Source organism: Eurosta solidaginis, unplaced genomic scaffold, assembly GCF_040869045.1.
Source record: "Eurosta solidaginis isolate ZX-2024a unplaced genomic scaffold, ASM4086904v1 ctg00001269.1, whole genome shotgun sequence".
Classification (NCBI taxonomy): Eukaryota; Metazoa; Arthropoda; class Insecta; order Diptera; family Tephritidae; genus Eurosta; species Eurosta solidaginis.
The window spans coordinates 88,580-232,758 of NW_027137041.1; the positions used below are offsets into that span (position 1 = coordinate 88,580).

General features: G+C 36.4%; 1 long non-coding RNA gene and 2 pseudogenes across 1 annotated transcript; 1 reads left to right on the forward strand and 2 right to left on the reverse strand.

The window, feature by feature from the left end:
- Nucleotides 1-61,601: 61,601 nt before the first annotated feature.
- Nucleotides 61,602-121,451, reverse strand: LOC137236042 (lachesin-like; annotated as a pseudogene).
- Nucleotides 72,687-96,532, forward strand: LOC137236041 (succinate dehydrogenase [ubiquinone] iron-sulfur subunit, mitochondrial-like; annotated as a pseudogene).
- Nucleotides 121,452-126,648: 5,197 nt separating the features above from the next.
- LOC137236043 (uncharacterized) lies at nt 126,649-142,319 on the reverse strand. Its single transcript, XR_010948227.1, has 3 exons — nt 142,207-142,319; nt 126,854-127,044; nt 126,649-126,751 (listed from the first exon to the last, which is right to left on the reverse strand). It is a non-coding gene; the product is annotated as an uncharacterized lncRNA (long non-coding RNA).
- Nucleotides 142,320-144,179: the final 1,860 nt, after the last annotated feature.

Below are 144,179 nucleotides of genomic sequence, written 5' to 3' on the forward strand. Positions count from 1 at the left end.
TGTGAAGGTTTATCGATTTTGTTTAAACAAACTTTCTTTTTAATGAATTTTATATATTGACAACAAATGTCTCCAGTTCCATTGCACCTAAGGTTAGTACTTGCCAGAATAGTTCGATTTCGTTGGGGCACACCGGCTTCTAAGGAAGGCTAAGTGGGATAAGTGTTCAAACGGTTATGCTTTCTTCTGTCAAGGATAGACAGCGATACAAACAAGTCCTGTTTATGTTTGTTTGGCCTTCGCTTAAGATTCCAAGTCTTAAAGTGGGGCTTGATGTTACTTCGGTTGTCTTGCCTTACATCCCAAGACATATCGAATAGACGTGCTGCAAGAGCGTTATTCTTTAAACTTTAAGCTACTTTTAATATATTTCGAAGCACTGTGTATTGTTTTGCTCCCACAGGAGTCGCACAAGTATTGCCAACGTTGCTACATATGTATATCAAGCAAAACACCATGTTTTCATTTGGGACCAAAATTCATCGAAAATAAGGACCAAATCTCAAAATAGACCAATTTTTTTTCTCCTTATAAAAATAATGGAACTAGGCGTAACTTTCATTTACAAAATAAAGGACTATCACGACATACAATAAATATAAGACCCATTTTACATTATTCAATGGATAAAATTTTTAAGACTTTCATCGACCAACCGTTGAGGACCTTTTTTTGCTTCGTTGATTGAAGTAATCTCCAACTTGCAGAACAGTTTAGTTTTTTTTTAACAAGGTGCAACTGAAACAATTTTGGACTATAAATGGAATAAAACAGAAATAGTTTCTCTTTCTTTTTCTAAGAGCTTTCTTTTTTCTAAATTGTTTGCAGTATGGGTGCTCCCTCTCAGGGCTGAGGTTATAGTTCAATGTTCTTAAAACTTTCCACATTGTAGCAACGGATTTTTGATTCAATATTTTTTATATAGTCACTATGCATATATCACATAAAATGGGCTTGAAGTATTTCTTAATTAGATGGTGTAAAAACGGTAGACAAACTAATGCTAAGTATTAGTATGGATGCTAAGTATTAGTATAGCTCAACACCTCCATAGTCGTAAAATTCCTTGAACTCATTGATTTGCTTTAGGCTAGGTGGGAAAAATTTATGCATCGATCACCAACGATATGTAGGACCTTCAAAATTTTTTACAAACAGATCCCAAGCACAGGATCGGTGCTTCTTCTTAAGCACATCAGATACCGCTCGCTAACCTCTGAGCGCCAATTCTTTGTTACTGCAATACGTCTTTGGAACTCGCTACCTACAAGTCTTCGACTCTTAAGTAATGCTCTGCACTTCAGAAAAGAGCTAACATCATTTTTTAACGACTCTTAAACTGGATCTCAAATTGTTGTTGTTAAAATGTTCATTTATAAGTCCTTTTCCTTTCTCTGTGTCTTCTTTCTTTATTTGTTAAATACTATTCAATCTATAACCAGCCAAAGGTTATCATCACTACTGCTGTCTTTTTTAAGATTTACATTTACATACATAAATATTTCACTATTGTCCGTTATATTTAATTTAATTTGATTAATCTAATTTATTATTATTATAAATGTTCAATTTTTATAGCTCATGCTATTCATGACTAGCACTGTTAAATAATTTGTCAAAATTGTTGTGCTAGGAACAAATTTTCAAATAAATACATACATACAGTTTGAACATAAACTCTGTGAGTTGGAAGTGCACTTAATGTAAAATTTTTATTAATTACTTAATTAATTTTTTCGCCGGCCATTGTATTGGCTTCATCAGTAGCAAACTTTATAAAATTATCAGGGGGCACACGTGCTTTTGAAATTAATTTTAAATTTAATGTTGCATCACTTTTATTTAGCTTTACTAGCGACAAAACCCTATGACGGAAACTGCTTGTTAATCGATCGAAATATTTAATCACCATAACAAGACCTTTCGTTCTGATAAGTCCGTTGTTTTATCTACTATTAACGAAAATTGGTTTTTGGTAAAATCGGCATCACTCTTTTATGTGTTTCTTTGGCTAAATTATTCGCTGCTGAAGTTGCCTATTTTCTGCTGCAATATAAAGATTGAACAATTTTTGAATCTGTGCAACACATACATACCTATGTACCTAGCAATGGTGGGAAGAAATCAATTTAAGTAATGGGAAGACTGGTTATATGCGGGTTGATGGAAATCGATTGCAACTAAGAGACTGCTTAATCAAAAGGACCAGAATTAACAAAAAGGGACCGGCGGACCAAATGGGGTTAGAAGGGACCATTTTTGGTCCAAAGTGGCAAACGTGCTTATGTATAACATGTGAAAATCCCATGTATGTAAATACTTGTTTGCATGTATGTATGTATGACTCTGTGTTGATTTGTTGCCGCTTTCATATTGCAACAATGTGTTAAACAATGTGAAAAGGATTAACTGGATTTTAACTTTAACTACAAGTAAACTTTCAAGTCATGTTTATTTAAATGCGAATTGTGATGTCAATAACATACATGCAAACATACTTACACACATATATATAATAGAAGATAAAATTTAGTTTTTTTGCACATGCATTAGCATGACTTTGTAAATTAATTGAAACACAATTTTATCAAATGCAGATATCTCTGGTGAACACAACCACAAATACTTGCAAAACGTGTAAATAAATAACAGGGGAAGGAAGTGGAGATTTTGTACGCTGTAAATTAAATTACCTTAATTTATGTAAACAGATAGACATATGTAAGCATGTAGCGTCCGACTTTGTAAATAATTTATACAGTAAAAGCGATGATCTTCGAAAAATAACTTAGAGCAAACAGTGAATTAAAACAATAACTGACTAGCCGTTAAATATCTTTGAGATGGCAAACTACACTGCTCTGCTCATAGACGTAGAAGTGAGAGAGTCTCGTATGCTTCTAAAATAAGAAACAGCAGAATATTTTTGAAACCACTTAAAAAGGAATAAATGAACGCGAATGTGTGTGCTCGGTAAAGGACCTGGTAGAAAACTGGGAACATGGTATTTAGTCGTTTGTCAGGTGTGAATGAGCTCCAAAACTCCAACCGTTTCGGAAGAAGAAAACAGACTTCCCAAGGCACTTTCAAAGGCCCAACTCTAACCTTTTTAAGGCAAAACTTAAAGTTACTTGCTGGTGTTGTTTCAGAAGTGCTTCGCCCCATCCAATAGGTGCGATCAATCACAAATTGTCATCAATGTTCTCTAACGGGAGTTCAAGGAAACTTGCTGTTCCTACAGGTGTGGACCATTATTAGAGGCGATGGTTCCACCATACAATTGAAGAGATGGTTGGTGTCATGTGGGGACACATTGCAAACAGGACATACATTTACGAACGCTTGATTCTGGATAGGTAAGAGTTTGACCTGTTACAGTACCCAGTCGAAGTTGAGCTAGATTGATGCGCGTTTTCCTAGTGAGGGTGCGTTCCTATTCTGTTAGTTCTGGGTATTTTTCTTTAAACAGCGGATTCGCCGGGCAATTCCTGGCAAAGAGGTCCGACATCTGTTAGCGGATATCACTGAAGACCTGATTTTTTGCTTCATACGGCTGTGTTATGAGGTGCCGTATTTCCTCATAATACGTACGGAGATGACCACTTAAGCCTCTGGGCGGTGTAGCCTCATTAATCAGATGTCTGTTGGGGTACCCAGGTTTCTGAGTATTCAACAGAAGCCGTTTGTTTAGCATATCACATCTTTCCCTAATGGAGAGTATTCTCGCGCCATTGTGTAGGTGGTGCTCTGGTCCGCTTCCCAAGGCAGCCCGTTCTATGTACCGAAGCGACCGGGATTTTTTTCGATCAAGGGCTTTCATCTCATTGTTACCCCACTTAATTTGTTGCGTCCCTCCCACTTAAAGGTGCTAGTACCGGAGGGTGCCGCATAAATTCCGAAAAAGGACTGCCCCAAACCGGTTAGCCCTCGAGGGATTGATTTTGGGGTTAAAATAATTGAATAACAGCATTGCAAAAAACCTCGCGCCGTAAATTCCTTAAACTACAATCATCCTTAAGCTGCTTCTTCCCTTTAGTTAAAGGATCGTACTGATAATCATATGAGTGTCGGCTTCATATTGGCACTACAATGTCACTAACAACAAGTAAGGAAGGCTAAGTTCGGGTGTAACCGAACATTACATACTCAGTTGAGAGCTGGGGAGACAAAGTAAGGGAAAATCACCATGTTGTAAAAAGAACGTAGGGTAATCCTGGAATGTGTTTGTATCAAATGGAAGGTACTAAAGAGTATTTTAAGAGGAAGTGGGCCATAGTTCTATAGATGGACGCCATTTAGGGATATCGCCATAAAGGTGACCAGGCCTGACTCTAGAATTTGTTTGTACTATATGGGTATGAAATGAAAGGTGTTAATGAGTATTTTCAGAGGGCTTTGGCCTTAGTTCTATATGTGGACGCCTTTTCGTGGTATCGCCATAAACGTGGACCAGGGGTGACTCTAGAATGCGTTTGTACAATATGGGTATCAAATGAGAGGTGTTAATGAGTATTTTAAAAGGGCTTGGGCCTTAGTTCTATAGGTGGACGCCTTTTCGAGATATCGCCATAAAGGTGGACCAGGGGTGACTCTGGAATTTGTTTGTACGATATGGGTATCAAATGAAAGGTGTTAATGAGTATTTTAAAAGGGCGTGGGCCTTAGTTCTATAGGTGGATGCCTTTTCGAGATATCGCCATAAAGGTGGACCAGGGGTGACTCTAGAATTTGTTTGTACGATATGGGTATCAAATGAAAGGTGTTAATGAGTATTTTAAAAAGAAGTGGGCCTTAGTTCTATATGTGGACGCCTTTTCGAGATATCGCCATAAACGTGGACCAGGGGTGACTCTAGAATGTGTTTGTACGATATGGGTATCAAATTGAAGGTATTAATGAGGGTTTTAAAAGGGAGTGGCCCTTAGTTGTATACATATGTGAAGGCGTTTTCGAGATATCGACCAAAATGTGGACCAGGGTGATCCAGAACATCATCTGTCGGGTACCGCTAATTTATTTATATATATAATACCACGAACAGTATTCCTTCCAAGATTCCAAGGGCTTTTGATTTCGCCCTGCAAAACGTTTTCATTTTCTTCTACTTAATATGGTAGGTGTCACACCCATTTTACCAAGTTTTTTTCTAAAGTTATATTTTGCGTCAATAGATCAATACAATTACCATATTTCATCCCTTTTTTCGTATTTGGTATATATTTATGGCATTTTTTTCATTTTTCGTAATTTGCGATATCGAAAAAGTGGGCGTGATCATAGTCGGATTTCGGCCATTTTTTACACCAATACAAAGTGAGTTCAGATAAGTACGTGAACTGAGTTTAGTAAAGATATATCGATTTTTGCTCAAGTTATCGTGTTAACGGCCGAGCGGAAGGACAGACAGTCGACTGTGTATAAAAACTGGGCGTGGCTTCAACCGATTTCGCCCTTTTTCACAGAAAACAATTATCGTCCTAAAGTCTAAGCCACTACCAAATTTCGCAAGGATTGGTAAATTTTTGTTCGACTTATGGCATTAAAATTATCCTAGACAAATTAAATGAAAAATTTAGAGATCGGTCTGTAATTAACAATGTTGTTTTTATTGCCAGTTTTGAAAATGGGAGTGATAAACGTAATTTTTCATGCATCAATGAACTCCCCTTGCGCGAGGGATTTATTAAAAAGCAGCCATAGAGGGTAAGCGATAGTAGAACTGTTTTTGAAAAGGAGAGACGACAATCCATCAACATCAGTCTGTGATGACAATTTTACTTGTTGAATCCCCCTTTCAACATCGTCTAAAGTGAGCTGGAGACCACCAAAATTTAACATAGAATCAGCAGGAGGATGCCAGTTATTACTCACGGCCGAGTCTGGGTCAAAATTTGAACTAAAAAAATCAGCGAAAAGATTCGCGGCATCAGATGAAGAGTATGCTTGCTTATCAGTGAAGAACACAACGGAGGGAATACTTGAACAGGATTTTATAGACTTAAAATAACGCCAGAAAGCCTTGGGATTCAATTTTATATCTGCTTCAAAGTTACGGACATATTTCTTCTTCAAATCCTTGCTCAATGACTTAAACTCTTTTAAGTACTGCAAATACTGTTCTTTATGAGAAGGCAAGTTTGATTTTTTAAATTTTTTATAAAACTTGTTCCTTAAGTTCTTAAGTTTTTTCAACTCCTTAGTAAACCAAGGAATTTTATAAGCCCTTTTTTTGGCTCTCGGGATGTGGTCACTACAGATAGTGCTTAAATTATTCTTAAATATATCAAAACAACCTGAGACTTCAACCCCAGTAAATAGCATATCCCAGTCAATAGAATCAATTGCCGTATTGACAACATCGACATCGTAATTTTTGAAGCAAAATTTTGAAAAAAAGTCCTCACAATAAGTATTAAATTCATAAAATTCCAAATGAGAACAAGCGGTACATGATGCAAACCAGGAGTAGACAAAGGGTCGAGGCACTCCTGGATAGACAAATTTATATCGCTTAAAAAGATAAGGTCAAAAATTCTATGAAAAGTATTATAAAAACTGTTGACTTGACTAAGGTCACATTTTGAAAAATTATCAATCAAGTATGTTTCAGCAAAAGTATTAATAGATTTTGGGTAGAGCCCAAGGCCACCCTTTATATTAGACCATTCTAATTTGCTAAGGTTGAAATCTCCGATTACGCAAACGTTTTCGTGATCAGATGCTAAGGCTACAATATTATCAACATGATATTTGTAAAGGAAATCCCCACTAGTTGGCGGTATATAAGAAGCACAAATTAATAGTTTGGAAGATCCATGTACTGTAATGCATAGCTGATCTAAGAGAGTATCGTCATTGGGTAGTGGCATCAATGTTGAACGATATTTTCGCTGAACAGCAATTAAGACGCCCCTCCTCTTGAGAGACCAGTTTCAGAAAAGTCACGATCTTTACGAAAAACGCAGTATAATTTCTCATCAAAAAACTCACTATCCAGGAAATTGTCATTTAACCACGACTCTACAAGAACAAAGATGTCGTAATCCATGTGGGAACTCATAGTATGAAGATCGTAAGACTTGGTCCTGAGGCCTGATACATTTTGATAATAAATTTTAAGGTCCTTAGGAGGAGTAATATGCGTCACATCACTAACTACGGCACTTGACGAGGTGTCCCCTCCTTGCGAAAAGACCGGAACGGTCGAATTTGGACATTTGTAGGCCAGATACTAGCATTAACTATCTTATTATAGTAGCAAGTTTAAAGTTAACTTTAATTAGTTCTTTTAAGCTGGTATCTTTTTTGACAAGTGCATAACACACGACAAATTTCTTGTCAATTTCAGCGTGCTTTGAAATATACGTTACAATTTCTGCACTGGTCACATTTGGAGAGAATGATGATAGGTGCAGCCATGCCAATCTGGGGGCAACAAGTAATTCCTGATTTTCACTAGATCCAATCACAAGTGGCTTACTTAAGGTTATTTGTGAACTATGCACAGATTTCCTATTGGGTACTTTTGAAACAGAAGATGTAGCCGAATTCACTACGTTAGCATTCTCCACCGTATTCAGTTGAGCAGATGGATCAGGAGAGACAGGCATAACTGAGGCAGCAGCAGAGGTAGTCGGCTTCGACGTCAGTTTCACTTGTGACGAAGCAGGGGCCAAAAGCGAATGCGCATTACTAAGAGAGCCGGCCACAGTAGCAAATGTTTGCATATTATTGTTTAGAGCAGCGACGCCGACAGCGGTATTAACAGCAGAATCGATTGCACTGCCAGCTACAGACGGCGAAGGCAAACTTTGCGTATTTGTACCAACAGAAATGTCACTATCCACGTTAATATGCTTTGGTCGATCAACATTGTTTGGTTTTTTTGCACCAACACTGGATTTTGATGTTTTCAAATTAGCACCAACATCAGCAGTATCACCATCAACAGCAGCAGTAGCTGGCTGAGGTGAAAAATTAGCATTTCCCGTTGAGACACTAGCAGAATTTTCACTTCCTTTAACCATAGAGCGAGTAACAATAGTTTTTTTGTTGTTATTTGCATTTACATTAGACAAACATCTCTCGCCCACACTCACAGACAATGATTTAAAAAAATCACATAAATTATTTAAGTTCGATAAAGTTTCTGCAATTGACTCTTTACTTAATGAAACCCCAAACACTGGGCAGCACAATTAGAGCAAATTGGCATTATTTTGAAATTTATAAATAACAAAGTTTAATAAAAATTTGCCTCTAAAAGGAGAGCAAAAAACACACATGCGTTCGCTACAAACTCAACACGAGATACCTCAAAATTTACTCAAGTTATCGTGTTAACGGACAGACGGACGGACGGACATGGCTCAATCGAATTTTTTTTCGATACTGATGATTTTGATATATGGAAGTATATATCTATCTCGATTCCTTTATACCTTACAACCAACCGTTATCCAATCAAAGTTAATATACTCTGTGAGTTCTGCTCAACTGAGTATAAAAAAGCCTTATTCACGAAGAGGACGAAACCGTTGCAGCGTATAGAAGAAAAGTTCTAAATTTGTTAGGCTTGATAAAAGTGCGAAATGGTCTGCATATGATTAACTGCGCAGCAAAGAGCTGTAATTGAGCACGGGATTGCAAACTGTGCAACTTCGTGTGCAAGTATCACGACGTTGTATCAAAGAGGTTCGCATTTTCACTTAAAAGAGAGTGAATGTGGGCTTTATGCTTCAACCCAATCATCGGCTACTTTTTGATTTCTAATCAACTAGTATCGGCGGGTGACAAATGTGTATTCGATTTTTTATTGAACTTTTAACTGTATCTGTTTCATAACAAACTGAGAGTCGTCGAAAAGAAATCGATAACTCTTCGATTTCAAGTCGATAACTTTATGATAATATATCAATAAATATTCGATAACGTCTAGAAAATAAATCGTAAGCATATAGAAAACTTTTTGATGACAAATCAATAAGGTGTTGATAGCAAACCCATAGCTTGGCGATAACAAATCGATAAAACGTATTGCCGGTGTTGATAACACTCCAATAACAAATAGATAACCTTTCTTCTCTTCTCTTTTTTCGCACTTTCCTTTTCTTCTCTCGATTTGCAATGTGATTTCGCTCACATGAACTCTACCAAGTACATTGTTTCCACATTACGCTACAATGTAGTGAAAACACTCACACGTAGATTCTGTATTCCCCCACGACATATACCGAAAGCCCTTCACCAACTTTAGCACAAAAAGGGAACCGGTTCTTTTGATTGGCATGCAGCAGGCCGAACACTTTCAAATAATCTAATACGACCACATATTTTGGACGATAACAGCAGTCGACGTTCTCCAGATTATTTGAGCAAATTATTGGATGAAACCGGAGGGGGAAATTTAAATCGAGATAAATATTTAGGTGTTTAATTAATTCTCTAATTGTGTTGATAACTAGGAGTAGAGAGGGAGAAAAGAGTCATAAGCGAGAGCAGACAAAAGCGTTAAAGGCAATGGGTTGGACTCTGGGAACAAAACTAGCAGAAAACGAATGAAGAGCTCTTCTACAGTATCGTGCAACATTAAACATTTTCAAGCGCTTAGGGGAAGTGGTCGACGTAACAAACCTGGAGAGTGACCGCTTGGCATGTGTCCGAAAGGCCGAACGTAGTTCAAGACTTTTGCCCTCAAAAGCCATCTGTAAATCTGTTATACAGATATTAATACAACCCTCTTTTTCCATAAAATTTTGTTGTCAAGACAATACAGTTTTTCTAAAAAAAAAAAACATATCTTATATGAAAGGAAATTTTCTGCTTTATCATAAAACTTCATATAACACGACTATACACAAAAATGTTGTTCTTTGCCCTAAAGTTTATTTCATGATTTTCTGTTTTATTATAAACAAAAACGACAAGAAAATATCTTTGTTCGTTATAAAGTTTACTTTCGCAATAATTATAGTAACAATACCTTTGGCGCTAGAATGATAACTAAGCAACGATCAGGAGTTTTGTACAAATCTAGAATAACCTAAAATGTCGACACGAAAGTGTAAATATGAAGCCAATTCTTTTTGTTATATATGTGGGCAATTTATTAAAGTGTGAGATATAAAATATGAATTAAATACGTCTCTCATCCTCTGTGAAGCCTACGAAGCATATTTTGGTTGTCCTGTTTGGAATCAATACAAGACATGGGCCCTTGTTGTCTATGTAGTTATTGTAATAGATGTTTGGAAGGTAAGCAAATTTTATTTAAATAGTAAATTAAATAAAGTAGACATATTGATGTCTCTGTCTATATTTTAGATTGGTATTGAGGTGAGAAAAGATCTATGAAATTTGCAACACCAAGAATCTGGCGAGAACCCAGAAAGAGCCCAGGTCAAATTTCTGTCAGAACGAAAAGCGTCAACTGGTAGCCAATGTTCAGTGAGTGCTGCCCTTTTAAACGGAAGCCGCTATGAAGCACCCAGTGAAGATGATAATATTTCACCCACTCGTCACAACGAATGTTACTATAGGCTTTGTAATTGTTCTACACGGCGGGCAATGTGCAAAATATAATATAAACACTCAAAACAACTTCCTTAAAACGTTAAAACTTGAGGAATTTTTGCAATAGGCAATGCAAGTTTTTTCGTCAAATTTATTAATCGCTTTTTTATAATAATAAAGAAAATTTCCAAAATAAATTTAAGTATTGTTTTGAGAAAGCAAATACGAGTATTAAAGACAAATTTTTTGAGTGGAGAATTGGTATCAGGTCAGAGATTTTTAGAGATACATACAATGGATTTGGGAGGAGAACTCTCCCCCGGTCATATTTTCAACATTTGATATTAAGCCTTTGTTGCTAATTTTTTTGTTACCCAACTATAACTCCACATATAGAAATGAATATGCAGCAACAACTTGCTTATTAACACATTATATGGCAGTCAAATTAACAAAATTGGCAGGCCAAACCAACCCCACTACATGTTTACGTATGCACATTCAAGATACTCAACATTGAATTGATTGACACCTAAGTAATCGCGCGTGTATGTATGTGTATGTGTGTTAGTATGCATTTGTATGACCTCCAATACTTCAGCTGCAATTCCAACCGCATTTACAATCAATATCGATTGCAATGCAATCGTACGAGTTACAGTAATTTAGGCTGAATGAGTGGCATTTATGCTGACATGCAACACTTTTGTTCAACCAAATAGCTGTCTGTTAGCTGACTGCCGTTTGCCTGTTGATTGTTGCATTTTGGTGTTATCTGCTATATTTGTGCTTTTCAAACTTTTGACACTTTTGATACTTTTAACTTATGCCTATGCTGGCATCATCAAAATCATTCATTTATCGTTATGTCTAAACGTCCGTTTGTCAATGGTGGTGATTATGAAGCAATTGGATATGTGAATATACAGTTAAATATGTATATATACAATGTGTATGGATGATTCTAAGGCAATAATTGCTCTTTATGAACTAAGCTTTATATTTTCATATCAAATTGCAATATTCTGACCGATATGTCCATTTTATTGCCAGCATAATAGTTAGCATTTAAATGATTTTATATATACACCAAAGGCAAGACGATAGACACCGCATTACATAGGGTGGTAATAAGCATAGAGAAATCTCTGGAATATAAGGAGTATGCTCTAGGAATCTTCTTGGTTATTGCCGGGGCTTTCAATAATGTTGCAAAATGGGCGATTATGGATGGTCTTAATTACATCCTGCCTTAATCAGATGGATCGGCTGCATGTTAAATTGCAGAAAGATTACATTACAATGGGGATTGTACGAGGCCACAAAATCAGTGGACAGGGGCGCGCCGCAGGGAGGGGTGCTTTCACCTCTGCTGTGGACGCTGGTCATCAACCAACTGCTCAGGCGATCCGATGAGGGACCCGTAAAACGTACGGCTTAGAGGTTCAAGAAGGCCTCAACGGCACGGCACTCTCTACATGTAAAAGAATGCTGGGGTATACGTGGGGCCTATCGCCCTCTCTTTCTCATTGGGTTTTTACAGCGATTGTAAGCCCTATTCTATACTATAGAGTTCTTGTTTGGTGGAAAGCCACACAAAATAAAATAATTAAAAAACATTTTTTTAAGTTAAACGGTTTTATTGAAAATAATACTTACATGAAATAATAATAATACGAAAGGCTAGAAAATAATTAGGTAGGTCCTAGGTACTAGTCATCACACTCCTTATCAATCTAGGGCGTTGATCAGACAATTAAATAAAAGCGTTGGATGCTTCAAATTTCTATTGATAGTCATATATAAGACCAACTGAACCTTAATCAGGTTATGATACGCCTTACATTGTCTGATCAACGCCTTAGATTGATAAGGAGTGTGATGACTAGTACCTAGGACCTACCTAATTATTTTCTAGCTTTTCGTATTATTATTATTTCATGTAAGTATTGTTTTCAATAATCCCGTTTAACTTTAAAATTTTTTTTTAATTATTTTATTTTCAAGATTTTAGTCTTTATTAATTGCCTATTATTTCTCATTCTATTTAGTTCATTTTGTGACTCATTATTACAAGGACTCTTTCCTGACAATTTGTTGCAACCTAAGTCCTCAATACATAATCCTTCCAACGACTTTACTCGACTCTGCGCCACGTATGTTTGTCCCTCCTCCAACTCCAAAATATTTTGATGTCACTTCTACTGGACTGTATGTAATATTTGTTCCAAATATGAGCCAAATATGGCATCATAGTTCGCTTTCTGCTTCAATATGGACCAAATCAAATCGGACCACAAATACGATTTTTGTGAATATCTCGATCTTTGCGCCACCTAGCGGCGATTTTTTTGATAGGTCGCTTTCTATTCTTGTATGTATTGTGTGCTCCAAATATGGACCAAATCAAATCGGACCACAAATACGATTTTTGTGAATATCTTGATCCTTGCGCCACCTAGCGGCGATTTTTTTTCATAAGTCGATTTCTATTCTTACATGTATTATGTGTTCCAAATATGAGCCAAATCGGACCACAAATGCGAATTTTGCGAATATCTCGATCCTTGCGCCACCTAGCGCAAGGGGTTCTGAACTATATTCCAAGTTTCAAGCTTGTAGCTTATCGGGAAGTTACTTAAATTTCAATTACAAAATTCGTTTACAACGGCCGTGCATGCAGCCTGCCTGTCAACTCAAGCTAAATAAAACCCAAAAAGTTAGAGGGGGTATGCAGACTATCAATGCTTAGCATTACGGGAGCCCTGAAATCAACCCCGACGGCTACACTGTATGCCATTCTGCACATTCCACCTGTAGACCTGGTAGCAAAGAACAAAGCATTATCGACCGCAACCAGGCTGGGTGCCTCGGGGCAGCTTGAGCGCCGACCATATGGCCATAGTAGTATAGCGTCATCAATCACAAGACGAACAGACTACCTGATACCCTATCTGCGCTTCGAGGGAGATCTTAAGGCCACAATAGAGGTGGACGGTTGGCGCAAGGGTGCGCAAATGGCGGACGAGGAGATACATGTGTACACCGATGGTTCCAAAGTAGTGGAAGGAGTAGGGTCTGCGGTATACTGCGCTGATCCGGAAATAAGCAGATCCTACAGGCTGCCGGATTACTGTAGCGTTTTCCAAGCTGAAATATTAGCCGTAACCAAAGCAGTAGAAACCCTGGAAGAGAATAGCTTACGCTGCAACCGTGTTAACTTTTATATCGACAGTCAAGCAGCAATTAAGGCAATAATCTCGCATAGCACAGCATTTAAATGCGTGTTAGAGTATAAGCAGTCTCTGGAGAGAATCGGGACAGGGAGAAGAATACATCTATATTGGGTCCCAGGGCATATGGGAATAGATGGGAATGAAAAAGCGGACGAACTAGCTAAAAAGGGCGCATCACTTGAAGCTTGCTCCATAGACGTCCCAATTAGATTGGGCGAGATTAAGCGAAGGCTAAAGGTGCACATGATCGACCAAGCGGGAAAGGTGTGGGTTCAAGCGCGGGGCTGTAAAGTGTCGAAGATTATCTGTAGGTCTTACAACCTTAGACTACCTAACCTTAGACTAACTTACCTAACCTATATATGGGGTATTCCATCACATTTCCGCCAATTTTGAACCCGACCCGTTTAGAATTGGCTGAATGTTTTTCTTCTTTTTCTAGCTTACGAAAGACGTTTTTCAGAAGTTTTTCAAATTTTTTCATCCAACTCAAAAAAAGTTATTAATTAAAAAAAAAAAACACCGTTTTTGTTTTCAAAATGCTATAAATTTTTCAAAAATTGACCGTTTGGGATCTTTTTTGTTTTTTTAAATTTTGTTTTTAAATGTACTTTTCGGAAAAAATTCAAAAAAATTTTTAAAGTTTTTTTTGGAATTTTTCAGTTTTTCGAATTTATTCCGAATTTTTTTGAATTTATTCCTAAAAGTACATATAAAAACAAATTTAAAAAAAAAAAGATCCCAAACGGTCAATTTTTGAAAAAAAACTTGTTTTTTTTTGAAAAACTTCTGAAAAACGTCTTTCGTAAGCTAGAAAAAGAAGAAAAACTTTCAGCCAATTCTAAAGGGGTCGGGTTCAAAATTGGTCGAAATGGGATGGAATACCCCATATACATCGTTTACATCAATGCACTTGATCATATCTATAAATCTTATAAAATAAAGTCGCCAAATGCCATGTATGCACATAACTTCACACACAATGCTCCGATTTTAAAACGGTTTTTTGCATTTGAAAGCTTAGCTACGTGAGATGGTACAGTTAATATAAGTAGAAGATATATATTATATAGGCGTGACAAATTGCAAAAATGTAGTAAAAATCATTAAATTTTTCTTTACACAGCTATAACTCATAAAAGGATGGATGGATTTAAAAAATTCAGTAAAACTTTGAAATATTTACCTTCGATATGCATCAAAAAAAAAAAAAATACTTGAGTCCTTTCTTATATCAGCCAAATTGTTTAAACAAAAGTAACATTTTTACCAAAAAATTCGTGTATGTGATTGTTCGGTGTCAACTGTTCGCGCTAATTGCTTTTGAGTTAGGTATGATGCGACACATGCGTACATATATACATAGCATTCGCTGCGTTATTTAAATGGGGGCGTAGGTTTATAGGCATGTATGAATGTACATATGTATGTTCATGTCATATCAGTGATATCAGCTTGACATAGGTATGTACACACATATTTATGTAACATAAATGGTTAATTGTTAATGCAACATAAATGGTTAAGAATGCATACATCTATTGAAAAATAATCTTTCGTTAAAAATGTTAAACATTTCCTTAAAATTCTTCAAAAAAGTTTTATTTTTTGGTATTTTTGCATGTATCACTATCACTACATATAAAACAAAGTAGCTTTTTCTGTTCCTTGTCCCTTTGAATGCTTAAACATTTAAAACTACGCAACGGATTTTCATGCGCTTTTTTTTAATAGATAAAGTGATTGAAGTTTGTAGATTGTATAATAACATCCATTAAATAGTGGAGAAATGTTATTATTTTTGAAGTTTCTAATGTGATGTACATATATAGTGGTGTTAGTTACACTATATATAACTCAAGAACGGATGAACAGATTTGGCTGAAAATTGGTGGAGGGGTAGCTTAGAACTAGGAGACAGACATAGGCTACTTTCTATCCCATTCTGGATAGGGTCTCGAGATCACAACGTGGACCTGGGTGATCCTGGGATATGTTTGTAAAATGTGGGCATCAAATGGAAGCTGTTTATGGGTACTTTGATACGGGGTATTTTTCGTACCCGTGGGTGACTAGGGTCTCGAGATATAGGCCAAAATGTGGACCCGGGTATCCCTAAAATGTGTTTGTAGAATATGGATAACAAATGAAAGCTGTTGATGAATGCTTTAGTACAGGGTAGTATTCATACCTATTGGTGACTAGGGTCTCGTGATTGAGGCCAAAACGTGGGCCCTGATACCCCTAGAAAGTGTTTATACAAGAACCATAACAGATGAAAGCTGTTGATGAGTGCTTTAGTACAGTGTAATTTTCATATCTGTTTGTGACCAGGTTCCTGAGATATAGGCCAAAACGTGGACCAGGGTAACACTAGGATGTGTTTTTACATTATGGGTATCAAATTGAAGCTGTTGATGTGTGTTTTAGTACAGAGTAATTTATACCACTGGGTGACTAGGGTCTCGAGATATAGGTCAAAACGTGGACCCGGATACCCCTAGAATGTGTGTGTAATATGGATATCAAATGAAAGCTGTTGCTCAGAGCTTTAAAGTAATTTTCATTGTGATATTCGATTTAGTCGCATCAACCTGGCAAAACTGATAAATATGCATTCGAAGCCGGAAAAAAGCATGAATTGATAATACCCACATACCTATTTACATACGTCCTATTCGATTTGTCTATAAATTTGAATGTATTAGTATTTACGATCCTTTTTTCGGGGAAACTGACCAGAGACTGTTTGGGAACGCGATTGGGACTGGAACTCGGAATGGGACTGGAACAAAATACATAGCACCCCCTGGGACTGGCAATAAGGGATGAAGAAGAATGGGAAAAACTTGAGAGAAGAGAAAAGAGGGAAGGATAAGGAGACTGAGAAAGAGATATAGTGAGACGAAAATAGAGATAGATCAAGCGAAAAAGACGGAGGGAGGAGTGAATAAAATGATTAAGAAGAAGTGAAGAAGGGAGGGCAGAGTTAGAGAGAAAAAGCTTATTAAGATATATGCAGATAGGCCAAATTTAGGGCAGAACAACGTCTGCCGGGTCTGCTAGTTATTTTGTATACTTAACTATTCACTTATACATTTTTCATTTTGATTTGATATGTTTTCACACTACAATTAAGCATTAATTTAATTTGATATTTACTACATAAATTAATTTTAGAATAGCTCATGTCCTCGCCAGCTTCTTTGTCAAAAAAGTTAGTACTAGCTAAAGCATGCATGCAAATTAGATAGGGTCGAAAAATTAAAGTCTTTTTTTGTTTAATATATATAAATGTACATTCGCAATTTTTTTGCTGTGTAAACATCTTTGACAAAAGTATGGAGAAATCCAGAAAAGGGGCATACAGAACGTAGGCGTAAGTGTAGTCACTAGACTGTAGCATAATGTGGGAAGAATATAAGTTATAGGGTTGATATGAACATGCAGCCGAACAGCGTAAAGCAACGAAAGGAAATTAATGCAAAGGCTTGTTCTAGATGTTATCGACGAGGTAGAAACAAATTATCGATTTGTAATTTTAAATGTGCTGTAAAAAACAAAGAATATAGTTTATTCATAAATTTTGTAATGATGATTTATCAGGCAAAATTTCATGCAAAGGAATTTTGCGGCCGAGAATACCTACGAACGGACTTATCCTGACATATTAAGGCCACTATAACATTCTCTAACGCAAACTTCTATACAACTGTAGCAAGATTGCCTGGCTATCTGACATATTGAAGATACTTCTTGACATTCCGCTCGTATCACTTAAAAGCGTTGCGAATATTTCAGTGTACATTATGACAGAAAAAACTTAAATCTACATAACGTGTCATAGTTGGAATTTGATTGGTCCATTTCTCAATCACATTCAATTTCTCAAATATAGTTGGAAAAGGTCTGGATAAATCGTTGTGCTCATCTGCATTCTCCTGATGCCAACGAATTAATAATCATAATGATTACAACTTGGCGTTAATGAGAATATTAAACCCGAAGCAGTTATGTCTTATGTGATCTCGTAAATTTGGGGTTATCTTGCATAAAACCCGAAGAAGAAGACATTTCTGACGGGTTTTCGTGTTATTGTATCGCGGATTAGCAACTTGATCCATACCGAGATATTTATGGGATATGCTTCACTTGGATGTACAGTTCGGATCGGATAACTTCCGTGGATCGGCCATAAATCTTGACGTCACTAACCTTCGCTTTCCTTTCCGTACTTTAGGCCCGTAGGTCCCTTGGGCTAAATTATATGGTCGTTAAAATTTGCTTTTGTATCTCAATACTATACTAAACTCAATGCGAGATAGCTTGAGGATCAAGGATCACTTTGAAGTAATTTTAGGAATAATTTCGAGATAACCTCTCTATCATTTCCAGACTATTTGGAACTTATTTCAGGACATTAGAAGGATCACATCAAGTGGTCTTGTAACTTTACTAAAATAGTTTCAAATTAGTATCGAAATAATTCAGAATTTGTCCCGAAATTATATCTAAAATTATTTTGAAAACATCCCAAAGTTTTTCGAAATAGTCTCAAAATAATTCCTATTATAATCCAGAAGTAATTCTGTAACACTTCTAAAATTTTTTCGAAATAGCCTTGAGAAAAAGCAAAAGCCAAGTCCGGCCAAAATATAGACTAACCGTTATAGCGATATATGAATGGCAGAAGACGTTTTTGAAGACACTCTTTCACGTAAATTTGTGCGTTAATTGTTCCCGCTGTAGATAGCGGCTTGGATTTATGCCCACATAAAAAATACTTTGCCAAACTAGACCTTCCAGCCGAACTTTTCTATAAAGATGGGTTTTCTGTATAGGAATGTACCTCACACATTTCTTAGGTTCGTTTCAACAACAATTTTTGTTTGCCAATTTAGTCTCATAGAGATTACGTGCAATGTCTGCTTTTCACTTCGTTTTGGAGCATTTTTCTTTTTGTAAGTTTTAATAAATTTCTCTTTGTGTGACTTGCACAAGTGTGGTTTTGCCTATTTTGGCAAAATCTCTTGTTGGCATGGATCGGTTATTTGTAATGAGGGTTAGAGCGTTATTCTTCAACTAGGCGTCTGCCTGTTGCTTAGGGCGTCCATTTCTTGGATTGTCCTTCACTAAACCTTCCTGAAAGTGTAAAACCGTTCTTCGGGCAGTGTCATGGAATATTCCTGTGAGTTTTGTCAACGTTTTGCAATTAAAATTGGTATTATTCGTTAAAATTTACAAAACTTTTTACGTAGCTCTTCCTTCTTACTCACTTCGTTGTTGAGGGATTGACTTCTAAAGATAAAATATTTTTAAAAATGTTATGAAACAGCAATTCAGAAATATTTCATTCAAAGCCTAGTATGGCATTACAAAAAAAACTTACAGGGGGTTATAAATTTGCAGTACTTTCTGTACCGGTACTTACAGTTTTTTCTTCAACGAATCTTATTTTTTGTCTTCGAATTTAATAGCAGAACCAATTTAAAACAAGTAAGGACGGGACTGTCTTCGGCTGTGCCGAAGACTTCATACCTTTCATGAATGAGGCTGAACAATAATCTTATCCCATTCGTAACCTCCAAATAATGCGCTGTATAAGATAAGAAATATATCAATCATCTTTAACCAACGGACCGATATCATTTCATTACGATAATCAACGTTAATAAACGAAACGAAATGACTTTAGGAACGTCAAATTAACGTTAATTATCGTAACGAAATGATATCGGTTCGTTGGTTAAGCATGCCTGAAATATATAGTGAACATATGTACATACCTAAACGATTTTAAGATAAATATAAAACAAGTAAGGAAGCCTAAGTTCGGGTGTAACCGAACATTACATACTCAGCTGAGAGCTTTGGAGACAAAATAAGGGAAAACTAACAAGTAGGAAAATGAACCTAGGGTAACCCTGGAATGTGTTTGTATGACATGGGTATCAAATGAAAGGTGTTAATGAGTATTTTTAAAGGGAGTGGGCTTTAGTTCTATATGTGAAGGCGTTTTCGAGATATCGCTATAAAGGTGGACCATTTAATTATATATACTTACTTATATATGTAATACCACGAACAGTATTCCTGCCAAGATTTCAAGGGCTTTTGATTTCGCCCTGCAGAGCTTTTTCATTTTATTCTACTTAATATGGAAGGTGTCGCACCCATTTTACAAAGTTTTTTCTAAAGTTATATTTTGCGTCAATAAACCGATGCAATTACAATGTTTCATCTCTTTTTTTATATTTGGTATAGAATTATGGCATTTTTGTTTTAATTTTTCGTAATTTTCGATATCGAGTTCAGATAAGTACGTGAACTATGTTTAGTTAAGATATATCGTTTTTGCGCAAGTTATCGTGTTAACGGCCGAGCGGAAAGACAGACGGTCGACTGTGTATAAAAAATGGGCGTGGCTTCAACCGCTTTCGCCCATTTTCATAGAAAACAGTTATCGTCATAGAATCTATGTTCCTACCAAATTTCACAAGGGTTGGTAAATTTTTGTTCGGTTTATGGCATTAAAAGTATTCGAGACAAATTAAATAAAAACGGTGCCACGCGCATTTTGGAATTTTCTATTATTTTTGTATTTTGTTGCACCATATTATTACTGGAGTTGAATGTTGACATAATTTGATATTAAATTTTTTGTTATAATTTGACTTAAAAAAAATTTTTTTTTGTAAAGTGGGCGTGTTCGTCATCCGATTTTGCTAATTTTTATTTAGCACACTTAAAGGAATAGGAGTAACGCTCTTGCCAAATTTCATCATGATATCTTAAACGACTGCCAAATTACGTGTTGCAAATCTTTCAAATTACCTTCTTTCAGTAGTGGGTGGTACCACGCCCATTGTCCAAAATTTTACTAATTTTCTATTCTACGTCATAAGCTCAACCCACCTAACAAGTTTCATCGGTTTATCCGTTCTTGGTAATGAATTATCGCCCGGGCACCCCTAGAATGTGTTTATACAATATGGATACCAAATGAAAACTGTTGATGAGTGCTATAGTACAGGATAGTTTTCATACAACTGGGTTACTACGATCTCGAGATATATTCCAAAATATGAACCCGGATACACCTAGAATGTGGGTTTATATTATGTATATATATCATTCTGTTTTATGAGCTCTAGGCCTGTTTTAAATAAAACAACTCCGTTTGTTGCTTATATGTATTTAATTTCGATATTTCGATCTCAATCTGAGATCATCGTCAGGACTGTAATAAAAAACAATAAAAACACACATTCAATTACACATAAAAAACATATACATCACTTAAACATATTATATTTCACATAAAAACATGTTAATCTACTTAAACATAATGCATAAGCGCGACTTACATGTTCCGCTGTGATGCAAAGACTAAAAATTATGAAGAAAAGTGATTATCGGAACCAACGAAAAAATAAACAGAGAGTGTAAACATGTAGATAATCAAATCTAAACAAAATTTGAGAAAAATTTACAACAATAATATGGCAAGCGGCGAAAATAATAATACTGTAGGTATGCATACAAGTAATCAGGTGTATAGTTATTGTACCAAAGCACAGAAACTACATGAGTGTGCATGTGCAGAGAATGGAGCAAATTGTTATTATTTTTGTTTTATTTTATCAAGAGTATTGATTGTGCTTTAAAATCAGGTTGCGGTAGGCGTAAGCACAATGATCCGTGTCAGCCTTAAAATTCATCCTTCTATCATTAGGGGTGTTCACTATGTGAAGCATTTCTAAAGTAAAACGCTTATGATAATTTTTCTCCTCTTCCAAAATTTTGATATTTTCGAAATCCGGGTAATGTCCGGTATCCTTACAATGAGATGATAGAGCCGTTTTGTTGTCAGAAAAATTGTTCCATAATTTTATATTGGATTTGTGAGCGGATATCCTTGTCTTCAGTTTTGATTTTGTAGTACCCATATATACTTTCTCGCATACGTGGGACCCGTCGCCGTTGCAAGGAATCCTATAAACAACATCCGATTTTTCTTGTATTGGTATTGGGTCTTTTAATCTGCTGAACACCTTTTTTAAAGAATTGGTGTAGGTAAATGCTAGCTGAACATTATCCATATCATACATTTTTGAATGTTTGATCCTTTCTGAAAGCCCAGGGATATATGTGACGGATTTGAAGATTTTGGCATTTTGATTTTTCTCCTTATTATCTTTACCTAGACGCGAGTAATAATTATATATAAGTTTGTTCACTAATTTAATGTTCTTTTCGAGGGTATCCTTTATAAGTTTAATATTTTTGGTATGGTAAATTCTATCACTAATTGAGAGAACTCGTCTCACGAAATTATTGGCCGTGTTCACTATTACTCCTCTATCATGCTGTGAGTTGAAGTTAATCAGTCTGCCGGATGCAGTAGGTTTTTTGTACCAGTCTAATGGTAATTGGTTGTTCCTCCTAATCACTAGGGTGTCCAGAAAAGGTATTTTTCCGTCCCTTTCTACTTCAATAGTAAATTTAATCGATCGGTGGTATCCGATGAAATGGAGGCGCCGAACAAACCACGAATGCTTACGAAATATGTAGATGATTTGTTCGCGATAATAAAAACGGAGGACACAAATATTTTGCTTAACCTACTTAACGGATGAGCCTAGAGCTCATAAAACAGAATAATATATATATTTATTCATTAACGGCCAATAAACAAATTAATTATGTTTTATATTATGGGTATCAAATTGAAGCTGTTGCTGAGAGCTATAATACAGAGAAATTATTACACCGCTGAGTGACTAGGGCCTCGAGATATAGGCCAAAACATGGACCCGGATCCCCTAGAATGTGTGTGTATTATGGATATCAAATGAAAGCTGTTGCTGAGAGCTCTAAAGTTCATTGTGATATTCGATTTAATCGCATCAACATGGCAAAACTCATAAATATGCATGCGAAGCCGAAATAAAGAGAAGAATTTATAATACTCACATACCTCTTTACATACGTCCTATTCGATTTGCCTGAAATTTCGTATAAAAATTTGCCTATATTAGTATTTACGATGCCTTTTTTCGGGAAGTATACCAGAGGCGGACTGGGACTGAGACTGAGACGCAGAGAGGGACTGGGACTGAGACTCGGAATGGGACTGGAACAAAATCCATACCACCCTCTGGGACTGGCAGTAAGAGATGAAGAAGAAGGAGAAAAACTTGAGAGAAGAGAAAAGAGAGAAGGAGAATGAGAAAGAGATAGAATGAGACGAAGATGGAGATGAAGCGAAAAAGATGGAGGGAGGAGTGAATAAAAAGATACGGAAAAAGTGTAGAGGTGTAGGACAGAGTTAGACGGAAAAAGCTTATTAAAATTTATGCAGTTAGGCCAAATTTAGGGCAGAACAACGTCTGCCGGGTCTGCTAGTATACTATATATATCTCCGATCAAAGTGATTTTCTCAGAATACCTTCTCTGATATATTAGAATATATATCACCGAGTTTCACGTTTATACTTTCCAAATTGCGGCAGGTATGACCAAAATCGTCTTATCTGAACGATCGGTTGTATGGGAGATATATGTGATAGTGGTCCGATCGTACCGGATCCTACAAATGTCTAATATAATACAAAAATACATCCTTGTGCCAAATTTCATTGAGATATCTCAAAATTTGAGGGACTAATTTGCGTTCAAACAGACAGACGGACGGACAGACGGGCGATTGACCGACGGACATGGCTATATCAACTCAGTTCGTCGCCCTGATCAATTCGGTATACTTAATGGTGAGTCTATCTTATCTACATCGCACTAAAGTTAATATACCATTCCATGTTCATGAAAGGTATAATTACTTGCTCTCTCGCAAACCGGCTTCAATAGGAAAAATAAAAAATACTTATATGTGCATGTATGTATATTTTAAAATAAAGATTGTATCTATATCAAACTTTCAAACAATACGTCCACGAAAAAAAGTTTTATAATATTCTAAAAGGGTTTTTCTTTTAAAGAAATTTTATTTTCTGCTGTTTATTTTTTTTGCTGAATTTTCTTTTGTGTCGTAATGCTTTCGGCTAAAAACTGCATGTGTGCAGCACGGTTATTTGATGAAATACAGCTAACTCAATAGCTTATACGGTGATTACATCGATAGAAAACGTGTTTGCCGCTGCATCATTCTGCCAAGCTCGTTTTACTACGTGCCACTGGTGCAGGCTGGGTAGTTGATCAGGCAAATCAAACGCTGCTATGTGCATGCAGATGCAAGTGTGTACATTTATTTCAAAGCGCTTGCATTACAAACAGCTTCACTCATGTAAGCGTATGTAAGTATGTATAATATATTGCATATACGAATATGTATGTGTGTGTAACTCATATTTCATTTTATTGCAAATTTTTCCTCCTATATACATTACCAAAATAGTTACGCATACGCCATGGTATCTGCTTTCGATCCGCCGCAATGCTTTGTGTGTATTAACTCTGGGTAACGCAGTGCACTGTCGCGTAGAGGTGTTAACAGTTAAATTTGCAAATCTATAGTATTTTTTACGCTTATCTTATGTAAACATTTTTCCTCACACTAGGAATAAAGTCAATCAGATTTTCATTTGTTTCGTGGGTGGGTATAGAAAGTTGTTAATATATTTCCACATTTCTGAGGCGATAGCATTATGTTGTTATTGGTTCCATGGCGAGCATTTGGAGACGAACTACGAATTGATCCTTCTGTTACATGTAACTTAAATGGTACCTGAGTGATACAACACACTCTGAAGTAACTCCACGGGCTGTTGATACCATATGATTTGCAACCGTTACAAGATGACGGTTAATATGTTTGCCCACTTCGCACTGGTGAAAGCGTTTCTTAAGTCTAAAATAGCAAAAAATTAACGATAAAGACACTCCCCGAAGGTTTTGGGGAGTGTTATCGATGTTGATGGTTCTTTGCCGGTTACAGATCCGGTATGTTCCCGTAACAATGCACCATTCAGGTACTGGCTCGAGCATCTCGGAAACGATTAATATAACCACATTAAATCTGCGAGTGATATTTCAGTATTTTATCCGATTTTTCACTAGAATGAAGATAAAATATAGGAAAAGGTGCGCCATATCCGAAAACTTGAAAAAATATAGCGAAAACAATAAAGTAACTGTAATTCAATAGTTGTTAACATGGCAAAGTAACTTCATGACCATTTCGCAAATGCGGGATGGTTATAATGCTAATATCGTTGACATTGTAACCAATTGAAATTCGACGTTGTGACCACTTTATAAGGTCATTACTTCATCGGACTTTAAACCATTTAAAGTGCTCATAAGGTTAATTGATATTATGGGGCTTGACCTTTTGTCACCCCTGCCTAAAGATTTGCTGCTTGTTCTATAGCGGCTACAATGTATAGTTTTAAGAGATGTTCTAATATTGATGTCGAACTTCCGCTGGGATACCATCTGCCATATAAGTTGGAAATCTGGTGTGACCACGTCTGTGGTTCTTCAAATGGACTAGTCTGTTCTCCACTATCCTACACTATCCTACTAGGTTTTCTGTGTAAGGAAAATTGCTTAATGGGTTTTATCTTTTTTAGTACTTTCTAGTACTTGCTTACTTACTTAATTGGCGCTTAACCGTCTAAACGGTTATGGCCGTCCAACAAGGCGCGCCAGTCGCTCCTTCGCTCCGCCAACCGGCGCCAATTGGTTACACCAAGGGAGTTTAAATCGTTTTCCACCTGGTCCTTCCAACGGAGTGGGGGCCGCCCTCTACCTCTGCTTCCATAGGCGGGTTCCGATAGAAACACTTTCTTGGCCGGAGCATCATCTTTCATTCGCATAACATGGCCTAGCCAGCGCAGCCGCTGCGTTTTAATTCGCTGAACTATGTTGATGTCTGTGTATAGCTCGTACAGCTCATCATTAAATCTTCTTCGGTACTCGCCATCGCCAACGCGTAGAGGTCCATAAATCTTTCGAAGAACTTTTCTCTCGAACACTCCCAAAGCCGCTTCATCTGCTGTTGTCATGGTCCATGCTTCTGCCCCATATAGCAGGACGGGTACGATAAGTGACTTGTAGAGTATGATTTTCGTTCGCCGAGAGAGGACTTTACTTTACAATTGCCTACCTAGTCCAAAGTAGCATTTATTGGCAAGATTGATTCTTCGCTGGATTTCAGTGCTGATGTTGTTGCTAGTGTTGATGCTGGTTCCCAAATAAACGAAGTCTTTTACTATTTCGAAATTATGGCTGCCAACAGTAGCGTGGTCGCCAAGGTGCAAATGCGTTGACTCTTTGCTTGATGACAGCAGGTACTTCGTTTTGTCCTCATTCACCATCAAACCCATCTTTACCGCTTCTTTTTCCAGCTTGGAGTAAGCAGAACTAACAGCGCGGGTGTTTAGGCCGATGATATCAATGTCATCAGCATATGCCAGTAATTGCACGCTTTTATAGTATATTGTTCCAGTGCGGTTAAGTTCTGCAGCTAGTATAATTTTCTCCAGCATCAAATTAAAGAAATCGCACGATAGGGGGTCACCCTGTCTGAAACCTCATTTAGTTTCGAACGGCTCGGAGAGGCCCTTCCCAATTCTGACTGAGCTGATGGTGTTGCTCAACGTCATTTTGCACAGCTGTATAAGTTTTGCGGGGAAACCAAATTCAGACATAGCGGCATATAGGCAGCTCCTTTTCGTGCTGCCGAAGGCGGCTTTAAAGTCGACGAAGAGGTGATGTGTGTCGATTCTCTTTTCACGGGTTTTTTCCAAGATTTGGCGCATTGTGAAAATCTGGTCGATGGTAGATTTACCAGGTCTGAAGCCGCACTGATAAGGTCCAATCAGCCGGTTCACGGTGGGCTTCAATCTTTCGCACAATACACTTGAAAGGACCTTATATGCGATATTAAGAAGGCTGATTCCACGATAGTTGGTGCATTTTGCAGTATCCCCCTTCTTGTGGACTGGGCAAAGAACACTTAGATTCCAACCGTCGGGCATGCTTTCGTCCGCCCATATTTTGCTAAGAAGCTGCTGCATGCGCCTTTCCAACTCCTCGCCGCCGAACTTCTAGTACCCTAGACCTACTTGGCCCTTGCAACAATGTTGTCGATGTTCGTTTCATTTTCGCTTCCGCTACTGATAATAGTGGCTTTTTAGTTTTTGTATTCTAATGCTCAGAGAGTGTCTTAACTCGAATACCTGGCATTTGCATGCATTTACCTAAAGCAAGAGCAGTTTTGTATGAATTAAGCAGGGGTTGCCCTTATTGCTTTTAAATGTATGCTTTATGTCTGCTATTTCTTCTATCCAAACATACCCATTACAGTGTTTATTCGTAAGCTCTCGTGGTGATGTTCATGTCTACTTGTCACATATCAACGTTGGCAAAAGCCTGTTATCTGAACTCGTAGAGTCGAGATCTGGGAGCAGGCATGGGTCATTGGCAACATTTTCGTTTTACAAGTTTAGCTTAGACTAGCTGTCTCTGCTTGCGCTTCTGGCAGTGTTTGCCCTAGGCGATGTCTGGAGGTATACTAGGAAGAAGATGGTCGCACTCTGAGAATCTTTAAGCATCTTTTTAATATTAATTAATTTAATGACTATAAGTCGCCGTCTATTAACCAGAAAGTAATCACGAAAAAGAAACCAACTGATGGCTACAAAAACAGAGTGTTATAAAATTGGAGAGAAATGAATTGAAGGAAGAAGGAAACTTATTTGGAGGAGCTCGGCTCAAATCTTCTCAAAGGTATATAGCGGAAGTTATAGTTATTATTATTGTTATTTAAAAACAAGTAAGGAAGTCTAAGTTCGGGTGAAACCGAATATTACACTTGCAATGCTTTTGTTGTTTGTTTTGTGTGCTTAATAGTGTTATAAGGCATCACAATAATACATATACATGTGGTTCTATTCTGAACTAATTTTTCTTCGAGTTATGGCTCCCGAAACATAGAAAATTGCTTAGTCATAAAAGGGGCGGTGCCACGCCCATTTTTTAAGATTTGAGGTTTTACCATTTCTTGTTATCAATCCACTTGGGAAATGAAATTCCATTGATATAAAGCTCTTTTTGCAAAGATATAGCTTATTTTGTTCATCCACGATCCTTTTAAAAATCTTCTACATAAAAGTGGGCGTGGTCCTTAACCGATTTCGTAAATTTTTCTTCAAAGCATTCCTTATAGTAAATGCAACATCTCTGCTGAATTTTGTTATGATAGGTTTAACGATTTTTGATTTATGATTAATAATATTTGTGAAATTGATTTTATCACAAGTGTTTCAAATTTTTATAAAGAGTCTCAATATTAGTCCACACGTCAAATTTCAACAATCTAGGTGTATTATTTACTAAATAATCAGGTTTCTTGTGTTTTCCAAAATGTTATATATATAAAAGTGGGCGCGGTTTTCAATGCCAATCTGGGTCCATATAAGCTCGCGTACCAAACTTGGTGAAGATATCTCAATATTTACAGCTGGGTATAAAAAACAAAAATTTAATTGCTGCCTTAATTTTCTGGGGAAATCTTTGGCTATGAAAATTTCTGTGACGATTTAGCTAATTTTAGTAAATTATTTAACGAATTTTCCTCTTGAGTTCTTGGCAGATGAATTCAGGTTTGAAGAAATTTATTGGGCCCATGACAATTCTAGAAAAAAATTTGTCAAAGATGAAAATGTTTGGGCGAATAGCTTACGAAGTTTAAAGTAAATTTTTAGGTAAACTTTTAGTCTCTTACGACGACAAAATTTTACCAAGACCATCCCACCTCAATTGGATATAATTTATTCTGAAATTTTTTCTGAAATAGGGTAAAATCAAATTTAATCACATTTTCGAAGGTACATTTTCAAGACAGCGACTCAAACAAACAATTACAAAGAAACACCAAAGAGAAAATTATTAGGAGAATAATGAATTTATGACGATATTGGTATATAACTTCCGTATACTTCGATATAATATTGCAGCTCTGAAAGATGCGTTTTAAAAAGATTTTAACAAATTACACATGACGCATGAAATAAGGAAGGCTGCGACCTTTTTTGTGGATGTCAGTTGTAGATCAAAAGCAAGTGATGAAGATTTTTTTTTTATCAAAAACTATATAAACACTCAAGAAACCGCGCCATTACCCAGCTTTAGTACGTATGTACGCAATTTTTGTATAGTTTTGGTAACTTCTATTTTGTTTTCTTTTTGCCACCGCTGCTCAATCAATTTTTGTAAACTGTGCAGCAAACACGTACAGCACGACACAGACTGCAACAGACTATCAACATTCAAGAAAGAATTATATTAAATGTATATTTTGATATGTTGAAGTGCTTATGATGTGTTTGTATGCAAGATCATTATTGCACATATGAGTGCATACATATTATTATGAGCCATTTTGATTGTGTTTATTTCATGTGTTTTTATATACACACATACAACCATATGCATAAGCTATTTCGGCATGGCAACGCAAGTGGGATGCAAATATGTATTGCAAGTAGTAAATATCCAGTGGATTAAGTTATGTATATAGTAGAGAGGGATATCTTTACTTACAAATATATTTGAGTTTCAAAGCATGTTGCTTACCAGCGAAAATTTTATTAGCTGTGATTTATTGGTATTTTGATGGGCTTTGAATTTTTTAATAAGCGCTTACGGCTGAAAGATTTTGAATAGTAAGCAATTGTGAAATTTTAAGGATATTTTATGCAAGAACTACATCGTCTGACATGCCTCAGTGGCTGGATTCAGCATATGTTTTAAAAAAAACTTTCAATGCCATTCATTTTTATCAAAAACTAGTTTTACCAGGCGCACGTTGTAACACCCGAGATCGAATGGATGTTGCGTTATTTTTTCTGTTTTGTTTGTTGATAATTTAATTTATTGTTCTGTAAATTGAAGTAAATTTTGTACGCATATTTGGTGAAATTTTCTGTTAAAACATTTTATTCTTATATCTTATTGTATCTTATTTTATATTATTGTAGTGCTTTTATCGCTGACGATTGTTGCTTTGATTACATTCCGAAGAAGCATGACTGGTGAGCCAATTTTCAAAGTTGATATATGCGTAGGCATTCCTTTTGGTTCTAAGGAGTATAGAAATTCATTTGGATAATTCACAATTTTATCTTCATCTGTAACTGTGTCGATCGTTTTATATTTCGTCACTACACCAGGAAATTGACTTTGAAAGCGATCATTGATTTTGTTAACATGATCATTTTTGGGAGCTATGATAGTTCTTTCGCATAGCCAAAAAACAAAAACATTTAAATTAAAAATTCTTAATTCTGAAATATGAAAAACTTTCGTCTTGATCGAAGGAACCTCGAACCAAAATTTGGTGATGATCGAAGTATAGCAAACACGTTTTCATAGGGAACACACGCACAGAATTTGATTTTTATAGAAGATGTAGATAGACTGAAGCTAAACAATTTTTTTAACAGCGGCAGATTACTAAACGTCCAAAAGGCATAACAGCTAAACTCAACAATGCAGTCAAACTTTAGGTGTTAAAATAACTTAAGTTTGTACGGCAGCCATAGTTTTTCCCCATTCTACATTTTACTGAAGGTTTTAGGACTTAACGTCACATAGATCCTTACCAATTTTAATTATGCTACCATTACGACATCCAGATATATGCAGTATAATATATTCCATTTGTATGTGAGGTGCCACGCCCCCTTTTTCCCAATTCCATATTTTCTTGCTGGTGTTAAGGATTGACCTCAAATAACTCCTTACTGAATTTCAATATTCTGGCATGTATACCTTCAAAGTTATGCAGTACCAAAGATTCCATTTGAATGGGGGGTTCCACGCCCCCTTTTTCCTAATTCCGCCTTTTCTTGGTGGTGTTAGGGATTGACCTCATATAACTCCTTACTGAATTTCAATGTTCTGGCATGTATACCTTCAAAGGTATGCAGTACCAAAGATTCCATTTGTATGGGAGGTGCCACGCCCCCTTTCTCCAAATTCCGCATTTTCTTGGTGGTGTTAGCGATTGCCTCATATAACTCCTCATTGAATTTCAATGTTCTGGCATGTATACCTTCAAAGTTATGCAGTACCAAAGATTCCATTTGTATGGGAGGTTCCACGCCCCCTTTTTCCTAATTCCGCCTTTTCTTGGTGGTGTTAGGGATTGACCTCATATAACTCCTTACTGAATTTCAATGTTCTGGCATGTATACCTTCAAAGGTATGCAGTACCAAAAAGATTCCATTTGTATGGGAGGTGCCACGCCCCTTATATATATCGAAATTATTTTTAGCCTAAAGCCTTCCCGTTGATCGAAGGAACCCATAACCAAAATTTGGTGATGATTGATTGGGAAATACGTTTCCTTAGCGAACACACACACACACAGAATTTGATTTTTATAAACCGATTTGGGATTTCAAAATAAATTAACCACCATCTCTATTTCCTGTATCTTTCCTAAAAATTTCATGGCAATCTGCCGAGTCGTTCTCAAGTTATGGAGTGACAATCAAAATGTACACTTCTTTTTATATATATAGATTTGAGGAACTATAGAAGGGACCTGTTAGACCCAGTGCAAATGAGATGACTTCAGAATTGAGTCAAAATATCGACAATGATAAATAATGACAAATATATCAAATGAACCCGATATAGTTCAGAAAAAGTCCCAAAATGACCCTGACCCCTGAAAATCATCCAGAAATGATGCCGGAAAGGCCCCCAAATGATCCCGAAATAGTCCGGAAAAATTCCAAAATGACTCTGATGGGATTCCTTAAAAGTCCCGAAATGACACTGACGGGATCCCGGACGAATCCCGAAAATCATCCAGAACGATCCCAAAAAGACCCCGAAGGGATTACATATAAGGTGAAGCTAATTATAAAAGCATTTTAATAAGGCAGCAGGCGCGTTGAACCGAATGAAGAGTTATAAACAAACAAACATACAGGTAAAGCTAATAAAAGCGTGCTAATAAAAGCAATTGAAGGAGGGAGATGGCGGGAGGAGAAGGAGAGCACCACAGATCGTTTTTAGCCAGTAGACTATTGTCTATCTGTGTCCCAAAATCCGTGTAGCCGTCCTACGCGACTCAGTCACAAAGACGAAGAAATATAATTAGATTATATGTATTCCTAGGGGGTTCCTAGGCTGTCCCTTTTTCAAAAATATAGTAGGTCTTTCCAAATTATTGGCACAGGTATCCAAATTTCATCTGAATCCGTCAAGCCGCTCTTGAGTGATTGAGTCTCAATCGTCCAAACATCCAAACTTTCGCATACATAATATTAATAAGATAATTTAATAAACCAGGATCCAACCCAACCTCACTTATGTATGCGTGGCGAAGCCTGTTTCTTTAGCAGCCGATGCTTTGGCGACCCCGATTTCATCATGAATCTAAGGGTTGGAGGGCGGGATAGCCTAGAGGGTTTCATGTGTTCATATTAAATCAATCCCGAGATGGTTCGGCTAGCACCTTAATAGTAGTTGGTACCCGAATTTGCCTGATTCGCATCCGGCAAATTACTATCCACATCGATAATACTCCCCAAAACCTTCGCGGAGTATCCTTATCGCTACAACTAGAACAATAGCAACCAGGATCTACTAGTATGACTAAATAAAGAAAAATTTATGAAAACTACAGAAACGTAGGAATGGCATTCTTCCGTAAACCTACGAACATCAAAAGCTTAACCAAAATTAATATTCGTGATTGAACGTCAAAAAGTCGACTAGAAAATTTGCTCACATAAAAATACCACAAGCTTACTGATGCCTAACAAAGACCATTATGTTACATATTCTGGATCAATTCTGTATCGTTTTCGGGATAATAGCGTCTTCGTTCCGGAACTAACACGGATCACGTTGAGTCCTGGCTGGGATTATTTCATAGCTAATTCGCGATCATTTCAGAAACAATTCAAAATTGGCCTTTTTTTGGCGTTTACGTGATGATTTTCGTGACCATTCCCGAATAATGTAGGGGGTATACTGTGATTGGTTTCGCAACCATTTTCAAGTTTCAAGTTTATTTCATTGATTTTGTACATGTGAGACTATTGTCTCTTAAAGTACATCAACTTATGGAAATCTAACATCTAAGATGAAAATTTATTTCAGGACTACAAAATGACAGTTTCATGGCTATTTTGAGGGTTCTTTCAGCTCTATTTCGGGTTCGTTTTGTGTTTTTGTTTTGGACTTCACGACTCTTTTGGGATCATCTCGGCATAATTTAAGGTTAATTTCGACTTAGTTTTCGGAATATTTTGGAATCATATCAGAACAGTTTCCAAGCCGTCTTAAGGTAGTTTTCCGCCTCATTGCGAAACTATTTTGATGCCATGCTGCGTTCCGTTTCAAGACAAATTGCGGGAAATTTCAGTATAATTTCAGTTTTATCTCCAGAATCATTCCAGGGCTATTTTAGAATTCTTTTGGTATCATTTAAACACGATTTTTTTTTGACAATTTCAGGATCGTATTTTGAATATTTTCGAGAAAATTTTCGGACCATTTATTTCGGAATAATTTACTAATGCTGATCACTAATGGTGATCACTTTGGCATGAACCCCTTATATTTTTTTGGATCATTTCCAAGCTATTTCGAAATTGTATTCGGGAATATTTCAAAAGCATTTTAGGATAGTTCTGGAACTATTTTGGCACCATTTTGAGATATGTTTTTGATCGTCGACGATTCGAATCGTTGGCCCTTATTCGGAGTCCTTTAAGGATTTTTTCGAGACGAACTCTGGACAATTTCATTATTGTTCTCATAAAATTAGGTTTATTGGTAGTCATAATAAAATGTATGTATATGATATTGTGTTTAATTGTCCTAAATTTTTTTGTTTTATTTTTGCAGGGTTTTTTTTTTTTTTTGCTTTTTACAAGCATATATTATTTGATGCTTAAATATTTTCCCCAGCAATATATAGGAACAGGAGCACAAACGCGAAAGTGGGGGAAACTGCTAAGCTTAAATTTTAGCTCCACATTTATAATTTTAATTAATTATCTGTCTGCGGTATACTGTGCTGATCCGGAAATCCTACAAGCTGCCAGATCACTGTAGGGTTTTCCAAGCGGAAGTATTAGCCGTAAACAACGTAGCAGAAACACTGGAAACGAATAGCTTAAACAGAAGCCGTGTTAACTTTTATATTGACAACCAAGCAGCAATTAAGGCAATAATCTTAAAGTATGCTAGAGTATTAGCAATTCCTGAAGGAGAGTAGGGACTAGAAGCATACATCTATATGGGTCCCAGGGCATATGGGATTAGATGAAAATGAAAAAGCGGAAGAACTAACTAAAAAGGCCGCGTTCCTTTAAGATTGTCCCAATTAGCTTGGGTGAAATGAAGAGAAGGCGAAAATTTTACATGATCGACCATGCGGTGAATGTGTGGATCCAATCGCGGGGTTCTAAAGTAGCAAAGATCATGCGTATGTCTTACAACCGAAGACTAAGAAAGTAGCTTCTAGCATTAAAAAGAGAGTACTGTAGACTCATGACGGGAATTCTGACTAAACATTGGCTTCTGGCGTCACATGCCTTTACATAAGGCTTGGCCAGTGATATCAGATGTAGGAAGTGCGGGATGGAAGAGGAAATGACCGAGCACGTTTTGTGTTCATGCTCTGAGCTTGCCAGGCTATCAGGAGTGATACAGCTGCCAGATCTAGAAGCTGCAAGTGGCATAGGTCCTGGGAAAGCTTCTAGTATTTGCCAAGAGGACGGAGTTCTTTTATTACATATGCTTTGTTTTGATAGGGTTTTTAGTTAGGTCGTTAAATAAACTTCTGGTAATACTACGGACTCATCCAGTCTATGTGGGGTCCTCATAAACCGCCCAATTAAACATATCCTTACCTAAGGGAAACGCCATAAGTTAAGTGCAACCTAACTGCTTAGTTTTAATTTTACCACAATTTTAATAATTTTACTTTATTATATTTTGAGAAATAAACATGTGTTTTTACAATTTCACAACATTTGGTAATTATGCCCCTTTCTTCTTATTCAAAGTTCCAAATACTCATAATTTCATATGATAAATGACACTAAAGTCTGTTTCATACCCACAATAGTCCTCTGCGAATCGATTCCCCATACTAGTTCCCATGATCTTATTCGAGCAACCAGGTAATAATCAAAGCTCCACCCATACACTTATATTATTACATTATATCAGTATGCATATAATAAGAAATCTTCTGAAGTATTTGCTTGCACTTGGCATATACTTAACAAATTTACAGTAAATTTAAATGGCAAATATTTTACTTGCAGCGAAGAAGGTAATTTAAAAGTTTTGCAAGCTGTAATTTGGCTGTCGTTGAAAATATCATAATGTAATTTGGCAGGAACGTTACTCCTATTACTATATGTACGCTTAATAAAAATTAGCAAAATCGGAGAAATCCCACGCCCACTTTAAAAAAAAGTTTTTTTAAAGTAAAATTTTAACAAAAAATTTAATAAGTATCTTTAAAGTAAATAAGTAAATTATGTCAACATTCAATTCCAGTAATGATATGGTGCAACAAAATACAAAAATAAAAGAAAATTTCAAAATGGGCGTGGCTCCGCCCTTTTTCATTTAATTTGTCTACGATACTTTTAATGCCATAAGTCGAACAAAAATTTACCAATCCTTTTAAATTAAATTAATTAGGTAGGGGCATAGCTTTTCTGACGTTAACTGTTTTCTGTGAAAATGGGCAAAATCGGTTGAAGCCACGCCCAGTTTTTATACACAGTCGTCCGTCTGTCCTTCCACATGGCCTTAACACGATAACTTGAGCAAAAATCGACATATCTTTACTGAACTTAGTTCACGTACGTATCTGAACTCACGTTATCTTGGTATAAAAAATGAACGACATCCGACTATGACCACGCTCACTTTTTCGATATCGAAAATAAGAAAAATGGAAAAAAATGCCATAATTCTATACCAAATACGAAAACAAGGATGAAAATAAAAAACCCTTGAAATCTTGGCAGGTATTACATATATAAATAAATTAGCGGTATCCAACAGATGATGTTCTGGGTCACCATGGTCCACATTTTGGTCGATATCTGGAAAACGCCTTCACATATACAACTACCACCACTTCCTTTTAAAACTCTCATTAATACCTTTAGTTTGATACCAATATCGTAAAAACAAATTCTAGAGTCACCCCTGGTCCACCTTTATGGCGATATCTCGAAAAGGCGTCCACCTATAGAAGTAAGCCCCACGCCCTTATAAAATACTCATTAACACCTTTCATTTGATACCCATCTCGTACAAACATATTCTAGAGTCACCCCTGGTCCACCTTTATGGCAATATCTCGAATAGGCGACCACCTATACAACTACCACCACTCCCATTTAAAACCCTCATTAATACCTTTAATTTGATACTAATATCGTACAAACACATTCTAGAGTCACCCCTGGTCCACCTTTATGGCGATATCTCGAAAAGGCGTTCACCTATAGAACTAAGCCCCACGCCCTTATAAAATACTCATTAACACCTTTCATTTGATACCCACCTCGTACAAACATATTCTAGAGTCGCCCCTGGTCCACCTTTATGGCAATATCTGGAATAGGCGACCACCTATACAAATACAACCACTCCCTTTTAAAACCCTCATTAATACCTTTAATTTGATACCCATATCGTACAAACAAATTCTAGGGTCACCCCTGGTCCACCTTTATGGAGATATCTCGAAACGGCGTCCACCTATGGAACTAAGGATTACTCCCTTTTAAAATACTCATTAACACCTTTCATTTGATACCCGTATCGTACAAACAAATTCTATAGTCAACCCTGATCCACCTTTATGGCGATATCCCTAAATGGCGTCCACCTATAGAACTATGGCCCACTCTCTCATAATATACTCTTTAATGCCTTTCATTTGATACACATATCATACAAACACATTCCAGGGTTTCCCTCGGTACATTTTCGTACATGGTTATTTTCCCTTATGCTGTCACCATAGCTCTCAACTGAGTATGTAATGTTCGGTTACACCCGAAATTAACCTTCCTTACTAGTTCTCTACTCGTTTTCGCTCTTACCTTGCACAAGCTTTTCCTCTTAAGTGTTTGATTTAATTTACGTTACATTCCCGTGTAATTTGCCGACTTGTGATTATTATTGCTTGTTCTATTTGTTGTTTGTTTTTTACATACTAAAGTTTTTATTGCTCTTTTCGCTGACTGTCTAACCGCTTCTCTTCCTTTAAGGCTGTCGCAAGTCCTCCACGTCCTGTTGCAGTCAACCGGTGTTTGGTTTGTTGCTCGTTTTTTGTTTTTAATTTTTTCTTACCATCCCCATTAGCCAATTTGGTATTGTTCAAGTGTACCTTTTTAATCTTTTTATTTTTGTCGGTGTGCAAGTTTGTGCTTCCATTTTCATTTTCATTGCTATTTGTATTTTTCATTTTCTTTATGAATTATTAAAAGTTCCGTTTTGTCTGTTGTTCTTTCCTGTGTTGGGAGGAAGTAAGTTGGCATACTTTTTTTTTTAACTTCATTATATGCTTAAGTTTTACTTGTTATTTTCAATTTCTATAACCCACTTTCAACTTCTTTGATTGTGGGCATCTACAGCTACTTGAGTTTTTTTATGTCGTGATTTTATTTAATTATTTATAAGTTTCTTACACAGAATAGCAAGCCATTTTGATGTAGACTGACTTCAGCGTTCAGCCTGTATAATACCAAAAAAAAAAATTATTTGAAAATCACATTATCTCCATGTCTTAATTTAAGGAAAATCATATACTTTCGTATAAAGAAAGGTGGCGTGAGATAAGGGTGAAAGTTCTGTTTTCAAGACTGCGGGCTTTGCGCACCGCAACCATAATAAATGCTGTCACTATATTTGCGAATATTCAAAGGCTCCTACAATATAAGAACCCTCTTCCGTTTATGCTCAGTGGCATGAAAATAAATTTTTATTTTTTTGTGAATATCCTCGCTGACCAGATGCTGTCCTATTAGTTTTTCACTAAACTGTCTGCTCTTCCATATACACTCAATAAAGTGTGAAAGATTCAGTAATATCAGAAATCTGAATCATCTTGTCTGCAATCCTTGACAATTGGAAATAAAAAGATGCATCGACTCCTCTTCTACCTCATCAAGGCAGATTCTGTAATGATAGCTTGTTTGTATACCTAATACATATATATTTAAGCGTTTGAGTATATACGCAATTCAGCATGCAAGTGCAAGAGATTATACACTGCTGTTTTATTAGAAAAAAGAGCTAGAGCAAACATGGGCAAATGCGTGATTTTTATTACTGATATAAACAGTATTATTTATTTTGTTCAGTCTATGTTATTACAAACCTTACAGACTAGATAACAATTGTAGACTTATAATGATTTGGTTAACTTATGAATTGATTAAAACATTAACGTTCTAGTAACAATAAATTTACAGACTACATAGATAACAAGTATACCAAAAACTTAACTCACTATGAAACTATATCGGTTGGAAGTGTTTTGAACATGGGTTTTGCAAGGAGAAATCAATGGCTGAAAAACTTAGATACTATTATCTTCTGTCATTGTCCTAAACATAGGTGCATTAGAGGCAAAGAGGGTCCTCACAAAATCCCTATAAAAGATATCTCTACTGCGAATAGTTCCGTAAGGGACATGGAAGCGGATGCTCTCAAGTAGATATGGAGCATCAATCGCACCACTAATAATTTCAAAAACAAAAGTGAGAGAAATTATCGTTCTTCTGCATTGAAGTAACTGAAGGTTTATGAGTGCATATCTAGCATCATATGAGGGAATCGGTTCAGAAAATTTTAGCGACCGCAACACAAAGCGAAGGAAAGTTCTTTGCATCCATTCGAGCCTCATAATATGGCACTCGTTACACGGTCGCCAAATGAAACAAGCATTTTCCAGCTTAGAACGAACGAGCGACGTCAACAGTAATTTAAGAGTATAAGGATCAGTGAAATCTGAACTACAACGCCGAATGAAAGCCAAGACTGAATATGATTTAACAATAGTAGTATTTAATTGAGTCGTAAATGAGAATTTTGAATCGAAAACTACCCCCAAAATCCTTCATCTCTCTAAGAGTTGAGAGACGAGCACCATCAATGGAATACGAAGTGAGAATGTGGCTACGCGATTTAGTGAAGGTTACATGAAAGAATGACTTGACATTCATCGGTAGATTATTCTACACAAGTCTTACTGAATCAATTCCACATCAGAAGAATTTTATATGGAATTGAAAATGTTTAAGTCGTCAGTGTATAGGAGAACGTTAGAGTACTCGAAGCAGGACGAAATGTCGTTTATAAAAATTACGACAGCAATGGCCCCAGGATACTGCCTTGTGGCACGCCAGAGGTGGCCATAAAAAAATTTGAGTAAGTGTTGTCAATCGCAACCACACAGCTCCTTTATCTAAGGTATGATCTTAACCAAGATAAGAATATTGAGTGAAAACCCAGACAGGCCACCTTAGAGATCAATATTGAGTGACTAGCCTTATCAAACGCTTTTAAGAAATCCGTATATATAGCATTTTCAGGTCAAATGAAACTTTTTTCAAGTCAAATGAAACGTTTTTCAAGTCAAATGAAACTTTTTCATTTCAAATGAAACTTTTTTCAAGTCAAATGAACCTTTTTTCATTTCAAATGAAACTTTTTTCATTTTAAATGAAACCATTTTCATTTCAAATGAAACTTTTTTCAAGTCAAATGAAACCATACTACTAATGTAATTGTCAAGATATATTTATATCGTACTTTATAACGCTATTTATCAAATTTTTCTTTAAGACAACTATTTCTAATTAGCCACATTCAAGGCAAAATTTTTGCTTAAATTTTCTTTGTGAATTTAAGCTGCAGTTAAGGTCGGCTTAGTTTAACCTTGACTTTTGATCGTTTCAATTTTTTTGTCTGAAAAATTTTCTACTTACTATTCCAAAAACAAAATACAATTTTTCAAATTTAGAAAAATTAAAAAATAACAATAATTATCATTAGAAAAAAATTATTGTTCTGGTCTTGACCTCGAATAGAACCTTGAATCATTTATAAAAAGGCCGATAAAAACAAAAACAATAGAATAAAATAAATAAAATATAATAAAATAAAATGAAATAAAATAAAATAAATTAAATTAAAATAAATTAAATTAAACTAAATGTACTCAAATTAAATTAAATTCAATTAAATTGTTTTAATTAAATCAATCATTAATCGACGAGTATTCCGTTTTGATCGAACTGATTTCAATATGTTTTCGGAAACTTATAGATGGGTTATCGGAGCGCTAGCAGTTTATTCGATGATCGATTTGATATTAAAAGGATATCGACTTCTTATCGGATTGTTGCCCAATTGTTTTCAGCATGCATTCTTAACGTCGAAACATCGGTTTATTGTGAAACGCATACCTTCAAAACCTCAATATAAAATCGATGACACACATAACAAGAATCGATACGTTAAGAAACCAATAAGAAGACGATGACACGCTAATAACAAATCGGCAGCAAGCTATCGAAATCTAAAATCTTGTATGTTTCGTTTGTTCCCGACAAAAAGTCGATGAAGCTCCTGCCAAAAAGCCCGAAACTATTTGTTTCTGGTAAAGTTACCTCTGTTGCGGTTTAACTTCAACTCCTACGTAGGCTCTAATTAGCTTAAAAAAAAATTGGCTACCAGACTTACATCTGTATGTTTGCACATCAAACTTCACGAGTACTTGATACTCACGCCTTTTTCTATAAAAAAAATTGCCTAACACTTTTTATATAGAAATTATTCAAAGAAATAATTAAGCTAAGTTGAATAATGAAATAGGGTTGAACAGTTTATTTTAAACCAAATGTTAATGAAATTTGTCCCAGTAAATATACATTAACTTCACATATATTTGGCATTTGTACATACGTAAATAATTGAAACTTTTATTTACACACAAACTTATATTTTAATTGTACTCATTTACAACAATTAAGCTTAAAAACCTTATAATTAGCTATTTTCAAATTCACGAAAGAAAATCCGTATAGTAAAATAATATTAGGCTTTTTGTGATTACTAGTTTTTTTTTTTTCCTTTTCAATTCGCACACATTTAGTAATAACTAACTATAAATATTTAATTACAATTGAATTATTCAAAAGCCAACAACATGTAAATGTTCTAATTAAAAGAAATGCATTTGTTTACATTGTATCATCGGATTACATACACGCAGCAGTTGTGCTATAAGGTTAAATGAAGAAAAAAATTAAATTTTTTAATTCCACTGCTCTAGTTTTTTTTTTTTTTTGAATTTGTGTTCCACAGATGGGTATAATAATAGAGTTCTGAATTTTTGTTTTTTTTATATAACGAGTGATTTTATATAAACGAGACTTAAGACCTTAATTGACTATCAATATTTTACCACTTAAAATTATAGCAACCCTGCGGTCAAACCAACTAGTTGTATAATAGAAGAACACTAGTTTGCCAGAAATGCCAACTAGTGTAAGTTCTGTAATTTTTCCATATTAGAAACTGGTATTTTTAACACGCCGATGTCCTACGAAATATCAATTGCCAGTCTCTGCATCAGCAACATACCAATTGACAAACTAGTCATTATATACACCAACTTCATACCAGATGCCATACTAGTCAGCATATCCATCAGGGTTATGCCAATTAAGACAGTCTTTGCGCTAGCATTATACCAGATAGCATACTAGTTGTTATATACAACAATATCATACTAATTGCCATACTAGTTAGTATATTCCACATCAACATATCAGTTGGCATACTACTCAGTATATGCATCGTTGTAATACTAGTTAAGATCTCTGTACACAGAGTTTTTGGAGAGTAGCCTTGCATTAGGAATTTAGTTCCCCGAATGTGCGGACTAAATCGCCATTACTTGAAAATTGAAAATAATTAGCTCAAATTCATTTTATTAATTTTATTTCATACATATATGTGATCCGGTCTATGAAACGGTGGCTTATGACTCAAAAAAATAAGAGCACAAGCTTCCTGAAGAAATGCATTGTTTATCTCTAACAGCTGTTTCTCGCAATTTCTATTTTGAGTCATAAGCCACCTTTTCATAGACCGGGTCACATATACTAAAAATATGTATATTAGAGCTGGTAAATTTTTTATTCCATCAGGAGTATAGAAAAAACGTAATCTACAGATAATTCCAAGAAAAATTGCTGAAGACACCATAGCGCTAAGTCCGATTTCGAAGTCCCGATTTTTGCAAAATAGATATTTTGCCATATGAATGTAGAGTTTGGCCAAAAAATCTTCATAGCTTCTGACAGAATTATAGGAAAAATATCGTAATGGGCTTACTTCTAAGGCATTTTACGTAAATTTCAGAATCTGTATTGATATCTGTAGTGATTGTAAATTTTAGTAGAGCTATCAGGTTTAAATTATGAGAAATTAGCCCAAAATGACCTTTTAACTACTATATTATCATTTTTAACAAATTTCTTATGGACAATTTTTTTTTCTTTACAGCTAAAATAAGTTCAGAACATTTCCAACAACTTTCAATCAGACAGTTTTTCTTTTTTGGAATTCGTTTTAATAGAAAAAAATTTTCAAAAAAAAAGCTATATTTTCAAGTAATAAGCAAAAAACACAATTTTTATAATTTTAATGTAATTTATTTAAAAAATTATTTTTTTACATAGAATTGACCATTTTAATTAATTTTTCAAAATGAAAGTAATGTTATGTTATTATTTTTTTAAATCTTTTTTGCTGTTGTTGTTGTAGCGATTAGGTTACTCCCCGAAGGCTTTGGGGAGTGTTATCGATGTGATGGTCCTTTGTCGGATACAGTTACCTGAGGAGCTTGGGGTCGCCAGAGCTTCGTCTGTTAGTGAAACGGGATTCGCCGCTCGAAGGTGAGGTTGACAATTGGGTTGGAGAAGCTATATTTTGCGCTACACAACCCCTTGAATCCTTGGTTGTTTTTCACGACTTTCTGCTGTAACAGCCATAACACCTTCACGTTTTTTTTCTATAACACGTTTGGAAACATGTGGACATGGAAGGCTTGGCATTTTCAATGGCTTTTTAAACCTCGGTTTAGGTAACGTGTCGACTCGTCATGCTTGTGTTTATTTGCCCATTGATTTTGAAGATATCTAGCATTATATGCATTGAAAGTTGGCTACAGAAAGCAGTTGCGCATTTCCTGGAGTCCGACAGACGAAATTCTAGTCGAATAAATTATTAAAGTACTAACTAGTATGAATAACCCCACCAAATTCTATTCAATGAACTAGAATGTTTGCTGACGACTTTGGCCTTTGACTGCAGGGAATGCACATCTACATTTAGCTTCACGAGGAAAATGTTACGTATACGCACTGTAGCCACTTTAAAAGCTTGAAGCAGTTTTGATTTACACAAAGGTAAGCGAGTTCACTTTTTGTTTGCCACTTAGTAAGCAACAAAAATGCTTAGTTTCTCACTGATTTGCGATTACCAAAATACATTTCTTGTTCGATAGTAGACTACCCCCAATACTTAGACGAAATTTACTTCCCACTAAATAAAAAGCATGTGTGTACATATGTGTGTGTATGTATGTATGTTTGAACAAGTAATTCACAAGTACAAAGTGAAAACGGAAATACCAAATGTTGTATTATTTCGCCACACGCCATTTCAAGTTAGACTAGTTAGTTAGCTATTAAGTTGGAAATGTATGTATGTATATATGTATGTAACTAGCTGTAACGGAAGTCGAAATAGTAAGTAATTTGTGCACTTTACTCAAAGGCGTTGAGTAGCAACGAGAAGTGCAACACTACTAAATGTGTTCGAGTGGCATTATTGCTCGTTTATGTTTACAGACAACCTTTTATTGCTACAAATATAAGAACTACCTTTTAATGTTAGGACCTGAGTTACTTATGCTTAATATATGATTACATTAGGGTGTTTACATTTTTATTTCGTTTACAAAAAAATTTGGGTACTACATTAAACTATAAAACTGCAAACGTTTATTAACTCCCATAACGTCAAATTCACACTAATCACCTAAAAGTGCACAAGGTTTTTGGATATCCACTTTTAAAAATAGCCATGCAATTGGTTAAGATTAAGCTGAAATGGTTGAGCTGGAAAATAATTCCATCTTTGCGTAGTAAACCTATCCTTCATATGAGAGCTATGATTCCGACTTTAGCACCACATCAAGCGAACCCTCCTCAAGAGTCGGTGGGAGCGCGTTTGATTCCATATTACTGTGCTGCAGGTTTAGCTGCAGGACTCGCAGCGCCATTGCGCCAGCGCTTTTAGTGTTTTTCTCTCCAGATGTTCTAATACCGCGCTGACGCTATGGTCCTTTGCCGCTGATTTTAACTTCTGAAGGTCAATTTCTATCTCCCCTACCCGTAGCGCTTATGTTTATTTATAAAACTCACGGCATCATTGAGCCACGTCCAACACCTCCGATTCTCCGCCTACACCTTCGCCATTTGCTGCAACTCTCAGGTTCTCGATGTGCTTTTCCCCTGTTTTTAGCGCATCGATACTATTCTTTTACTACTCCTGCCTTAGGCACATTTATATAAATACTACCCGTGCCCACAGATTTCTTCACAAGCTGTACGTGTAACACACCCTCCTATTATAAGGCATCTTAGTAATTTTCCTTCCTTTTTCGCAGACTGTAGGCAGAGTCCTTATTTTTCTAAGCAGGGCTGAACATTAGGGTGGTTACAAGGTATATGTTGAATCTTAATTTGTGTTCTATCTTTCGGGGCATCCTCCTAAAATATGGAAATAGATCAGAAAATTATTATTGCAAAGTTTCAGGACAATTCGATAATGTTAACATGTGCCTCATTGAGGTCAAAGTTAGGAAAAACAGCGAGTTTTCAGAAAACATTTTAGTGTTTCGTCAGTAAAAGCGAAACCATTTATGGAACTTCTCTCGTATATCATTCGATAGGTAATTTTATTTGTATTAAAAGAGGGTGCACCAAAAGATAGAACAAAAATTTAAATTCACCATATACCTTGAAACCACCCTATTGTACATACTAAGGGAAAAATGAGAGGTCGCAGTTTGCACACAGTAAGCACGTGTGGGAGCCGAAGGAGTAATGAACAGCCGCGAACACTTTTTTCGATATTTATACTACATAGAGTGCGTGGATCCATGACACTGGTCCAATGCTTTCTAATGTTTACGATGTGATCTATTTTATGTCGTGTTTTTTGATGAAGAAACAGCGATATAGCCTCGTAATTTTGAGAAGTTTTAAAGGTTGAACCCAGAAAATCTTATGCTTAGAAGCATCTCCTTCATACAGTGCTTGTATACGAAGTCGAATTTACATCATAAACCCAAACGAGTCCTTGATATAGTCCTGATCTTTTTTCTTGCTTCTTCCCGGTCACTGCGACAGATTTCGAATGGTACTAACTTAATAAGAATCGGGACAGAGAGAAGCCTACATCTATGTTGTGTCCAAGGGCATATGGGAATGAATGATGGGAATGAAAAAGCAGATGAACTAGCTAAAAAGGGCGCACCCTTGAAGCTTGCTCCGTAGACGTCCCAATTAGACTGGGCTAGATTAAGCGAAGGCGAAAGGTGCGCATGGTCGACCAAGCGGGAAAGGCGTGGGTTCAACCGCGGGCTGTAAAGTGTCGAAGATTATGTGTAGGTCTTACAACCTTAGACCAAGTTGCTTCTATCATTAAAAAGAGAGGACTGTAGACTCATGACGGGTATTCTGACTGAACACTGCCTTGTGGCATCACACGCCTTTAACTTAGGCTTGGTCAGTGATAGCAGATGTAGGAAGTGCGGGTTGGGGGAGGAAATGATCGAGCACGTTCTGTGCTCGTGCCCTGCTCATGCCAGGCTAAGACTCCAGCTATTAGGAGTGATAGAGCTGTCAGATCTAGAAACAGCAAGAGGCTTAAGTCCTAATAAGCTTCTAGTATTTGCCAAGAGGATGGAGTTATTTTATAACATAGGTCCTGGTTGGTAGTAGGGTTTTACAGTCTGGTGGTTAAACAAACTTCCGGTAATACTACGGACTCATTCAGTCTATGTGAGGTCCTCATGGACCGGCCAGTTCAACTTTAGCTGCCTTATTAAGTCTATTAAGTCTTTGAATACCCACCTCTGGTCTCATAGGGAAATGAACTAGCCCATCATCTATACTTTCTCTTGATAGGGTCCGGGTATTCTGTGAACCGGGCCCCATATCTTTGTCTTTAAGAATAGCTTTGCTCTGTTTTTAATTGGAAGTAGATTCCAATTTATCTGAGTACTAGCAGACCTGACAGACGTTGTTCTGCCCTACCTTTGTTTTTCTGCATAACCTTTAAGAAGGTTTTACATCTTACTTACTCTCCCTCCCTCCCCCTTTTACTAATACTTTTATTCCCTGCCTTCTCTTTTTAAGTGTCTCTTTCTCCCTCTCCATCTTTTCCCTCCCTTTTTTCTGCTCTGTCTATTCCTATCCTATCCGATGGTTGGTTGAGTTTTGCATTGAAGTTTGGTTTAATGTGGCGGGTCCCAAGCCCAGCGCACAATTCGCTCAGCGGGAATAAAAATATTGTTTGCACGTTTATATTGCAATCTGCTTAATCCAAGACAGACACCCGCTTTCAGCAGCTCGTTTTGGTAGACAGACGTTACCAATGGAAACCCACCAGCTTTCCTTTAAACCGAGTATGTCAGAGTGGTCTAGCCAGGTTGTTAACTTCTCACATTCTCACCACAAACTTTCTTTTAAACCGAGTATGTCAAAGTGGTCTAGTCAGGTTGTCAACTTCTCACATTCTCACCACAAAACGGATATTCAGTGGCTACCAAGAGGATACTTGGCCGCAAGCGGCCGGAAGTAGTGAGCTACTTGAACCACATGCAAAAGAATCGCTCTGGCCATTCCCAGATGAATGGTGGTCAGAAGCTTTCACCACTTGCGTGGATTTCTACACACGGCTCTTCGTGGTGTTACCAATTGGCGCCAGTAAGTAAGCAAGTATCTATCACAATCTCTCCGTCGTCGTCTTACTCTATCTCTATCTCAGTTTTTATCTCTTTTTCCCAGTCCCAGTCCCAGTCCCAATCCCAGTCGGTCCCTGGTCCATTTCCCGGAAAAAGTGCCGTAAATACTAATCTAGCCAAGGGCTACTTGCATATATACCAAATATAAGGCAAATCGAGTCATGAATAGAATTTGTTTGAATAAATCGGTCCCTGGTCCACTTCCTGGAAAGAAACTTCACAGGAGCACTCACCGGGTTGCTGCGAAGCTATCCTGTATCCTGTATTTGAATAAAATCGGCAGGGTGGTGTCGGCGTCCATAAGATGCATACAATCTCTCATCCTTCTTTATATGTATAGATAAGCACAGGCCCACTGGAAATTTATTTGAACTGCCCCACCCTAATATACATATGTACCTTCTGGAGCAACAAAACCTTAAGAGCGTTCCAAATGCAAGTTAATCTGCAATACTTGTTTTTGTGCATAGGTTAAAGACCAGCTTGTTGTATTTTTTCCATATTTTTTTTATTTTATTCTTGGTACAAATTGCCATTCAAGTACTATAAGATTAATGGCTGTGGTGGAACAGTTACGTTGATGTTATACATGTAAATGTATTTATGGAGATAGATACGTAGGACAAATGATGCGTAACAAGTTGCTAGACTCTAATTTGCACGCGAAAAGCGCATCAGCAGCTAAACAGTAAAAAAGGTATTTTTGTGTGTGAAGAGATGTAAAAAAAGTCTCTTAAATTAAAATGTATACAACCCACCGATAAGCAAATAACACGATCGGACTGTAATTTAAGCGCTTATTTATTGCTGATTTATTTTAATGAAGCTCCACGTTTTAAAGAAGCTACCAGTGCACAGTGGTCGGTTCCATAGGCCAAAAATTAAAAAAATTTAAGTGAAAAGTTTGTTACCAAATGTGTTGTTGGTGTCTCTTATTAGAACAGCCTTTTAAAAGGTATATTTGTTTTTGTTGTATTCGAACTGTAGTCTTTAAGAATAGCTTCAAAAGTGACGTTATGGCATTAGTTGGTTTTTGCAGTGTGAGCAAGTTAAAAATAAAGCGCAAATCTGAGCTATTTAAAAATACATAAAATATCATTGTATTGAAATAAATAAAAATTAGTATTGAAGTCAAAGGTATTTACTTCATTCGCAAAAAATAATGTTGGTGTCTTTAGCTTGTTGGTTTTTTTTTTTTTTTTGTTATTTGAAATTTGACCAGTTGCCTTTATTAGTGTTTATTTGCACAAATATTTCAATTTCAGCTAAAATTTTAGTTGGGTTCCTCACCGATCTTCACGGGGAACTTATATGTTATTAAAATTCAAAGTTTTCAGATTCTAAAGTGAAGTGGTAATATCAGCTGCCACTTTCTGCCACTAACTATGTTTTGCGACAGCTTTCTGATAGTGTCACCCTGATAAATTATTGTCGTATGTTATATGTGCTCACATGTAACATACGACATTATTTTATGCAGTCGACGATAAGCAAATGTAAACTTTTGTGTGTGTTTGTTGTGTTGTTATTGTTATGTATTCAAGATCTTTTAATAACTTTTATTTCTTTATTTAAACCTATTAAACATTGTATTTGCGATATACACATCTTACCACTTTTTCCCCCACATCTACTTAATTTTTGTATGCTAGCGGTGAAAGTGGGTGGTTGTGGGTCGGTATGAAGGTATCACCCGAACCAATTTTATGAAAAAATAATTCTCACATACTTGTAAAGCCGTGACCAAAGTTTGACGTTAATATCTCTAGTGGAAGTATTTTTGGCCACCAACTGCATATAAGACCGACCAGTCTGCACTGCTAGTAGGTTGGACGGTTGGATATCGAACTTCTTGATTTATTTAATGAAACATATTGAAGAAAGAAGTGCAAAAATTTGAGAGCCGAGGAGATAATCTTAACCCTTACCAGCTTAACATTCTCTGCGAGGCTCTTCATTAATAATTTGCTAAACAGCTTCATCGTTCTTTTCAAAAGAGTGTTGAGCAGGAAAGTTTCGCAGTTATACTTCACCGTTTTATTCGAAACGTGTATATTTTTGATGTATTACCAGCTTATTCCTCGGTGTGGGGCGAGTCCAGAATGTAAGCGTAAGGCAAAATGTTCAGGCGTAATATGTTTGAATGGTATGCTATATAGGCGACTATAGAGTGTAAGTCAAGGGTAAGAGTAGGCGAAATGAAAAAGGAGAAATCGAAAGCGGAACCAAATTCAGGCAGTATGTTATCGATTTGTCATGGAAGTTGTTCTTGTTGTAGCCATAAAGACACTACCGAATGTTTTGTAGAATGTTATCGATGTTGATGATCCTTTGCCAGGTATAGATCTGGTACGCTTCGGTAGCAATCACAAATAAGGAACTAGCCCGAACGTCTCCAAAACGATTTAATATGACCACATTTAACCTTCTGGCTATACCTCCTCCCTCCCCCTATTCCGGAAGGAACTTTAGGCCGCCTGAGGCCTCGCCTGCTAAATTTGTGTATGGTCCATTCATCTTTGTAGCAGTAGTCGCTTTGCTTAGATGCGGTTGACAATTGGGTTTGTGCAGGCTGTGAATTGCGCTTATCAACCCCTTGAGTTATGGAAGTTTAATGTTTTACTCTCTCTGGAAATTGTGAAACAAGTTATAGTCGAGTTTGTCGAACGGCTAGGAGGGTTATTCTTTTAGGCAGTGTATGCTTTAGAGTTTAAAATGTAACCTAGCTTGGAAAATGCAAGACTCCAACAGTCACGATGTACAAGGTATCATAACCATAGATTATCGATTGCAATGTCAATGCCTCCCTTCGATAGGACAATAAGTGCCTCAAGTGGTTTGCTTAGTTTTTCCAGCCCGTAACTGTAATCGAGGATGTACGTGCGACTCGTAAAATAATGATGTGCTCTCTAAGCGCTATTCAATCATGCAATCTAGACAACAACAACAAAAGAATCCTGTAGACGCATTTATAAAGAAGAAGAATATTAACGCTCACACTTCCTCACACTTTTAAACCCTCTCCACACTACACCGAATTGAAGCTCGAAATAACTCACTAATCAGTTCGTGAATTACTTAGCTCCAAATTTGTGCGATTTAGTGATTTCGGCGAGTGCTTAAAGCCTTTGGAGCTCTGCCAGGGAACTGCCTTATGGGAATACATGCGGTGCGGCTCAGTACTAAGGATGACGAGATAGAGTCATCCAATCACTTGATGCATGCCTACCTAGCTTTTGCAGAAAGATGTAAGTATCTCGATAGGAATGTATTTAAGAGAAATTGTGCAGAAAATTTCAAAGCGCGATGTTTGCCTAATCCGGAAGTTTATCATTGCAACGAAGCCATTCCCTTAATGATCAAAAATCAATGGCGCGGTGGAGGGACAAATACAGGTAGCTAGATAGAAAAAAAGGGAAGGAAAAACGGAGAACAAGAAATAGCCGCAGAGAGAGGAGTGCATAAAGAATAAAGGAAAGGGAAAGAGAAGAAGAGGGATCTAGACCGAAGTTAGGGTAGAACAACGTCTGCCGGATCCTCTAGTTTTATTATAATTTTCTAAACAATCTTAATTAGTGCTTCAATTTTATCTCTTCAGGTTTATATGTTTGTGTGATGGTGTTGGGTTTTTTGAGAAGTAATCGATTTCAGTAAGAATGAGGTGCTTCCTGTGTACATAGCATAATACGCGTCCGTATAAAAAATACTAAAGTTCTCACTCTCACTCTAAAATAAAGCTGTATTATTAAGCTGAAATCAAGATTTGAAGGGTATCTCAAACATAAACATTTTTTGCAAAAATACGCAAAAATAAAGGCGTGAGTTTCAAGGACGCGGAAAGCTCGATATGTAAACATACAGGTGTACGTGGAGAGCACGTTTATTATCTTTACGAAATTTTTTTTTTTTTTTATTTTTTAAATTTATAGCAAATCAATAACTAGTCTATATCTCGTCGACAATAAGCTGATAACAAACCGAAAATAAAAGGTAAACAAACTGCGCGTATACTTACACTTACCTTACGCTTACATTCTGGACTCCCCCAAATAGTGAGCAAAGATACTGCAACATCAGAAACATTTTGCAATATATTTTAAACATTATCTTAGGAAGCAAACGTGATACATGGAAAGTTGAGCATACAATTTTTCATAATCACGCTTTTCTTTTCTACATAAGCTCACATAACACAGAATCTTTTCTCAGCAGGATCAAACATAAACAGTGCCTGTCTAGTCCACCTTCATGTTCATAGCAATTGCGATGTGGTTTACAAATAGGCGGATAGCCTACTGGGAAAAAAATCCACGACAAGCATTGGCATACATGCAACCGGAAGATCAGAATAAGTTTGTTGCCAGTCTGTTGATTCTCAAGCTGGCAGGAAGCTACTTAAATGTTTTGCATGTCGCTGTCGTACTTACAAATTGCACTGGCAGAACAAATGCTTTATGCTCTGTTAATGATTTAATGCAGTCATTCACTTCCTTGTTTTAAACTAAGGTTCTTTGACGAAAACGAAATATACATCTGTAAAAGATGAATATATATATATATATATATATATATATATATGTATATATATATATATATACCCTGAATAAAAATTTTGAAATCCACTTCCACTTCCTCCACCTCCTTATAGAAATTTAAATTGGCACCGTCCTTTATTACCAAATAATTTTCTTATTAAAGCGACATTTTAAAAAATGGAAATATATTGAAAAAGGGTGTACACAACAACTTAAAAACGTTGGGATTGATGCCAGACGTACATAGATCCAACATGATGGATTCGTAAAATCATCGATGCACTAATCTAGACCCTGATCATCATGTTTCTTCGCCACGTCTTCGGTTCATGCTCTGACCACGTCTTTGGTCGGATGCGTTTGTCAACAGTCTGATAATCAAAGGAGTACGGGTTCTAATCCCACAGCCCGGAAAAAATCTTTGAAGAGATTTACAAAGTATAATCGAAACAACTGGCGCCTTGTCCGTCTTGATGTCGAGTTCTTTAAATTTTTCCCCAAACTTTTTATAAAATAAAAATTTTAAAGAATGCTTTGCAATCACTACCAACTATCATTTTCAGTTGTTGTTGCTCCTACAATTTTTTTTTTTCGAGTTAGTGGTCTTTTGTATCGGGACGCTTCGTTTTTATAGGAGCTTAAAAAAAATTTACGGCGACGAGACGCACATGCAATATATGACTGACGAATCCCTTATACATTATGCAGTTGACCTTATGCCACAAGGCGCGGCTGAAAGCGGGTGTCTGTCTTGGATTAAGCAGCTTGCAACATAAACGTGCAAATAATATTTTTATTCCCGCCGAGCGAGTTGTGCGCTGGGCTTGGGACCCGCCACATCAAACCAAACTCCAATGAAAAACTCAACCAACCATCGGGTAAGATAGGAATAGACAGAGCAGAAAAAAGGGAGGGGAAAGATGGTGAGGGAGAAAGAGACACTTAAAAAGAGAAGGTAGGGAATAAAAGTATTAGCAAAAGGGGGAGGGAGGGAGAGTAAGATGTAAAAACTTCTTAAAGGTTATGCAGAAAGACAAAGGTAGGGCAGTACAACGTCTGTCAGGTCTGCTAGTACTCAGATCAATTGGAATCTGCTTCCAATTAAAAATAGAGCAAAGCTTTTCTTAAAGACAAAGATATGGGTACAGGTTCACAGAATACCCGGACCCTATCAAGAGAAAGTATAGATGATGGGCTAGTAGTTTTCCCTATGATACCAGAGGTGGGTATTCAAAAACTTAATAGACTTAATAAGGCAGCTTAGGTTACGTTGAACTGGCGGTTCATGGGGACCTCATATAGACTGAATGAGTCCGCAGTGTTACCAGAAGTTTGTTTTAACAACCAAACTGAAAAAACTCTTTTAAAAACCAGGACCTATGTTATAAAATAACTCCGTCCTCTTGGAAAATACTAGAAGCTTCCTAGGACTTAAGCCACTTGCTGTTTCTAGATCTGACAGCTGTATCACTCCTAATAGCTGGAGTCTTAGCCTGGCAATTTTATTTTAGTGCTAGGTTTATGGTATTTTTCTTGATATGTTTAAGAAGTCAAACCAAAATTTCTTTAGTGGCCATTAAGTCACACTTAAAAAGGTCATAAAGTCAATTGGCCTTATGGCAATCCTCATTCGATGACGAGGAAAACTATAATCCACAACCCGCTTAAAGCAATGTGAGAACGATTATGACGTCCAGAGATGTTTAGATACAAGCATCAGGAGCTTTGCAAAGTAAGTGCCGTCGACAGTGAGCCTGCCTGCAGATGAGGACTTGTCGATGATCTGCTCAATTGTTAGCGCGGAATCGGATATAAAGTTCCACTCCTGATTAGTATAATTACTATAGACTATATTCTCAGGATACGCCTTGCTGAGTACTTAAAACAAAATAAACATCGATTCAACGAATTAAAAAATTTGATATCAACATTTTTAACTTTTTATTAGGAACTTACAAAATTAAACTTTTACGATATGAAACTTTCAAAACGCGTAGTTTTATTTAGTACAAAGGAAGAAAATCTGAAACCCCCGTGGAAGAAAAAAGAAATTCAAAAATAAATGCATATTTGCCGAGACTTATAACTTGTGATTTGTTAGGCGTAAACTCATTGCACTACAAAGCTACACACTAAAAAAAATTCAGAAAAATCTAAAACATGGTCGAAAATTGTGAAAGTAGTTTTGCGATTGATTTGCATTGTTTCAGTTACAATATTTACAAAATTGTTTTTTTCAAATTATTAAAAATAAAAAATCGAATTTAGTTGATTTGAAAAAAATAATAAATTATTTGATTTTGAAAAAGTTTCACTTGATTTCAATAAAAAACTCATTTGTCTTGAAAAAGGTTTTATATTAAATAATTTTAAGAAAGTTTCATTTGATTCGAAAAAAATTACATTTGTCATGAAATTTAATTTGATTGGAAAAAAGTTTTATTGAAAGTTAAAAGTTTCATTTGACTTGAAAAAGATTTAAGTTTTTTGAAAAAGTTTTCCTTAAAAAGTTGAATTTGATTCGAAACAAGTTTTATTTACATTGAATAAGTTCCATTTGATAAGAAACAAGTAAGGAAGGCTAAGTTCGGGTGTAACCGAACATAACATACTCAGTTGAGAGCTATGGAGACAAAATAAGGAAAATCAATCTGGGGTAACCCTGGAATGTGGTTGTATAACATGTGTATCAAATGAAAGGTATTAAAGAGTATTTTAAGAGAGAGTAGGCCATAGTTCTATGGATGAACGCCATTTAGGGATATCGCCATAAAGGTAGACCAGGGCTGACTCTAGAATTTGTTTGTACGATATGGGTATCAAATGAAAGGTGTTACTGAGCATTTTAAGAGGGAGTGGGCCTTAGGTCTATCGGTGGACGCCTTTTCGAGATGTCCCCATTAAGGTGGACCAGGGGTGATTCTATAATGTGTTTGTACGATATGGGTATCAAATGAAAGCTGTTAATGAGTATTTTGAAAAGGAGTGATCCTTAGTTCCATAGGTGGACGCCGTTTCGAGATATCGCCATAAAGGTGGACCAGGGGTGTCTCTAGAATGTGTTTGTACGATATGGGAATCAAATGAAAGGTGTTACTGAGCATTTTAAGAGGGAGTGGGCATTAGGTCTATAGGTGGACGCCTTTTCGAGATATCGCCATTAGGGTGGGCCAGGGGTGACTCTAGAATGTTTGTACGGTATGGGTATCAAACGAAAGGTGTTACTGAGCATTTTAAGAGGGAAAGGGCATGAGGTCTATAGGTGGACGCCTTTTCGAGATATCGTCATTAGGGTGGGCCAGGGGTGACTCTAGAATGTGTTTGTACGATATGTGCATCAAACGAAAGGTGTTACTGAGCATTTTAAGAGGGAGTGGGCATTAGGTCTATAGGTGGACGCCCTTTCGAGATATCGCCATGACTCTAGAATGTTTGTACGATATGGGTATCAAACGAAAGGTGTTACTGAGCATTTTAAGAGGGAGTGGGCATTAGGTCTATAGGTGGACGCCTTTTCGAGATATCGCCATTAGGGTGGGCCAGGGGTGACTCTAGAATGTGTTTGTACGATATGGGTATCAAATGAAAGGTGGTAAGGAGTATTTTAAAAGGGAGTAATCCTTAGTTCTATAGGTGGACGCCTTTTCGAGATATCGCCATAAAGCTGGACCAAGGGTGACTCTAGAATGTTTGTACGGTATGGGTATCAAACGAAAGGTGTTACTGAGCATTTTAAGAGGGAGTGGGCATTAGGTCTATAGGTGGACGCCTTTTCGAGATATCGCCATTAGGGTGGGCCAGGGTGACTCTAGAATGTGTTTGGACGATATGGGTATCAAATGAAAGGTGGTAATGAGTATTTTAAAAGGGAGTAATCCTTAGTTCTATAGGTGGACGCCTTTCCGAGATATCGCCATTAGGGTGGGCCAGGTGTGACTCTAGAATGTTTGTACGATATGGGTATCAAACGAAAGGTGTTACTGAGCATTTTAAGAGGGAGTGGGCATTAGGTCTATAGGTGGACGCCTTTTCGAGATATCGCCATTAGGGTGGGACAGGGGTGACTCTAGAATGTTTGTACGATATGGGTATCAAACGAAAGGTGTTACTGAGCATTTTAAGAGGGAGTGGACATTAGGTCTATAGGTGGACGCCTTTTCGAGATATCGCCATTAGGGTGGGCCAGGGGTGACTCTAGAATGTTTGTACGATATGTGTATCAAACGAAAGGTGTTACTGAGCATTTTAAGAGGGAGTGGACATTAGGTCTATAGGTGGACGCCTTTTCGAGATATCGCCATTAGGGTGGGCCAGGGTGACTCTAGAATGTGTTTCTACGATATGGGTATCAAATGAAAGGTGGTAATGAGTATTTTAAAAGGGAGTAATCCTTAGTTCTATAGGTGGACGCCTTTTCGAAATATCGCCATTAGGGTGGGCCAGGTGTGACTCTAGAATGTTTGTACGATATGGGTATCAAACGAAAGCTGTTACTGAGCATTTTAAGAGGGAGTGGGCATTAGGTCTATAGGTGGACGCCTTTTTGAGATATCGCCATTAGGGTGGGCCAGGGGTGACTCTAGAATGTTTGTACGATATGGGTATCAAACGAAAGGTGTTACTAAGCATTTTAAGAGGGAGTGGACACTAGGTCTATAGGTGGACTACTTTTCGAGATATCGCCATTAGGGTGGGCCAGGGGTGACTCTAGAATATTTGTACGATATGGGTATCAAACGAAAGGTGTTACTGAGTATTTTAAGAGGGAGGGGGCATTAGGTCTATAGGTGGACGCCTTTTCGAGATATCGCCATTAGGGTGGGACAGGGGTGACTCTGGTATATTTTTGTACGATATGGATATCAAATTAAAGGTATTAATGAGGGTTTTAAAAGCGATTGGCCCTTAGATGTATATGTGAAGGCGTTCTCGCGATATCGACCAAAATGTGGACCAGGTGATCCAGAAAATCATCTGTCGGGTACTGCTAATTTATTTATACATGCAATACCACTAACAGTATTCCTGCCAAGATTCCAAGGGCTGTTGATTTCGCCTTGTAGAACTTTTTCATTTTCTTCTACTTAATATGGTAGGTGTAACACCCATTTTACAAAGTTTTTTCCAAAGTTATATTTTGCGTCAATAAACCAATCCAGTTACCATGTTTCATCACTTTTTTCGAATTTGGTATAGAATTATGGCATTTTTTTCATTTTTCGTAATTTTCGATATCGATAAAGTGGGCGTGGTTATGGTCAGATTTCGCCCATTTTTTATACCAAGAAAAAGTGAGCTCAGGTAAGTACGTGGGCTAAGTTTAGTAAAGATATATCGGATTTTGCTCAAGTTATTGTGTTAATGGCCGAGCGGAAGGACAGACGGTGGACTGTCTATAAAAACTGGGCGTGGCTTCCACCGATTTCGCCCATTTTCACAGAGAACAGTTACCGTCATAGAATCTATGCTCCTACAAAATTTGAGAAGGATTGGTAAATTTTTGTTCGACTTATGGCAATAAAAGTATTCTAGACAAACTAAATGAAAATGGGCGGAGCCACGCCCATTTTGAAATTTTCTTTTATTTTTGTATTTTGTTGCATCATATCATTACTGGAGTTGAATTTTGACTTAATTTACTTATATACAGTAAAGATATTAAATTTTTTGTTAAAATTTGAATTTAAAAAAATTTTTTTTTAAAAAGTGGGCGTGTTCTTCATCCAATTTTGCTAATTTTTATTTAGCACATATAGAGTGATAGTAGTAACGTTCCTGCCAAATTTCATCATGATATCTTCAACGACTGCCAAATTACAGCTTGCAAAACTTTTAAATTACCTTCTTGTAAAAGTGGGCGGTGCCACGCCCATTGTCCAAAATCTTACTAATTTTCTATTCTGCGTCATAACGTCAACCCATCTACCAAGTTTCGTCGCTTTATCTGTCTTTTGTAATGAGTTATCGCACTTTTTCGGTTTTTCTAAATTTTCGATATCGAAAAAGTGGGCGTGGTTATAGTCCGATATCGTTCATTTTAAATAGCGATCTGAGATGAGTGCTCAGGAACCTACATACCAAATTTCATCAAGATACCTCAAAATTTACTCAAGTTATCGTGTTAACGGACGGACGGACGGACGGACGGACGGACGGACGGACGGACGGACGGACGGACGGACGGACATGGCTCAATCAAATTTTTTTTCGATCCTGATTATTTTGATATATGGAAGTCTATATCTATCTCGATTCCTTTATATATGTACAACCAACCGTTATCCAATCAAACTTAATATACTCTGTGAGCTCTGCTCAACTGAGTATAAAAAGTTTCAAGTGAAAAAAGTTTAATTTGATTTAAAAAAAGTTTCATTTGTCCTTAAAAAGTTTCATTTGATTCAAAAAAGTTTTATTTAACATGAAAAGTTCCATTTGACGTAAAAAAAAGTTTCATTTGACATGAAAAAAGTTTTATTGGATTCGTAAAAAAGTTTTTAGTTTTAATTTGAACTGAAAGAAGTTGCATTTGACTTGAAAAATTTTCATTTGATTTAAAAACAGTTTCATCTGACTAGAAAAAAGTTTCATTTGACATCAAAACGGGCTGATTTGACTTGGATAATTTTTTGTTTGACTTGAAAAAGTTTCATTTGACATAAAACGGGTTCATTTGACTTGAAAATTTGTTTTTTTGACTCGTTCATTTGTTTTAAGGAACGGTCCATTTGATTTGAAAATAGTTTCACTTGAAATGCAAAAAAAAAAATTGTTAGTTATTGAAAACAATACTTACATGAAGTAATAATACTAAAAGCTAGAAAATAATTCGGTAGGTCCTAGGTACTAGTCATCACACTAATCATCAATCTAGGGCGTTGATCAGACAATTAAATAAAAGCGTTGGGCGCGTGAAATTTCTAAAAATGTGAGGCGTAGCATAACCTGATTAAGGTTCAGTTGGTCTTATATATGATTATCAATAGAAATTTGACCTACCTAATTATTTTCTAACTTTTAGTATTATTACTTCATGTAAGTATTGTTTTCAATAAAACCGTTTAACTAAAAAAATTTTTTTTAATTATTTTATTTTCAAGTTTTTAGTCGTTATTTAATGCCTATTATTTCTCATTCTATTTAGTTCATTTAGTGAGTCATTATTACAGGGACTCTTTCCTGACGAGTTGTTTCAATCTAAGTTCTCAATACATAATCCTGGCAAAGACTTTACTCGACTGTGCGCCACGTATGCTTGTCACTCCTCTAACTCCAATATATTTTGATGTCGATTCTACTGGACTGTATGTAATATTTGTTCCAAATGTGAGCCAAATCGGACATCATAAGTCGCTTTCTATTCATGTATGTATTATGTGTTCCAAATATGGACCAAATCGAACCACAAATACGATTCTTTTGAATATCTCGATCTTTGCGCCACCTAGCGGCGAATTTTTTCATAGATCGGTTTCTATTCTTGTATGTATTATGTGTCCACATATGAGCCACATCGGACCACAAATACGATTTTTGTGAATATCTCGACCCTTGCGCCACCTAGCGGCGATTTTTTTCGCAGACCGCTTTCTATTCTTGTATGTATTATGTGTTCCAAATATGAGACAAATCGGATCACAAACATTTTTGTGAATATCTCGATCCTTGCGCCACCGAGCGACGATTTTTTTTTTATTGCATTGTCATCGGTTCTGAACTATATTCCAATTTTCAAGCATGTAGCTTATCGGGAAGTTACTTAAATTTTAATTACAAAATTCTTTCACAACGGCCATGCAGCCGGCCTGTCATGTCAAGCTAAATAAAACCGTTTAAAAATAAAAATAAAATAAAATTCATGTGACTTGAAAAAAGTTTCATTTGACTTGAAAAAGCTTAATTTCATTTGAAAGTTGTTCCACTTAATTTTAAAAAAGGTTTATTTGACTTGAAAAAAGTCTTATCATGTTACGTTAATAAAGAGACAAGATCCGTATTCTCACATTTTCGACTAAAAATTTACAAAATATTTCTTAGCTGTCCTTCCTGAAATACTTACCTTGTTACTAATGGGAAACTAATTAAACCTGCATTATTTTATAATATTTGTTTTTTTTTTAGTGTTTTATTCATATTATTTTATTCCATATCGCACATTTGTTTATGTATACTGTATCTTAATTTATTGTGTTAAATATATTTTTTTATAAATTTATTTATCTCTACAATTTTTCATTTAATATTAATAATAATTTTCCCTTTCTTTATAAGTATCAACATTATTTACAATAACTAAAACTTTGCATAAATGTTGGCTATATATGTATATATATTTACTTGCACATACACACATAGCCATATGCGTATCTATTAGCAATTATGTTTGTATTTGGTTGCATATTTTCATTTATCTGACTTCCATACGTGGCTTCAAAATAAGAAAAAAAGTTTAATAAATTTTCTTACATACATATGCCCATATATATCTAATAATTAAATGATACGTTTATGTGTTTATATCTGTATGATACACATGTATTTGTACTTATTTATATAATAATTGGCAGACCCGGCAGACGTTGTTCTGCCCTAAATTTGGTCTATCTGCATACATTTTAATTAGTTTTTTCCGTCTAACTCTGCCCTCGCCCCTCTACACTTTTTCCTAATCTTTGTATTCACTCCTCCCTGCGTATTTTTCGCTTCATCTATCACCACCTTCGTCTCATACTTTCTCAGCCTCCTTCTCCTTCTCTCTTTTCTCTTCTCTCAAGTTTTTCTCATTCTTCTTCATATCTTATTGCCAGTCCCAGAGGGTGGTATGTATTTTGTTCCAGTCCCATTCCGAGTCTCAGTCCCAGTCCCACTCCGAGTCTCAGTCTTAGTCTCAGTCCCAGTCCTACTTCCCGGAAAAAAGCATCGTAAATACTAATATAGGCAAACTTATATACCAAATTTCAGGAAAATCGAATACGACGTATATAAATAAGTATGTGGGTATTATTAATTCATGTCTTTATTTAGGCTTCGCATGCATATTTATCAGTTTTGCCAGGTTGATGCGGCTAAATCGAATATCACTACTTACTTTACAGCTCTCAGCAAGAGCTCTCATCTGATATCCATAATACACACACATTCTTGGGGCATCCGGGTCCATGTGTTGGCCTATATCTCGAGACCCTAGTCAACGAGCGGTGTAAAACTTACTCTATACTAAAGAATACAGCAACAGCTTCAATTTGATACCCATAATGTAAAAGCACATTCTAGGTGTATACGGGTTCACGTTTTGGCCTATATCTTTTGGCCTATTCTCTGTTTATAGAATATGGATAACAAATGAAAGCTGTTGATGAGTGCTTTAGTAGAGGGTAGTTTTCATACCTATTGGTGACTTGGGTCTGGAGATGTAGGCCAAACGTGGGCACGTGAACGCCTAGACAATGTTTTTACAGTTTGGGTATCAAATTGAAGCTGTTGATGAGTACTTTAGTACAGGGTAGTTTTCATACCTATTGGTGACTAGGGTCTAGATATAGGCCAAAACGTGGATCAGGGTAACACTAGGATGTGTTTTTAGATTATGGGTGTCAAATTGAAGTTGTTGATGTGTGCTATAATACAGAGTAAGTTTTACACCGCTGAGTGACTAGCGTCTCGAGATATAGGCCAAAACGTGGACCCATAGAATGTGTGTGTATTATGGATATCAAATGAAAGCTGTTGCAGAGAGTTTTAAAGTTCATTGTGATATTCGATTTAGTCGCATCAACCTGGCAAAACTGATAAATATGCATGCGAAGCCGAAATAAAGACAAGAATTAATAATACCCACATACCTATTTACATACGTCCTATTCGATTTGCCTGAAATTTCGTATATAAATTTGCCTATATTAGTATTTACGATGCTTTTTTCCGGGAAGTATACCAGAGACGGACTGGGATTAGGACGACTGGGACTGAGACTGAGACTCGGAGTGGGACTGGAACTGAGACTCGGAATGGGACTGGAACAAAATACATACCACCCACTGGGACTGGCAATAAGAGATGAAGAAGAATGAGAAAAAATTGAGAGAAGAGAAAAGAGAGAAGGAGACTGAGAAAGAGATAGAATGAGACGCAGATGGAGATAGATGAATCGAAAAAGACGGAGGGAGCAGTGAATAAAAAGATTAGGAAAAAGTATAGAGGGGTAGGGCAGAGTTAGACTGAAAAAGCTTATTAAAATGTATGCAGATAGACGAAATTTAGGGCAGAACAACGTCTGTCGGGTCTGCTAGTATGTATATATATGGCGATCTCGGAGAAGCTGCATTTAGTTGAGTTTAAGAAACTTATTCAAAATAATTTACTCGAGCTAAATATTTCTTGAGTTTTGAATTTTGGCAGTATATGCATACTTGAGCTTTTATTCCTTCAGCGCTCCAATTATCATTTGCTTTGAGTATCTTTGTTTTCACTGCTGGATTGCAACATGTTACTACATATATACATATATGGTTTTATGCACTGCATGAATGATTTTTCATGTCAAATTTGATATATTAATTTTTATTTTTTTGCTTTTTGCATGAACATGAAATGCATTTCACTTTCGTTGGCTTTTAGCTAGCAATGAAATTTCCATGAATATTTTATGCAAATATTTTTTCTGTTGTAATACTATTTTGAGCTTTTTATTTTGGTTTTTTTTTTGAGTGTTTGAAATATCTTTATCATAGACACATACTTATATGGCTTTAATCATTTTTCCATATTATTTATGCTCTTTATAATATGCCGCGTATCGTAAACATGCATAATCAATATTATTTTATTAATATTCACATTTCTATTTATCTATTTTTATATTTTTTGCTTCAATTTTGATTACATATTTGTTTTTATACTCAATTGAGCAGAGCTCACAGAGTATATTAATTTTGTTCGCATAACGGCAATCCGTAACGGCATAAAGTAATGGAGATAGATATAGACTTCTATATATCAAAATGATCTGGGCGAAAAAATAAATTCATTTAGCTATGTCCGTCCGTCCGTCCCTCCTTCCGTTCGTAAACACGATAACTTGAGTAAATTTTGAGGTATCTTGATGGTATGTAGGTTCCTGGGCGCTCATATCAGATCGCTATTTAAAATGAAAGGAATCGGACTACAACCACGCCCACTTTTTCGATATTGAAAATTTCGAAAAACCGATAAAGTGCGATAAATCATTACCAAAGACGGATAAAGCGATAAAACTTGGTAGGTGCGTTGACCTTATGACGCAAAAGAGAAAATTAGAAAAATTTTGGGCAATGGGCGTGGCACCGCCCAATTTTAAAAGAAGGTAATTTAAAAGTTTTGCAAGCTGTAATTTTTCAGTCGTTGAAGATATCATAATGATATTTGGTAGGCACGTTACTCCTATTACTATATGTCTGCTAAATAAAAATTAGCGAAATCGGATGACGAACACGCCCACTTAAAAAAAAATTGTTTTAAAGTCACAAAAAATTTAATATTTTTACAGTATAAAAGTAAATTATGTCAACATTCGACTCCAGTAATGATATAGTGCAACAAATTACAAAGATAAAAGAAAATTTCAAAATGGGCGTAACTCCACCCTTTTTCATTTAATTCGTCTAGAATACTTTTAATGCCATAAGTCGAAAAAAAATTTACCAATCCTTGTGAAATTTGGTAGGGACATAGATTCTATGACGACAACTATTTTCTGTGAAAATGGGCGAAATCGGTTTTGAAGCCACGCCCAGCTTTTATACACAGTCGACCGTATGTCCTTCCGCTCGGCCGTTAACACGATAACTTGCGCAAAAAACGATATATCTTAACTAAACTCAGTTCACGTACTTATATGAAGTCACTTTATCTTGGTATTAAATTTGGCCGAAATCCGACTATGACCACGCGCACTTATCCGATATCAAAAATTACGAAAATTAAAAAAATGCCATGGTTCTATACCAAATATGAAAAAAGGGATGAAACATGGTAATTTGATCGATTTATTGACGTAAAACATAACTTTGGAAAAAGCTTTGTAAATAGGTGTCACACATACCATATTAAGTAGAAGAAAATGAAAAAGTTCTGTAGGGCGAAATCAAAAGCACTTGGAATCTTGACAGGAACAGTATCGTGGTATTACATATATAAATAAATTAGCGGTACCCGACCGAAGATGTTCTGGGTCACCCTGGTCCACATTTTGGTCGATATCTCGAAAACGTCTTCACATATACAACTAAGGGCTACTCCCTTTTAAAACCCTCATTAATACTTTTAATTTTATACCCATATTGTACAAAACAAATTCTAGAGTCACCCCTGGTCCACCCTTATGACGATATCCCGAAATGACGTCCACCTATAGAACTATGGCCCATTCCAGGGTTACCCTAGGTTCATTTTGCTAAATGGTGATTTTCCCTTATTTTGTCTCCAAAGCTCTTAGCTGAGTATGTAATGTACGGTTACACCCGAACTTAGCCTTCCTTACTTGTTTTTGTTTGATTTTTTATTTTTTTTTTTTATTTTTGCTAATGCCGTTATGCTCCAATTCGTTTACGTTTATTTAAATTGTTTACTGAATCAATAGCTGTTTTTATTTGCTTATATTTTGTATTTCCTAATTATATAATTTTCTTGCTTTGTTTGAACACTAACGAATGCTCCAGCTACAAATTACTTGGGTTATGTCTTCTTACCGTTGTTTTGTTGTTGTAGCAGTTGTAATTGTTGCTCTTCGCGCTTACGTCGCAAACGTTACGAGTAGCGTTATAAATAGCAGTAATATTGTATTATGATAAATGTTTATCGACCGACATCCACTTCCTGGCTCCGTACCGCTGCCCCGCTCTTTGTAAAGCCAACCATTTTGATTTCATGAGCCATCTTCGTGTCGGCTCTCTTTGTACGAGGCTTCGTTTTTGTGGAATCCAGATTGCAGGATAGAACAAAATAGTTGATAGATGTTAATCGCTTTCGGATAGCAAATGGATAAGGGTTAATAAAAGATATCACATTTCGACTGTTCTGTGGAATATCTCTCGCTATGTTGCCAGTTCGAAAACACTATCGTTGAATATTTTCCAAAAATGCCGTACTTCAGAACCCTTTTTTAAAAACATCTTATCTCAGAATTTCGGTAAAGAACGACCAACATAATTTTTTTTTTCATAAACGCTCTATCTAAGGTCAAAACGTATTAAAATAGGTCATTTTTGCAACAAGCGCTGAATAGTGCGTCCTTCAACGAAATCCAGGATAGCACGTTTTTGAAACGAATTCTGAAATACGTTGCCTTTGGAAAATAATTTGATTTCATGGCGATTGCAGTTTTTCTGTGCAAATCGTTTAGGTAATTATGAAGTTTTTATAAAAAGTGTACCAGGACTCCAAGTTTTAGCACCCAAATCAATAATATTATTAAATTGAATTTATTAGTCTACATGAAGGTCAGACAAGATTTCTTGCTAAGTTGACGCATTTAGTAGTTATTCGAGTTTAAAACTTCAATTTAAAATTGTATGTGATTCCCCACACGATTTTTATGGAAAAACTTAAGTCGCGATGAGGCGCCTCTAAGCATTAAAAAAGAAAGCTAAAATTTTTATAAACTATATTTTTGAATGTCTTAAGCAATAATTTCGCCATACCAACAGAAAACAAATATTTTTTTTTGGCCACACTATTTATGTTAGGCTGATTTCACTAAAGCCCATCCACCATAATCCCAAATTTCACAGTTATCATTTTTTCCATGTAATTTGTAAAAAATTAGTTGACACGTATGTATTTATAATTTTATGGAAAAAAATGTTTCCCCCTTTCGTCGAATTTTTAAAATTAAGGATCTCGTACTCTATTACATGACCGCGCCAGTTTCAAGATCAAAATAACTAAAAACAGGTAAGGAAGGTTAAGTTCGGGTGTAACCGAACATTACATACTCAGTTGAGAGCTATGGTGACAACATAAGAGAAAATAACCATGTAGGAAAATGAACCGAGGGAGACCCTGGAATGTGTTTGTATGACATGCGTATCAAATTAAAGGCATTAAAGAGTATTTTATGAGGGAGTGGGCCATAGTTCTATAGGTGGACGCCATTTAGGGATATAGCCATAAAGGTGGATCAGGGTTGACTCTAGAATGCGTTTGTACGATATGGGTATCAAATGAAAGGTGTTAATGAGTATTTTAAAAGGGAGTAATCCTTAGTTCCATAGGTGGACGCCGTTTCGATATATCGCCATAAAGGTGGGCCAGGGGTGACTCTAGAATTCGTTTGTGCAATATGGGTATCAAATGAAAGGTGTTAATGAGTATTTTAAAAGGGAGTAATCCTTAGTTCCATAGGTGGACGCCGTTTCGAGATATCGCCATAAAGGTGGACCAGGGGTGACCCTAGAATTTGTTTGTACAATATGGGCATCAAACGAATGGTTTTAATGAGTATTTTAAAAGGGAGTGGGCCTTAGTTCTATAGGTGGATGCCGTTTCGAAATATCGCCATAAAAGTGGACCAGGGGTGACTCTAGAATGTGTTTGTACGATATGGGTATCAAATTAAAGGTATTAATGTGGGTTTTAAAAGGGAGTGGTGGTTGTTGTATAGGTGGTCGCCTTTTCGAGATATCGCCATAAAGCTGGACCAGGGGTGACTCTAGAATGCGTTTGTACGATATGGGTATCAAATGAAAGGTGTTAATGAGTATTTTAAAAGGGAGTAATCCTTAGTTCCATAGGTGGACGCCGTTTCGAGATATCGCCATAAAGGTGGACCAGGGGTGACCTTACAATTTGTTTGTACAATATGGGTATCAAAAGAAAGGTGTTAATGAGTATTTTAAAAGGGAGTAATCCTTAGTTCCATAGGTGGACGCCGTTTCGAGATATCGCCATAAAGGTGGACCAGGGGTGACCCTAGAATTTGTTTGTACAATATGGGCATCAAACGAAAGGTGTTAATGAGTATTTTAAAAGAGAGTAGGCCTTAGTTCTATAGGTGGACGCCGTTTCGAAATATCGCCACAAAGGTGGACCAGGGCTGACTCTAGAATGTGTTTGTACGATATGGGTATCAAATTTAAGGTATTAATGAGGGTTTTAAAAGGGAGTGGTTGTAGTTGTGTATGTGAAAGCGTTTTCCAGATATCGACCAAAATGTGGACCAGGGTGACCCAGAACATTATCTGTTGGATACCGCTAATTTATTTATATATGTAATACCTGCCAAGATTTTAAGGGTTTTTTATTTTGCCCTGCAGAACTTTTTCATTTTCTTATACTTAATATGGTAGGTGTCACAACCATTTTATAAAGTTTTTTCTAAAGTTATATTTCGCGTCAATAAAACAATCCAATTACCTTACCATATTTCATCCCTTTTTTCGTATTTGGTATAGAATTATGGTATATTTTTCGAAATATGAATTTTCGATATCGAAAAAGTGGGCGTGGTCATAGTCGGATTTCGTTCATTTTTTGTACCAAGATAAAGTGAGTTCAAGTAAGCAGGTGAACTAAGTTCATTAAAGATATGTCGATTTTTGCTCAAGTTATCGTGTTAACGGCCATGCGGAAGGACAGACGGACGACTGTGTATAAAAACTGGGCGTGGCATTAACCGATTCCGCCCATTTTTACAGAAAACAGTTAGTGTCATAAAATCTATGCCCCTACCAAATTTCAAAAGGATTGGTTAATTTTTGTTCGACTTATGGCGTTAAAAGTATCCTAGACAAATTAAATGAAAAAGGGCGGAGCCACGCCCATTTTGAAATTTTCTTTTATTTTTGTATTTTGTTGCACCACATCATTACTGGAGTTGAATGTTGACATAATTTACTTATATACTGTAAAGATATTAAATTTTTTGTTAAAATTTTACTTTAAAAAAATTTTTTTTTTAAAGTGGGCGTGGTCCTTCTCCGATTTTGCTAATTTTTATTAAGCGTACATATAGTAATAGGAGTAATGTTCCTGCCAAATTTCATCATGATATCTTCAACGACTGCCAAATTACAGCTTGCAAAATTTTTAAATTACCTTCTTTTAAAAGTGGGCGGTGCCACGCCCATTGTCAAAAATTTTACTAATTTTCTATTCTGCGTCATAAGTTCAACTCATCTACCAAGTTTCGTCGCTTTATCTGTCTTTTATAATGAATTATCACACTTTTTCGATTTTTCGAAATTTTCGATATCGAAAAAGTGGGCGTGGTTATAGTCCGATATCGTTCATTTTAAATAGCGATCTGAGATGAGTGCTCAGGAATCTACATACCAAATTTCATCAAGATACCTCAAAATTTACTCAAGTTATCGTGTTAACGGACGGACGGACGGACGGACATGGCTCAATCAAATTTTTTTTCGATCCTGATTATTTTGATAAATGGAAGTCTATATCTATCTCGATTCCTTTATATATGTACAACCAACCGTTATCCAATCAGACTTAATATACTCTGTGATCTCTGCTCAACTGAGTATAAAATTAGTTGATCCCTGAATAAGTCTTGCTGATCATACAATTTGGCATTTTTACTCCACTTTTTACCACAATGATCTAAAAAATTGTTAAAGCTTTTTGTTTTGGTGAAAAATGTAAAGTTTTAGGTTCTGCACAAATTTTTCAGGTATCAACGGGTTTTTGTTTTTTAGATATTTGCACTTGAAACTAGTGGTCATGTATCTGAGTAAGTGACTCCCAATTTCAAAAAATCGTAGAAAGCGGTAACAACTTTTTTTGCCAAAATAAAAAAAAAATACGTGTGAACTATTTTTTGAAAAAAAAAAAACAAAAAAACCTTGGAAAATATGATAACATAGAAGTATGTGATTATGGTGGCTGAACTTTCGTGGAATCAGCCATACGAGTATATGTAAATACATGTATCTATGTATACACTTTGTTTACATTCATCAGACACAAACTCACCGTGACCTCATTGTCATCTTCTCTTTGGGTTTTCTTTCCAGGCCTCTCCATTTCTACAAAAAAAGTAAAATATAAACTAATCACAAATATTTATTCATATAAAGATCTTTGTTATTTACAAATTTAATATCTACATTATTTGTATGGACGAAAGTTAACCGAAAAAAAAAAATGGCGAAACGGCCAATTTTTCAAAACACTCCGCAAAACACAAAAAAAAAATAATTTTTTTTTTTCAAAAAACTGTTGTAAAAACGTTGGCGATAACAGTTTTTTTTTGAAAAAAAAAAAATATTTTTTGGGTTTTGGGGAGTGATTTGGTCGAAAAATTGACCCTTTCGCCATTTTTTTCGCAGGCTCGAAAATTATTTTTTTGGGTATGCGTAGTAGAACTTTTTTTCTGAGTCCAAATCCTATCGAAAAATCAATGGCGCGATATCGGTTAATAAATCGACCCAACCTAATCTACGTATAACAAAATAATAAGAGGCCGATTATTTAATCAACATTATTTTAAACGTGTAATTAATTAGCGAGATAGACTCATATTGCTTTACACAATTGGTTTTCTCTGGGCGCGCCCTCGCGATGATATTTCCCGAATTAGTGTGGATTAGGATTAGGACCTCCTTACGTTAATCTGGATCAACCGGCTGAGATTAGTGTGGTTGAATATGCCAAAAGCTTTTGGCAATTTAAGTGCCACGAGCACCGTCCCATGATGGAATTTTGGTTGGTTTAGTCCGAAATATATATGGGTGTTAATGGCGTTTGACGCGGTGGTAGTCATATGTATTTTACGGAAGGCATGCTGTTGGCTGGCTAACAGAATATTTGTCTCTAAATGAATGACATCGGTAGATACGACTCACCATCGTTAGCTGAATTTCCGTGCTTTGTTATTGAGATTATTCTTGCCATTCTTTATTATTCTGAAATGACAAGTGCTTAAATGACAAATAAAACACACGCGTAAGGTAGCTGGTGCGCTTATGACCAAGGAATTTTAGCATCAGCATAGCTATTCCGTCTAGGTATAACGATTTAAAAGGCTTAGCCCTTTTAATGGCTTCTTTAATATGCAGAGCAGAGGCAACGGTGAGGTGGCATGTGCGCGTGTTTGTGTTTATGTGCCTGTTGATTTGTATGAAATCTAGCCTTGTTAACTGTATTGCGAATTGCCGGCAGAAACCATGAGCACATTTTATCGAGTTCGACAGATAAATTCCATATGAAATACTACTAGGTATCAATAACGCCACAAAACTATAGTCAATAAACTATTCAAAAACTGACTAGTATAAATAACCTCGAAAAATTCCAGGCAATGAACTATTCAAACACCAATTAGCATGAGTAGCTCCAACAAATTCTAGTCAATGAACTAGAATGTTTTGCCGACTACTTTGGCTTTTGACTGCAGGGATATTGATATAACAATAAACAGCGAAAGCTTAGCTTATGAAACACTGCAAAAATCCAATGTTACTTAGCTCTTCAAGCGCGCCTGTAAATATTCCACCCCAATTTGGATTGAAAAACACACACAGTAAGAAAATTCGTACTTTCATAAATGAGAATCAAATACTTTAAGAAGATAAATTATATATGATAAATTATTGTCGTATGTTATATGCGCTCACATGTAACATACGACATTATTTTATCCAGACGGCGATATGCAAATGTAAACTTTTGTGTGTGTTTGTTGTTTTGTTATTGTATTAATCCTATTAAATATTGTATTTGCATTTGACACATCTTGCCAATGCGAACTATCGCGCATGTATATGCATGCGGTGAAAGTGGGTGGTTTTGGGTCGGTATGAAGGTATCGCCCGCACCAATTTTATGAAAAAATAATTCTCACATATTTGTAAAGCCGTGATCAAAGTTTCACGTTGATATCTCTACTGAAAATATTTTTGGCCACCAACTCCATGTAAGACCGACCAGTGTGCATTGATAAACAGCACAATAGAAAAAAAGTGGGATGTTCAATAGACCTGTCTAGTTCAGACTTAATGTCATATAACTCTACTGAATTCCAATGTCCTAGCATGAATACTTCCAGAGTTACGTAGTATCAAAGATTCCATTTGCACGAAAGGAGCTACCCCCTTCTTATATATCGACACAATTTTTAGCCTATTACCATCATTGGAAGGTCGCTAGTGGATGTCTCGAACTTGGTTGTGATCGGTCGATCGGTTTAGGACGTAACCCGATATATAGTTATATACATACATAATTTGATTTTATATATATAGATGTGTGCATATGAGCATTGTACAAGTATATACTCACCATATAAACGTATCGTTCCTTCAGTATCGCCAATACTATTTTTCGATATGCATTTGTAGGCACCAAAGTCACTTGTTTGTAAACGTCTTATTTGCAAAACAATTTCCGTAGCATACATATTAACTTTTTTTCGGTGAGTACATAACGATCGCCAGCAATAATCATTTCACCTGAAAATGAAAAAAAAAAAAAAAATAAATTTAAATAAAAGTGAAAATGATTGCATAAAAAATCGAATAGTTAGTTTCTGCAAAAAAATAAATAAAAGATAATATAAACAACGAAGCAGTGAAATACACAAAGCACCAGAAGCATAGAAAAAGAGTACAATAGCAATTTGCAATTGTCGTTGGTCACTTGTGAGTAAGTTTTTTGTTTGTTCGTTTATTTTGTAGCTCATTCAGAACTGACGATGAACTTTCACGTAGAAAATAACATGACACTCGGCACCAGGGATCAACGTGTTAAGTGGAAGAGTCAGTTAGTTCATGAAAGTAGTCATTCACTCAAGAGCTCAAGCACCAAAAATTGCACGTTGCAACTTCATTTATTCCATGGCACGAAGTCAATAAGCTGTAAATTGTTTTTTTGGCGTCAAGTTGACAGATTGCAAGTTGTCCTTTTTTCCTCACAATCTTCTAGCTTACAATTTTGTGATTGTGATTTAGTTCATTCTTCTGCTTTTGTTCGTATTACTTTGTAATTCAGATTTAAAATTTAATTTGTTTTAACTTTTTTATATTTCTATTGTATGCTTACCATTTTCCCTTTGCCAATAGATGATTGCTTTCGGTGATGCTCTACATTACAAACCAATGTGACATCGGTTAGAACGGGCGCACCGACTAATTGATTCGAAACTTGTACCAGTGGGTGAACTGTAAAAGTAAGATGGAAATTGTCAAATATTTTTTTTTTTTGGTTTAATTAAGTTAAAGGTTTATTTTTAATAAGATACAAGTATCGATGGGGTTGGCTTTAGCCTTTTAACTTTCGAAGCGATTAACTGTTTGCTGTCTTAATGTTGGGGAAGTAAATGGCTCAGGGAACAGAGGTATTCATATTTGGGAAATAAATTATTTTAAAGGTCTTCAGGGTTTGTGCAGAATTTAGACGTTTTACAATTTCCATCATCATCATCATCATCATCATTATCATCATCATTAGTTGGCGCTTAACTGCCTTATCCATTTTGACTGTTTCATACCAAGTCACGACAGCTATGCCTGTTTCACGATAACTGACGCCAATTGAGAGTACCAAGGGAGGTCGATCCTTCCTCCACCAGCCTCTCCCAACTCAGCGGAGAACTTCCCCTTTTTATGCTCCTAAACTGCGGTGTTGACTGAAATAATTTCTTGGCCATTGCGTCTTCGTCCATTCGCATAACATGACCTAGTCGGGGTAACCTTTGGGTTTTTATTTGCTGCAGCTCATCATTATCGGCATCGCGGACAGGACCATAAATCTTCCGGAGAACTTTTCTCTCGTGCACTCCAAAAGCCATATTATCTTCTCTCGACACTGTAAATGATTCCGAGCCATACATAAGGACATGTACGATGGACGACTTGTGGTGCGTGATTTTTGTTCGTATAGAAAGGACTTCACAGTCTCGATTCTTTTTTGGATGACAGCAAGTAGTGCGCCTTGTCCCCGCTTACCGCACGGTTCACCTTTTTGCTTCTTTATCTAAGCCAGAGAAGGCAGATCTAATAGAACGTTTATTAAGCCCGTCAATATCATTAACATACGCTAGTAATTCTACGTTTTTAAAATACATTGTACCATTAAGGTTTAGTTCTATTACAGCATTATGTTAAAGAAACTAAACATAAGGGAGTCGCCTTGTGTGAAACCTCGTTTTGTTTCGAATGGCTCGAAGAGGTCCTTCCCAATACTTACGGGGCTAATGGTGTTCCTCAGCGTCATGAGCAGAGCCTCATTAGCTTTGTAGGGAACTTAAATTCAAACATAGCAGCATGCAAGCAGCTTATTTTCGCGCTGTCAAAGACTGCATTGAAGTCGACGAAAAGATGGTGCGTGTCGATTTCCTTATTGTGAGTCTTCTCCAGGATCTGACGCATAATGAAGATCTGATGGATGATAGATTTACCAGGTCTGAAGCCGCACTGATAAGGTCCAATAAGATAGCTGACTATGGGCTTCAGCACGGCACGCTAGATAGAATGTTATAAGCGATATTAAGTGGGATGATTCCGCGGTAATTAGCACGGTTTGCGGGATCGTCTTTCTTGTGGATTAAGCAGAATATACTTAAGTTCTAATTTAGAGGCATGCGCTCATCCGACCATATTTCGAATAGGAGGTTATGCATGCTCTTTACCAACTCTTCGCCTCCGTGTTCGAACTACTCGTCGGATATTCCATCATAACTTGGCGCCTTGTGATTTTTTAGCCGGAATATTGCTTTTCTCACTCCGTCATAGCCGGGTGTCCGAATGTATTTTCATCGGCGATTGAGGTATCGGGTTCGTCTTCTCCCCCGCTGGCTAGCAATAAGGAGAACTTAAGAGAACTTAAGCACACGTACGTGAGTTACCATATCGCGTTCTGTGTTAGTGTCCTGCGCTCGCCAGGTCAAGGCTCCAGCTGTTAGGGGCGGAAGAATTGCCAGATCTGGAGGCAGCAATTAAGCTGAGCCCTTGAAAACTGCTAGTATTTGCCAAGAGGACGGAGTTATTCTATAACGTATGTCCTGGCACCTGATTGGGGTTCTTCCTTCTGGTAATACTATGGACACATTCAGTCTATGTGAGGCCTTTATTGACCGGCCAGTACAACCTAACCTAGCCAGATCGCCATTATCGTTACTGCAGAATGCGCACGATCTTGAACCATTCCGTCTTTCGCCGGATTTTTAGGTAGAATTTCCTTCCATTGTTCCTATCAGCCAGCATCTGAAGCTTTTCGTATTCATGCGCTTCTGCACCACATATTTTTCCTTCTAAATAAGCGTTGCTGCTGGAAACCTATGGTGTTAGCTGCGGCGGTACGTAATGGGAGAGAAATATGCTCCCCCTGCTCTGCCACATCGTCGGGCTGAATATCGTTCTCGGTGAGCAGGCGTGAGAACCGAGTGGAGTAGTCATCAGCTGTCTGTTTCGCGAGGAGCTTTTCGATGGCAAACTTTCGTTGTCTCACTGCTTGCACTTTCTGTGCTGCACAGGGGCATGTACGTATCTCGGCTACCACAAGGTAGTGGTCCGAGGGTATATTTGGACCTCGTAGAGTGCGCACAGCTAGGACGCTGGATCTAGGTGTGCTGTCGATCACTAAATGATCGATTTAGTTGCGTGTTCGAAAGGCAAGTATCTTGGAGTCTTTTTATGATGGAATCTGGTACTGCTGATGACCATATTTCGAGCCGTGGCGAAGTCAATCAGCCTAAACCTGTTGGGAGATGTTCATATATATTTATACTAAAAAGAGCAGATCTGGGTGCAGTATGACGCGTTTGGATGTAAGTGTTTTACACCTATTTGAGTTCAGTTGTAATAAAAACACCAAGAGAGAATAACTGCAGCTAATTTGCGCTCATATGTATAAAAATACAAACGCAACTGTTAATAAATGCACACAAAAGAGCGACGGTCATGCCTGATACTGACAAAGAATATCGATATAGGCGATATAGGTTCAAACGTATGAGTCTTGGAAAGCCTAAGGACTTCAAAATCATAGGATATCCGTAATTTTTTTTTAAAGCTATCCTAAGGAGCACCGGATGATATTCTTCTAATTGGAACATGGTATGCTATAGTTAAAATATATGAGTCATTGAAAGCCTTAGGAATTCATAGCCATACGATATCGGACATTTGCTTTTAAAAGTTTGGTCACATCAAGGAGCGCTTATGCTGTATAAAATGATGAACGCTAAGCAAGGTCGTGGAATATTCGTGGAGAGTGATGGCAGCTTGCCTTGGTTAAAGAGATAACCAGGGCTAAGACAAGACATAGCATTAACCATTCAAAGATAGAACAGGGGCTCTCCTGATTGACCTAATACTTCGAGACTAGGGTCACTTGTAGTCGTCCCAATGTTAGTTACCCCTGTTTCACAACTTAAATTGACTGCATATATTTGACGATAGTCTTCGATATAAACTATAGGAACCTCTTTCGTACAAGGAAAAATATGCAAGTTGGTGATCTTACTACGAGAATATATTCAAATAAGTTACGGTAGTCAACGTACACTTGACAGTTTAAATTTATGTGGCACTGATGGGATGGGATAACAATACCTTACGTCACAGTTGGAATCTTCCTGTGCGACCTTCCATAATTAAGTTTCTTTTTCTCCTCCTCCCTGAGCTTAGGAATATTAAGCCAGAGGAGCTGCAAACATTCGTTAGTTTTCTTAAAGCAATTTTCGTTGGTTAATTTACAAGGCGTGCTATCAAAATGTTTAACTCACACGAATTGAAGTTAGAGGGGCGACAACAAATCGACAAAACGATACAGCCACTCAGCTACCCCTGTGAGGGGATGGTAGGCGAAGCCTTTTTGCGGTGTAACTAATACAGTCCCGGCAGTTAGGCGCCGTTTGGTGATGATTATTCCTTTCACAAAAATAAGCTAGGCTGCCAAGTACGCAGAGAGCTCTAGAGTTTAATACATAGTGTCACTATGAGTAGGGAAATGCCAAAAATTAAAAGTGGGTTTCTGTTGTTTTTAGGTCTCAATAATATTTGAGGGAGTGTTAAGGCAAAAGATCAGAAGTTTTTGGGATTCAAATCCGGTACTAGCTTTTCTTCCGCGTGAACGTTTTGCGTGACCTCTCGAAGCTTCGCGTTGACTCAGCTTTTTTCTCTCTCAAGATATTTTCAGTCAATAGGGACAACAGCTATATTCCAACGAAACCTTTACAACGTAGATCCCTAAATTTTGAGAACAACTAGAAGGCACTAACGAATGCGAACATCTAGGGTTAGGGGGATAAGAATATACCCGCGGCAGGTATACCTGTCGTAAGAGGCGACTAAAATACCAAATTGATTCAAGGGGTTGTCTAACGCAACTCTTCCAAATGGCTGCCAGCGCAATATATAGCTTCTCCAACGCAATTGTCAACCTCACCTACCCGTGGAGAATCCTTTTTAACAGCCGAGGCTCTGGCGATTCCAAGTTCTTCATGGATGTAGGGGGTGATGAGGGCGGTAAGGCCTTCATGGTTTCATGAGGGCATACTAAATCGTTTCCGAGATGGTCGGGCTAGTACCTGCTTGTTCCGAAACGTACCGGGTCTGCATCAGGCGGAGGACTATCAACATCGATAACACTCCCCAAGGCCTTCGGGGAGTGTCCTTATCGCTACAACAACAACAACATCTAATGAGGGATTCAAGGGGTTGATGAGCACAATACAAAGTTTTATAGCATCATGGCTTCCGTAACTCAATTCAATGTCACCTACGCGAGGGGAACCTGTTTCAAATATGAATGTATTATACACATTTTAAACATGCGAGGCTCGGACGAACCCAAGTGCCCCATGGATCTAGGGGGTGGGGTTTGTTAATGGCCTAGAAGGCTTACTGTGGTCATATTAATCATTCCCGTGATGGTCAGGCTAGTAATTTAATGGTGCTATCAATACGTACCGGATCTATATCCGGGAACACTCCCCTAATACTTCAGGGAGTGTCCTTATCGTTAATACAACAACAACGTCTAGTGATTTTTGGATCAGCAAATGCAAGAGCTGGCTCTACTTATTTAGAAAAACGAAGTTTTGTGAAAATTTTAGCACATATGTAGGCAACCCTGGTTCATTTCCAACTAGGGCTCATGTACTTGAAATTATAGTAAGGGATGTATCATGATGGAGTGCCAGTAAGATGCATTCAAAATATGTGATATACTAGCTCAAGTTAACTTTGAATGACCATGTAAAGTTAAACAAATCCACTACAGTTGTCAACCTAGTACACTCAGAGAAAAATGCCGTTCTAAAATCCAGCACCACGGGACTCAATTCAAGCTTTTCATGTTCTTACTTTTTTGTTCTTGAAAAACGAACGACTTGTTCTTAAAACAACAACCTTGTTCTTGAACTGACAACGATCTCCTGAAAAGAGAACGGCTGGTCTTAAAATATGAACAAATGTTCTATTAATGATAACGATGGTCTTAAATTAAGAACAATTTTCTTAAATTAAGTTTAAGAAAAAGGACCGGTACAATTCGTGTGCACTACAATGTTAAATACAACATTTGGTACAAGCTATCAAGCAGTTGTTGTGGCCCAGCGGTTATGATGTTGTGGTTGCGATCGTATGGCGCGAGTTCTTCGATCACCGTCAAACTCTGAAGTTTTTTAAAACAATTTTTTTTTGTTCTATTTTTATACTCAGTTGAGCAGAGCTCACAGAGTATATTAAGTTTGATTGGATAACGGTTGGTTGTACATATATAAAGGAATCGAGATAGATATAGACTTCCATATATCAAAATAATCAGGATCGAAAAAAAATTTGATTGAGCCATGTCCGTCCGTCCGTCCGTCCGTTAACACGATAACTTGAGTAAATTTTGAGGTATCTTGATGAAATTTGGTATGTAGGTTCCTGAGCACTCATCTCAGATCGCTATTTAAAATGAACGATATCGGACTATAACCACGCCCACTTTTTCGATATCGAAAATTTCGAAAAACCGAAAAAGTGCGATAATTCATTACAAAAGACCGATAAAGCGACGAAGCTTGGTAGATGAGTTGAACATATGACGCAAAATAGAAAATTAGTAAAATTTTGGACAATGGGCGTGGCACCGCCCACTTTTAAAAGAAGGTAATTTAAAACTTTTGCAAGCTGTAATTTGGCAGTCGTTGAAGACATCATGATGAAATTTGGCAGGAACGTTACTCTTATTACTATATGTACGCTTAATAAAAATTAGCAAAATCGGAGAAGGACCACGCCCACTTTAAAAAAAAAATTTCTTTAAAGTAAAATTTTAACAAAAAATTTAATATCTTTACAGTATATAAGTAAATTATATCAAGATTCAACTCCAGTAATGATATGGTGCAACAAAATACAAAAATAAAAGAAAATTTAAAAATGGGCGTTTCCCCGCCCTTTTTCATTTGTCTAGGACACTTTTAACGCCATAAGTCGAACAAAAATTAACCAATCCTTTTGAAATTTGGTAGGGGCATAGCTTTTATGGCGTTAACTGTTTTCTGTGAAAATGGGCGAAATCGGTTGATGCCACGCCCAGTTTTTATATACAGTCGTCCGTCTGTCCTTCCGCATGGCCGTTAACACGATAACTTGAGCAAAAAGCGATATATCTTTACTAAACTCAGTTCACGTACTTATCTGAACTCACCTTATCTTGGTATGAAAAATGAACGAAATCCGACTATGACCACGCCACTTTTTCGATATCGAAAATTACGAAAAATGAAAAAAATGCCATAATTCTATACCAAATACGAAAAAAGGGATGAAATATGGTAAGGTAATTGGATTGTTTTATTTACGCGAAATATAACTTTAGAAAAACCTTTATAAAATGGTTGTGACACCTACCATATTAAGTAGAAGAAAATGAAAAAGTTCTGCAGGGCGAAATAAAAAACCCTTAAAATCTTGGCAGGTATTACATATATAAATAAATTAGCGGTATCCAACAGATGATGTTCTGGGTCACCCTGGTCCACATTTTGGTCGATATCTGGAAAACGCCTACCACCACTCCCTTTTAAAACTCTCATTAATACCTTAATTTGATACCCATATCGTACAAACTCATTCTAGAGTCACCCCTGGTCCACCTTTATGGCGATATCTCGAAAAGGGGTCCATCTATAGAACTTAGGTCCACGCCCTTTTAAAATACTCATTAATACCTTTCATTTGATACCCATATCGTACAAACAAAGTCTAGAGTCACCCCTGGTCCAGAAAGGCCCACTCCCTCTTAAAATACTCATTAACTCCTTTCGTTTGATACCCATATTGCACAAACGAATTCTAGAGTCACCCCTGGCCCACCTTTATGGCGATATCTCGAAACGGCGTCTACCTATGGAACTAAGGATTACTCCCTTTTAAAATGCTCCTTAACACCTTTCATTTGATACCCATATCGTACAAACGCATTCTAGAGTCACACCTTGTCCATCTTTATGGCGATATCTCGAAACGGCGTCCACCTATGGAACTAAGGATTACTCCCTTTTAAAATGCTCATTAACACCTTTCATTTGATACCCATATAGTACAAACGCATTCTAGAGTCACACCTTGTCCATCTTTATGGCGATATCTGGAAAAGGTGTCCACCCATAGAACTAAGGCCCACTCCCTCTTAAAATACTCATTAACTCCTTTCGTTTGATACCCATATTGCACAAACGAATTCTGGAGTCACCCCTGGTCCACCTTTATGGCGATATCTCGAGAAGGGGTCCACCTATAGAACTAATCCCCACGCCCTTTTAAAATAATCATTAACACCTTTCGTTTGATGCCCATATTGTGCAAACAAATTCTAGGGTCACCCCTGGTCCACCTTTATGGCGATATCTCGAAACGGCGTCCACCTATGGAACTAAGGATTACTCCCTTTTAAAATGCTCATTAACACCTTTCATTTGATACCCATATCGTACAAACGCATTCTAGAGTCACCCCTCGTCCATCTTTACGGCGATATCTCGAAAAGGCGTCCATCTATAGAACTTAGGTCCACGCCCTTTTAAAATACTCATTAATACCTTTCATTTGATACCCATATCGTACAAACGCATTCTAGAGTCAACCCTGATCCACCTTTATGGCTATATCCCTAAATGGCGTCCACCTATAGAACTATGGCCCACTCCCTCATAAAATACTCTTTAATGCCTTTCATTTGATACACATGTCATACAAACACATTCCAGGGTTTCCCTCGGTTCATTTTCCTACATGGTTATTTTCCCTTATGTTGTCACCATAGCTCTCAACTGAGTATGTAATGTTCGGTTACACCCGAACTTAACCTTCCTTACTTGTTTTAACTGTTATTTTTCGTTCAGTTCCATTCACATTAGCACAGGTAATTCTCAAACATGTTATGAAATGTTTTAAGTATATATTCAGATTGCATCATCAAATAAGTAGAATTTCTCAATAAGATAAATACAAGAAAAAATGCATATTCCGCGTTTTTTCATCTTTTTGGTGTTAATAACAGTTTTTTGTCATTAATATTTTTTATTTATGACAAAAAAAACTATTATTAATAAAAATAAATAAATGGGAACTATTTGAAAAAATTATCGTACAACTCGCCCCCAAGATCAAGCACAAACCGTTCTCGAATTGAGACCGAAAAATTTTAAATCGACCACAAATCGTTCTCACCGCGTGAGAGTGAAAAATCTTAAATCTCTTAATCAAGCACAAGTAGTGCTTGAAATGAGCACAGAAGGTTCACACACCAATACCATACGGGTTGTAAAATAAGAACGGTGTGCTTGGGAAAATTGTTCTTAAAACAAGCCCATCGGTCACGAGTTAAGAAAAAACGTACTTAACAGACTTTTGTCAACGAATGTTCTTAATTTTGAACTTGTTCGTTCGTTTTAGAACAATTTTTTCTCTGAGTGTACTACTATTAAAGCTATTAAAAAGCTATAGGATCACTCAAATATTCATTTATATGTGTATGCTTATGTCTGTGCATTTTTGTCAATCATAAATAATCAACAGATGTTACCATTATCTTTACACAAAATCACCAGAAAAGCAAACTTAAACAAAGCACACACGCAAGCAAACAAACTTAAAACAACACAATGTGGAATCATTAAATAAATATAAAGAACATATTGACAAACAAAATCATTAATCCTAATACATAGTACATACATACTATATTTAACATATATGCACATATACATACATGTGATACCAACACATGTGAACCAAATAACCAACTACTTTTGGTCAACAGCAAACTCTGCCAATATTTTGGTACTAAGATACATACAAATATGTTCACATAAGAGTGTACATACACATACTCATATGTTTGCATGTGTGCATAGAAAATATGTATGTAGCATCATCCCAGAAGCCAACTGAACGGAAAGTCAATAAGTCAAAATACCAACAATAGTAACAACATAAGAGAGGGATAAAAGCTACAAGAATAAAATCCAACAATGATCAGTGCTATGGTTGACCAAAATAGACCTCAGTAGCAGCAGCAGTATCAGCCGTAGATAAACCCACACACATATGCAGACAGTAAAGTACAAAGCCAAGTTCGTAGATTATCTAGTACAGTCACTGCGAGTAAAAATGAGACTGTTAAGCTTTTAATATTTTAACAAATTTTTGATGGACTAAATTTTGTTTTAGTTTAATACAAAACTAATAAAAAAAATTGATTACAGGGCTACAACCGTTGTTAAACCATGCCACTTCTATATCGGCCGTTAAACCGAACTTCAAAAAAACACTTCTATATTTTAATTCGCTAAACAGAAAACCACTTCAATAAATGGTGGGAGTATTAAATATAGCACGGCTGTGAAAAAATTAAAAATTATTAGGGAGCCTACAGCCATATTGCCGTGTCAAGTACTTAAGTTTAAAGAGAGTGTGGGGCTATTGATTCGTTTCATATATAATGGGATTTAATTGATCTTTAGACCCTTATGTGTAAAGTCGTGCTGACTCAGTCTTTGAAATAATAGAACAGCTGAAACAAGAGGACATGTCCGAACATAAGCGACCATGCGAATCATGAAGACAGTGTAGTTTGCTGTAGAAAGGGGACGTGTCCTACAGTAAAGATGGGAGTACAATTAGTCTCTCCATAGAACATGCTCAAACGAAAATTAACTATTCAACCCATATAAAGATATCAAAACTAACTCTGGTCGTATGCTCCTTTGCAACTCATCCCTGATTGATCGTGGACTGATCGCATTTTTTGCAGGGCGTTAAGAGATTTTAGAGGTGCAACCGCCATTGCTCAGGGTATTCGAGACTCCAGCCACAGCTTTGTTACGTGGTCTCTTTCAGGATGGCCGACGATGATGGTCGCTGAAAAATATTGATGATGATGCTGATGATCATAGTTCATAGATCATAAGAGTTAGAATATCGGTTATAATTTCTGTTACGGCCATGCCAAATTCCAAAAATAACGTAGCTTTGCAGCTAGTACAATTCATACACATTTTCTTTTTTGTCCTCCCTAAAAATAATGATTGGCGCTTACAATGTTTTTCGCGATTACCCTTCAAATTCTTGTACAGTTCGCAGCAAGCAGCTCATGTCACACACCGTGAGTTTTCCGAGCTAATGGTAGTTATGGAAAGGCCGGAAAAAATCCATAGAGAAACATGGAGAGAGAAACAGAGACCCGGAAGAATACGAAGGGAGGGATACGAAGTTAGGCAAAAAGGGTTATAAAGGTTAGTAAAGGAGGAGCTGAAGAGAGAAATACCATAGAAGAAGAAATGAGAGAGGTCGTGGGGGAACACATGGGAGAACGTATTAGAGGAGAGGAAAGGGAAAGACGTGAAACAGAAACGAGGAGAGGTACGGAATGGGAAAAGTGGAACACGTAAACAGAGTGGGAAGAACGGGAGAGAATATGCCGAAGATGTGAAATTAGATGGAACTGTAAAAGGTGACTGAAAGTGGAAGGCGAATGGGAAAGGATATTAGAGAAGATGGATCAGGAAGTAAAAGGGTAATGGACAAAAGAAAGGAAAAATGAAACAAAAAGGAGAAGAAGGGGAAATGTAGAAAGCAAGAGAAAAAGAAAGTGAAAGTGATAACGAAAGCGCAGGGGAATTGAAAAAGGAAGGGAAACAAAGGAGAAAGGAAAACAGAAATGGGAATGGAAAATGAAGAGTGAAGGAAATGGTAAAGAGCAAGCGAGCATTAAAGGAACATATTTTGGAAAAGGAAGGATTTGAGTGAAAAAATATCTTAATATCGTTTCGTAATACGAACAGCGGATAAGGGGGCTTAGAATATACCAGCGACAGGTATGCCTGTCGTAAGAGGCGACTAAAATACCAAATTGATTCAAGGGGTTTTGTAGCGCAACCCTTTCAAGGGGTTTCTAGCGCAATGTATTGCTTCTACAACCCAATTGTCAACCCCACCTACGCGTGGCGAATCCTGTTTCATTAAAAGCCGAGGCTCTGGCGATCCCAAGTTCCTCATGGATTTAGGGGTTCGGAGGGCGGTATGGCCTAAAAGGTTTTATGTGGTCATAACAAATCGTTCCCGAGATGGTCAGGCTATTACCTTAATGTTACTTGTTGTCAGAACGTACCGCATCTGCATCTGGCTAAGGGCCATGAACATAGTTAACACTCCCCTAGGCCTTCGGCGAGTGTTCTTATCGCTATAAACAGCAACAACAACAGAACCCTGCAGAGATTTTTTTAAATTGTAAATTGCATGCTATTAGGATTTCGAAATAATATTTGGCATTAAGACTTATGCGACTTTTCATACCAATGTTTGGTGGTGTGTGGATACAGTAGTTTTATCATTAATTCGACTATGGAAAGGGTATTAATGTCAATGACGTGAAAAGGTATACCTGACATTAATTCGCTTTTGTAAAGAGAACTATTATCAACGATGTTGATTCCAACATATTCTAACACAAATTCTCTTTTAGTTTTGGTATTAATGTCATTCAAATTAATTCTCTTTCAAAAGCGAATTAATGTCAATTGATGGTAGTTCCATTGACACTATGACACGTCACATAAAAAGGTGGCTAGATAATTCGTCTCAACGTGTAAAGTACGTATTATTTGTGGAATTCACATGGTCTCTCATATGCGGCATGCGCTATGTTTCTGTTAAATTTTACATTGTAAACCATGGAAAAAATGCACAACTTAAAATTCTAGAATGAATACGACACTTTTTTGAACTTCCAAAATCTTTATGATAATATCGTGATTGACATCCTACGCTGTAATTCACTAAACGGCAGGGTTAAAAACAAAAACCATATAATAAAACTCCAGTTGTGAATTACATGCTAATATCTTGTGAAGTTTTCTCTATGATCGACTATATTGGCCTATCTGCTTATAGCATGTACTATGTGAAAAATTCAACAAATTTTCTTTGTCCTTATAAGTGGCTATCTCGTTGTTTGATTTTGTTTACACAACATACATATGTGTTTATGTGGCTGTTTGTGTGTGCGTACAAATGTAATCGTATTTGAACACTTTATCGGCCTGATTGGCCATATGTTGAGTGTTGCGAGTTGTTGCTTTTTCTTTTTTTGGGCGACGTAAAAAAAAAGAAACAAAAAGAAATAAAATTAAAGAAAAAAAAACTTTTTTAAAAATAAGCTTTTATTATTGGTTAATAAAATTAACTAAAAAGTAAACAATAAATTGACTCTAAAGAAATATAACACTTTATAAGTTCATTGTAAGCTTTAACGATAATTAGGCTTTTTCGTCTGCGACAAAAGAATTCTATATTGTACATAAATATATATTTTTAACATTAAAAATTTACACCTAAATTATTAAACCTTACAGTTTATATCACAGTTCTAATTGTTCTAATAAAAAACGTGTTGAATTTTGATGGTATAATTAAGAACATTTAGGATCTCCTTTTCTTGCTATCGCAATGTAACACGCTTTTATTAGAACAATTAGGACTGTGATATAAACTGTAAGATTTAATAATTTAGGTGTAAAGTTTTAATGTTAAACATATATAATTATGTACAATATAGAATTTTTTTGTCGCAGACGAAAAAGCCTAATTATCGTTTAAGCTTACAATGAACTTATAAAGTGTTATATTTCTTTAGAGTCAATTTATTGTTTACTTTTTAGTTAATTTTATTAACCAAAATAATAAAAGCTTATTTTTAAAAAAGTTTTTTTTTCTTTAATTTTATTTTTTCTTTTTAGTTCGTAATAGAAGCTTGTTCTTAGAAAAGCCTTTTTCTTAAATTTAATTTAAATAGGAATTTTTTTTAATTTTTAGTAGGGTAAAATATTGTTTAAATTAGTTACGTAATCTTTACTTAGTTATTTGTAACGTTTCTCATTCTATCCATTTCTTTTTTTAATGCATCAACTTACTTTTTAGTTAATTTTATTAGCCAATAATAAAAGCTTATTTTTAAAAAAGTTTTTTTTCTTTAATTTTATTTTTTTCTTTAATTTTATTATATCATAATCCGAATATATTGGGGCATATTCATAATCGAAATAAAATGTGACTAAGTTAGTTGAAGCATTTTTGACAGAGAGCACATATAAAATTATGTCAAACAGTGTTAAATAACTTAACTTTGCCTATGGCGCGTTCAGTTTACAACTACTTATTGCAGATCTCTCATCTGTGGGTTAAATCTGTTTTAAAATAAAATTCTACTTTCGCTTAGCTAAAATTCCATCGCCAAAAATCTGTAAAACAAAATCAAGTGCGCAGAAAAGTATGCAACACTTACCGATAACAGCCTAACGGCGTTAGCGTTCGTTGTATCACAGAAAATTTACACTTTGAAAATGACGGCTGTTGTTTGCAAGGTTGCATTCCTTTGAGTCTTCGTTTTCACCATCTGGATTAACAAAGTCATGAGCCTGGACATTCGTGCAATTTTAGTGATGTAAATTGCATGGCGCCAGCGCCAATGCGGTGCCAGCTCAATGGTAGCTCATTGACGAAATGACTCCAATCGAATATTTGACGTTACTTAGTAGTGAGTGCGTAGTACATTTCACTTGCGCTATTGAGTGAAACGACTTTTGTGTGTCAGGCACGAGTTTGGTGTTATTGGCGCTACTGGCAATGATGACAAAGAGCTGATGGCGGTAGCGCTGGTAGTTCAGCTTTTGAGTTGTATATTTTAAATTTAATGCACAATTAATATGGGTGTGTTTGAGCGGCCAAATAAGAACAGTAGTATTGCTAAAGTGCTGCTAAGTTGATGATATGTCGCAAATTTCTTAGCGATTATCAATAGATTGTCAATATTTCGTTCAACGTGCACGCGTAATTTCTCAAATTTTCCAAGTTTTTCCATTCTTGATTTAACTTAAGCTGTTATGCCAATATTTTTCTGCCAGTTTTTTTCAAATACGTAATTTTTCCAAAAGCAAAATAAATTACAGAAAAGATTACAGAGTTAAACAGCCTTGTTGGTTATACACAGAAATATAACAGAGGGTTGTGTCTCGGCTTTTCGCAAGCGTTGAGATTCACCACGCGTGACACGCGTGATTCACCACGTCCAAATATCACAATCCACGGATAGGTACCGGCGGGTTTGTATGGGACTTAGGCTGTTATGCCAAAGTAAATACAAATCATTACCGATAACTGTGTTATCGATTAATTTATCGAATTCTAACAAAGTAATATTGCATTGTCATTGGAGTTATACATGTGTGCAAAATTTCAGCTCCATCGGACACCGGGAAGTGTATCAAATTTAACTTGCAAGATTCCATTATAGACAACAAAAGTGACTCTAAATAAAAGCTTATAAAAAAGCGAGAAATTGTTCAAAGAAGTTGAAGCAAATAATGGTTTTATCTCCAAAGACATATGTACTTGCATCTCTCTTAGTTTTATTACTTCCTTTATACCAATTTGATTTATGTGTATTTAGCCACAATGGTAGCTAAGTTTCATTAAAGTTGATTATTTCTACACGTTAAAGAAAATGTGCAAAAATATACGAATTTAAAAGTTTGAACTGTAAATTTTCGACAAATTGTTGTGAAATATATTTAAATACTCCACTGATAATTGGGAGTGAAAACTTTAACCAATTGCCAGTATCACCCTCGCACTGTGAAATGTAATTACTAGATATAACAACCGAGGTGTTAATTGGTTACTTCATTACTTTATACTTTTCCTTGAAACATAGTATACTCCATCGAGAAATATCTGAGCAGGAAAAGAAGTTAGCTATGAGCTAACTAGAAGTGGGTTTTCCATAAACCAATCTACATTATTGACTGTTTATTTTATTTGAAAAACGCTAACTACTTTTGTATCGCAACATCCGCAAAAATATTCAAAGGTAGTCATTTCTACAGAGCGTGTTAACTATTTTTTGTCGAACTATAAGTAAGACTATTACAAACTGTTGTATGGAACTGTTATGCTAACATACATTCCCGATCCGATCATATCCAACTAAAAGCCAACAACAGATGGTTTTTATTCGGGAATCACGAAAACATATCAAGGCGAAGGTGAGAAAAAATGTATTTTCTTACATTTTTCGTAATTTTGAAGAAAACTCATAGCATAGCATGGTATAACGAAGGCAACGTTGCATTACTTTCCAACAAAATGTCTTGTTTTTCGTATATTTATTAAAGCCTTCCTGAGGAAAACGCGAATATTCGTCGAAACGCGTAGAAGATAAAATAAGCGACTGTTTTATTTCAAAAAATTGGCCGAAAACCTCCATAATGAAATAATTAGTTCCTAACTTTTTGTAGTATTTCCTAAAATAGTCAACTGGTATAAAGCATTTTTTACCATTTGTTTTTTTTTTTTTTGCAGCTACTTTAGTCTTCCTCTAAGAAAGTGTTACGTGGCTGACTGTTTGGGTGGTGAGGAGCGGCGGCAAGCAGGTATGCTTGCGGGCCCAGGCTAGCTCGTTGTCTTGGGCGGGGTGTTGCACCCCCGACCTCACCCGCAGCCACATGAGCAAAATAGGGGTTCATACCACGTAACAAAAGGTTGGAAGATTTGCAAGCAATGAATTCTTAAACCTTTAAATTTTGAAGTTTCAAAAAAAAAACAAAAAAAAAGAAACATCTGCTTGTGGTGATGATCGAAGTTTGAAGATTTATTGCTTTCATTTTGAATAAAAACTACATAGACTCCCTGATGAAGATACGGAAACATCAAAACTCGTTGTGGTAAAAACGAAGACTTAAATATCACGTTGTATTACCCATCGTTAAGCACCTACTCAGCATATTTACGATTTATATTTGGAAATTAGCTTATTTAAAACCCAATAAGCTAAGCTGCGACAAAAATTTTGAAATACCAAAAGCTAAGTGTCAAGAAAGTTACTCGCAATATTTCTTTTGCAACTGTCGAAAGTGCCTAAGTAAGCTAAAACAGACTCACTGTATCTTATCAGACCAATACTAGATATTCTCGCGGAATTTTGTTCTCGCGGATTTTTTTATTCCCGCGGAAAAATTCCTCCAATTCTTTTCTCCTAGGGAGAAGAATAATTGGGGAATAGGAATTTCGAATTTTCGAAGTCAGCTGTGTTGTCAATTGAAATTTCGTTGCGCATTTCTTATTTTGTTTAAAAAATTTTAAAGTTTAATTATTGTTGCCAATTTGTTTGAAATTAAGAAATAAGGTATAAGCAATGCACATTATCATTTTCACTGAAATGAGTAATGAAATGGTGCCACAGCAACATCAACAGAGGAGCATAAGAAGAAGACCGGCGGGATAACACAAATCCGCCGGAGTTGCCTGCATTCATTCTGCAAAGCAAGTCGAGTTGAGTTCGCCTTTCGCCATATGCCAAAATCTATTTAAGCCTTTTTAAAAAATCCTTGCGCAATTTCTGGATGGCTGCATCAAATATGCGAAGAGCTCTTCCGTTGCTTATGATATATTTTTCGACTTAAAATAAAGAATATTTTGATTGTTGTTGTATTAGCAGTGAGAATATTGTAGTAGAATGTAAATACATATTTTAGCACAAATTTGTACAAATAAGTGTTCTTTTTTAAAATAACCAATTTCCTTTAACGATTTTGATGCATTCCCTTTAACTTAACTAGTGAAAAAACTCCTAGAAATGGCAGGGAAATCTCCCTCTCCCTCACGTTCATAATACCTAATTTTCTCCTATAACCGGTTTCCGCTTTTTCGAACATTGTTCAGAATAGGAGGAAAAGGAGAAGTGAAAAAACTCACAAGGAATTTTTATTTAGAATACGAGGAATGGGAGAAGGGAAAAAACCCGCACGGAATTTTCGTTTAGAATTGGGATGTATATCTATTAGAGCAATAAAGCTGAGCTCAACACCTTTCAAAAAGGTTTTAGTTACCCTCGACACACGTCGTGATCACTCAAAGCACTATTCATCTTCACGTGAACTTTTCGTCTGAATACTCTAAGGACCATCCAATTAAAAAAGGGTATAATATATTTATTTATTTTTTATTTTTTATAATATACATATATAGAACTTCACTTCTCTGTTATCTACTTTGTTCAAATTCGCACTTCTTGGCATGATTTTTCCTTCTTTGAATCTCTGTTTCTACGTGGAGTTCAGAGGATGGATTTGACTAGAATATCTTTATCTTCAATCCTTAATATTAAAATATATGCTCCGAAAACAATCACCAAAGGCTAAGGAGAATGTTATGGATATTGTCCGCTCTTTGCCGTGGTCGTCGAAGGTGCGGTTAGAAACATTATAAATATTTGGCTCTGTTGAAGCTGGATATATTTTGTGGCTTTCTTGTTGAAAAAAAAAAAAAAAAACTGTAATGTTGCTTTTTTCCAGCCCTTAACCTAAGACCTTCAGTTTGGTTGGCGATTAAATACCACCAAACCACGGCGCTCGCTTTCAGGTGTTTTTGGACCGATATTTGGTTGTTATAAGAACGGTTTTCATTAATCGATTTTAACGATTGTTGCTTTGCAACTGTAACTCGATTTCCTTGGACTTAGTTAAAATTTGCTTTTTATTTCTTAAAGTCCATTTGTTCTCCTTGACTAAGCCGATTTTATAAAATAACATATAAATACTTGGCGCGACTTAATTCTAAGGAGATTAAATCCCAGCTTCCCTTCCAATTTGCGTCGTGCTCCTTATAATTTTTCCCTACAAATTGGCAGGAGTGTCGACCCCGATTAGAAAAACTTTTTTCTTATTAAAAACACTTTTTTCTTATTAAAAACACTTTTTTAAAAATTTTTGATGAATTTTGCCCGGGAGTTGAATTCAGAAACCTCGGTGTGGTGGGAGGGAGCACGCTTATACCACATCAAGCGTAAGTATAAACATACTTCCTGTTGTAACGATATAACCTTACATGCATTCAGTTCAAAAGAATTATGACTCATGGCTCATTATGGGGTCTACATGTATGTACGTCTTGACTCACCGTTGAAATAAAACTCGTTTCGATTTTCACGAGTCGGCCAGAATCATGTCTTTGTAACTTATACTCAACCATTTTTACAAACACTTTGAAACTTAGGTACTCTTGACTCAGAGTCATTGTGAGAAAAATCTGTTACAAGAAATACTCTTGAAAGATTTTAACAAAATAAAAAATTTGTGTTGATTGAGTGGGCACTGCCAATGCTGTGCTCTATTTTCTACTGATATGTTATGTTTTGTAAAACATAAATATTGTAAAAAAAATTGCTGCCTTCCTCGGCGAAATGCTTCAATTACTAGAAAGAAATCAACTTAAGCTTACAAAGATCCATGGTGGAATCACCAGGTGAAGTAAATAAAAAGAGATAGAAGATGTACGCTATCTGAAATGGTACGGATGTATTTTCAACGGTCAGAAGAGGGTAAAATGTTTACCCGCTTTGGAAAAGTAGGAGTAGAAAAACAAATGCATGGTGTCAAGTACAAGTGTGTTGACACCTTTCTGACAGGCTCTCGCTTAAGTGAGCATAACGGGGAAATCTGGGTAGCCATTGTTGTTTCGGTTGAAAACGGTCAATTAGGGCGGAGACGTAAAAGATTGAAATGGGGTTTATGTAGTCACAAAAGTGTTACTCCTGTTCCACAGCATTTTAATTTTATATCATGGCGAAAAGTGTTCAGTTCAGAGTTATTGATTTTCAGTAAAAGTTTAATTTATTACGGATGTTTACCCCTTTAAGTGTAAAAAGCAGAGAAAACGTAGAGTTTTTCAAATTATTGTGAAAAACTTTTTGATTTGAATTTCTGTACCCAAGTTCACTATATTTGTGTAACACAAGAATCTGGAGGTCAATTTCTTAACTATGCAAAACTGAAAAATGTACACTTATTGAAAACTCATTTGCACACACAATTTACACTTTGAATTTAGTTGTGTTTTTATGCACACAATTTCCAAACTAAAAACAAAATTTTCATATGTCAGAAAAAATAAAGAAAATGCGGCACAATATCAAAAAACTCTATCGAAATACAAACTGGCTTGTTTGTTTTTAATGAACTATGTTGTATTTTTCTTATATTTCGTTAGTTTTTTTTAAATATAGTTCACACACTTACTCCAGTACTGAAACCTTATTGGCTCCATCGACAAAAAATATAAGAGAAAATACAAGAAGCGACTAAAGTGACTTCAGAATTCTGCAGTTCAACTGTAATGGACTAACTGGGAAGATTACGGAGATAGTCGATTTCATGAAGCGGCACAATATCCGCATTGCTGCGATTCAAGAGACTAAACTCACAGCAAGATCTGCATTGCAGACCTGCTCTGGTTATAATGTCCATAGGAAAGAGCGCGAGAGCGGAAATGGAGGCAGCCTCGCGTTTATTATACACCACTCTGTGCAATATCATATATTTGATCCTGGCATCGACCGCAGTGACAATGTCTTAGAACGTCAAGGCCTATCTGTCCGGTCAGGCGATGCAAATCTAGAAATCATCAAAATCAACATCCCTCCTGTCACCTGTTGCCCCAGTGGATACCGCCCTAATATCGAGGCCTTACTCACTGGCAACAATCGCATTATCTTAGGCGATTTCAATGCCCATCACGACCTATGGCATTCAAACTTGCGGGCGGACAGTAGGGGTGAGATTTTGGCGGATCAAATAGACGAAACGACGTTCTGCACAATAAACGGAGACGCCCCCACATGTATGGTAGGAAGCTTTCATAGCTCGCCAAATATCTCAATCGTGAGCGCAGAACTCGTAAACTGCGTCAACTGGCAGCCGATGGTAACATTGGCATCCGACCACCTGCCCATACTTATTTCGTTCGAGCGTACCGCCGACTTCATCGTCACCGAAAAACGCACTTTCATAAACTTCAAAAAAGGAAAGTGGGAAGATTATAAATCTGCAACAGACAGCAGCTTTGCTGCCCTCCCTATCCCGACTGATGCCCGCCAAGGGGAGCGTGCCTTCTGTAAGGTCATTGAGTCCGCCTCGGCACATTTCATTCCCGCCGGGAGAATTCCCGAAATCCGGCCCCACTTCCCGGCGGAGGCCGGGAGCTTAGCGAGGGAACGCGACCTTATAAGACAGCTTGATCCCGGCGACCCCCAAATAAGGGATATAAACCAACGCATCAGATTGCTTGTGGACGAACACAAGCGGGCGAAATGGGAAGAGCACCTAAGAGGTTGTAACCTCTCTACCGGTGTAGGTAAACTTTGGTCCTCCGTAAAGTCCCTATCGAATCCGACTAAGCACAAAGACAAAGTTTCCATCGCCTTTGGCGATAAGGTGCTGTCGGATGCGAAAAAATGCGCGAGCGCTTTCTGCCGACAATATATAATGCATCCTACGGTCGACAAAGATAGACGGAGAGCCAATAGACACGCACATAAACACAAACTCAGCGCGTCACCAATTACCATCACCGCTAGAGAGGTTGAGGACGCCATTGGTCGCGCTAAACCATCCAAAGCAGTGGGCCCAGACGGCATAGCCATGCCGATGCTTAAAAACCTAGGGAAAGAGGGTTTCAAATATTTAGCGCATGTCTTCAACTTGTCTCTTTCCACCTTTGTCATACCCGAGAAATGGAAAATGGCCAAGGTGGTCCCGCTACTAAAGCCTGGGAAACCAGCTAACGTAGGTGAGCCATATCGTCCGATATCTCTCCTATCGCCAGTGGCAAAGACGCTTGAAGCTATTTTGCTCCCTTATTTCCAAGCACATTTGCAGCTAGCCCCTCATCAGCACCCAGATAAATTGCGGTTTGAATCAATATCCCCACCATAGAACAGTACTTGTAGCGTTAGACCTATCAAAAGCTTTTGATACGGTCAACCATGGCTCGTTACTGCAAGACCTGGAAGGGTCCACCCTTCCCCCATGTCTTAAAAGGTGGACCGCAAATTATCTGGGTGGTCGGCAGGCATCGGTGCAATTCAGAAACGAAACATCAAAACAAAGGAGAATTAAACAAGGGGTTCCACAGGGTGGTGTCCTATCCCCGCTTTTGTTTAATTTCTACATATCTAAGCTACCTTCACCACCGGAAGGAGTCACAATCGTTTCCTACGCCGATGACTGGACAATAATGGCCACAGGCCCAGGCCCAAAGATCGATGAGCTATGCAATAAAATAAACGGCTATCTCCCTGATCTCTCCAGTTTTTTCGCCTAGCGAAACCTGGCATTGTCACCGACTAAATCTTCCGCGACCTTATTTACAACATGGACGCCCCAAATGTCGACCATATTGAACATCCACGTCGATGGCACTACGCTACCGACTGTCCTACACCCCAAAATCTTGGGTGTGACGTTTGATCAGGATCTACATTTTGGTGCGCACGCAACCGCAATTGTTCCAAGAATTCAGAGCCGTAATAAAATCCTCAAATCCCTTGCTGGCAGTACCTGGGGAAAAGATAAAGAAACGCTCTTGACCACATACAAAGCAATTAGCCAGCCGATTACGTGCTACGCGTCACCCATATGGTCGCCAAGCCTAAAAACCACCCGCTGAAAGAAACTACAGGCCTGCCAAAATACTGCTCTCAGAATCGCCACGGGCTGTCTTCTTATGTCCCAAGAACACCATGTGCATAATGAGGCGAGAATACTCCCCATCAGGGAGAGAAATGAGATGCTGACCAAACAGTTTCTGTTGAATACCCAGAAACCTGGGCATCCCAACAGACATCTGATTGACGAACCAGCACCGCCTAGGGGCCTAAGGAGTCATCTCCGTAAGCATTTTGAGGAAATACGGCACCTGAGAACCCAGCCGTATGAAGCGGAAAAACACAAGCAGGTCCTTGGTGAACTCCATAGACAGGCGTCGGACCTTTATGTCGGGAATTGCCCGGTGAATCCAGTACTTGAAGAAAAATATCCAGAACTCGCAGAAGGGGAACGCATACTCCCCAGGGAAACGCGTGTCACTCTTGTTCAACTTCGTTCTGGATACTGTAACAGGTTAAACTCTTACCTATCCAGAATCAACCCCGACATACAAAATGTATGCCCTGCTTGCAATGTGTCCCCACATGACACCAACCATCTCTTTAATTTTAATGTGGAACCAACGCCTCTAACACCCCTTTCCTTATGGTCCACCCCTGTTGAAACGGCAAGTTTCCTTGGACTCCCGTTAGAGGATATTGATGACAATTTGTGATCGGTCGCGGCTATTAGGTGGGGCGAGCATTGCTACAACAACAACAACAACTAAAGCGTTTATATAATTTTGCCCTTATGCATTTGTGTAAACAGCCTTAGAAGGGAAATTGTTCCATGTTACACGTGTAGCGCTTTAAATTTTGACTCTAATTTAAATAAATTTTGCTTTCCGTATGTTTCCGCATTGTTGCAGGCTACAAATCTTCTAGTATTCTTATTTCATCTGTAAATACTATAAAGTTTTATTAAACTATAAAATGCTACCCAGCTTGAAGTACTCTTACGTACCAAAAATGCAACTCTAGACCTGAGATTTGCATCACGCGAGCGAGGCTGTTTGTAGTTTTGACGCTTATCGCTTAGTTGACACACTTGTGTAGGTACACTATGAACAAATGCCTTGCTACGAAAGCCGTTACAGACTGTTTTCTTCAGCATATCAGTGCGAACTTATATTACTTTAGGCATCGAACAAAATTAAAAACTTAAACTGCGATGAGTAGTAAAATTCAATAATGCGTCCAAAGTAAACTGACTGCAACTTCAACTGCAGTTGAAGCTTTTATCGAAAAACCGGATATAAGTGGGAGAGGTGTTATCCATTATATAGTTGAACTGTAGGAACTTTGCGCACTTAAATGGGTTTCGGGTTTGATGAAAAGTTTTACAGTCACACTCAGAAGTTATCGTAGTACTTTTAAATGTGTTTCGGTCTCTAAAAATCCATTGTTCTTTCCATCTGATCTGTTGAATTGACATTGAGAGTCAGAAGTAAAACATATGACCTTCTAATATATCATACAAACTTGATCAGAAGATCTCCCATAAGCTCTTGACAGTTAATTCATGATGTATTACTAATGTTCCCAAGTTATTATTTACTAAAATATGTCAGGGGATATAATAGGAGTCGGCCTAGAACCAGAAGGTGCTAATCCGATCGAGCCGGATTCATATATTCTAAATTACAATCCATAACTGTAACATTCCTCTTATCTTAGTGGTCTAATTTTTAGGCCAAAACAACTATAGTGAGTAATAATTTTTTGTAACTGTATTTAGAAATCCATTGTTTTAGTGAAGTGTTTACATAAATAAGGTGTAATACGACAGTTTTGGTGTTCTTGCACATTTCTCGAAAGTCTTCAGTACTACAAAGACCAGTTTTAACAAAGACCTGTTTCAATTTTTTTTTTTTTTTTTGAACAAATTAAACATAAATTTTAATTTCAGAAGATAATTACAAATTAAACATATTTATATAATGGAAACATCAATAATATGAACGCGATAGTTAAGCACGACCTTCCTTATGGAAGCCCACACCAAAGAAACCCAAATATGAATCTCTGTAATTAAATCCGGTAAAGGTCCATCGATATTCACCTACTGGTTTAGATGAAGAAAGTACTAAAACTACCATATTTTACTCCTGAAAAACGCAAAAAAAAACAACACTTTGGTGAAAAATGTTCAGATAGCCGAATGACAGAACAAAGAAGAATTTAGAGCGAGACAATTGTTGGCCTACTTCACCTGGTTATTCCACCATGACAAAGAGCATTTGTGCACGTTACGAAAGCAGAGTAATAAAAACAGGAGCCGAGAAAAACTGAATCCAAAGCAAAGAGTACATGTAAACAACCAGCAGTAGAAAAGGAAACAAAATGTAAAGCAACCAAACAGCCTACGACTAAAGAAATAGCAGTGGCAGCAGCACCACGAGCCAAAAAAGCCCCACTTATGAAGACAGTGCAGGTTTATTGTTGGCAGCCCGGAGAAACACCGTGAGTGCAGAATTACCAAATATACCTAAATCAATGCGGTGTTATGGTGTTGGATGCCTTAATTAAAATCAAAAATGAATTGGATCAAACACTGACTTTTCGACGCTCTTGCCGAGAGGGAATCTGTGGTTCGTGTGCTATGAATATTGACGGTGTTAATACTTTGGCTTGCATATGTAAAATATATACAAATCTTTCAAGAAAGCTTAAAATATATCCACTTCCGCATATGTATGTTGTATGTGATCTGGTATCAGATTTGGGTCACTTCTATGCACAATACAAGTTCATCAAGCCGTGGTTGCATCGTAAAAATCCGAATAAGAAGTCTAAGGAAACAGCACAGTATTTGCAACATGTTGATGATCGTTTGAAATTGGATGGCTTATATGAATGTATTCTTTGTGCTTGTTGCACATCAACTTGCCCATCGTATTGGTGGAATGACGATAGATATTTAGGCCCAGCTGTCCTAATGCAAGTCTATCGTTGGGTTATAGATTCGCGTGATAACAATACTGAAGAACGTTTGAATCAAATTCGAGATCCATTTAGCATTTATCGTTGTCACACACCTGGTTTAGCAATAAATAAGTTAAAACAACTGTTATCTGGTTATAAAAAGGGACCTCATCCTCTTTTAGATACAGACAAGCTTCAAAAGTAGGCAATTGTACTGCATTTTAATTTTAATTATTTAAAATAATTTATAATTAAACACTAAAACTTTGTATACAAACATTGAATAAAGACACCCTATATTCTATCTATATTAGGGTGGGTCAACTTTTTTAGAACCGTGTAATTTTTAAGAAACGCGTACCTTTTTGGAACTACTGACTTTTTTAGAGTTGGCAAATTTTTTGAACCGGTTTCTTTTCTGTACTGGGTACTTTTATGTACTGGGTACTTTTTACAAACTGGATACTTAGGCCGTGGTGTCGTGGTAGCGTGCTACGCCTATCACACCGAAAATCCAGAGATTTAGCAAACACTCCGACTGTATTTCTTCCTTGAAAAGCTTCTTAGTTAAAATTCATCTCCCTTTAAGATGTTCTGAGTCATGTAGGTCCCCTCACGTCAATTTGTAGGAAAAATTAGAGGAGCACGACACAAAATAGGAGAGAAGCTCGGCCTAAAATCCCTTCTGAGGCTATCGCGCTTTGTGTTTATTTATTATTTTACTTTTGTAAAATCGTATAGCATTTTGGGCCGGGGACATTTTAGGAACTAATGTCTTTTAGAATCGTGTACTTCTTTGAAACCGGTTACCTTTTCTTAACCGAGAAGCCTTTAAGATCACTGTACTTTTCCAGAACCTTGTTTTTTTAGAATTGGATACTTTTTCGAACCGGGTATATGTGGAGCCAACTACTTCAGTAAAGCCGGGTACTTTTTAAAGCCGGAAACTTTATCTTAGAAGTTGGTAGTTTTTATGCACCGGCACTTTTTTAGAACCAGATACTTTATAAAACCCCATACATACTCCCATGACCTTAAGCTGTTTCGCAAAATTAATGTCCCATCTGATTCCGCACTTCTGCAGAACGACTTTAGTAATCTTGCCGACTGGTGTCAGGCCAATAACCAATTTTTAAATGTTAAACAATGCTGCTTTATAATTTTTTCTAAGTCCGCTAGCTCTCCTTCATCCTCCTACGATATTTTAGGCGGCCATTTGGTCTCAGTTAATGAGTATGTTTATTTAGGGGTTGTTTTCGACTCCAACTTCTCTTTTACGCACCAAATCTGTTATGTGCTTCCAGGGTTTATAGCTATCTTGCTTTCCTTCGTAGGTATGCAAAAGACTTTGTGGATCCTTATACCAGAAAATCTCTATATATCTCTTTAGTGCGTTCAAAATTAGAGTATGCCTCTATCATTTGGAATCATTTATATAGCTGTCACTCAGCGAGAATGGAAAGGGTTCAAAGAAAGTTTGTCCGATTGGTAAGTGCAGCTTAAAAAAAAAATTTTTGGTCTGATCTTGACGATTTTTTCAGACAACCATCTATTTGATGTTGCTAGCTGTTAAAATGAGGCAGAAATGGGGCAGAAATGGCGAAAACCCTCTTATTGAATAAATCGGTTGTATGGGAGGTATGTGCTATAGTGGTCCGATCCGGTCGATTCCGACAAATGTCAAATCCCCATCAAAATATGCCTGCTTACCAAATTTCATCAAGATATATCAAAAATTGAGGGACTAGTTTGCGTTTAAACAACGGACAGACGGACGGACAGGCGGACGGACGGGCGGACAGACGGACATGGCTAAATCAACTCAGCTCATCCCCTGATCATTTTGGTATACTTATTGGTGGGTCTAATGGAAAGATATACATACAAAATGATTTGGAGCCTTGAAAATGAAAAAATCGATTTCGATCAAAACAAGTCCCAAAAACAAAAAAAAAAAAAATGTTTTTTTTGTAAAACTGTTAATGTCAACGTTTTTATAGCATAATTGTAAGCGGGATAGGAACTATGAGACAAATTCGTTTTCATCGGCAACACTTTTGCATGTTTCTGAAGAAACCCTTAAAAAAATGGCGAAAAAAATAAATTTTTTCACCAAAACACTCCTCAAAACCCAAAATTAATTTTTTTTCAAAAACTGTTATCGCCAAAGTTTTTAGCGGACAATTTTGAGTCGCACAAGGTATACATGAAAATTTTAAAATCAAATACAAATTTTTTAAGTAGGTCATGAAAAAAACCTTAAAAATCAAAGAAAAAAAGTCAAAAAACTCAAATTTTGCAGGCTAGAAAATAGTTTTTTTTGGGTATGCTTACTGGAACTTTTTTTCCTGAGCCCAAAACCTATCGAAAAATCGATGGCGCGATATAGGTTAATAAATCGACCCAGCTTAGTATATATGTATAATACCGATAACATACTCGTACATGCGAAATTTCAACATAATATCTTCACCGAATTTACTTACTGAAAATCTTTTAAGCTTTCTTCTTATATATATGGGGTATTCCATCACATTTCGACCAATTTTGAACCCGGCCCCTTTAGAATTGGCCGAAAGTTTTTCTTCTTTTTCTAGCTTACGAAAGACGTTTTTCAGTAGTTTTTCAAATTTTTTCATCCAACTCAAAAAAAGTTATGAAATTTAAAAAAAAAAACACCGTTTTTGTTTTCAAAATGATATAACTTTTTCAAAAATTGACCGTTTGGGATCTTTTTTTTTTAAATTTGTTTTTAAATTAACTTTTCGGACTTTTTCAAAAATTGACCATTTGGGATCTTTTTTTTTTTTTAAATACGTTTTTAAATGTCCTTTTCGGAAAAAAACAAGAAAAATTTTAAAGTTTTTTTTTTCAATTAAACAAAAAAAAAAAAAAGATTCTCGGCCCGCTCCGGGATTAGTGGGGATGATTGCACAATTGATTGAAGTTTTTTATGAGAAAAAAAAGGGCGAAATTCGAAAAATCTCGAAAAACTGAAAAATTACAAAAAAAAAAACTTTAAAAATTTTTTTGAATTTTTTCCGAAAAGTACATTTAAAAAAAATTAAAAAAAAAAAGATCCCAAACGGTAAATTTTTGAAAAAGTTATAGCATTTTGAAAACAAAAACGGTGTTTTTTTTTTTTTCAAATCATAACTTTTTTTGAGTTGGATGAAAAAATTTAAAAAACTTCTGAAAAACGTCTTTCGTAAGCTAGAAAAAGAAGAAACACTTTCAGTCAATTCTAAAGGGGTCGGGTTCAAAATTGGTCGAAATGGGATGGAATACCCCATATACATCTATCTTAGGTCATGAGGACAACCCCTGTATGAAGTTTCATCACTATGGGCATGCAAAAGTAGAATGGTTATCGTTCGACTTCGCACATTTGATAAAGGACAGACGGACAGATTTTTTTCGATGCTGATAATTTTGATTTAAGGAAGTCAATGTCTATCTCGAGCCATTACGTACTACCCTACGCCATCTGAGTTACGATACCATTGTGTACAAGTACACGTTGGATATAAAAAGTCAGATAGTTTGAAAAAGCTGAAATATTTGTTTGAAGCGCTTTGTTCAAGTCACGGAAACTTAGTACCGATCGTTTCAGAATGAAAACCAGCTAACGTGACATAAAGTATAAATAAGCACGGAGGGGGAGGGATTCCTTTTAGGCGACTTAATTTCACTGGGGTCTCTGCTTTGTAGAACGTCAGGCTTATTAAATAAGAGATTGAGGAAGCTAATTCTGTTTATTGAAAGTTGGTGACTTTCTAGGGGTGCAATTCATCTCTCGTCCTTAGGGTAATTCACTTTGTCGCATTAGGGTTGAGAAACATTTTGCTGGAAGGTATCATAATTACCGGCGATGTAGAGAAAGCTTATTAGCAAACCAAGATACGTTTTGAGTGGTGTGTATACGCGACGTCTCTTATGTTAAAGTGAATATCGATTTCAGGAGAAAGTGTATTACACCTGTTGCATTTATGCCCAATAAATTGGCACATTGACATTGGATATGTTCAGTGAATATGTACAGAGTGGGGATATGCTCATCTTGACTTGAGCGAATTGTTTTATGTGGTCCTTATATGGGTAAAAAAAAATTTTTTTTTTTATTTCTTTCGGGGCACCCTTTCATTCGATTCTCTATCCCGAGAAACTAATTTTTAGGTAAAACAAAAAAAATTCTAAAATATTTAGGGTCGCTACCAGCGTTTGAACTTTTATAAAAATGTTAAGTATAAACTTTTATTAATATTATAAAGGAATCGCAAAAGTAACAATTTCAAAATAAAAATACTTTTAATAATTAAGCAGATAACCTATTATTAAGAAGAGTTGATTTTTTTGTATCTGGATATTTCTTTCTGTAATCTTTCACCAACAAAAGTAGATATTGCTTTTGCTCTTCATCATTTGTTAATAACTTATTATATTCTTCCATTAAAGCGACACCACGTTCAGCTATATCATTTACTACCCGCATGGAATGAACGATTTTCTTCGCAGCTTCAAATTCTGGATCATCCTCCCAAGTTTGCACATCTTTTCTCAAAAACTGACGCGATACGCCCATTATGTTGAAAAATCGTAAAGAGTTGCTGCTTACAAAAGCTTCTATACCCATGTCAGAGATGTATTTGATGTTGATTTGTTTTCTTTTTGGACAGTCCTCTAAGCCTTCGAATCCCAACGCCTCCACCATTTTTTTCTTTTCTTGTGTTGAAATTTGATCGTCAAAAAAAGCAAAAGACACTAACTCTTCCGACAAATACCACAACTGCCCAAGTATTTTTTTCATGGCTACTTTGGCTACTGCTTCATTTACAACTTCATACGATGCAAGGTCTTTTAATAACTGTAGATCGTTTCTTGGTGCGGAGGATCCTACAGGAGCCTCATACCAGTATTTAATATAAATAATAACTGTAAAAAGGCATATATCTTTCACTGCTGTTTCTTCCTGTTTCGTTAGCTTAAACTGGTACTTAAATAGAAAAATCTTTAAACAATAGATAGATTTTGCCATCCATCTAGCACGGTGTAGCCCAGCAGGTCTTCTAAAAGAAATCCCTTTTTCAGGGACTCCTCCCAAATAAATTATAGTAAGGTTCAGCAACTCTTTATAATCATCTCGGGGTTGATATGCTAGCAGATGTTTTTGGGCAAAAGAAAGCATGTCTGCCGCAAAATTATTAATGATGTGCGATGAATTTGCGTCATTAATTACTGTGGTATATTCGTTTTGGTCGATTCTAAGCCAGTTCTTCTTAGATCTTTTAAATAACTGAATATCAGGTCCGCTAGAGGGGCCCAAGGATTGTACCACTATAATAGTACTTTTTTGGAGCTTTCTGGCCGGCTTTCCTTTAAAATAAAACAAATGTTTACTTCTTCATCCTACGCGTTTCGACGCTGTATATCGTCTTCCTCAGGGATTTCTAAATAGAAATTTCCAAAAAAAAAAAAAAAAAAACGCTAAAATTCTGTTTTTTGAGTTGAAAAATGCTCCATAGTTGAAAGAGCTAAAAAGTTTCAAAAATCTTTAGGAACTGCGAAAAAAAGGGAGAAATTAAAATTGTGCAATGTTTCAAAAGAAAAAACCAAAAACAAAAAAGATGTATTCCCAAGTGTTTTGTTGGAAACAAAAAAAAATTTGAAAATTCGTAGCGAAAAATAATATTCATTAAAACTTCCAAATTTTCAAAAACGTTTTCGAAAGAATGCCAAAAACTGGAAAAGAATTAAAAATCGTGATTATATGTTGGACAGGTTGTTTAATTTACTGAATTCTAAAATCTCTCATAAAAATTTCGATGTACAAAAAAAATGTACAAGACGAAAATTATACAGATTATGCGAATTGCATAACGTTTTCAAAAAACAAAAAAGGAACATCTGAATATTGTTTAAAAATTTCGCAAAAAAGTCGAAAGGACGTGAATGCTTTAAAAAAAAAAAAAAACTCGAATAAATATTTCAAATTTTATACCTAGAAAAAAAAACTGTTAGAAACCTACAAAAATTAAAACGTTTCGAAAAAGTTCGAAAATTCGAATTTTTGCTGAATAAACCACAAAAGAAAAGGGGTGAAATTACTAAGGATGTTAAAAATATAGAAGGACTGTTACGTCATATAATTATCACCGTAAAATAATTACAATTAATTTTCGCAAGTGAAAAAAAAAATTTGATTTTTTTACGATTATAAATTTAATTTTGAATGAATAAACGAAGAAATAGGAATTTAAAACGAAATCCACGTTTTATCATCTCCTATATGCCACAAATAGTTGCATAGTGCTGTGCAGCCAAATCAAAATAAAATCCTGTTCCACGATCATCGTTGCAGCTTCATCATGAGCAGAGAATTCAGGCCCAGTTCCCGTTCCCGAGAAACCTTCCGAAGGCGGATTAGTGTAGATTAGGTTATCTAAAATAAGTTAGAAAGGGTGATCGGTAGGAAAAAAAAGAAAAAAAAAATTTTTTTATTTCTACAAATGAATTGGAATTAGAAATATTTTTGGCTATGTTCAAATACGCATAGAATTTTGTTTTTATACTTATTTTTCTTTATGACAAAAAAAAAAAATTATTAAAATTTTTCAATAATGTTAACCTTTTATTTTTTTGTCGTAATTATCATTTTCCGAATGTTTTTGAATGGAATCACTTTATAGTTAAAAGCACAACAGCAATAAACTTTAAACTAAATAATTTCACTCAAATATGTACATATGTGTAAACAAAGTCTTCGAACCTCGTTTTACCATTTTGATGGCCTCAGAAGGCTTAAACTCTGGCTTGTTGTTATCTGAACAGCAAATTTCTGCCACATTTGGTTGAAGCATACAAATGGTTACATATACTCCCTTTGATTATATCAAATTGGTTTTTGTTGGTGTTTTTTCTTTTGTCACGCATCAAACATATATTCGCTAAATTTTACCAACAGCAACATCATAAACGCAACGCAACAACGAACTTCATCGACGTCGCTGGGCCCATCGTCGCATCGATGCAGCAGATTATAACGTAAGTGTTTATTTACAATTACATGCATATATTATTTTTATATAGCTTTTGTTATGGATTTTAGCATCCTTACCTATGTAAATATACCTAAATGGAACTTTTAGTTTTGTTTAATGATACATATACATACATAGGAAGTAATTATAATTACATAATTTTGAAATTCTTTTTTTTTTTGATTTGATTCTTATCCTGAGTCAAAAGTTGGGAAACGGATTTCAACGGGTTGGATAATTTTTTTTAGACTTTTGTTTAGAGTAGAAAACAAAACTTGGCTTAAGGATTTTGAAAAGATATAAACGTAATTAATAGAATAAGGACAAAATAAATGATACCGTATCCTTGTAAGTTATTATTGAGTTGAAGAAAGAAAAAAAAGAGGGATAAGAATTCTCTATTAGGGTAGTCGTAATCACCATTATATGTAAAGTATTACTATTATGAAATTATTAAAGTTTTTGTATACAATTTCCAAAATGAATTGCTGAGTTGCCTTTATTGAATGACGAAATGTAGGGTTAGGTCATGGTAAACTGAGTAAGTATGATATTGGGTTAATGAACAAAAATTTACGTAATTCATTAACAGGTTGGGTGGGTAAAGACAGAGGGGGAAATGCCACCTTTCACCTCCCTCTTTCGATTATTGTTGTTGCTGCGTGATTCCTCGCCAGTGTAGACGTATCCCATGATGATAGGTATACAATTGTGTACAAGGCTGCGGCAATTTTTTTTATTTCGCTGGTTTTCTTTTGTTTTGTTGAATTATCTCTCTCTGCAAACATTTAAATTTTTAGTAACGCTTTCGCTGTAAGTACCGAGGCAAGCCCACCCCTTTTCCCTGAGCTAAGTTGTAGCATAGCAAGTTATGCAGACCCGCCTCGAGTACAAGCACCTACCCTAATCCCTGAATATTTTTCTAAGCAGCTGAATTTAGGAGAAAGTTCGTTACAGAAAATTTTGGCGCCCAACGTGGGGCCAGACAAGGTGTTTAAACAATCTTTCAGGAATTGCAAATTTCGGTTGAAAGTTTATCTCTGGGTAAGTTGGTTTTCACCCGAAATCAACCTACCTATGTAGTGTAAAAATTAAAATCATCACACCCTTGTCTAAGCTCCTATATTTTTGAAAATTTTTTTTTGCCTTAGTAAAAGAAGGAGGACTTATTGAATTTGTATCATTTCGAATTCTTTCCGCGGATTTTACTAAGGATTGTTCTAGTTTCTTTTTATGCTTGAAGTGGAAAGGTTATAAAACAGGATTTTTTTAATTCGGGGAATACCTGATTTCATACCGTTGGTTTAACGTTTCCATATATAATACGATATTAATACTATTTTTTCAGTCGAACTTAGAGGATAATTCTGATTTAGCTGTTCGCTTAATCTTACCCTTCGTTTCATATTGATCAAACCGAAGAAGTAAATTGGTAAGTTAGTAATTTTATACCAGCATGGCAGGGATAAGCGAAGCAACAACAACAACGTCTTATTAACAAACATTTTCCTTTCTCAGTAGGTTATCCGCCATGACATACCCTACAGAGTAGTCTTTCTATTATTATTTATTTTTGATTTTAAGCCTATAAGATACAAAACTAACTTTAATTCATAATAACTTTTTTTTGCGAAAGATATATAGTTGATATTGCCGAACTGACTAACTAGCTAATTTTTATTTTATTTTTTTTTGCGTATAAATCAACCGATATGCCTATTACTCATAGTCCAGATAGGGCTTCGGCCAGCGGAGGAGCCCATAGTATGAATAACACTATTTGCACCGTATGTAGTGACAATTTTCTGACTAATGCCGAAAAAGTCGAAACGGCATGCAAGCATAAGTTTCATTTATCGTGTATTAGTACCTGGTTAGATAGCAACCAAACATGCCCGGTTTGTAGGCAAACATGCGCCCTCTCAGATCTTAAAACGATCGGAGATTCGAACAGTCGAGGAACGGGAACTGTACCTCGAGAGCGACGAAATACACGTAGGCAGGGCCTAGAAAATCCTCAACCTCGAGTTACTTCTGCGAGCACTCACGTCGGTGGTCAATCGCAGAGTCCGAGAAATCCTCGTATGACCTCAGCGAATCATGTAGTTAGTGTCAATGAACGAAGAGTACAGGAAATTATTAGTCAGTCTTTGAGTGATTTTCGTAATGAAATAACTAGTACCATCACGAATGAAATGCAAACCTTGCTACATAATATCAATTTAAATCGCGGTAGAACACCTTCTCCAGTCCAGCGTCGACATGAGGAAGCAGTCGAATGGCCACGGGAAGTTCCTTACGAAGAAAGAAACTCGAGACGTCTATTTACTAACCCACGAAGAACGGATTCGATCGGCATAGGTAATATTACTTTGGCAAACGAAAAAATATCGAATCTTATTAGAAATTGGCAAATAAGATTTAATGGTTCAACGGATAGTATGACGACGGACCAGTTCATCTATCGTATCAATACCCTAACGTCTTTACATCTGAATGGTAATTTTGAGGTTTTATGTAAACATATACACTCCATATTTGATGGAAAAGCACCTAAATGGTTTTGGAGGTATAGGCAGCACGTAGATAATCTCGAATGGTTTGAGTTATGCGACGCTCTGCGCCGTCAGTTCAAAGATTACTCAACCGATTCAGAAATTCGAGATGAGATTAGGAGACGAAAGCAAAAACCGACAGAGTTATTTGACGAATTCTTTGATGCCGTAATGATGATGAACGATCGCTTAAGATTTCAAATAAGCGAATCTGAGCTTGTCGAAATTCTATTACGAAACCTGAAACCGGAATTGCGACATGAGTTATTACATTTGGAAATAGAGGACATACACACGTTGCGTAAAGAAGTTCGAAAACACGAAAAGTTTTTCAGAGACTTACAAGCGTCTGTACCTCGGGCGAACCCAGTTCGCAAAAATATTTATGAAGTGGTACACAACATCGGCGATACAAGTAATGTGAATGTAGAAATTGAAGAGATAACGACCGATATCGATGCGTTAGCAATCAATTCCCTTAAATGTTGGAACTGTGAAGAAATTGGCCATCGGTATCATGACTGCCTAAAGAGCAGGAGAATTTTTTGTTATGGTTGCGGGGAAGTAAACACTTACAAACCGAATTGTGCTAAGTGTAACCAACCGTCGGAAAACAGGACGAGGGATGTTCGTCGTACATTAGACGGACGTCCATCGAACTCGCCTCGGAACTAAACCCATTACCAACTAAATCGATTGATAATATTCCACCTAAATTGTTGAAACGTAACGAAACACCTAGACTAGCGCCAAACGAGATGGAGATTCGAGGTCCTCATATCCTTGCAAAGCAATCCATACACCCATCACCTCGCTATCGACCTTACCATGTTAGGTTAGCCGACTATCAACGTGTTCGGGCAAGAATATTTTCAGATACTACTAGGAAATCCTTACAAAGTAGATCAGCGAGGCGTATGCATGACTATTGGCAGCTGAAGAGAAAGTTACGAAAAATGGTTATTTCAGCCATCGTTTACAACGGGGCTGACATACGTCCATATGCCAACCTAAATATTTTCGGAAAAAATTATCTGGCTCTCTATAAGTACGGATATAGAAAAGTTTTAGGTAGCGTTAGGACCGCAGATGGTAAGAAACAAAATATTCTAGGTTCTATTTCGATATTATTATCGTTTAACCACTGCGAGAAGGAGTTTGAATTTTTGTTAGTGCCGACAGTGGCGAATGATGTAATATGTGGAATGGACTTTTGGCAAGCTTTTGGGTTAAAAGTGACACCAGAACCTAATATTAATACATTGTCTTCTGAAGTAGATTTTGATGCGCTGACGTCACCTCAGAGATCTCGCTTAGAAAATGTTCTAGCTGCCTTCCCATCATTCGAGAAAGAAGGGCTAGGATCAACTAAATTGATAGAGCATACTATAGATACCGGCACTGCCATCCCTATTAAACAGAGATATTACCCAATTTCTCCAGCAATGGAAAAAGTTCTTTGCCAAGAGATTGATAGGATGCTCGAGCTAGGAGTGATTGAAGAAGCTCGCCCTGGTCTTCTCCAGGTGTGTTAGTGGTTAAGCCAGGTAAAGCTAGATTTTGTTTAGACTCTAGAAAGTTGAATGAAGTGACAGTCAAGGATGCGTATCCTTTGCCGAATATTGAAGGTCTACCTTCACGACTTCCGCCAGTGCGATGTATATCTAAAATTGATTTAAAGGATGCCTTTTAGCAAATAAGCCTCTCTCCAGAGTCTCGCCCTAAAACAGCTTTCACGGTTACCAATCGTCCTTTATATCAGTTTAAGCGTATGCCTTTTGGGTTATGCAATGCTCCCCAAACCATGTGCCGACTAATGGATAAAGTGATTCCATACCACCTCAAATCTCATGTATTCGTCTACCTTGATGATCTGCTGATAATGTCGCAAACGTTTGAAGAACACCTTACTCATCTATTGGAAGTGGCCGCCCAACTAAGGAAGGCTGGTTTAACTATAAATATTAGCAAAAGTAAATTTGGTCTCGACAGAGTCAAGTATTTAGGATTTATTGTTGGAAATGGATCGTTAGCAGTCGATGACGAGAAAGTTAAAGCTATTACGGAGTATCCGATACCCAAAAATGTCCGCCACATTAGACAATTCCTTGGTATGACAGGATGGTATCGTCGATTTATCTCCGATTATGCTAGCCTGACCTTTCCGTTGACCGAATTGCTCACTAAGAAACGTAAGTTTGAGTGGAACTCGGATGCTCAACAAGCGTTTGATGCGATTAAAGTGAAACTTACGACAGCTCCTTTACTAATTCATCCCAACTACTCGAAGCCTTTCGTAGTGCAATGCGATGCAAGCCAGTATGGGGTAGGGGCTCTCTTGGCACAGGCAGATGAAGAAGGAATTGAAAAACCTATAGCGTACATGTCTCATAAATTGAACAGAGCTCAGAGGAACTATACAGTGACTGAACTCGAGTGTTTAGCGGTGGTTTTAGCCATTAAAAAGTTTAGGCCATATATCGAAGGGCATGAATTTAAGGTCGTTACAGATCATGCCAGTCTTAAGTGGCTTATGCACCAAAAAGATTTGAATGGAAGGTTAGCGAGGTGGGCACTGAAGTTGCAAGGATTTAATTTCTTGATAGAGCATCGTAAAGGTAGTGAAAATAAAGTGGAAGATGCATTGTCGAGGGTCTACGATGGGGAAGACGCACAAATCGCCGAGATAGAACAAGGAAGTATGGTAGAAATAGATTTAGAGTCAGAGTATTTCGATTCGGATGAATATAAAGCGCTAAGGGAATAATTTCTAGCCAGCTCACTTCCAGATTATAAGGTAATAGATAAGTATATTTACTATCGGTCTTCATTTGAAAATGAGCATAATGACAACGATAATGTCTGGAAGCTATTCGTACCAAGGGAATTGCGAAAAAGTGTGATATATGCCGCTCATAACACGCCTACGTATGCACATGGGGGAATAGCGAAAACCATTGAACGTGTACGAAGGAATTTATATTGGCCTGGAATGGTTACGGATATACGCAATTATGTAATGACATGTGATTTGTGCAAAACATCTAAGACACCGACTTATATATTAAGACCGCCCATGGGTGAACTTATTGAAACTGACCGGCCATTTCAACGCCTATATGTTGACCTAATTGGACCTTTTCCTAGATCCAAAGCTGGGAATATTGGAGTATTTATTATCTTGGACCATTTCTCAAAATTTACTTTTCTAAAACCTGTGAAGAAATTCAGTTCAAATCTCCTTATTCAATACCTTAAGGAAAATATTTTCGACTGTTTTGGTGTACCAGAAACTATTGTTTCCGACAACGGCACCCAGTTCACCTGCAAAGAGTTTACGAACTTTTTGAAAAACCACGGCATCAGTCATGTGAGGACAGCAGTTTATTCACCACAGTCTAATGCATCTGAGCGTGTTAACCGTGCTATAAATGAGGCGCTAAGATCCTTTATTAGAAAAGATCAAAGAGATTGGGATAAGTACATAAGCAGTATAAATTGCTCTCTGAGGAACAGTTTACATCATACAATCGGAAACGCACCATATTACATAGTTTTTGGACAACACATGATCACCCACGGTGGAGACTATAAGTTATTGAAGAATTTAGGTTTATTGGCGGAAGGCAGTGTTAAACCTTTAAGGGAAGATCAGTTTGCCGTTATCCGTGAATGCATCAAAAATAAAATTAAGGCAGCTCACGAAAAGAATACACGCACGTATAACTTGCGATCACGTATGAGAGAATTTCAGCCTGGTCAAGAAGTGGTACGTCGAAATTTCGTACAAAGCAATTTAGTAAAACATTTTAATGCTAAATTAGCTCCTAGGGGTATTAAGGCCAGAGTAATAAAGAGGATAGGAAACGCATATTACGAGCTGGAAGACATTGACGGCAATCATAAAGGAAGATATCACGCAAAAGATATTTGGCAATAACCATAAGGACCACGGATATACTGTTAAACGGATCGGATGCTGGTGCCTACACATATATATTTTCAAATGTAACTTCCGCATAGCATCGTTGCATTTGTCTGGGGTGGGGGAGTTTATGATGATGACCAGATGAATTTACCACTGGGAAGTTCGAGTCTCGATCCGCTCATTACCATATCCCATAAGACGGGATGATAACACAACATCCACTATGTATGTACCACGCATACCTACTTATATATGCTAAGCCAAGCTCAACCGTAATATCAGGTGATCAGTGATATAGATCCAATCTAATTTTAATCCCAAGATCGGGATTAGTCCCTAGATTTAGGAATTTTGTTTTTCTTTCAACAGTTTAGCTCTCAAAGTTTCGTACATTTTATTTGAAAAAATATGTTTACAATACTATAATATGAGCACTATATTTGTTTTTTTTTTAACTTTAATTTGCTTATCGCCGGAACCATTGAAGGCGACGCTATCTCCGTGAAAAGCTCGAACGGGTCTTAAGTCAACAATATATAAGAATTTGTTTGTCATCTTCTTCAAAGCTCAGCTGCAACAGCCCGCCTTCAACCAGCAAGCCGAGGCAGGGCTAAGTTCATCTCAACTGATAGGCAAATCAAGGATTTCCGGGACTTAGGATTTTCGTGATTGGAGTCCCTACCGCAGCTTATTCAGACGTCGAGTTTCATAATGTTCTTTATGCTTTTTTTTTCTTCGCTCGTACAAAAAAAAAGAGTGAATTAGCAAAGGCTTAAAATGCAGATCAGGTGACCAATTTTGACGGCTTATTTATCATCCGATTATTCCGTTGATCAAGTATGATATGAGGAGGCTATAGCTAACAAAAGGGTAGAGCGCGATGAGTCGTTTTGGGAAAAAGGCAGTTTTTCGATGATGTTGATTGAGGATGGTCGTGTCTGTGGCTAGAGCCAAATATAAAATATGGCGCGGTATATCAGTTCCGCTGTATTAAGCATATTCGTTCGGAAATTAAATTAAAAAGGTGGACAAATTAAAATGACAAAATTGAAATAAGATAACTAATTGTGGAACAATTATAAAAAAAAAAAAAACACAAGTTTTTATGCAACTGGTGGCAAAGGCCCATTGATTATATGAGCTGTTTAAAAAAAAAACGAACAAATTATTTAAAAGTTACGAAAAAAAAAACTAAACAAATTTTGAAAGTTAAAAAAAAAAAAGTAAAAAAATAGAAATTTCCAAAAAAAAAAAAAAAAAACGCTAAAATTCTGTTTTTTGAGTTGAAAAATGCTCCATAGTTGAAAGAGCTAAAAAGTTTCAAAAATCTTTAGGAACTGCGAAAAAAAGGGAGAAATTAAAATTGTGCAATGTTTCAAAAGAAAAAACCAAAAACAAAAAAGATGTAGTCCCAAGTGTTTTGTTGGAAACAAAAAAAAATTTGAAAATTCGTAGCGAAAAATAATATTCATTAAAACTTCCAAATTTTCAAAAACGTTTTCGAAAGAATGCCAAAAACTGGAAAAGAATTAAAAATCGTGATTATATGTTGGACAGGTTGTTTAATTTACTGAATTCTAAAATCTCTCATAAAAATTTCGATGTACAAAAAAAATGTACAAGACGAAAATTATACAGATTATGCGAATTGCATAACGTTTTCAAAAAAAAAAAAAGGAACATCTGAATATTGTTTAAAAATTTCGCAAAAAAGTCGAAAGGACGTGAATGCTTTAAAAAAAAAAAAAAACTCGAATAAATATTTCAAATTTTTTACCTAGAAAAAAAAAAACTGTTAGAAACCTACAAAAATTAAAACGTTTCGAAAAAGTTCGAAAATTCGAATTTTTGCTGAATAAACCACAAAAGAAAAGGGGTGAAATTACTAAGGATGTTAAAAATATAGAAGGACTGTTACGTCATATAATTATCACCGTAAAATAATTACAATTAATTTTCGCAAGTGAAAAAAAAAAATTGATTTTTTTACGATTATAAATTTAATTTTGAATGAATAAACGAAAAAATAGGAATTTAAAACGAAATCCACGTTTTATCATCTCCTATATGCCACAAATAGTTGCATAGTGCTGTGCAGCCAAATCAAAATAAAATCCTGTTCCACGCGCATCGTTGCAGCTTCATCATGAGCAGAGGATTCAGGCCCAGTTCCCGTTCCCGAGAAACCTTCCGAAGGCGGATTAGTGTAGATTAGGTTATCTAAAATAAGTTAGAAAGGGTGATCGGTAGGAAAAAAAAGAAAAAAAAAATTTTTTTATTTCTACAAATGAATTGGAATTAGAAATATTTTTGGCTATGTTCAAATACGCATAGAATTTTGTTTTTATACTTATTTTTCTTTATGACAAAAAAAAAAAAATTATTAAAATTTTTCAATAATGTTAACCTTTTATTTTTTTGTCGTAATTATCATTTTCCGAATGTTTTTGAATGGAATCACTTTATAGTTAAAAGCACAACAGCAATAAACTTTAAACTAAATAATTTCACTCAAATATGTACATATGTGTAAACAAAGTCTTCGAACCTCGTTTTACCATTTTGATGGCCTCAGAAGGCTTAAACTCTGGCTTGTTGTTATCTGAACAGCAAATTTCTGCCACATTTGGTTGAAGCATACAAATGGTTACATATACTCCCTTTGATTATATCAAATTGGTTTTTGTTGGTGTTTTTTCTTTTGTCACGCATCAAACATATATTCGCTAAATTTTACCAACAGCAACATCATAAACGCAACGCAACAACGAACTTCATCGACGTCGCTGGGCCCATCGTCGCATCGATGCAGCAGATTATAACGTAAGTGTTTATTTACAATTACATGCATATATTATTTTTATATAGCTTTTGTTATGGATTTTAGCATCCTTACCTATGTAAATATACCTAAATGGAACTTTTAGTTTTGTTTAATGATACATATACATAGGTGGAAGTAATTATAATTACATAATTTTGAAATTCTTTTTTTTTTTTGATTTGATTCTTATCCTGAGTCAAAAGTTGGGAAACGGATTTCAACGGGTTGGATAATTTTTTTTAGACTTTTGTTTAGAGTAGAAAACAAAACTTGGCTTAAGGATTTTGAAAAGATATAAACGTAATTAATAGAATAAGGACAAAATAAATGATATCGTATCCTTGTAAGTTATTATTGAGTTGAAGAAAGAAAAAAAAGAGGGATAAGAATTCTCTATTAGGGTAGTCGTAATCACCATTATATGTAAAGTATTACTATTATGAAATTATTAAAGTTTTTGTATACAATTTCCAAAATGAATTGCTGAGTTGCCTTTATTGAATGACGAAATGTAGGGTTAGGTCATGGTAAACTGAGTAAGTATGATATTGGGTTAATGAACAAAAATTTACGTAATTCATTAACAGGTTGGGTGGGTAAAGACAGAGGGGGAAATGCCACCTTTCACCTCCCTCTTTCGATTATTGTTGTTGCTGCGTGATTCCTCGCCAGTGTAGACGTATCCCATGATGATAGGTATACAATTGTGTACAAGGCTGCGGTAATTTTTTCTATTTCGCTGGTTTTCTTTTGTTTTGTTGAATTATCTCTCTCTGCATACATTTAAATTTTTAGTAACGCTTTCGCTGTAAGTACCGAGGCAAGCCCACCCTTTCCTGAGCTAAGTTGTAGCATAGCAAGGTATGCAGACCCGCCTCGAGTACAAGCACCTACCCTAATCCCTGAATATTTTTCTAAGCAGCTGAATTTAGGAGAAAGTTCGTTACAACCTGTTGCATTTATGCCCGATAAATTGGCACATTGACATTGGATATGTTCAGTGCATATGTACAGAGTGGGGATATGCTCATCTTGACTTGAGCGAATTGTTTTAGGTGGTCCTTATATGGGTAAAAAAAAATAATTTTTTTTTATTTCTTTCGGGGCACCCTTTCATTCGATTCTCTATCCCGAGAAACTAATTTTTCAGTAAAACAAAAAAAAATTCTAAAATATTTAGGGGTCGCTACCAGAATTTGAACTTTTATAAAAATGTTAAGTATAAACTTTTATTTAGTATTAATCGCAAAAGTAACAATTTCAAAATAAAAATACTTTTAATAATTAAGCAGATAACCTATTATTAAGAAGAGTTGATTTTTTTTGTATCTGGATATTTCTTTCTGTAATCTTTCACCAACAAAAGTAGATATTGCTTTTGCTCTTCATCATTTGTTAATAACTTATTATATTCTTCCATTAAAGCGACACCACGTTCAGCTATATCATTTATTACCCGCATGGAATGAACGATTTTCTTCGCAGCTTCAAATTCGGGATCATCCTCCCAAGTTTGCACATCTTTTCTCAAAAACTGACGCGATACGCCCATTATGTTGAAAAATCGTAAAGAGTTGCTGCTTACAAAATCTGCTATACCCATGTCAGAGATGTATTTGATGTTGATTTGTTTTCTTTTTGGACAGTCCTCTAAGCCTTCGACTCCCAACGCCTCCACCATTTTTTTCTTTTCTTGTGTTGAAATTTGATCGTCAAAAAAAGCAAAAGACACTAACTCTTCCGACAAATACCACAACTGCCCAAGTATTTTTTTCACGGATACTTTGGCTACTGCTTCATTTACAACTTCATACGATGCAAGGTCTTTTAATAACTGTAGATCATTTCTTGGTGCGGAGGATCCTACAGGAGCCACATACCAGTATTTAATATAAATAATAACTGTAAAAGGGCATATATCTTTCACTGCTGTTTCTTCCTGTTTCGTTAGCTTAAACTGGTATTTAAATAGAAAAATCTTTAAACAATAGATAGATTTTGCCATCCATCTAGCACGGTGTAGCCCAGCAGGTCTTCTAAAAGAAATCCCTTTTTCAGGGACTCCTCCCAAATAAATTATAGTAAGGTTCAGCAACTCTTTATAATCATCTCGGGGTTGATATGCTAGCAGATGTTTTTGGGCAAAAGGAAGCATGTCTGCCGCAAAATTATTAATGATGTGTGATGAATTTGCGTCATTAATTACTGTGGTATATTCGTTTTGGTCGATTCTATGCCAGTTCTTCTTAGATCTTTTAAATAACTGAATATCAGGTCCGCTAGAGGGGCCCAAGGATTGTACCACTATAATAGTACTTTTTTGGAGCTTTCTGGCTGGCTTTCCTTTAAAATAAAACAAATGTTTACTTCTTCATCCTACGCGTTTCGACGCTGTATTGCGTCTTCCTCAGGGATTTCTATTTATTACACAAAAACGAAAAACATATAAATTGTTGGAAATTAGCTTAGTCATAAGACGATACACAGTTTTGAACATATTGGACTTACATCTTTTTGCTACTTAATGCACAAATTTTGTATGAAATTTAGATATAATATTACATCAGTAGATAATAACTACACAATATAAAAACACGGGTACATCATTCCCTCTCAAAAGCTAAACATTTAATGTGATGGCGCTTGCATACGCGCAATTTATTCTGTCTACATCTTCTCGATAATTTACAACTTTCGATATATTTTGTTGTATGCGCAGCCCTTCTAACGTCAACCTTCTTCTTATTCTGTTTTCCACGTCCAAAATCTTTACATTATCGAAATCAGCTGTGTGCTTGCAGTCCGTCAGGTGCTGCGCTAAAGCTGTGGTGTTTTTGTTGTTTTTGCGTCTAACCTGTGTTCATTTATTCTCGTGTTGATCGATCTTTTTGTTTGTCCTATGTATACCTTCCCGCAAAATTCTCCCTCTTTTCCTCCCCCACATTGTATTTCGTAGATTACGTTGTGTAGTTGCTCCTTTTTGATTTTGTCTTTGATTTTCGTGTATATGTTTTGGATTGTGTGATTTGGTTTGTGTGCATAGCTTATGTTGTTGGCTTTAATCATTTTATGTAATTTATTGTTGTCAGTTAGTTTTGGTATGTATGTGACGCCTGTGTATATTTTTCTATTGTTTTCTTCATTTGGTGTTGTCGTATTGTTGCTCGTTTTTTGTTTAGTTTTGTTTCTCGCCGTGCGTATTAGACCGTGTATTATTTTATTTGGATATCCCTTTTTTTCAAGTATGATCTGAATCGTTTTCTTGTTCTCCCCCATGAACTCCTGGTCACTCAAGGAGTAAACTTTGTTAATAAAGTTGATTACTGTATTTCTTTTTTGATTCCATGGGTGGTTTGATTGGTAATTGATCATTCTAGATGATGCCACGGCTTTTTTGTACCAATCCGTTTTTACTTTGTTCCCGATGTTGTGGATTTCCAAGTCAAGAAAAGCTAATTTGTGATGTTTTTCTTTTTCTAGTGTAAATTTTAATTTTTTGTGTTGCTCGTTGAAAGTTTTTAGAATTTCGTCTACGTCTTTTGCCCTAACAATAGCGAAAATATCATCTACATATTTCGTTATGTATTTTATATTTATGTCTTTAGATTTTAGCTCAATGATGCTGTCGTCAATAATTTTGTCGAGGACTATATCTGCTATTGTTGGTGATAGAGGATTTCCCATCGGCATCCCATAAACTTGCTGGTAATATTTATTGTCGTATACAAAGTAGTTGTTTTCTCTCAGGCAGAACTCTAGTATATTGAGGAATTGGGTTTTAGTAATTTTAGTATGACTTTTTAGATTCGACCATTGTTTCATAATTGTGCTGATCCCTAGATGGATGGGGATATTCGTAAATAATGATACGACGTCTAGGGATATAAGTATTTCCTCCCCGTCAATGGTTACAGCTTTTATTTTTTCTTTTAATTGAACTGAATTTTTAATATTGAATTTTTCGGAAATAATGTTTTTTAAAATTTTTCCCACGAATTTGGATAGTTTCGAGCAGGGAACATTAATCGAGGATGAAATTGGGCGAAGTGGTGTGCTCTCCTTGTGCACTTTCGGTAAGCCATAAAGTCGTGGGGCTGTGGCAGCCGAGCATGTTAAATACTGCTTCAGTTTTGCATCAATATTGAGGTTCTTGTACATGTCATTGACAATTCTATTGTTTTTTCTCAACAAATATTGGGTGGGATCATTTCTTATGGTTTTGTATGTACCTTTGTCGTTCAAGAGGTCTTCCATTTTCTTCTTATACTCTGCTTTATACATCATTACGGTTCTGTTCCCTTTGTCTGCATTCGTAATCACAATATCATCTTTGTGTTGGTATATGACCCGTTTTGTTTCTTCGTACACTTGCAAAATAAATTTATCTTTTTGGCTATTTCTTAGTTTATTTTTAAACGTGTTTACCCTTGTTGCGAATTTACATCTCACCATATCTTTTTCTCTCTCATCGGTTATGGTTTGTATACTTTGTTCGACGTCCGCTATAATGTGCAGGGGTGAGAACGTTTTTCTAGATATAGGAAGGGCGAATTTATTACCCATGGATAGTAACCATTGACCTTCAGGAGGGATGTCTAAAAATTTTAAAAAACATTATTTCCGAAAAATTCAATATTAAAAATTCAGTTCAATTAAAAGAAAAAATAAAAGCTGTAACCATTGACGAGGAGGAAATACTTATATCCTTAGACATCGTATCATTATTTACGAATATCCCCATCCATCTAGGGATCAGCACAATTATGAAACAATGGTCGAATCTAAAAAGTCATACTAAAATTACTAAAACCCAATTCCTCAATATACTAAAGTTCTGCCTGAGAGAAAACAATTACTTTGTATACGACAATAAATATTACCAGCAAGTTTATGGGATGCCGATGGGAAATACTCTATCACCAACAATAGCAGATATAGTCCTCGACAAAATTATTGATGACAGCATCATTGAGCTAAAATCTAAAGACATAAATATAAAATACATAACGAAATATGTAGATGATATTTTCGCTATTGTTAGGGCAAAAGACGTAGACGAAATTCTAAAAACTTTCAACGAGCAACACAAAAAATTAAAATTTACACTAGAAAAAGAAAAACATCACAAATTAGCTTTTCTGGACTTGGAAATCCACAACATCGGGAACAAAGTAAAAACGGATTGGTACAAAAAAGCCGTGGCATCATCTAGAATGATCAATTACCAATCAAACCACCCATGGAATCCCATGGAATCAAAAAAGAAATACAGTAATCAACTTTATTAACAAAGTTTACTCCTTGAGTGACCAGGAGTTCATGGAGGAGAACAAGAAAACGATTCAGATCATACTTGAAAAAAATGGACATCCAAATAAAATAATACACGGTCTAATACGCACGGCGAGAAACAAAACTAAACAAAAAACGAGCAACAATACGACAACACCAAATGAAGAAAACAATAGAAAAATATACACAGGCGTCACATACATACCAAAACTAACTGACAACAATACATTACATAAAATGATTAAAGCCAATAACATAAGCTATGCACACAAACCAAATCACACAATCCAAAACATATACACGAAAACCAAAGACAAAATCAAAAAGGAGCAACTACACAACGTAATCTACGAAATACCATGTGGGGGAGGAAAAGAGGGGGAATTTTGCGGGAAGGTATACATAGGACAAACAAAAAGATCGGTCAACACGAGAATAAATGAACACAGGTTAGACGCAAAAAACAACAAAAAACACCACAGCTTTAGCGCAGCACCTGACGGACTGCAAACACACAGCTGATTTCGATAATGTAAAGATTTTGGACGTGGAAAACAGAATAAGAAGAAGGCTGACGTTAGAAGGGCTGCGCATACAACAAAATATATCGAAAGTTGTAAATTATCGAGAAGATGTAGACAGCATAAATTGCGCGTATGCAAGCGCCATCACATTAAAAGTTTAGCTTTTGAGAGGGAATGATGTACCAGTGTTTTTATATTGTGTAGTTCTTATCTACTGATGTAATGATATTATATCTAAATTTCATACAAAATTTGTGCATTAAGTAGCAAAAAGATGTAAGTCCAATATGTTCAAAACTGTGTATCGTCTTATGACTAAGCTAATTTCCAACAATTTATATGTTTTTCGTTTTTGTGTAATAAATAGAAATCCCTGAGGAAGACGCAATACAGCGTCGAAACGCGTAGGATGAAGAAGTAAACATTTGTTTTATTTTAAAGGAAAGCCGGCCAGAAAGCTCCAAAAAAGTACTATTATACAATTATAAAACTTGACCCAATACACATAACTATTGTGTCACTACCGCTTCCAATAAAATCTCCATTATGTGATGACGACAAGCCAGCCAAAGCATATTTTTCTCCATTTTTTGCTCCAAAAGAATACAAGCACCATTTTTTAGGCCCGTATTAACAGATATAGTGTCAAAATAAACACATTTAATTTTATCTGTTAAACTCCATGACTTTATTGTTTGTGCACAGCTGTGGCATATGCTGCGCCTGTTCCATGTTCAAGTTTTGGAACCCCCAGAAGCTGATCAATACCAACCCCAGATACTAAAATTGGTAACCGATCTACAGTTTCATGTCCACTTATATCCTCAATAATTTTGCCATCCCAATGAATTGTAAGTGGTACGTCAGGTTTAAATTCTCTTTTAAGGGATTCCAGCAGTGTTTTATGATTTTTTATACGATTTCGACGTATTGAAGACCTATTCACATTAAACTCTGAAAGATTGACACCAACACTCTTTAAGGTAGATGACACGACAAGAGTGGCTTTTCTATCACTTAATTTAGCAACATCGAGGCTAGCAGATAGGTCTCTACTTATTAAATTTTGACGAGCTCGTTTTTTGGGGGGTTTTGACTTCAACGTCTTCAACGTCTTCAACGTCTTGACTTCAATTTCGAAATCATATCAAGACGATTCTTCGCTTGTGGTCGATAAAGAAAGTAGGACCTTTTCTGTCATAGCCGAGATGCTTTTATTTTCATTTTCACGCAATTGTTGCATGTGTTCGGCTTTCTTTTTTATCTGATCACATTTCCTTATTTTTTTTTTTATCTACAGAGCCAATTAAACCCGGTCGGTTTTGCTGTCGCTGTGCTAGTAAGAACTGTTTATCCTTTTCTATTGTCATAATAATCAAAGCTTCAGAATGCGCGATATCAAACAGATCTTCTAAGTTACGATGCCAGGATTGTTCCTTTTGTTGTAACTTCTTCGAACGTTTTTTTTTTTGTTTTCTTTACTTTTTTTTAGATTACGCCATTCATTGAAGAGTTTTTCTATTTTATTGATCACATGCTTTTTCAATCTTGTTGGTATACTGGCCTTTTCCCATAACTTTATGACGTCACATGCGGCAAGATTCGCAGAATCCCGAACATTTTTTTTTCTTCATTTTTGTAATAAAAGAATAAACGTAACACTTCGCCAAAAGAAGGCAACTTTGACTGATTGAGATTTGGTATTGATTGTCCGAGAAGCCAAATATTGGTTTTGTTTCTAGTTGATAGACTAGCTTTTTTACTTGTAGACGCCATGATAACTTATAACAGGCAACCCGTACACTTTAAAATACAGAAAAGTTACAAATAAATGCAAAGATTCAAGGCCAACTCGTGTTACTATTTAAAAAAAAATTTTAGCTTACGGCCATGCAGCGCCTACTGGATTCTCAATTTGAAAAATGTTTCAACAGCTGACTTCACTTATAAAACACAAACCAATATATAGAAAGGTGTGTGCAAAGCCAACTCGGGTTACAATTAAAAAAAAATGTAGTTCACGGCCATGCAACGCCACCTAGTTTTTGAATTTAAAAACTTATTTTCACTTATAAACAAATCAAAGCAAGCTACTATTTAGAAATTCAGATTCGATATTTTCAATAATAACATGAGTTCTTACTTTTTGATTTCAATATCAACTGAATATATACATTAGGGTGATTCAAATTTAAAAAAATTTGTTTTTTCGGGCTTACCTCCTGAAACTTTAGGCCTTGGAAAATATTAGCCTTGGAAAAATTTAGTGCTCTAACTTAACCCTAAGGGGTGGCAATTTTTTTGAATCACTCTAATACATATACTAATAAAAGCATGCCATTAGATAATATTACGGATTCATAGGTATTTTGTCTCTTCAAAAGTCGTTTTCCAAAACTTTGATGCATGGTAGAGACCTCTAAAATGCTTCTAAAACTAAAATAAAAAAATACGTATTAATTTTTTTTCTGAGGAGAATCATATGACAGGGTGCCCCGACCATTTTTTTAAAGTTCAAAAATAAGGACCACCCTAATGTGTAAGCTCAAAATTTTTCATACTCACAATGCACTTGTAATTTCATTTGTTTGCTGACTGACGGCGGCACACCATTAGAGGCGATCACATGTAGGCGCCCATTTCGCTGCGTGTTACTTTGGTCAATGTAAGCATTTCGCCCTCAACTGATAGAGCTGCAAAATGCAACAGAAGAAAAAGCAAGGAATTTTACATTCTTTATAATATCTAAAACGTGTATGTATATGTATGAATATGTCAATTTCTTCTCTAAATACCTATAGTCTTTTGGTGGGCACCATTACGCGCAATAATCTCGCGTCCATCCTCTCGTCGCCATGTTATTTTTGGCTTTGGATGTGCTCGCGCTCTGCATACCAACTTTGCCGAGCCTCCTTCGGGCACCATCATATCGCCAGATATTTCCTCATTGATATGATATTGGTATCACTACTTCCAATATTTCTGTCTGTGGAAATGAATATATAATGTCGAATGCTAATTAGTACTAAAGGGAGAATTGAGCTTTTTATAGCTGAGACCTTTTCAGCTTTACACTTTTAGGCGAGTCATTCTTTCGCTACCATAACACACATCAAGTAGAAGGTTAGGTTAGGTCATATCAATCGCATATTTCTCACGCAGTAGAGACTTATTCGTTACCTTTTGGCACCGATGGGTGTTGATGGCAAGGTAAGATGTCAAGGACATTGCCTATACTCATGGAGGGAAGCTATAAAGTAATAAGCGTAGCTCATCACCAGCAAATGTTATTAATAACGATCGCTTGTTGAAAGCTCAGCGGTTTGATCGCTAAAAAGCTTGATGCGTGCTCAAATATTTAAGAAATCCTCAATTTTTATCCCTTAGTTTTGAGAGACGTTGGAATAAGACAATTGCAGAGTGATTTATTCTTCAGGGTTAGGTAGGACTCGACCACTGAATGAGTAGAACTTATGTGCTAAAAATAAATACACATGGAGACGTAAACCATAGGTATAGGGAGAGCAACAGTTTCCCCAAAATGGTGGCCCCAAATGGTGGCAAGGGAACATGAGAGAAAGCCAGACTTAAAAGTAAACGGCTCGTACCTATGAATTCCTCTACGGCCGTCGTCACCCATAAATGCATCAGTTATATAACAGATGAAGTGGAGTACGTGGAGGTAGATTCGGAGCGACTACTTATCGACATATGTTGAGAAACAGCTATCTAGAGTTAGGCAGTAACAGCAGAAGCTGAAGACAGACTAACCGGAGCGGTAGCAACTTGCTTTCGCAATTTGATTTACGTTCGGACTTAGAGTTAGGAGGAAGGGGACGTTAATTTCTTGATGTAATATTTCCTTAAAACGTTCCAAGGCCCATCTCCCGAGTACGCTTATTTACTAAAATGCTATTATTTTACGACTTACTAAAATCCAGGACTGAATTTTTTAGCGGTGTTCCCGTTTCCTTCTTCCCCTCTCTCTTTGATTTTTATATTCATGTCGAGATTTCTGTTCTTTGATCGCATTGAGGCACTATTTTAACTCCACTCCTGCTGAGTTGAAGACGTGTGTCAACAGCACAAAGTGAGAGCAATGGTTATCTCTCGGCCAAGATCCACACTGATAATGTTCATCAATATAGACACATATATATAAATAACATATTGGTCGATATGTCTGGAGCCCTGGTTGATTTGATGGAATTCCCACCCACTATTTCCTCTGAGAGGCTTTAAGTAAAAATATTCCAAGAAAGATTAGTTTATTGAAAATAGGCACTAGATAATCAGGAGCCCCCAGTGTTGAATTCACTGTTTATCTCAAAGAATGGCTGAATATCATATTTCCTTATATGAAGGCAATAAACTTGTATACTTCCATGAAGTTTGTTTTGTCGCACTTAGTCAAACGTGCTATGAAGAGTAACCATTGACGAGGAGGAAATAATTATATCCTTAGACATCGTATCATTATTTACGAATATCCCCATCCATCTAGGGATCAGCACAATTATGAAACAATGGTCGAATCTAAAAAGTCATACTAAAATTACTAAAACCCAATTCCTCAATATACTAAAGTTCTGCCTGAGAGAAAACAATTACTTTGTATACGACAATAAATATTACCAGCAAGTTTATGGGATGCCGATGGGAAATACTCTATCACCAACAATAGCAGATATAGTCCTCGACAAAATTATTGATGACAGCATCATTGAGCTAAAATCTAAAGACATAAATATAAAATACATAACGAAATATGTAGATGATATTTTCGCTATTGTTAGGGCAAAAGACGTAGACGAAATTCTAAAAACTTTCAACGAGCAACACAAAAAATTAAAATTTACACTAGAAAAAGAAAAACATCACAAATTAGCTTTTCTGGACTTGGAAATCCACAACATCGGGAACAAAGTAAAAACGGATTGGTACAAAAAAGCCGTGGCATCATCTAGAATGATCAATTACCAATCAAACCACCCATGGAATCCCATGGAATCAAAAAAGAAATACAGTAATCAACTTTATTAACAAAGTTTACTCCTTGAGTGACCAGGAGTTCATGGAGGAGAACAAGAAAACGATTCAGATCATACTTGAAAAAAATGGATATCCAAATAAAATAATACACGGTCTAATACGCACGGCGAGAAACAAAACTAAACAAAAAACGAGCAACAATACGACAACACCAAATGAAGAAAACAATAGAAAAATATACACAGGCGTCACATACATACCAAAACTAACTGACAACAATACATTACATAAAATGATTAAAGCCAATAACATAAGCTATGCACACAAACCAAATCACACAATCCAAAACATATACACGAAAACCAAAGACAAAATCAAAAAGGAGCAACTACACAACGTAATCTACGAAATACCATGTGGGGGAGGAAAAGAGGGGGAATTTTGCGGGAAGGTATACATAGGACAAACAAAAAGATCGGTCAACACGAGAATAAATGAACACAGGTTAGACGCAAAAAACAACAAAAAACACCACAGCTTTAGCGCAGCACCTGACGGACTGCAAACACACAGCTGATTTCGATAATGTAAAGATTTTGGACGTGGAAAACAGAATAAGAAGAAGGCTGACGTTAGAAGGGCTGCGCATACAACAAAATATATCGAAAGTTGTAAATTATCGAGAAGATGTAGACAGCATAAATTGCGCGTATGCAAGCGCCATCACATTAAAAGTTTAGCTTTTGAGAGGGAATGATGTACCAGTGTTTTTATATTGTGTAGTTCTTATCTACTGATGTAATGATATTATATCTAAATTTCATACAAAATTTGTGCATTAAGTAGCAAAAAGATGTAAGTCCAATATGTTCAAAACTGTGTATCGTCTTATGACTAAGCTAATTTCCAACAATTTATATGTTTTTCGTTTTTGTGTAATAAATAGAAATCCCTGAGGAAGACGCAATACAGCGTCGAAACGCGTAGGATGAAGAAGTAAACATTTGTTTTATTTTAAAGGAAAGCCGGCCAGAAAGCTCCAAAAAAGTACTATTATACAATTATAAAACTTGACCCAATACACATAACTATTGTGTCACTACCGCTTCCAATAAAATCTCCATTATGTGATGACGACAAGCCAGCCAAAGCATATTTTTCTCCATTTTTTGCTCCAAAAGAATACAAGCACCATTTTTTAGGCCCGTATTAACAGATATAGTGTCAAAATAAACACATTTAATTTTATCTGTTAAACTCCATGACTTTATTGTTTGTGCACAGCTGTGGCATATGCTGCGCCTGTTCCATGTTCAAGTTTTGGAACCCCCAGAAGCTGATCAATACCAACCCCAGATACTAAAATTGGTAACCGATCTACAGTTTCATGTCCACTTATATCCTCAATAATTTTGCCATCCCAATGAATTGTAAGTGGTACGTCAGGTTTAAATTCTCTTTTAAGGGATTCCAGCAGTGTTTTATGATTTTTTATACGATTTCGACGTATTGAAGACCTATTCACATTAAACTCTGAAAGATTGACACCAACACTCTTTAAGGTAGATGACACGACAAGAGTGGCTTTTCTATCACTTAATTTAGCAACATCGAGGCTAGCAGATAGGTCTCTACTTATTAAATTTTGACGAGCTCGTTTTTTGGGGGGTTTTGACTTCAACGTCTTCAACGTCTTCAACGTCTTGACTTCAATTTCGAAATCATATCAAGACGATTCTTCGCTTGTGGTCGATAAAGAAAGTAGGACCTTTTCTGTCATAGCCGAGATGCTTTTATTTTCATTTTCACGCAATTGTTGCATGTGTTCGGCTTTCTTTTTTATCTGATCACATTTCCTTATTTTTTTTTTTATCTACAGAGCCAATTAAACCCGGTCGGTTTTGCTGTCGCTGTGCTAGTAAGAACTGTTTATCCTTTTCTATTGTCATAATAATCAAAGCTTCAGAATGCGCGATATCAAACAGATCTTCTAAGTTACGATGCCAGGATTGTTCCTTTTGTTGTAACTTCTTCGAACGTTTTTTTTTTTGTTTTCTTTACTTTTTTTTAGATTACGCCATTCATTGAAGAGTTTTTCTATTTTATTGATCACATGCTTTTTCAATCTTGTTGGTATACTGGCCTTTTCCCATAACTTTATGACGTCACATGCGGCAAGATTCGCAGAATCCCGAACATTTTTTTTTCTTCATTTTTGTAATAAAAGAATAAACGTAACACTTCGCCAAAAGAAGGCAACTTTGACTGATTGAGATTTGGTATTGATTGTCCGAGAAGCCAAATATTGGTTTTGTTTCTAGTTGATAGACTAGCTTTTTTACTTGTAGACGCCATGATAACTTATAACAGGCAACCCGTACACTTTAAAATACAGAAAAGTTACAAATAAATGCAAAGATTCAAGGCCAACTCGTGTTACTATTTAAAAAAAAATTTTAGCTTACGGCCATGCAGCGCCTACTGGATTCTCAATTTGAAAAATGTTTCAACAGCTGACTTCACTTATAAAACACAAACCAATATATAGAAAGGTGTGTGCAAAGCCAACTCGGGTTACAATTAAAAAAAAATGTAGTTCACGGCCATGCAACGCCACCTAGTTTTTGAATTTAAAAACTTATTTTCACTTATAAACAAATCAAAGCAAGCTACTATTTAGAAATTCAGATTCGATATTTTCAATAATAACATGAGTTCTTACTTTTTGATTTCAATATCAACTGAATATATACATTAGGGTGATTCAAATTTAAAAAAATTTGTTTTTTCGGGCTTACCTCCTGAAACTTTAGGCCTTGGAAAATATTAGCCTTGGAAAAATTTAGTGCTCTAACTTAACCCTAAGGGGTGGCAATTTTTTTGAATCACTCTAATACATATACTAATAAAAGCATGCCATTAGATAATATTACGGATTCATAGGTATTTTGTCTCTTCAAAAGTCGTTTTCCAAAACTTTGATGCATGGTAGAGACCTCTAAAATGCTTCTAAAACTAAAATAAAAAAATACGTATTAATTTTTTTTCTGAGGAGAATCATATGACAGGGTGCCCCGACCATTTTTTTAAAGTTCAAAAATAAGGACCACCCTAATGTGTAAGCTCAAAATTTTTCATACTCACAATGCACTTGTAATTTCATTTGTTTGCTGACTGACGGCGGCACACCATTAGAGGCGATCACATGTAGGCGCCCATTTCGCTGCGTGTTACTTTGGTCAATGTAAGCATTTCGCCCTCAACTGATAGAGCTGCAAAATGCAACAGAAGAAAAAGCAAGGAATTTTACATTCTTTATAATATCTAAAACGTGTATGTATATGTATGAATATGTCAATTTCTTCTCTAAATACCTATAGTCTTTTGGTGGGCACCATTACGCGCAATAATCTCGCGTCCATCCTCTCGTCGCCATGTTATTTTTGGCTTTGGATGTGCTCGCGCTCTGCATACCAACTTTGCCGAGCCTCCTTCGGGCACCATCATATCGCCAGATATTTCCTCATTGATATGATATTGGTATCACTACTTCCAATATTTCTGTCTGTGGAAATGAATATATAATGTCGAATGCTAATTAGTACTAAAGGGAGAATTGAGCTTTTTATAGCTGAGACCTTTTCAGCTTTACACTTTTAGGCGAGTCATTCTTTCGCTACCATAACACACATCAAGTAGAAGGTTAGGTTAGGTCATATCAATCGCATATTTCTCACGCAGTAGAGACTTATTCGTTACCTTTTGGCACCGATGGGTGTTGATGGCAAGGTAAGATGTCAAGGACATTGCCTATACTCATGGAGGGAAGCTATAAAGTAATAAGCGTAGCTCATCACCAGCAAATGTTATTAATAACGATCGCTTGTTGAAAGCTCAGCGGTTTGATCGCTAAAAAGCTTGATGCGTGCTCAAATATTTAAGAAATCCTCAATTTTTATCCCTTAGTTTTGAGAGACGTTGGAATAAGACAATTGCAGAGTGATTTATTCTTCAGGGTTAGGTAGGACTCGATCACTGAATGAGTAGAACTTATGTGCTAAAAATAAATACACATGGAGACGTAAACCATAGGTATAGGGAGAGCAACAGTTTCCCCAAAATGGTGGCCCCAAATGGTGGCAAGGGAACATGAGAGAAAGCCAGACTTAAAAGTAAACGGCTCGTACCTATGAATTCCTCTACGGCCGTCGTCACCCATAAATGCATCAGTTATATAACAGATGAAGTGGAGTACGTGGAGGTAGATTCGGAGCGACTACTTATCGACATATGTTGAGAAACAGCTATCTAGAGTTAGGCAGTAACAGCAGAAGCTGAAGACAGACTAACCGGAGCGGTAGCAACTTGCTTTCGCAATTTGATTTACGTTCGGACTTAGAGTTAGGAGGAAGGGGACGTTAATTTCTTGATGTAATATTTCCTTAAAACGTTCCAAGGCCCATCTCCCGAGTACGCTTATTTACTAAAATGCTATTATTTTACGACTTACTAAAATCCAGGACTGAATTTTTTAGCGGTGTTCCCGTTTCCTTCTTCCCCTCTCTCTTTGATTTTTATATTCATGTCGAGATTTCTGTTCTTTGATCGCATTGAGGCACTATTTTAACTCCACTCCTGCTGAGTTGAAGACGTGTGTCAACAGCACAAAGTGAGAGCAATGGTTATCTCTCGGCCAAGATCCACACTGATAATGTTCATCAATATAGACACATATATATAAATAACATATTGGTCGATATGTCTGGAGCCCTGGTTGATTTGATGGAATTCCCACCCACTATTTCCTCTGAGAGGCTTTAAGTAAAAATATTCCAAGAAAGATTAGTTTATTGAAAATAGGCACTAGATAATCAGGAGCCCCCAGTGTTGAATTCACTGTTTATCTCAAAGAATGGCTGAATATCATATTTCCTTATATGAAGGCAATAAACTTGTATACTTCCATGAAGTTTGTTTTGTCGCACTTAGTCAAACGTGCTATGAAGAGTATCCGTGGAGTCTTCAAACACCGAATATCCCCGTGATAAAAGAAGGTTGGGCTATTGGGGTGCTAAAAAGAACGCAGCTACAATAGCGGATTTAGTTAGTGAAAGGGTGCGCATTTCAAAATGAGTGCCGTCTGAAAGCCCAGATACTATGCTTGTAATGCAAGATCTGTTGCTACACGCCACCATTTTCAATGTTGTGCCTGCTAGGAATATGACTGAATAGAAGATTTCTACCCACTAAAGTATGCCGTGTTCAGCATAAAACCATGGCTCATCTTCACAAGCGTGAAGGAACTTTTCGCCCTACCTATAAGATAGATGGTATTTGATACATTTTTCGACAGACTACACCGACTCGCAATCGTTAGCAAGAACAACTTTTTTCCTTAACTAAAAAGCTTTTCAATATATAATGAAATACTATTAAAGTGATCAGAACTGGTGCAATATCTGACTGAATTATCATTATATATGGGGTATTCCATCCCATTTCGACCAATTTTGAACCCGACCCCTTTAGAATTGGCTGAAAGTTTTTCTTCTTTTTCTAACTTACGAAAGACGTTTTTCAGAATTTTTTCAAATTTTTTCATCCAACTCAAAAAAAGGCATGAATTTTTAAAAAAAACACCGTTTTTGTTTTCAAAATGCTATAACTTTTTCAAAAATTTACCGTTTGGGATCTTTTTTTTTAAATTTGTTTTTAAATGTACTTTTCGGAAAAAATACAAAAAAATTTTAAAGTTTTTTTTTTTGTAATTTTTCAGTTTTTCGAGATTTTTCGAATTTCGCCATTTTTTTTTTTTTTTCTCATAAAAAACTTCAATCAATTCTGCAATCATCCCCACTAATCCCGGAGTGGAGCGATTTTTTTTTTTAATTAAAATGTACTTTTCGGAAAAAATACAATAAAATTTTTAAAGTTTTTTATTTTCAATTAAAAAAAAAAAATCGGCCCACTCCGGGATTAGTGGGGATGATTGCAGAATTGATTGAAGTTTTTTATGAGAAAAAAAAAATGACGAAATTCGAAAAATCTCGAAAAACTGAAAAATTACAAAAAAAAAAAAAACTTTAAAATTTTTTTTGTATTTCTTCCGAAAAGTACATTTAAAAACAAATTAAAAAAAAAAAAAAGATCCCAAACGGTAAATTTTTGAAAAAGTTATAGCATTTTGAAAACAAAAACGGTGTTTTTTTTTTAAATTCATAACTTTTTTTGAGTTGGATGAAATTGAAAAAATTCTGAAAAACGTCTTTCGTAAGCTAGAAAAAGAAGAAAAACTTTCAGCCAGTTCTAAAGGGGTCGGGTTCAAAATTGGTCGAAATGGGATGGAATACCCCATATATAGCTACTGTGTATTAATCGAAACCTCTTCCTCAATTGCCAGGCTGCTACGCATGGATTATATTATAAATATTTTGATTGGCAACAGTACACGATTTCATTGCTACCGTAAAGAGGGAAGTGGTGTAGGAGTCTGCACACAACTCATCTTACAGTTATATGTATATATGTACATATTTACATATACTGGCAAAGATTATATACACTTGCACTCACTACTGCCTCAATAATATTGGCCATGTCACATGTACAACTTAACCAAAATATGAAAAAAAAAGAAAACAAATAAATAAAAATTGAAATGCGCTCATATGTCAGCACTTTTCTGTTTTAAAGGGAATCAAAGTGGTATGATAAATTTACTGTCTGTCTCTTGTGCCGGGTGCTTAACAAAAGCAGACTGGGTGCAAGCGACCTGAGGGCCAGAAACGAACTGTCATCATACTTTTCATTGTGACACTTGTATTTATTTTTTATTTGTTCTTATGAAAGTTCCACTGTACCATCATTGTTGGCTTAACACTAGAAGCAATGCGTTGGATCTCCTTTGACCTGTGCAATCGTTGGTATGCAGAGCAAACAATACCAATTTGAGTGGCTATGAATGGAGAATATGCAGTATTAAAGCCAGCAGTCATGCCCCAGTGGAAAAACAAAGTGCTCCTGCAGAAGAAAGTTGCACATGGGTAAAATAAGCTTTCTTAAAGTAACTCACTTTTAGTCAACTGAAAGCAAGTCAACCACTAACTGGTTGGGAAGACATGCACAGTTGCCATGGTAACTTTTGTAACTGTGATATTGAAGAAAATTAAGCCAAGAAAAAGCCCAAATACCAAAATTTTTTGAATATTAACAAATTATAAACAATTGCAAAGAGAATGGTTAGTTTTCTTTCGCTCAGCTTTGATTTCATACATACACAATAAAAGACATCGATTTTATTCGTATGTGATCTATTCCCATATGTTATTGTTGTTGTGATCATGTAATCTTTTCCAATTCCACCACCACAAAATTTTTAGGGGTGCCCAACAATGCTTGGCAGAAGTCGTTGCCGAGTTGAAATAAAACTTAAAAACCCACCATTAAATTTTAGATGGATTTGACAGTTTTGTACACTGTGCCTAACTTTGTATGTGGTGCACCGCTGACCGGAATTGTTTTATTATAACAGTTAAATATGTACATGCAAATTACAGTTAATAAAAGGATAACTTATGTTTAACTTATGTTTGGGATCTCTCCCAGCAGAGACCTAGAGCATGGGTAATGCTTAAAGCAGATATTAACTATTTTTGCATTACAGAGTTTTTAAGTCGAGATCTGGTGGCGGTACAAATAGATGCGGAAGTCAATGGTGAAGACTCCAGCATTGTGCTAGCCGCAGCCTACTTCCCGGGGGAGGACAACATGGTCCCCCCAGATAACGTACAGAAGCTGGTAGCTCACTGCTTGAGAGGGAAGATCCCAATCTCTCAACTCCCGAGGGATGATATCCTCAGGCAGATAGTATATGAGAAAAGATATAAAGTAGAACTGGGAGACAAGGGTACGTGGGAAGAAAACAGAATTGAGAGCATTCAGCAGCTAAACAGTATAGTATGGTATACCGATGGCTCGAAGACCCCAGAGGGGATTGGATCTGGAGTCGTTGGACCCAGAGCCAAGATATAAATACCCCTGGGAGCATACCCGAGCATTTTTCAAGCGGAGGTATTCGCCATAAGCCAGTGCGCGGACCTGAACCTTCAGCGAAAATACTCCAATGAGAAAATTTCCATACTCAGTGACAGCCAGGCCGCCCTCAAGGCCATCTCGGCATTTGAAATAAAATCAGCACTAGTCCTTGAGTGCGTGGAAAGGCTGAATCAACTAGGAGCACACAATGAACTACTGTTGGCCTGGGTTCCTGGGCACAGGGGAGTCGAGGGAAACGAGCAGGCGGACAGCCTGGCCAGAGAGGCAGCAACGATACGACCTATTGGTCCTGAGCCGTTCCTGCCAGTAGGCCCGCAGGAAATTAGGGGGCATCTATTAGCAGAAGAAAAGGAAAACAGGGAAAAACACTGGCGTAATATGCCAGGCCTGAGACAATCTAAGCTACTGTTAGGGGGTTACTGCACAACTCGATACAGGGCATTTATAGGTCTCTCGAAAAATAACCTAAGAATTCTAACAGATATTCTTACAGGACACTGTAGACTGAACAGTCACATGCAAAGGCTGGGTATAATATCGAACAACACATGACGATTTTGTGATCGATCAGCGGAGACGGCGGACCATATCCTCTTGGAGTGCGATGCAATCTCAAGACGTAGAGCTAAGTTTATGGACTCACCACGGCCGGAGCATTCTCACATCAAATCCCTCAAGCCAGGTGAACTGCTAGGGTTTATCAGAGATGTCGGCTTGGATGAGGTGTTGTGAAGCAGTTGAGGGCACAATAGACCAATGGTCGCAGTGCGATCCCCAATTAATTATCTATCTATCTATGTTTAACCTAAAACAAGTTGACAAGCAATGCAGAGATAGCCACCTCTGACCTATTTCGGATATTGCCATACAAAAGTAATTACAGTGCTTCTTCAACTACAGTAGTACTATATCTTATGTTTTTTTGTTGGGTTTTATTTATTTATATCATTTATCCTTTATTGTGATTGTCCTTGACGTTGTTGATTTTTTTTCCAACATACACACACTTGCACCGCATGTTCTTATGGGGAATGTTGTAGATACCCTGCAGCATATCTTACTGGTAGTATACCTTCTACTGTTCCCCACAGCTGACACTTTTAATATTGTGATGTCCTACGAAATGGCAATTGCTCCTCTTTGCAGACCTTTTAAAAGCGTTCTTAACTTGTTTAGTAGTAGCGCAAGGTGCATGAAATATGGCTTAATTTAAAAAAGAAAGTTGAAAAAATTACACAAATTTTCCAAAAAGACACCTCCTTTGGTGTTTAGACGTGTTCTATCTAGAACCTATGCAGTCGGTCCCAGATCTATAAGAATAACTCTATCCTATGGCAAATACTAAATGCTTTCTAGGACCCATTCCATTTGTTGCTTCTAGTTCTGATAGCTGAATCGCTGCTAAAGGCTAGAATCTTCGCCTGGCAAGCGCAGGGCACGAGCAGAAATCGTGCATAATTGTTTCTTCCTTGAATGCGCACTTCCTACAGCTGCTATCACTGCTTAAGCTTAATTAAAAGGTATGATTAGCCAAAAAGTAGTGTCCAGTCAATATACCCCTTATGAATTACAGTCCTCTCCTTTTAATGATAGGAGCTACTTTTTGAGTCTAAGGTTGTAAGACCTATACATAACCTTCAACACTTTACAGGCGCGCGCATGGACCTACGCCTTTCCCGCTTGATCGATCATGTACAACTCTCGCCTTCTCTTAATCTCACCCAATCTAATTGGGATGTCCACGGAGCAAGCTTCGACAGATGCACCGTTATTAACTAGCTCATCCGCTTTTTTATGTCCATCTATTCCAATATGCCCCATACATATGTGTATATATCTATATTTCTCCGTTGTTTATACTTTCTAGGGATTGATTTCACTCTAACACCATTTTAGATGTAATGTGAGGGATTATTGCCCTAATTGCTGCATGGTCATCAATGTAAAATTTTACGCGGCTCAGTTTAAGTAATTTTTCTTCAGTGCCTTTACTGCTTTAGTCACGGCTATCACTTCCACCTATGAGCCCTAGCATCAGAACATGTTACTGCGAAATACTCGCACATGGAATTACAATCATAGTGGAATTCAAGGTGGAGTTGCCTTGCAACCGGATGCCATTGTCCTCACCTATCAGACCAAGGTAAGAAATTATAATTGAAACGCCCGATTACAAGCTAATTGGTACCAAGGACTCCGTTAAGAAGTGTTGAGGGAAGGCAGCATGGAGCCGATAATTGAGCCATTGTTCAGGCAATTAGATCCATGTCTGACACCGTGGGATTGAGTCTTCCACTGACAGGTACTTACGTTAAGCAGCTATCAATATTGAAAAACACTACAATTGAAAAAACACTACACTTCTTTATTTCCGGATCAGCGTAGTATACAGCAGACCATACTTCTTCCATTACTTTAGGACCATCGATATACAGGTGTAGGGCCTCGTCTCCCATTTGAGCGCCCTTGCGCCAAATTTCCACCATTGGTGTAGCTCTATGAGCCTCTTGAAAGCACAGGTACGAAATTAGGTAGCATCTTCGTCCAGAAATTGATGACGCCGTCTCGAGGCACTTAGCCTCGTCTATAAGTGTAATGTGCAGAATGGCATACAGGGCAGCCATCGAGGTTGTTTTCAGGGCTCCCGTAATGCTAAGCATTGAAAGCCTGCATACCCCTTCGAAGTTTTTGAGGTAGGATCTTTTTTGTTTGAATGTCTAGCAAACAAGGACCCCATAGTACAGGATAAGCTTTACAATCTCTGTAAATACCCAATAAGAGAAAACACGATAAAGTGCCATCGAGACCTTCTGCAATCTCTCTTCCACGTAGATCTTCCATGACAACTTACTGTCTAGAAAGATTCCTAGATATTTTGTGCAAAGTTTCCATCCTTAGCTTAGGCCTGGTCCAATTATGGACCTTGTTCCTCTTAGTAAAAGAGGCCATATGCGTCTTCTCCACTTTGGCGGGCAACCCGACATCAGATACCCAGGTATGTATACCACGCAGCGCCTGATCCATCAAAGAGTTTATTTTTGGAAGGCGCCTTCAACTTATGACATTTCCAACGTCATCAGCGTACGCCCTAAGTTTGATGGTTCCCTCCTCGAACCTCCAGGGCAGCTTGCTGATGACTAGCGTCCACGGCAGAGGGGAAAATCCGTTCTGTGGCGTGACCCTATCCAGTGATGTTGTGGCCTCTTACAACCCCCGTTTTGAAGTTATGCACCTGCAATTTAACATGCAGCCGATCCGTCTGCTTGCGACAGGACTTCCCTCAATAAAGTTAAGACCTTCCATGATCGCCCGTTTATAGACTTTGTTGCAGGCTTCGGCAATGTCTAAGAAGGCTCCTAAGGCTCCTTGTATTACTCCTTATATTCCAGGCCTTTCTCTAAGTTTATAACCACCCTGTGCTATGCTTTTTCTAGCTATTTGCCTTTGTTGTACTTATGATGTATTTTAGAGAACAGTGTTTAACCAGGTTGGACTTTATGTATGCATATATCAGCCTCAAAGGTTTTGAGCAGAATCAACAATAGAATGTACATACAAGAAAAATATATCAATAGAATTTTATTTTTTCTACTTTAAGGGATTTTTGTCAAAATTTGCTTTCCGAAAATTCGTTGCTACTACTATTTTTCTTGGTTTATGCATATTTTTTCCACTTCCTATGCCTCTCAATTTTATGCAATTGTAAAATGGTTGAAAGTGCATATGAAATACGTATGTGACAACATACCCTAACACTCAAACTCTTAAAAAAAAGTCACACATAATACCCTTCGGGTTACAAAATGACCCTAGTTTATTGAAACATTTTTTTTATAATTATGTATTATTTTCTGAAGCTTTAAGTAAATACATACTTATTTAATGCAAAATTAGTAAATTTAAAATTAAATCTTAAAGTTGAAGAAATTTTATGGTATATGCTGTCGGCAATAAGTTGTCATTTCTGTTTTAGTTTGACTGTGTTGTGAACAAACTGGAATTTTACATACTACGCAGTGGTTGAAAGTTTTTCGGTCAACTTCAGGAGGGCAAATGCTACAACGTTTTCGATCTGATCTCTTTTTTTACACCACGATGGTACGAGCTCGTTAGCTCCTTCAGAGCTTCTTACGTTATGTACAATAGAAGCAGATGATGGTGCATGTGGGAGACGACTTTGATTGGCTATCAAAATACGTACTAGTTCGTCGCCTAGTTCCTCTAAAAATATGCGGCGTTTATGAGACTTATTTTATTATTATTTATTATTTCCAGGTGGGATTTATTTCTGTACATATCACGTAAGCATTCAAAGCTGACAAATCAAGGAAATTTCCGGCCAACGATTCGTTTTGCGTTTGCTGGAATAATTTCGAACCATTTGATCTATCCTGTCGACGCTGGCCTTCGCTGACTTATATAAAACTCAACGATTTTGGTTATTTTTTTTGGCTGATCCTGAAGAACATCTATCTCGTGATGAAAAGTACTCATCACTGTCACTAGTTTAAATTTTTGTAGTAAATACTGAACAAGTGGCACTTTATCATTGAAAAAAAAATTTACTTGTGTGTTCCGGTAGTTTCCTCAGTTCTGCGGGTGATGCATATTCTGGCAAAAATCTGTTATTTTTTCGTACTGTGCCGACAAAGGTGATATTCTTCCTTAGTAACTCTAAAGCTAAGTCATAGGTGGAAAAAGAAATTGTCTGCTGTGATATTTCTGCCCTGATAATTAGAAACGAAATCTAGCACAACCCTTTGTGCTTGGTTTCTTTCCGATGGTGCGTTCCTATTTTCCTTACCTGTGTATATTTGAAAATATAGACAGAATCCAGTTGTGGCATCAGCTGCAACCCAATCCTTTATACCATATTCCCCGGGCTTACTCGGTATGTAAATCTTAAAAGGGCATCTTCCCCGAAAAGTAATTAGTTGTTCATCAACTGTAACATATTCATGAGGGGAATATATAAGTTTCAAGTTATCGACCCACAATTCGTAACAATCTCGTATTGGCGCTAATTTATCTCCGCGACATTGAGATATACGCAGTTCTCTATTATCGAATGCCAGTAGTCGCGAAATAACTTGAAAACGCTTCATAGACATCACTGCTCTTAAAATTGGTCGGCTATGGTTTGCGTCCCACAAGCTTTGAATACTTTCACCATGAGATCGATAAACACCTAAATAGAATATATATAAATATATACACATACATATATATATATGTATATATATCAATGATAATATCTTATTAAATTTTTACCAATCAGAAGTAAAACTCCCAAATATGCATCCAATTCTGCCTCTACAATTTCAACGTAGCTATCTTTATGCACCCTTTTCCTTTCCTTATTTGTAAACTAGATGGTAACCTGCTTCATTTCGCTGGTAAATAGATATTGAAAGAATCTGTAATATTACTTATTCTGTGGATTGCATAGGAAGTGTCTCCCATGCAGCCATGGATTATGTTTTCTGACAGCGCTCTAGACATTGAATGTGGTGAAGGGGTAGTGTGCCATACAATTTCTTTACTGTTGCTTTGGAAGTTAGACTGATTTCAAGAAATTTCAATATCATTTTCACCTTCGCCAATATCCTCATAATCATCATGATCGCTTTCCACTTCGGGTATATAATCCATATCGATATCAACATCGTTGTCGCCGCTAAACAAGTCATTGCTGGATTCAGATGAATTCAGAATAGCACGAATTTATTCGTCACTGATGCGTTGCTGCATGAAAAGTTACCACTTTTATAAAAAAACTCAGCATAAAAACCTTCTTACTTACCCTTGCACCTGTTGACCTCAAATTCCAATTTTCATCCGGCATTTTTTCCTATTTTACAATTTTACTTTCCAAAGTTCCGAAGTTATGCACCTGTTGAATTTTTTTGCAAAATAATAACTACCTTGTTATAAGTAAACGGTTTGATTTGCAACAGCTGACCAAAACACAACAAATTGAAACGGGTCACAGGGTGACCCAAAGAAATTTTTCATATGGGTCACAAAATGGCCCAAAGGGTAACTAATGTGTAGGAAAAACATTGAAATAACGATGTAGAAAAAATTCGAGTTTGAAGTTGCTTTGGGTCACAAAATGACCCTAGGAGAGTTTGAGTGTTAATATATACATATGTATGCACCTACATACAAATGGACAAACTACATAAAATATTTTTCTTCTTTTCGTTTTGTGTATACAAAATAATTTGATATCATTTTCCAGTAAGTAGGAATTTATTTTTGTACAATTTATGGAAAATCACGAAAGGAGTATCAATACTCAATATCAATGTATACAATCCATTTATATACTTTACCAGCATTTCCAACTTCTCTGCCGCCCAGTTTTATCTAAAAATAATTTAAAATTGTATTTCCCATTTCCAATCCCTCTCAATCTGACTTTTCCTTTTTCATTGCACTTTTACCATTGCTCCTGCTCTTACTATGTTTCTGCCATTTCTTATGTTTTTTACCTTCACTCGATCACTTCTTCCCCCTCGCGATTTTGTGGATTTCTAAAACATCATTTAATTTTTCCTCTTCCCTTTTATTGTTATTTCTCATTTTCTTTACCTTAAATCTGTCTCGCTTCTTATAAATTTTGCCTACCCGTTTCCATCTTTCCATTTTGTTCTTCACTTTTTTCTCCCCATATCCTTCCTCTCAAATTTCGACTTCCTGTACCGCTCATTTCCTTTCTTATTTTTCTCTTTTATTTGCTTTCTTTCTCATTACTTTATCCCCTGCATTTTAAAACACGCTCCTACTCCTTCATTCCTTCCCTTAGACTCCTCTTCTTCATGTCCCTTACCTTTCAGCGCTACGTCTTTTTACCTATCACAAAGTATAAAGATGTATGCACTTATCGGACGCTATATACATGTTATTTTTTTCCTTCACCCGTATGGAAATTTTCAAAGAAACGAGAAAATCATTAAAAGTATGCAAAGGGACACCCAAATTATCAACAAAGTCTGCAACAACAAAGCTTTTTATGAATATTGTCAACTAATTACAAAAACACATCCATACATATGTATATATGTATATACATATACCTTCAATACGAGTATATTTAATCAGATTACAAATTTCGTCGTGAATGCTCACTTCACAACGTCTACAACTTACTTATCAGTTGCTCACTTAATATTCGAATGTCACGTATACGCCATGCGTGTTCAAGTGCCTTCAAAGTGAACAAATTGGCTTAGTGTCTTTATGTGTATGGTAAATACCTCTTTCTTGTTTTCTTTTATCTATTTTTGTTTGGGTACAAGGTGAGACACTCAATTAAGATTGTACAAGATAGATAAACGGTTTTAATCCGACAATAGCAACACATTTGTATACACATATATGTACATTAGAGTGCCCGTTATTTACCAAAAATTGTTTTCCATAACACATCTCTTACATTTTAAGTTTATTACTCAAAGTAAACAAGGTAGTAAAATAAAAGAAAACCGTGTCGTAGCGGTTGGATTTGTCAGTGATTTTCACAGCCATTCTGCAACAGATGTCGCAGTGTTGTGAATATCAATTGGCACGAACCAGAATAGAAGTAGGATTAAAGAAGACAAACAAAAAACCGCTGTGATGGCTGAATGGTTATAGCAGCGGCGCCTAAACGTTGCCGATGAAGGAATTTAGCAGTTCCCGAAATGGATCTATACAACGAGCTTTGGCAGTTGTCTAAATTTTTTCTTTCTTCTATTCTAATTTAAAAATTTTTTCAATTAAGAAAAAATTTATCATAACAATAATAATGATAAAAAAAAATTATTGTTAGGCCTTGAGCTCGATTCGAACCCGCGATCTTAAAAATCAGTAGGCCGATATAACAACAAAAATTGTTAATACATCCCAGAGCACGGGGAAAAAGTGTCAATAAAATATGACACTATGGCAGCATTGCCAACAAACAAGTCCAATTTTCACAGCCATTCTGCAACAGATGTCGCAGTGTTGTGAATATCAATTGGCACGAACCAGAATAGAAGTAGGATTAATGAAGACAAACAAAAAACCGCTGTGATGGCTGAATGGTTATAGCAGCGGCGCCTAAACGTTGCCGATGAAGGAATTTAGCAGTTCCCGAAATGGATCTATACAACGAGCTTTGGCAGTTGTCTAAATTTTTTCTTTCTTCTATTCTAATTTAAAAATTTTTTCAATTAAGAAAAAATTTATCATAACAATAATAATGATAAAAAAAAATTATTGTTAGGCCTTGAGCTCGATTCGAACCCGCGATCTTAAAAATCAGTAGGCCGATATAACAACAAAAATTGTTAATACATCCCAGAGCACGGGGAAAAAGTGTCAATAAAATATGACACTATGGCAGCATTGCCAACAAACAAGTCCAATTTTCACAGCCATTCTGCAACAGATGTCGCAGTGTTGTGAATATCAATTGGCACGAACCAGAATAGAAGTAGGATTAATGAAGACAAACAAAAAACCGCTGTGATGGCTGAATGGTTATAGCAGCGGCGCCTAAACGTTGCCGATGAAGGAATTTAGCAGTTCCCGAAATGGATCTATACAACGAGCTTTGGCAGTTGTCTAAATTTTTTCTTTCTTCTATTCTAATTTAAAAATTTTTTCAATTAAGAAAAAATTTATCATAACAATAATAATGATAAAAAAAAAATTATTGTTAGGCCTTGAGCTCGATTCGAACCAGTGATTTTTTTCATTTACTGAATTTTTGAGTAAATTTTTAAAAACTAGGCTGCAAAGCGAAACTCTTTTTCGGGTGATCAGGATATTTGAGTTTCATATTTTACTTAAAATGGCGGGACGATGAGCAGATAAACACAAAACTATTGTGTAGGCTATACGCGAAACTGGATCCAAAATTGGACTGAAGTCGTTACCAAAACAAGAGCCGAAAATATACCGAAACGTAATACAAACAGCAAAATGGGCGAAATCTGACGAAAAACAGAGCTACACCGGATTCATAACCAAAATCAATTCAAGGCTTAACTGAAACCGAAATCACACCAAAAACAAAGTCTGGAATTGAAACCAAAATCGAAAACACTCAGGCCGAAACTAGAACCAAAACTGAAAGCCTATCCGGATCCGAATCTTGAACCGAGATCGGAACGGAAACCGAAACCACAACCAAAATTGAAACCCTATCTAGACCTGAGTCGGGAACCGAAATCAGAACCGAAACCTAAGACAAACTAAAATCAGAATCTAAATGAAATTCGATTCGGATCCGAGTCTGGAACGAGTAAGGAAACCGGAATCATCAATGAACTGAAAGCAGTGTGAAACCGTAATCTATTTGGGGCGCATTGGTTGAAGGAGCCATCGGAAGGCCAAAAGTTTACAAATCACTAGAGCCCGATATTCGACCAACCCACGTCGCGGTAGGAGTAGATGACGGAACTATAGTATATAAATGTCGGTAGAATTACGCTACCGACATCCAGATACTTAAAAATATTGAACGCGTAGTTCGACCGTAGTCTCAGCTTAAAATATAAAAAAATAATCACTACCAAATTTTCTAACGACTTATAAAGCAATTGATCAGCCACCGATCCGATGAGCTACACGTCACGAGAAGGAGGATATATTCGTTAGCACTCCGCTGATATGCAGAATTACAAATGACAGTGATTGAATCTTGAAAACACACAGAAGAGAACATCAGACTACTCAGGTAGTCGCGCGTTACTCTGCCTCCACTTCGAACTGGACACTGTGGCGGGACAAGCCATTCGTTATTCGCAATCACATCATTCATCTGTTAATTGTAATGTTTAGCTAACGTCTACATAGCCACATTCGTATGAATAATTTCTGGCGAAACTGCCAGTCACTCCTCGAAGGTTTTGGGGATTGTTATCGATGTTGATGGTCTTTTGCCCGATACATATCCCGCACGTTCCGATAACAAGCACCATTGTGGTTGATACATGCCCAAACGGGAACGATTTAATATGGCCACATTGGTCATTCTAGGTCATCCTGCCACCCATCCCAGAATTCCATCAGAAACTTGAGATCGCCAGTGCCTGATCTGTTAAAGGAACAGGATGCCCCACTGGTGGCTATCAGTTGTGTTGGCAGCCCCTTGAAAGGATTGCAGTACACAACCCTTTAATCATTTGAGTATTTTAGTCGACAGGTATACCATCCGCATTTATATTCTAAGTTTTCTCACCTGCTGGGATGAGTAGTCGCAACTATTGGCTGAGTCGAAGCAATATAAATAAAACAACAACAAAAACATGCATAAACCTGATTTTATGTGACTGTGGAGTGTACTTATAAAATACAAAATCACTGAGATTTCAACTAGAGCTCATCAGTAAGACTCAAATTATAAATTCAGGTCTAGTCCAAATCCACACACATAAATCTTGCATATGCTTTTAGTGTATGAGAATAAATTTGGATTACTTTTTTTTCGTAGGAAAAGGATTTCATTGCAATAATAATATATATAAAATATAAGCAATTAATCATAGCACAGTTCTTAGGTTAAGATCAACGTACACAAACGTCATAGAAACGTTAAACACTGCATTTGAGTGGAAAAATAACAAATCCTCTTTTAGGGAACATATGTGACTTAGTTTTATTTTTCATTTTCTAACAATTGTTATATGGTACTTACTTGCATTTTCATTGGATCCGTATTCACTTGGCACATGTACTTGCCGGAATCCTCCATTTTCACATTTCATATTACTAACGTCCATGTATTGAAGTCATTATGTGTGACTGACAATCGGTCATTATTTGTTATCACATGCTAGTGTATGGCCAAAATCGCTTTTGCATCGGCTTTAATCCAAACGACCTATTGTTATACTCAGTTGAGCAGAGCTCACAGAGTATATTAACTTTGATTGGATAACGGTTGGTTGTACATGTATAAAGGAATCGAGATAGATATAGACTTCCATATATCAAAATCATCAGTATCGAAAAAAAATTTGATTGAGCCATGTCCGTCCGTCCGTCCGTCTGTCCGTTAACACGATAAGTTGAGTAAATTTTGAGGTATCTTGATGAAATTTGGTATGCAGATTCCTGGGCACTCATCTCAGATCGTTTTTTAATCTATAACCACGCCCACTTTTTCGATATCGAAAATTTCGAAAAACCGAAAAAATGCGATAATTCATTGCCAAAGCCGGATAAAGCGATGAAACTTGGTGGATGGGTTGACCTTATGACGCAGAATAGAAAATTAGTAAGATTTTGGACAATGGGCGTGGCACCGCCCACTTTTAAAAGAAGGTAATTTAAACTGTAATTTGGCAGTCGTTGAAGATATCATGATGAAATTTTGCAGGCACGTTACTACTATTACTATATATGCGCTAAATAAAAATTAGCAAAATCGGATGAAGAACACGCCCACTTTTTAAAAAAAAAATTTTTAAAAGTAAAATTTTAACAAAAAATTTAATATCTTTACTGCATTTAAGTAAATTAAGTCAACATTCAACCCCAGTAATGATATGATGCAACAAAATACAAAAATAAAAGAAATTTTTAAAATGGGCGTGGCTCTGCCCATTTTCATTTAGTTTGTCTAGAATACTTTTAATGCCATAAGTCGAACAAAAATTCTACGACGGTAACTGTTTTCTGTGAAAATGGGCGGGTTGAAGCCACGCCCAGTTTTTATACACAGTCCATCGTCTCTCCTTCGGCTCGGCCTTTAACACGATAACTTGAGCAAAAACCGATATATGTTTACTAAACTTAGTCCACGTACTTATCTGAACTCACTTTATCTTGATATAAAAAATGGCCGAAATCAGACTATAACCACGCCCACTTTTTCGATATCGAAAATTACGAAAAATGAAAAAAATGCCATAATTCTATGCCAAATACTAAAAAAGGGATGAAACATGGTAATTGGATTGATTTATTGACGCAAAATATAACTTTAGAAAAAGCTTTGTATAACATTCCAGGTAACCCTCGGTTTATTTTCCTACATGGTTATTTTCCCTTATGTTGTCACCATAGCTCTCAACTGAGTATGTAATGTTCGGTTACACCCGAACTTAACCGTCCTTACTTGTTTTTTTTTATAGTGTTAGTAGTTATAGTTGTTGTTGTGGTTCATTTTTTCAGGGCGTTTGTGTATTCATGCAGTTATAAAGAATATGAAGAGTTCGAAGGTATTTGATGGCCAACCGATGGGAATAAATTTGGATATCAAGGAGATGAGTGAGCGTCATTAGTTGAATAGATGACAAGTGCCACGAGAGCATTGAAGTAGGCGTTAGAGCGTAGATCGTTTTGTTGAGTGTGTGTGTGGTTTGATTATGTTTTGGTAATTGGTAGTTTATTTGGTTGTGTACGTGTGCATACATGAGTTTGAGTGTACAATGCGGTTATGTTTTGGGGTATTTTATTTTTTGTATGCGCGTTCAAAGCACAACAGTTGCGTTGAAAATTGCATTTTGATATGCGACAATGTGTGTGTGAATGGTTTTTCGTTCGATTTTATTTTCGCATATTTGATTCAAATTAGTTTAGTTTTATTTTTATTTTTAGATTTTCGTTTGGTTATCAATACCGGTCGTTATTTGATGTGTTTCATTAGTTTCGCGAGTTTAGTCA